The sequence below is a fragment of the Tachysurus vachellii genome, chromosome 1 (genome assembly GCF_030014155.1).
Source record: "Tachysurus vachellii isolate PV-2020 chromosome 1, HZAU_Pvac_v1, whole genome shotgun sequence".
Taxonomy (NCBI): domain Eukaryota; kingdom Metazoa; phylum Chordata; class Actinopteri; order Siluriformes; family Bagridae; genus Tachysurus; species Tachysurus vachellii.
Genome location: NC_083460.1, coordinates 14,175,131 through 14,319,309, shown reverse-complemented (window position 1 = coordinate 14,319,309; position 144,179 = coordinate 14,175,131). Strand labels below are relative to the sequence as shown.

The 144,179-nt window shown below is 39.3% G+C and overlaps 6 protein-coding genes across 6 annotated transcripts; 3 read left to right on the top strand and 3 right to left on the bottom strand.

Annotated features, from left to right (window-relative positions):
* Window positions 1–57,580: 57,580 nt before the first annotated feature.
* On the bottom strand, window positions 57,581–62,116 carry dsela (dermatan sulfate epimerase like a). Its single transcript, XM_060873748.1, has one exon. The coding sequence runs from the start codon at window positions 61,278–61,280 to the stop codon at window positions 57,645–57,647; it is 3,636 nt and encodes a 1,211-aa protein (XP_060729731.1). The 5' UTR covers window positions 61,281–62,116; the 3' UTR covers window positions 57,581–57,644.
* Window positions 62,117–63,242: 1,126 nt separating this feature from the next.
* Window positions 63,243–73,797, bottom strand: tmx3a (thioredoxin related transmembrane protein 3a). Its single transcript, XM_060859794.1, has 16 exons — window positions 73,717–73,797; window positions 73,529–73,583; window positions 72,752–72,791; window positions 72,523–72,646; window positions 71,342–71,387; window positions 70,436–70,516; window positions 69,765–69,864; window positions 68,732–68,809; window positions 68,583–68,649; window positions 66,122–66,220; window positions 65,680–65,737; window positions 65,529–65,582; window positions 65,391–65,447; window positions 63,889–64,018; window positions 63,744–63,812; window positions 63,243–63,614 (listed from the first exon to the last, which is right to left on the bottom strand). Exons 1-16 carry the CDS (start codon window positions 73,745–73,747, stop codon window positions 63,420–63,422), a joined length of 1,284 nt encoding a protein of 427 aa, XP_060715777.1. The 5' UTR covers window positions 73,748–73,797; the 3' UTR covers window positions 63,243–63,419.
* Window positions 73,798–74,845: 1,048 nt separating this feature from the next.
* Window positions 74,846–97,809, top strand: tesk2 (testis associated actin remodelling kinase 2). Its single transcript, XM_060873710.1, has 11 exons — window positions 74,846–75,402; window positions 80,335–80,634; window positions 84,012–84,133; window positions 86,268–86,316; window positions 91,604–91,750; window positions 92,452–92,534; window positions 92,982–93,066; window positions 93,178–93,261; window positions 93,560–93,646; window positions 93,767–93,905; window positions 94,936–97,809. The coding sequence occupies exons 2-11, from the start codon at window positions 80,410–80,412 to the stop codon at window positions 95,766–95,768; spliced, it is 1,854 nt and encodes a 617-aa protein (XP_060729693.1). The 5' UTR covers window positions 74,846–75,402; window positions 80,335–80,409; the 3' UTR covers window positions 95,769–97,809.
* On the bottom strand, window positions 96,950–101,597 carry toe1 (target of EGR1, exonuclease). The gene is made up of 7 exons (XM_060873722.1): window positions 101,072–101,597; window positions 100,936–100,976; window positions 99,623–99,719; window positions 99,384–99,542; window positions 98,664–98,923; window positions 98,099–98,261; window positions 96,950–97,617 (listed from the first exon to the last, which is right to left on the bottom strand). Exons 1-7 carry the CDS (start codon window positions 101,186–101,188, stop codon window positions 96,988–96,990), a joined length of 1,467 nt encoding a protein of 488 aa, XP_060729705.1. The 5' UTR covers window positions 101,189–101,597; the 3' UTR covers window positions 96,950–96,987.
* A 305-nt stretch (window positions 101,598–101,902) lies between these two features.
* On the top strand, window positions 101,903–104,560 carry si:ch73-382f3.1 (uncharacterized protein LOC100151273 homolog). Its single transcript, XM_060873735.1, has 4 exons — window positions 101,903–102,481; window positions 102,996–103,155; window positions 103,359–103,531; window positions 103,671–104,560. The coding sequence occupies exons 1-4, from the start codon at window positions 102,332–102,334 to the stop codon at window positions 104,043–104,045; spliced, it is 858 nt and encodes a 285-aa protein (XP_060729718.1). The 5' UTR covers window positions 101,903–102,331; the 3' UTR covers window positions 104,046–104,560.
* Window positions 104,561–108,550: 3,990 nt separating this feature from the next.
* On the top strand, window positions 108,551–112,983 carry selenop2 (selenoprotein P2). The gene is made up of 5 exons (XM_060873685.1): window positions 108,551–108,669; window positions 108,821–109,099; window positions 110,282–110,494; window positions 110,649–110,757; window positions 110,862–112,983. Exons 2-5 carry the CDS (start codon window positions 108,882–108,884, stop codon window positions 111,123–111,125), a joined length of 804 nt encoding a protein of 267 aa, XP_060729668.1. The 5' UTR covers window positions 108,551–108,669; window positions 108,821–108,881; the 3' UTR covers window positions 111,126–112,983.
* Window positions 112,984–144,179: the final 31,196 nt, after the last annotated feature.

Sequence of the window (144,179 nt, the reverse complement as noted above, 5' to 3'; positions counted from 1 at the left end):
AAGAAAAGGGTTATACCAGGGTTTAGAAATATAGTGTGCTATAAAATAATATGCTAGTACGATACTTAATTGAATAGTTAGCATGGATAATTAGCCCACTAAAGATGGGCTTTAATAATATTTTCATGGATTAAAGTATATTAAGTTTTAAAGTAGTTCCAATTTTGCACAATTTACCCGCATTAATCTAGTGTAGAATAAGTGTGCCATCATTTATTGTATTATTTTTTTTTTTTACCAGGGTAATGTAGGGCGGCCATACGTGAGATCTACTTACAGTTATTAAACGCTAACATGCTTCACAAGTACTCAGCTAATTAAGACTTTGGTCAAAGAACTGATCTAATCATGAATGGTTAATTAATTTCTTGTTAGATTGGCAAAGTTTAATACAGGGTTTATGGCTGTATGTGATGTACACAGAGTCTCCAATATGATCTAAAGCACAGAATGTCTGCTAAAAACTAATACGAGTGGGTTTCAGGAGACGGGGGAAGAAAAGAGGAAGGAAGAAAGACATTAATAACTTTCTGGGTTTGTGACACTCACCTTGAGTAGGGGTTCGACTTCACAGTAAATGATTGTGGGGTGCTGTGATCTGTGAGGGGAAAAAAAGATGGTTTCCTTTAGGAGGCGTGTAATGAAGCCGTCTCACCGCTCAGAATTCCCAGCTGGAAACATCCACTCTTTCTGTGTTTTCTGTCATACTCTTACGTAAGTTCGAGTCAAAATGGCGGCTCAAGGTGCGATTGTCAAACTTTACTTCCTGTACGTTAATTTTAACTTTATGAAGCAGGATAGAGGATTTAGAGGATAAACTGTGAAGTCTAGCTACATAAAAGAGTTAGCGCAGATAAACAGCGAGCGTGAATGGTAGAATAATTATTTTATGGTTATAATTAAGACCACATTAGGGGTAGAACAGTCAATTATTGTTAAATGTATTATTACATATTATAACTCGATTTTTATTACACTGTGTAAAAATTCATTGTTTCACACTGGACACATTTGCTGTGGTCCAAATCTGAGCATGATTTGTGTTCATCGTACATCATCACAAATGCATCATTTTATTTATTATTATTATTTATTTAGTTACTTATTTGTTTGTTTGTTTGTTTGTTTATCTATTATGCACAGTAAGGCATCTCATGCACTGTAAACCATTTTAAGATGGTTAAACTTAGGAAGGTTCACCCGCTGCATTAAAATCATGATTCAACACAACTAGAAGATAAGCTTTGTTTCAACTCACCAGCAGTCAAGACAATTGATTACGTTGTTTGAATTTTCTAAAGCGTATAAACAACTTGAGTTTAGTTTCCAAAACTGAACAAACACAAATAGAGTTCAAGAGAAGAAATAAGTTCAGATAATTTAATAGGTTTGTTCTGTTTTACAGCATGGAAACTAACCCTGTGAGGATCCTGAGGCATCTAGAGGTGTACCACCTCCAGTTGGATTTCATTTCCTGAAGATTTCAGACATTCAAAAAGGAGATGCCAATGCCCATGTGGTCTTTAAGGACAACAACCTCGTAATCACTACACAATTGTCAGACTGTAGAAAGGACATTATTCATAATAACACTCTCTGGTGTTTATAACAGTTTATAATCACACCCTCCAGTGTCACCCAAATGAGGATGAGGTTCCCTTTTGAGTCTGGTTCCTCTCAAGGTTTCTTCCTCTTCCACAAGGGAGTTTTTCCTCACCACAGTCACCTCAGACACCTCAGGCTTGTTCATTATGGATAAACACAAACACATTTAAATATAAAACATTGTACTATATTTTTTATGTTCCGTGATGTTGCTTTGAGACAATGCCCATTGTTAAAAGCACTACACAAATAAAATTAAATTGAATCGAATTGATGTTATCGGCTAAAAGTCACACACAGGTTACATTACTTCCTGAAAAAGTGCGGACCTGAGTACAAGCTGCCTTCATATTCATATACAATCACGGCACAGTCCCTGAACTCTTACAGATACAGGAAGTCTCGGGTATGGTACCGCTGTTGGCTTCCAACTCCACATGATTGTTGATACTTCATTCAAACTCTTGCTCTGTTTCTGACAAAACTACCAGCCTGAATCCTCTTAAACTAAAATCTAATAAAAAAGGGCTAGTAATATACCTGTTCCTTGTAATTATGTCCATCTTTCCACCATCATCATTTCCGAATTAACAGCAGCTCTACTGCACAAAAAAAGAGGGAGCGCTTCCTGTAAAGTCTTTATAATGGAATCTATTCTTACTTTATCCCCACCCCTACACTAAAAACTAATCCGGTCCAAATAAGGACTCTTCAAATGCTTGTTTTTAACCACAAGGTTGAAAAAGACTCTGCATCTTTGGCAGCTTTCGAATTGTCTGAACATGAAAAAAGAAAAAAGAACAGAGCGTGACACGTTTTCAGAAAGTCATCAAAGTTTTGTAATTCAATGCTTGATCTGAAGGAAATTTGGGAAATAAAAAAGTTCTGTGGAATGAGCAGCAGGCCTGAGCGTGGGGGGAAATGACACGCTCAAGAGAGTGTGTAATTAAAGGCTCTGCCTACTCAGCACTACACACACACACACACACACAGAGGATGGCGATCAGCACCCTGCTTCATGATTATGCTGCAGACAAGCAGACCTTGCACACACACACACACACATACACACACACATACACAGACACACACAAGCGCCACATGCGTTTGACTTCTCAGGTAACCCTGACAACGGAGTGAGGAGCTACTCTTGAGCCTGGCCTCTGCATGAGCAGGAAAAACCAGAGCTGTGACCTCAGCAGGAGGAAAAAGGACAGAGAACAGAGCAGCGACAATGTGCTCCTGTCTCACAGCCTTTCTCATTAGCCACAGCTTCACATCCAGCGAGAGCTACCTCCGAGAACAGGGCCAGGCCGAGGCGCTTCAGGCACAATTCGTCGCACCTGAACACGTCCTGCATTCAATTACGGCGTGGCTCGTTGTATGTACGTGGTGAACAGAAATGTGACACGCTGGCATGAGATGAGGCAACATCGTCAGCCTGCTAATTGAAATCGTACAGTAATTAACGATAACACTGTTCTGAAATTTAAATGGCTTTGTTGTTAATTAAGTGTATTATTTTATTTTCTCTCACTGTCTAATAGTCCAAGGATGTCGTTGTGCTATAGAAGGAGGATGTTACAGCACTTCATTAAAGCTTATTGCATCATTTAGGATGCGTCCTGTCTTAGGACAGATGAAGGACATGTCACAGGTCTGTATTTGCTTTGGTTTATGGGTGAAAACGTGTGAAAAATGGCTCTCAATTAAAAAGTTAAATCTTTGGTTGTGTTCATGTTGCTCATTGAATGTCCTTCACTCCACATTGGTGTTAATATGAAGCTGAGATGAAAGACGACACTCAGGAATTTAAGAATTTGTGTGTTTTATAAGTATTTCTGTTTTTATATAAAGTACTATGGGCAAAATATTCATAGAAAAGTTCCAAAAAATCAAAAATGGATAATTTTTCCCCACACAAATGTTTGTATCTTCTGAGTAAATCATCATATTAAACCCATTTCTATTCTCTGAGATGCTCCATGTACTTGTTCATCTTAAAAGCAGCTCATATCTGATCTTCAACCACTAGAATTCTGTGTAAGGTTCAGAAGAGAGGGAAAAACACATCTCACACTGAAAGGCAACAGAGTAAAGACTTATTTTAGATCAGACTCACAGCCAGAAAACCAGTCGTTACTGAGTAAAAATCTCACATCAGTTAAATTTTGCAGTGTGCTGGTAAAAAGGGTTAAAGCCCTTCTAAGTCTAGTGTGCATGTCGTTATCTTTATTAACAAGCTGAAACGTTTGCCTTCTTGCAGAAAGCACGTATTTTTCCCAGTGAGAAATCAGAGAAACAGCTGTCGCTCTCTGCCTTAAACAGAATCTCTTGACCTTTCACAGAATCGGAGAAGGACAAGACTTGTTCAAATCACAGGTTTATATCAGTTTACTTGTTTGAATACATTATCCTTTCTGTTATTCCATGGCTTTCACATGGACTCGGGTAAACACATATATGGCAGGAATGTCATCTTCAACTGATAATAAATCAAATGTTGCTCCATCTCCAAGAAAACACTATAATCGGTAGTCATTAAAATGCATCAAATGAGTCTCCAGTGTCAGTCTCCAACAGTCTGTATGTTCTCCAGAAAAAGAATGTCTCCATTTTTCTCTTTATTTTCTCTAAAATTCAATATACATCTATAACCAGAAAACTATAATTAACTATTACAGTTAAATATAACTATAAAAAGATAAAAAGTATCATGTGTCATTTATTGTGATAAGTAAAACATGGTAATCCTTGGAAAACTGTTATAACATATAGAAGAGGAATAAAACACTTCAGGATCAAGTCTGTTATTAAAAAATAATCAACCTCGAGGTGGTATGAGTGACTCCGCCCCCTCAGCATTTCTGTTGTTGATTCTGTATTTTTATTCTATTATTCACAATAATAATAAGTTGTAATTATAGCAAATGTCAAGGAATTCCCTTTCACGCTGTGAGCCGAGCTGCGCAGCACTGCCAGCAGCCCACAGCGTCGCAGCGCTCGATTTCACTTCCGCTTCTATTCAGTGTTCAGTGTTTTTATGGTTTTGTTTATGTAGCTGTGTGCTTTTGTTTTGATTCGTGATTAAGCTCGTCTGTTTTTAGTTTCACTTGATTTATTTCAGTATTTGAATCTTCTTGTGTGTTTGTATTATTGTATCCCGTATCTTATTCCATCACCCTACAGGCTGAGCCATTGTTTGTTTAACAAGCCTGTATCTTTTACTTTTGCCCCTTTGTCCTGACATTGACTTTTCAAGTGTACCTACTTTTTACCATTTTTTTCAGTTTTAAGAGCCTGTCTTCGCCTTTGGAAGATCTACTGTTATTAGATGTAATAGATGAGAAGCTCACCTGTACTTGTGTCCTGTGTTCCACATCACAGCAAAGCCTCACATTACAGTTAAATAAAAAAAAAAACTTGCCTGACTTGCAACCTTGATACAACATTAAATAAAAATAACAGTGTATAAAATGATATAATTCCCAAAATATGGGTTGATATATAGTAGTTTGGATTTAGGTGTGCAAACAAAATAATGTCTCTCTGCTTGGTGCTAGTGTGATTTCTAAATGTCATGGTTTGACATTTATTTATTAACTTTTTTTTTTTCTCAGAAAAAAAGATTGAGTTGTGAGTATAAATGTGCAGATGTGTGATTTCCGGAGAAAAGCTTAGCACTGAGTCATCTGTATATATCTGTAAATTTGGCAGCATGATAAAACCTTACTCTGAAAAAAGCAATCGTCGAACAACGCAAAACAAATAAAAGCATGCCATGTTTTCTGTCTTGTGTCTAACAGGACTAATCACGAATAGAGCTAATAGTGAATGAATTGGTTTATTGAGGTTTCAAACACCTTGCCAGGGAAAGTGCCATCCACATGATGAGAGAAAACATTTGGAAAATGGAATGTTCCTGATTATAAACGAGTGCAAATAAAGTAGCTGGCTGGCCTTTTCACCGCGCAACAGTGCCACAGCATGACGTCGTCAGCATAGTCGTGTTGCCTCGGGCACACAGCTCGCTATTGTGCACTGTAGCTAATGCTCTAAAGCGCAACGCTGGCAATCTTCTTGCCTGAAAGTCACCGTGGCATCAAGAACAGTTCTCATCATCCTCAACCTCTATGCAGAAATCCTAAAGGCTGTAGGAAAGCTATAGCTGGGCACTGTTTATTTGAAAGACAAAGTATACATTCTTTATTAATTATGAATTCTGTGTCATACATATCTGCACCTATACCTGTATATATATTTTTTCTTTTTAACAATGGCTCAAATTTAGAGATTTTCACCAGCTCACATACGTGTAATAGAGAGAGAGGAAAAGGGATTTTTTTTTTCTTTTGCTACAAAACCAAGGACATGGCTGAAGGGGGAAAAGCTTCTTTTTTCCAGAGAGTGCAAGATGTGTTTATCACAGTAGGGGTAAGAAGTGATAGAGGGCAGATACAGCTCCACACCATGACCTGTTAGAAAGTCGAGAAGTCTGTAGATGAGCTTTCACAATGGTTTGATGTTTGTCTCCTGTGTGAGAACATCGCGTTGTGGAGAAAATGTATGTATTATTTATTCAGTTTTCCTGTCTTCAGTGATTTAAATGGTTCTCTAATTTCAGTAAATGTTAAAAGAAACTAATCAGGACAACAAACCCTGCTATTAATTCAACCTTCTTTCACTTGCATTCAGGTGAATAGAGATCATAAAGATCATAGCAGAAAGATTATAACAAAGACTAACTAAGATAAGATTAAGATTATAGCATAAAAACTAGATAAAGATCATAGCAAAAAAGACTAGCATAAAGATCATAGAATAAAGATGAGATTAAGATCATAACATAAAGACTAGCATAAAGATTATAACATGAAAACATCAAGACTAATATAGAGACTAACATAAAGATCATAGCATAAAGATGAGATTAAGATCATAACATGAAGACTAGCATAAAGACTAAGATTAAGATGAATATTAACAAAGCATAATATTAACATAAAGCTCACAGCATAAAGACTAGCACAAATATTAGCATATAAATATTAATATAATGATCATAGCATAAAGGCTAGCATCACAAAGTCTCAGTCTCTGTATGTTAAATTGTATGTTTGTTTTCTGCTTGATATTGGTGTTACAGACAGACCCCCCCCCCCTCACCACCACCACCCAAAAAAAAAAAAAAAAAAAAAAAAACCCTTGTTGATCTTAGTCTTGGAAAGCGCAAAGTTTTAGTGTTCTGACTGACGATGACTAACGACAAAGTTCCAATGCTAAGCACTGCAAGGATGTTTTTGTTTATATAAACTCATTTCTGAATGATGATGTAGGCTAAAATCATAAAGTCTAAACCTAGCTAAAGGAAATCCCCTCAGTTAAAGCTTTCAGAAGGCCCCATTGGTGCATGTGCTTTGGGGGTGTGGATTTAAAGAAATGCTAAACTGCATAGCAGTGTTTGGATTTTAAATTTCAAAATGGCTAGTTTCTGCAAAAAACGCCTACACACAAACACACACACACATACACACTCACAAAAACCCAGAGCTTCTCTGGTGTATACTGAAAAAATCCTCACAGCATACATATAATGGATTCTGATAGCTCTGTTACAAAGAGTGGGTTGACAACCTTACAGGACCAAAGGCTCACCCCAGAGGGACACCAGACAGACAGAATGCATAATTACACACTGCAAACAGCACGACTCTGTCTAGCAAATACTTCCTAGATGCTCTGATTATACCACGAAGTGAGAGCTGAGTGCACTGAAGGATTATATATAGAAGCAGCAAGCAAAAATAAGTGGAAGTGTTGAATTAAATTCTATTCCACCTGGACACAGTGCAAAGCACTGTGGGTGTTGATTCGACACCACTTATTTTTCTGTATGTACAGTGTACATATATACACGTGTATTTTGTCCGGCTTTTGTAAGCAGCACTGTGGGAAGATAGAACATATATTTGTGAGTATGTCTTATTACCTTCATGTCACCTTGACGAAAGCCATCAGAAAAATAAGGATGACATTATCACACTTGGAGAGCATGTTTATCGAGTTCAGTTTGGTGTGTTTTCCCTCACGGTGTTATTGACATTTCTTTATCAGCTTCAGATCGCAGGCTAACAGAGGACAGTAGAATGACGTTCTTTATTACCACCGCATTAAAACTCAATCCTCGGCTTGTCTCAGCCAGACTTGTTATTTCTTCTCGGGATCACTTTTCGGGATTTATGGGATCAGTGACACAGAAAATGGGTGCTGTTAAGTTTTTCGCATGCCGCAATTCAATCAGGACCTGAAATCCCCTCCACCTCACAACATCCCCCAGCTCGGTCAGCATTCCTCAATTCCTCCCCCTATGCAGCAGGTAGTCCACTAGGATTTAATTCCTCCCAAGACTGCAGAGGGAGGTACTTGCAAAAAAAAAAAAAGAAAAAATCATTCTCTACTATAATCCCTACCTCCTATCAGCCTCAACGCTAATGTGTGTATGACAAAACAAGGGACTGAGAACGACAGGCACAGTAGCTTTAGTGGAATTAAAGAAATTGGATCAGACAAAGTTAAGAAAGATGGTGATCTGTTCCACCCCAAAAAATTATTATTCTAGGTTTAAGTGCCCTTGCTTGGCAAGGTCTTTCATCCCATTCTAACTTCATCCCCTAAACTGCCTTCACTTTTGTCCCTCATGACAAAGTGAGGAGCAAGTTGTACCTTTTCAGGCTCTGTCTACTCATCTGACAGGGTATTGCTCACACATTTAGTTCCTGGCAGCCCTAAAAGATTTATGATTCCGTCGACATCTTGCCTGACATAAAAGTGCATGTGTTCACTTTTAATTATCAGTCTTATTCCGCAGAGCTGAAAATCTCTGCTATTAGTTTAAGCTGAGCTTATTGTTAATCAGTGGACAACTGATTAATGTGAACAGCAAAGTTGTTCACTGCCACTTGGACCCTGCTAAAAAAAACTCCTTTTAGCATTTATCTGAGCACTTATGTTTGTCTGTACATAAAAAAAAGTGTAGGCGTTTCAGGTGTTTACTGAGAAAAATCAGAGTGCATGCCATGTAATGGCTTCTGAGAAGTATGGTCTAATCATAACACGAACATCCTGCTGGGCTACAAAGAGTGGGTTGACAACCTCAGCGGACCAAAAGCTCACCCCTGAGGGATGCCAGAAAGAATTTATAAATAGACAGTCCGCACAGCATGGCACTGTCTAACAAGTACTTTTGAGATGCTCTGACTGAATCACAGCACGGGAAAAAGAACATATACAGACTCGACATGGGGGACTATAAAAGCAATAAAAACAGCGTTAAATAATAGTGTTTCTACTAGCATGAGTGATAGCATCGTGACTGCATTAGCAAGGCAAGGGCATGGTGTACTTGATGCGAGTGTGTCGGTTTGCAATTAAGGTGGCTGAGCGAAACCTTAGCAAAAAGTTAGAGGAAATTATGCCCTAAAGAGGTTATGAATCATTCATACACACTGGCACCGCACTGAACCGCAATGACCCATCATGCTGCTGTCATTTTTGGCATTAAAAAAAGAGGCCACAGGCAGAGTCTCTAGCTGATATGAACTGATAAGAACTAATAATAATACATTTCCAAATTATATTCTGGAAATTAATAGATATGAGATTTAATCTGAAGACGACTAGATCCGTGTTGCTGAGGCTTGAGGTCAGACGGATGGATTTCCTATCCCCTCGCAGTTTTACATCAGACCATGTCTTCCCAATCTGATCTTTATCAGACAAGCAGTGATGTCTCCACGTACCTTAGCTTTCTGGCAGCGTGTCACTGTCGAGCCGACAATGGAGTAGAGAGATATGGGGAAATAAAGGAGAGAGAGAATTGTAGAGCGAGAATGAAGTGATTGATAGCTTTCTAAAGGACTGCCTTGAACCACTGCATGCTGCAGAAAAGATTTCCAAAATCACACCACGCTCTTACGACTATGAAAGAAAGCACCCAGTGGTGATGTATTATTTTGCTGCAGGTGTTTTATGCGGAAACATATTCCGTGAGTGTTCTTGTAATACACTACCCACTGTCAACTGACCGCCTAATGGTGTCAGGGCTCTTTTCTATAAAATTAACCCCATCAGGCTGACATCGCTTTTATACAAGCTAGTCTATTAGTCTATTTGTGACTCTTTGTATGTTTTTATGTGAATCTACAGATATCTGTCAGTTTTTGATCGGACTTATTTTGCTTGCATAATCGAATAATCTTGTCATGCTGCCTGGTGGATATCCTGCTCTGAGTTTTGCCTATAGATCACGCTGATATATCTCAAATAAAGTTTCCAGAAATTTGAAACCTCCAGATGTATATATTCTTTTGGCTCTCGTTGTGGACATGCAGTAAATCGGAGGCTCATCTGTTCGGGATGACGAAGGCTGAAAAACATTAGAGCATGCCTAATGTTGGTGCCTGGCAATAGAGGTGCCCTTGGTACTGTTTAAATGTTTTAATTCTAGACAATCCAGTCTTTTCACAAAACAATTCTGACTAATCCTGCCCACTCTCTCAGATGCAATTCATAATTTCTGCCTGCTCATGAAGGAGGAATCAATCCCATAATCTCCCTAAAGAGTTCTGCCCACTCCTGCCTGCTTCAGAACGAAAACCAGCAATTTTGCCCACTCCCTAATGAATTCTAAATTATCCCACTAGCTTCTGCAGACACTTATGACAAATCATCCTACTACCACAGACTGACCGTTCCAGTAGGAATTCTGACAGGTCTTGCCATTCCCCTGATACTCTTCTCCAATCCCACCCACTTCCAAAGAATTTCTGAATAACACTGCCCACAATTAAAGAAATCTCAACTAATACATTGTGCTCGTGAAGGAATTTCCACCAGTTCCACAAACCGCCAAGTGAATTTTGACTAATCTTTCCTGCTTCCACTGACACTTTTGTCCATTCTAACATAATCACAAAGGAATTCTTATCAAAGCTGTCCAATCCAATTAACCTGAAGAAATTTAGACTAATCATTAGGGATGAGCGAGTACAGCATTATCTGTATCTGTATCTGTTTTAACCATATGAATTATCCTTATCCGTATCTGTACTTGGAGTGGGTGGGGTGGGAGTCGCAACGAACCCACGTTTACCAGAACTCTACTGGTTAGTAAGTACGTATTATTAACGTTGCAACCCGAAGTAAAAAGCTGAAGAAACCCTAAACGTTAACGGAAAAGACTCGCGAACCCGAGTGACTGAGGGAGAGACAGAGAGCTGTTCTGTGTGTGACTGTGAGTGAGCAGAGCGAGACACAGCAACACAATACATCTGTATGTGTGTAGGGGAGGGGCGCTGTGACTAGCCTATCACAGAACGCTGACACAATCAGCTACCCAATGATGATTTTCATTCAATCCGAGCACAGATATTGACTCGTATTACTCGTATAATACTCGTACTCGGCAGAAGTGCTTTATCCGTACCGGGTACTCGTTTCAGCCGAGTATCCGGCTCATCTCTACTAATCATGCCACTCTGCAAGGAATTCCAACCAATACAGTTCTGTGAGAGTAAAATTCCACCCAATCTTACTTGTTCCCAATGTATTCTGACTAATCCTAATTGCTGTTGCAAACACTCTTAACTGTCATGGGGACATTCCATGTCATACCAGGGGGACATTCTGGCAGGCTTTGTTTTGTCTTGTGCCATGTGCTTTGATTTTATGTTGTTGATCACCCATGTTGGCTTCACCCTATCCTTAATCCGTCCCGTCACCTGTTCCTTGTGTTTCAATGATTGTCCCCCTTATATATATATATATATATATATATATATATATATATATATATATATATATATATATATATAGAGAGAGAGAGAGAGAGAGAGAGAGAGAGAGAGAGAGAGTCCCCTCTCATGTCCCCTGGTTTCTGTTTTATTATCCCATTTGCTTTGTCTACCCCTTTTTATGTTATCCAAATTCAAATTTATTTGTATAGTGCATTCAACAATGGATATTGTTTCAAAGCAGCTTTACAGAACATAAACTTACAACAAAAAGTTAATATTAAGATAAATATAATTAAAAAATTCAAGATTGATATTATATATACTTAAATGTGTTTGTATTTAACCCCAATGAGCAAGGATGAGGTACTGTAACTGTGGTGAGGAAAATCTTCCTTAGATGGTAAAGGAAGAAACCTTGAGAGGAACCAGACTCAAAGGGGAAACCATAATCATGTGGGTGACACTGGTGGGTGTGATTATAAATATACAGTCCAACAAACGTTGTACTGATGTTACACCTGATGTTTGGTGTCCTAAAAGACCACATGTACAGTAGTTGCATCTCCTCTTTGTATGCCAGAATATTTCAAGAAGCAATGTCCAACTGGAGCTGGTAAGTCTCTAGATGTCTCAGGATCCTCACATGGTTGGCCTCATCTCAGTAAAGGTCCAAAATCTTCATGACATGGAAGACAATTGGAGCTGGTACAATTTCTGTATGCCTCGGATTGGGTAGAAAGAGAGAAGCAGTGGAGAGACATAGCTCTGTATTAGCATAGCTGCTGTATCTCAGCATTTGAGTCTGGATTTTATCCCTGAAGACACCCCATTTTCCTGACATTAAAAATATTTTGATTGTTCCCATGGGATCCCAGTCCCAGTGTATGCTTTATCTCGCAACTGTACCGTTCAGGTCTGGATCTTGTGTCCGGTGACTGACTGTGTGGAATTATCCGTGTTCCTCCCTTCTCCATGTGGGTTTCCTGTGGCTTGGTTCTGACTAATCTCTCTGGCTTGTACAGATATTTTTGACCATTCCCACCCAGTCCCAAAGGAATACTTACCAGTGCTCTCTAAAGAGATTCAGCTTAATCATGCTCATGCCAGAAGGAATTCCAACCAATAAAGCCCACTTTCAGAGGAATTTCTACCAATCCATTCCAACCTACCCTATTGCTTACACAGACAATTGCAATTGTGAACCAATTTTGCCTGACCCTTAAAAAAATCTGAGCAGAATATTTTTGATCGGTCTTGTTGGATCACAGTCCCAATGGGCACCATTATCTCAGAGCTGCAGGATTCAGGGTTCGATCCTGAGGTACAGTGAGTGGCTATGGAATTATACATGTTCCTCTTATCTCCATGTGGGTTTTGTATTATGTTGCTTGAATGTATTCCAGTTTTAAATGGATAGGCTCTCGATCAACACCAATCAGTGAATAGGAAAAACAGTTACTGAAGAGCAATAAATAAAAGCTTGATGTAGGAATAAAAAACATTTATACTTAATTTAGAATTTCTTTTACTTAATTTTGTACTATTTATGGGACAGACACTAATCTCGCTGTTTACACTTCTGGAGCTGTTTTCGCCAATCTGGAGCTTGATGTAAATCATCGCCTTCAACCCAATTATTCTAAAAGATTACCCACGAAGTATACACACCAGACTGGAAATGCTCTTCAGTCTAATTATCAGGTCATTGCATAGTAACATGGCTGATGAAACTCAAGCTCAGTGTCTCAGTAACGCAAGCTCAATGAAGTGACCTTTAATGGTTCTTGCTCATATGCACATCAGCAGTGTGTGTTTTCACTGCCAGCCGTTTCCTGTCTGATGGCCGATGCTGAACGTCGTCTTTGAGCCCAGGCAGACAATTAAACATTTTGCATTTCATGGGCCATTAAAAAGATGTGACCTATATACCCAAAGCCAAACTCACTCATAAGTCCTGATTATTTTTTCTTTATATGAGTCTCATTCTGGTTGTAGGAAATGCTTCATCTTTTTGTGTGTTTAGATCTCAGATTCATCTATGTGGAGAGAATCTAGAGACTCTAGAGATACTTCCAGCCTTTTTTCCCCAGAGATGGTGAATATTTAGTGGCAACACTGGTTCATTTTTAATTAATGATCAGATCCAAGCTCCATAAATCACATGTGCACCTTGCTAAATGGAACATGTTCTTTATTAAATGTGGTTTAATGCTTTCTGCGGTTTAATGTGTGGGATTGTAGTCATGCGTAGGTTGGATTCACTGCTAGTTATATATGCTCTATATAATTGTGTATGTGACAAATAAAAATCTTGAATCTTGATTTCAGTAAAGTGTATGGCTTTTAATTACATCTTAACCTGAGTAGTAGTAAAGCTTTAGACTTGTTGTAAATGTCATATGTAGAAGTCATATTCTATAAATAAGGTAATTCGATAAAATGTCTCTGTACTGTTTCTTGTTTGTAGTTTCACTTTGAAATATTTCTTCTGTATTGACAATTACGCTTAAAAAAAGTTTTAAATATAAAACTCTTGGTTGTTTTCACTCCTCCCGCTGACCAAACTGGCTTGACACTTCGTTTAGCTCATTAGGGCTTTTAACACTTTTCTTAACACAGAGTAGAGGAACGTTTCATTCACACATGTAATTTAGCAGCAAGGTTAGAGCTGTGTTTTTACCTGGGGTTATAAAACATGATCAGCACAGCTTTTGCAGGATTAATTCCATTATTATGGTGGCAATACAGGATACTGTATATCCTGCACTTGCTGCTATTGCACTCTGGTTAGACCTAAACTGCATTTTGTTGCCGTGTACGTGTACATGTGTAATGATAATAAAGTTGAATCTAATCTAATCTAATCTAATCTAATCTAATCTAATCTAATGTAATCTAATCTAATACGTGCTTACTGTGAAAAAAATAAGGTTTTATATTTGTTGATTGTGTCAGGCAGCAAATCTCTAAACACCACGGATGTGTGAGCTGTGGCAATGGGGTAATACGGGTCAAAAAAAATCGGCACAAGTTAGATATCAACGAACGACCGTGGAAAGGCCAAAAAAGTTCTTACCAGTTTTTTGACAAGCCATGAGACAAGCCACTATTTAACACTGTAGCATGCTTAATTTATCCAATCACATTTGTTAATATGCAAATATGCAAATAATAGGACAGCTGCTCAGAATTTAGGAATATAGTGTGAAACGTCAAATTATGAAGGGCCAGAAATCACTGTTATCCCTATGTAAAGTATGAGAAGTATGAAACTTTAAATAACATAACCCAGGACCCATGGTTTATTATTACACAGGAAAATATATCAAGTGTGAAAAGATTTACCTAGTGAGTCTATGGAAATTTAATGCCAGCTAAAAGCTCTACAAACTAGTTAACGAGCCGGTGTGCTGGTTTACAGTAGTTTGTTTGTAATTGTAATAAATGTACATAATAGTGTAGCTAGAGTTGTGGGGTATTTTTCACACACCCATCAATCCCATTCAAATCAATCTTGAATTTTAGAGAAGAACCACATTTGGGGGTGTATCTCTGTCTGGAACTCTGTTTCATAAACTGCTTAGTGGATATACAGATTTTTTTTTTTCCCAATCCCTTGTCCTTTTTTTCCTCACATGCTACTGAAAGTCCTTTATCCATACACAGCATGTTGCTAATAATATACAATCTTTAAAAATAGATTATATGCTATTATACTAGAGCATATTTTTTCTATAATCCTTCATCACCTGCATGAAAGTGATTTCCAAGCTGTAGGAGGTAAAACATTTCCCAGTTCGTATTTAATTTCCAAGTACTTTTAAAGCATAACTATCACACGGCAGGGTTTTAAAGTTTCTAAAGTGTAGGTGAGCTCATTCTCCTTGAGTGTTCAGACTTCACTGCTGCCATAGCAACAGGAAGCAATGCAACCAGTGACGCCATTAACAGGTAACAGTTAATGCTTGATTAAAATTGACCATTTAAAGCCTATAATTTTGACAAGGATGTTAATAAATGGCCATTTGCTCATATCAAGTTCCATTTCATGTAATATTATTGTTTTTTTTAACTCCAATTCATGTCCCTCACACCAAACCAGCATGATTTTTTGCTTAAATGTGTTCTTTAATTTTTTTTTTTTTTTTAAGAATGCACTTAGTTATTTGTCAGAATTCTTTTGTGATATACTGAATCTCTTGTCCGTAATCTGTAACTGCATGGACATAATTTGATATCTATCTTCAACACAGGTCATCATCTGGAAAGGTGCTTTTAACTTCACACAATCCCATCAGAGAAACCCTGGGATTTAGACGAATAAAAAATTTTGTCCTGCACCTTTTGAATAGCACAATCAAGGAGGTTCACGCTTGCCTAAATTATAATGAGCAAAATCAGAGACAGGCAGTAAAAAAAAATTACCTGAACCTTCTGCATAATAATCAAGGGGATTCACTCTCATCTACATCATACTGTCATGAGCACAGAGATTGATCTTTGGATTAATAAAAATCAGAACATAGCCCATTTCTGAAAATGGAAGGAGAAATGGTTCCGAAAACGGAGCCCTGTGGGACCCTGAGTTCAAAAATCTAAGGATGAGATGGTAAATTTTACTTTTAATAGAACATTAAGTTTCATATTACAAATATTCGTTTATTACCAATATTATCAATATAAAAAATATTATTTTTATTATAAAACTACAAAATGTAGGAAATAATTTCACATTAAATAGTTTTTTAATTTAATGAGTGAATATATTTAATTATATGTTATTTACTGTATATATTTACACAAGTTATGTTTGCATATTTTTCTGCAATTATTAATGAGCGCTAAATGCTTACAAGTAGACAATAATAAAGACAATTTTAAAAAAATAATAAAAATTTAAAATAAATTGTTGGAGTTTTTACCTGTGAAAATGGGTAAAAAAATAAATAAATTATATATATCTATCTATACGTATATATATATATATATATATATATATATATAGATAATTGCTTTAGCTATCACTGACTGAGTCACATATTAGATTAGATGTAAAAATGTCTTTTTGTTTATTTTTGTTTTGTGAAAATCATATTATTTATCTCATATTCATTTTATAAAGCCATGATGCAGCTTGTTATGACCTCTTTTTTCTTTTCATAACATTGTTCACTGTATCGAACCTGTACTGGCATTTCTTACAGCAGGAGAATGCTGTGACACATGGTGCGAGATCGACAACGAGGTGAACGTCTGATTTAGACAAATCATCTAACAAATAAAGTAGAAAGACAGCAATAGAGTCTGCACTGGAACAAGGGCTCATAAGAAATAAAGGAGACAGACGTCGAGGAAAGTGTTATTCATCCCAAGTGAAAGGTATACATAATTTAAATAAATTTGCGATTTATAATTTATAAATCCCAAAATTTATAAAATAAAAATTCCTCCTCCATTGCTCACGGAAATGATCCGGGGCTCTTAGTGCAGCGGGACGCATCTACAGGATCAGCAGCTTTCCCACCAAGTTTCCCCAAAGTGCTGAAGCTGTTTTTACACTGCAGTGGAAGATGTAAAATGGATGTGTTTAATGTTCGAGAAAAAAAAGAAAAACGAAATTCACGTCTCCTCAGGTAGAGCTAGCTATTATTTCTCGGGCTGTGATCCTGCGCGGTGACGGCTGCGGGTTATATTAGATGAGAGGTGAAAATCTAATATCTATCAATACCTCAACGATGGAAGTATCAGAGTTGAGCAGTGAGTTGTATTAAGAATGTAATAAGAATGATGTGGGACAAACTTTTACTTACACACACACACACACAAAATATGTCAGATAGACAGCTGCATTCATTATTTTTGTTTTTACTGTTTGAGCCTGTAAAACTCCACCATCTTCATGCTGTGTTTCCACAAACATACTCATCTCTCCTTTTGTGTAATTTGTGCTTTGTTTGGACAGAATATGTGTGTTTAGTCTGTTTTTACTTTCGAAGACAATCTGTATAAAAAAACAAAAAGATTAAAGAATCCACATCTGCACCTGGCTTTCACACACAGCTTCACAATACCAGAGCAGGTCAGTATAGATCAGATGAGGTTTATGTGTCCCTCTGTGTAATCACCTGATACTGAGACTGGCGCTGATTGGCTGGATGAATCTACAGTCTGGGCTGGAAAGAGTGTAACCTCACTTTTCATTAATTTTGAACTGCAATTGCGTAGGTCAGCTTTGTGCTCAGGACTTCATCAGTGAACATTTATATACTTCAGCAGGAAGGAATTAGTTTTAAGTCTATAATGAACTCAGTTCCTCAGGAGCTCTTGGTTGCACAATTCCACTCGAATATACACTGCTGTTGAAAGGACATTATTAACATTTATATTATTTACTGTCCAGTGTCACTCAAATGAGGTTCCCTTCTCCGCCTGGTTCCTCTCAAGGTTTCTTCCTCATATCATCTCAGGGATTTTGATAAAAGTGCTTTATAAATACTAATTAATACTAATAAATTCGATATCACAATAACAAGTAGCTTAATATCTGTAAAATTTTTATTATGTTCACATGAGCATACACTCCTACGTTCACATGAGCATACATTAAGAATAAAAAGTAAGGAAATAATTACAAGGGTCACGATATGCAAATGCCAGAATAGCATTTTACCATAAGCGAAGATGGCAGAGGCTAAATCTTGTCTCCCGGTTACTATGACAACGACAATGTATCCAGAGTAGAGACTTTTCTCAAACTGAAATAATTACAAGAGATATCATTATAACGTGAGACTTTTTAGACTATGACCACTTCCGAATACAGACAGACAAACTGATTTTAAATGTGATCAGTAAAGATTTGCTAAGTGATTGTCTCGGCTACGCAGATGGTCGTTAGCCAGCATGTTTCTCCAATGTTTACTCATTATTAACGTCTCTGCGTGTTCACATAATCCTCTGTCATGAGGGACAGATCATCTGAATATTTACAAAGGATTCAACAAACAAATGAGGGAATAATACAAAGCTGACAAGCTACTTTAAGGCACAATGGTCATGCGCTTGCATGGTACCTGTCTGTGGACAGTTTGATAATTGCAGTGGGAGGATGGATGATGAAAACACCCTAAGGTTACGCCATCCCTCTGGGCTTTAGGTAATTTGTGGCATTAATTAATGTTTTCTAGCGTTAATGTTAACTGTCAGAGAATTAATGGGAGATAGCTCTCTCGCTAATGAACGTCCAGGAAGAATGATGTCGCCCCTGGAAACACCTGCAAGGTTTTTGTTTTCTGCTGTGTTGCCCGATGGGAAAAATGGCACCCTGTTTTTAAAAGGAACAGTATCTGTGAGATATGGTTTTCATTAGCATTCAGATTTGGGGGGCACGGTGGCTTAGTGGTTAGCACGTTCGCCTCACACCTCCAAGGTTGGGGGTTCGATTCCCGCCTCCGCCTTGTGTGTGTGGAGTTTGCATGTTCTCCTCGTGCCTCGGGGGTTTCCTCCGGGTACTCCGGTTTCCTCCCCCAGTCCAAAGACATGCATGGTAGGTTGATTGGCATCTCTGGAAAATTGTCCGTAGTGCGTGAGTGAATGAGAGCGTGTGTGCCCTGCGATGGGTTGGCACTCCATCCAGGGTGTATCCTGCCTTGATGCCCGATGACGCCTGAGATAGGCACAGGCTCCCCGTGACCCAAGGTAGTTTGGATAAGCGGTAGAAAATGAGTGAGAGAGTGAGTGAGCATTCAGATTTTGCGAATGCATTTCTGAAAGATGTTCAGACCTGGTCATAAGTATTTGGTACATCGTTAAGTAAACGTGCATCAGCAAAACCGAACCTCTCCAATTAAATCATATTTGGTTCAGCAAGAAATGAAGCATGGAGGCCAGGCCCACTTTTGTCAGACGGCTTCAGGATCGTGTGAGGCTTCAGCACCTGGATTTAATTGCCCTTCTACAGTCAGGTAGAGTTAAAGACAGATCTGGCTTAAAGCTCCAAGTGGGTCAGTGTGTGTTTTCTTTAGCGCCAAGCTGTAAATCACGCTACAGGCTCCACATCTGATAGCCCCAGGAGCCCAGGCGTGTGATTTATTCGGATAATTCCAACTGAAATAATAACAATAATAATAATAACACCAGCATATTATTGGAGGAAGACATTAAAGTGGGTCAGTGCTATAGAACCAATTCAAGAACCCAGGCGAGCCTTCAGAGACCTCAGACAGAAGGAGCCTCATCCATCAAAACCGTCCTAATACACAAAACCGCTGAAATACAACAGTCTTTTGCTTTGAGATTATGGAATATTTATGATCAGCTTCATGAAACTGATTTTATGTCTGTGAAAACTTTTTTATTTTTCCAACCACCTCTAGCAGGAAAATTAGGATATTTTAGCAAATAATAAAAAGGATATATTTTTAATTTGTGAATGTAATAACAGTAGACTGTTATAATAATAATAATAATAATAATAATAATAATAATAATAATAATAATAATAATACTAATAATAATACCAACAGTAGACTGTTGTTATTATTATTATTATTATTATTATTATTATTATTATTATTATTATTATTATTATGCATAAAAGGAAAATTGCACCAAAAAAAGAAAATTAATGTGTTATGAACAATAAAAACTGATACACAGGAAGTCAAGAAAATAAAAAAATAAAATGAAAATAAAAGCAAAAAAGAGAGGAAAGGAAAAATATTTTGCACATGGACAGCATACTTTTAAGAGAATTTTTATATAAACTGAAAAACTACAAAGAAAAAAGCAAAGAAAAACAACACAGGAAGTAAGGAAGGCAAAAAATTAATAAGAGAATTACAATCAATAAAAAAGTAAATGAGTGAAAATGTTATAAACATAAAAAGTGCAATGAAAAATGAAAGTACAAAGAAAAAAGGAGAGTAAATGTGAAATATAATATAATATATTCATATGTATATAAATAGTATACACATGAACAAAAAAAGAGGAGAGAAAAATAGAAATATATCAAGTGTGTGTGTGTGCGTGTGTCTATTCATATATCACTAATACTCACTGAATTACTGACTGGAGAGTTATATTTTAAGTAAAAAAAAAAAAAAGGTTAAAAAATGGGATCATAAACTGGGCCGGAGTCAGATTTCAATTTTCCGCCAAGAACACTGAGACATTCTGGACTCCTGCCTAACCTTCTTTTTTTGCCCTTTACTGTACAAAACATCAGCATGGTTTTATATGCACATGAGATTACGCTGTGTCATCAATTATGGACGAGTGCTATTAGATTAACGTTCCCTTGATATGCGTTTTTTCTCCTATTATGAAGGTCAGAGTGGATGTGATGCTCTATTTGACAACTAGTGCAAGACATGCTTCCATCTGTGTGTGTGTGTGTGTGTGTGTGTGTGTGTGTGTGTGGGTGTGGATTCAAGCAGTGGAAGTAGGATAGCTCACAGGAGAGCGGAGTGTAAAAGACGACAAGCCCAGGAGAATTACGGGGTGCAACAAACAACTGACCCGAAGCAGCTAAATAAATGGAGGGAGAAATAAATGGAGCTCAAAGCTCTGTGATTTCCGTCTAAAATATCGTCTCGAATCGCTTCTCCGTTTTGGTCTCCAAGGTCTTTCGTTCAAGTCAAGGTCACACATCAGAGCCATATATGACTTTCTAGCATACTTTTGTCTTTCATGTAGGTGTTAGAGAAGGCTAATAAATCTCTTGGCCGTAAGGGAACAACAGTGAAGCGCTTCACAGATTTGACACGGAGCGTTTGCACATAACCGAATGATCAGTCACCTCCAGCCATGGCAAATCTCGAGAAAATGCAATTTCATAAGACAGTGATGAGGTGCACAATATAATATAATAAGGCACATACGCCGTTTTTCATTTTGTTCCCTGACGCTTTTTTTCCAGAAAAGTCATTTGCGCTGTGAATAAGGAAGGGAACGTTCGTCTCTTTGCAGCTGTTTCTATATCAGAAAAGTAAAGCCGATAGATAGATGGTTGACCCATAACACCGTGATCATTAGAAACTGAATGAGGTCTCGGTGACTCTGCCGTTATGTCAAAAAGACGAGTGGAAAATCCAAGCAGGGGGACCGGGCTTGTCCGTATTGCTCCCTTACATCTCTCTGATTTTAGTTTATTTCTTTCTTTATTTTTTGTAATAGTGGTTTGTTCGATTGTTTCATTTGATCGAGCTGTGAACTTGAATCGTTGCTTTATTTCTATGTTATAAGAAATAAATAGGATGCCACCCTGGAGTCGCCATTTCTTTGAGATTGATTTGGAGATATCTATCAATCTATACCTACTTTAACATGACTTCTATAAGTAAGTAAGAAATAAAAATCACATGCTGAAGTGTTTTATTCCTTTTATAGCACAACAACCTGGCAATGATTTACATTTTTAAGCATGTTGTAAAAGTCTCTGTTGCAAGACCAAAAAACATCTTACTTCCGTTTCTCGCTGACGTTATAAACAAAAGTTTTTTTTCCCTCTCTTGACTTTAATAAGCCAAAGAAATGCTGTTTGTCATATTACTGAGAAAGTACTACCACAACTACCACAATCCTTTCATTCTATTTTGTTTGAGTTTATTGTGAATGTCTGTGAAACCAGCTTGTGTTGTAACGTATGTTATAGCAGCTATAAACACATGTTCCATCAGAAGAATGTTAAAAATTGCAGCTTGAAAGCTCAAAACACAACATTGTTGATCTAAATATGTGAAATAATGTGAAGTTATAGCTTTATCTCAGTATTGCAAAGTGCTGACACTGGAAACTCCTTCCATACACGTTACATATAAATCTCACTATTAATTTCACCAAATTAAACATGAAACGTGAATAATTACTGAAAAACAGGGACCAGCACTGACTGTTCCATTATGTTGATTGAAATTTTTAATTTTGAAAACAATATCAGACCTGTGTTCCTTGTGTTGTAACTCAAGTAAAACATAATTACCTTTTACACCCTACGTAGTGCATTACATTTCATATTCAGCAAGAGAAACAAACCTGGTGGAAAAATAAGACAAATGAAATACTGTACAGTCAAATTTTCTCTCTCTCTTTCACACACACTCTCTCTCTTTCTTTCTCTCTCTCACACACACACTGTGTGTAAAGGTGTGTGTGTGTGAGTGTGTGTTTTACACAACTTGGAATTGAGATGGGTTTTGTTTACAGCTGAAAGACAGATAGAGATGTGCTTCAGGTTTTCGGTTCCGGTTCTCTTGCTCCTCGCTTTTTTTTACCTTTTCTTTCTAAAAGTCGGGCAGCAGCACGCATCCGTTTCAGATAGCGACAGCTTTTTTGCTGTTCAAGAGTTTGTTTTTGCTCTGCAGTTCTGCTCTAATGATGTCACCTGTGCTCAAACACACAAACACACACCTTTACATTCGAGTTATACTGTATGTTTCAGTAGGTTTTCATTTATTCAGTACATTGTATAATGTCCTTTGATAGTATATAAAATTTTCTGTAGCTTGTATGCAATTCTTGGAAATTATTTACAGATATAATCAGTTTGTATTGTAAAGTCAGAGGTAGAGAGGTAACAGAGGAAACTATAATGTAATAACAGTAAAATGTACAGTATTAACTTAACTGCTAACATTGTTTCCCTCTCCATCAAAAGACAACAGGAACCAGTTAAAGAATCTAGGTTTGTGAAATAGTTTAGTGGAAACGTTCCATGAATGTTCTTTGAAGGTTCTTCAAAGAAACAGCCACGCTGACAAAGATTCATTAATGACCCTCAATGTTTAAAAGAGAAATTTCTGTAAAAAAAAATTTAAATCTGTAATTTTATTTTTTTTATTTGAATGTAACTGCAAAAATGTGAAGGAGATAAATAAAGCTTTTTTCCATTTGTAAAAATTCACCATTATAGTAGCCAAATCCTGGGGATATCATCAGTCACAGTGATGAAATTATTAGCAATGTGTCTGAGTGTTCTTTGAATTCATCCTCAGATGCTCCACCCACTGAATATCACTGATACCTTTTATAGACTTTTCTGGAGACAAGCTTCAGAACCTGAAGTGTGTATATATTCACTTTTTAGTAGAGGTTGTGTGATAAGAATGTCTACCAAAAGAGTTATATGGGAATTAGCAACAAGAAAATTTGGATACAACTGAATGACAGGTAAAATATAAGGACTTAAAGGCTGGTGAAGTGTGTGTAGAAGTTATTTGCCTATTAAAGCATTCTGAGAAAGAATTTCACCCCAAAATAATTCAGGACCGATTAGACATAGTGGAGAACAGAAATAAATGATGTGTACAAACTGAATGAATAAACGTAGCATAGCCTACATGCTGTCAGGGCAGACAACTGGGGGAAACAGAATATGTCACGGAGATCAGATTATACACCCCAAATTACTCCTGTGAATTATAGAATTGCAACGGATTCACCATTTTTGATGACTGGAGTCATAAAGTTTCCGAATTTTGTATGGAAGGTGACATACATTGTCATGTGTTTGTCAAGTAAGGATGTGTATCTCTTTAAATTACAGCTCCACAGCTACTAAAACCCATCGATTTGATTTCGTATGTCGACCCACGCTGCTGTCAGGCAAAATGTAATTAACATGGTTTTGTTGCTGCTGACTGCAGCCCATCCCTCTCGCAGTACAACTTTCACATTTATTTAATGAGCGTCCTCCTACATGACAGCTCGCCGTTTTGAGTTATGACCATGAGCTGCAGTCTTGTGGTTAAACTTTCACCGTGATATAATGACCACGCTCGCAAAAACATGACAGCTCTTGGCTCGTAATTAAAAGTCTGTGACTGGAGGAATGAGCAGGCCTGCAAACAATGGTGTATACGAGGGGAAATGAGGCTGATGGAGCAAAGAGCTGGATCAGTGTAACTGTGTGGTGCGGTGTATGAAGTTGGGGTGATGTTTATAATCAGGCACTTTTAGGAATTAGGAGTGTAGATTTTTCTCACTGATGTGATGCAATACAAAGGTTAATATGTAATAAGTAATTGGTCTAATCAGTGAAAATTATGTAAGAAAATTGTTTTACAGTAGGCAGGGATTCAGTATCATGCGAATTAATGCTGATTCATTGCCACTTGATTCCATATTGGACAAACAGTTCAATTTTAACCTGAAAAAAGTGTTAGTTCCCCTACATCTCTAGGTTGAACAACCACATAGGACACGCCTCCTGTACTCCATACAAATAGAGGTATAGAGAACATGCCTCTTTCATTACAACCCTAGGGTATAGAGGACATGCCTACTTAAATAGGGCCTATAGGTACCTTGACTTCTTCACTGAAACTAACAGGTAAAGCCACGCCTCCATTAGCAGAACTTACAGGTACAGAGGCCACACCTCCTTCACTGAGAATGACAGGAGGCTACAATAACATGTGTTATGGTGTAACTCCATTTACACCATAACACATATTTTAAAATGTAGGATTTTGTTTACCAATTAGACACCACACCTCAAACTGCTCCTTAACCTAGCTAACTCACCTTCTGCGCTTTGTGAAAAAGTTTTGGTACCCCCCCGTTCTCACCCTCAATGCTGCTACAGCAGGTTTCTATTATAAAAAAAGTAACCACCCAGAACTCCAGCCCACGTTCTCAAAGTTCTCCCCATATTTGCACAGTTACACAGTCAGTCTGCACACAACTACTGAAGACATTATACACACTGTATATACTGGGATTATTAGGTTTACAGCGGTGCCAACACTGCTAACAAGAAAATCCTAGCAGGCAGAGGAGAAAAAATAGAATTATACAGCAAAAAAATAAAAAACCCTCAGCTTTCTTTCTCTAGTATGTAGACTAAGTGATCACATGATACCTAGTCAGGATGTTTGCTCTGGTGGGTGTGATTTCTGAGAGAATATAGGGGTAAAGTTGTTTCACCAGATGAGCATCAAGCAAAAAAAAAAAACGATGAGATTTCATTGGTGCCTCTGGGTTAATGAGCTTGAATCTTCCAAAAATCTGTTTTGAAGCATAAGGACTTCAGACCCTTTAGTTTGACATTTTTTCTATTTAAAAATGCATCTTATTAGACATATGCGTTTTCACGATGATATAACGCACACCATCCATATCTGTCACACATACGCATATGATGTAAATGCTAGCACCGTTTTCCAGTGTAGTAAATGGTCTGGATATGCATTCAATGGAAAAAATCCTGCAAAAGTGGCTGATATGGTTTATGGAGGTCCTTTTAGCTGTCAGATGTCCCGATCGCATAGATATGTCATTTTTCCATCTCGCCTTCAATCTTCGCTTTTCTTTGTACCATGATAATCGAATCCAACTTTTGGGAGGCAGGCGTCATGTCGGTAATTACGCTGCAGTCTGGGTGTAATTAATTTTACTGGTCCAGTTAATCGATTCATGGTGAAAAGGGAGATTAAGCAGATAATGTAACCCCCCTCCCCCCAGACACCCTCCAGACACCCCCCAACACTATGGTATGTTAAATCTTTCTGGTCGATCTAAAAACTGCAGTTTAACCAGAATCAAGAAGACTGAAGAATCAGAATATGGTCCAGGAAGCCAGCTCAGATACTCTGTCTAGTTGAAACATAAGCTGAAAAGTGTCAGCTTTTATACTGAGGTGTACAAGTGTGCAAAGGTCACACTCAAGACTATACAAATAATCATTAAGGTTTAAATAAGACGCAGAAAACAAAGCAAGGAACAAGGACAAAAAATATCACAAGTGAACATCAATCACATCGATGACAGTCTTTTTTATCATCTAAAATAGAAATGAATCCCACATATATAATCAGTATTGTACAACATTCAGCTCTAGTCAATTTGTTTGATAGGACAAGAGCACTCACAATCAGAAAAACTGCGTCAAGAGGTTGCACTCCACACGTGTTGGCTCCTTTGGGATCTACAGTATTTATGGGGCCATACTAAAGAATCCATGATTATTTTTTCCCCATTTTATTTTTTAAGCATCAGTAACTCTATATGAATTTATTTTAAAAAACTTTTACATAAGCTATATGGTACTAGCAGTCATATACTCTGAATACACTAGAGCTAGAAACTCTTTTTTTTAACATCAGCTACCACTATTAAGCTTCTGGTTGGTTTCTATCTGCCTTCTGATCCAGCGAATATAAATGTGTTTTATCCACCGTGTGAAGCTCACAATGCTTAGATGTTACTGCAAAGCGAATCATAAATACTCTCTGCTTTCTTTCATATCATGGTCTGAAAGCTTTTACTTACTGCCAAGTCCTTACTAATTGTCTCTAATATGATAAAATGGCAGTGAAACTTATCTCTGCCTCTGTGACACGCCACACTGAGCGGCGAGAGAAATAACAGAATGGATCGAGCCGCAGCCTTTTATTGGCTTTTTATTAGGCTAGTAGAGGACAAGAAGAATCATAAGGGTTACAGTGTGTGTGTGTGTGTGTGTGTGTGTGTGTGTGTGTGTGTGTGTGTGTGTGTGTGTGTGTGAATAAATCTACCCCGGTTCTAAAGATGAGAGGCAGCGTACCGAGTGCCTCCTGGCAGTTTTGTATTACCTGCTAAAATGAGCTGGCATTTGCATTTGAAAACCTCCCCTCCTGCAAGGATACAATTAATTCTCAGATGCCTAATGCTATTTGCTTGCCAAATCTGTGACGTGTCATGCTCGAATTTCGGCCTTTACGTCGAAGCACCTTTGGCAGGGGGAAAATATTTTGCTGCAAAAATATGTCAGGTTTCCTATTAAGTCAGTTTAGGTGAGAGCTGGAATGCGATATTGTCAGGCTCGTAGGACGTGTCAAAGTCGCGGTGGCTTCGCAAGAAGGAGGAGGAGGAGGCGGTGGCGACGGCGACGGCGGCAGCGCCGCTGAGCTCGATTTAGCCGCAGCAAAAATGTGATGAAATAGGAGTGACATGTCAGAAAGCTTGAGCGCTGTTGTAAACATCTGCTATGAAACAATATAATGTCTTAACCAGCTTGTTTCCAGAGGCTCGGGAAAATAAAACAAATAATATATGCCGAGCCGCCCAGGGAGATGTATGACTCTAATAAACTGCAAACTCAGTCAAAAGTTAAAAATGTTAACAAAAAGCCTAAGACAGGAAATGTAACTTTGTGTTAAGCGTTAAGTTTCTAACATTCTGACTGGCGTCACTCTGTAAATTCATTAAGATCTTCAGTTTATAGACTATACACTATATAAAATCACACCTTATTCACGTAGTTATCCAATCAGCAATCACAACGCAGCAAAAAAAAAAAATCAGATTTTTTCAGGTTTACTGAGTTTTTTTTGAGTTAATCATAAATATTATTTATAGAACCTTAGAATTTTTTTCTCAAGGATCTAAAATCTTTAAAAGAAAAAAGGGTTCAGTCAGAACTCTACCTAAAGACATAATGACACAAACACTAATTTATCCAAAGAACTCATGAGGAACATGAGTATTAAAGGAAACAAGTTAAACCTAGAACTCTAAATAGTTCTTTCTTGGGGGAACCCATCAAGGTTCTATGTAGAACTCTAAAGCACAGGGTTTATATATAATAAAGTGTTTCTTATAGGGCATTAGGAACCCTACTCTATCTAAAGAAATTTTAAGGAACACACTTTTTATTATTCATACTGTCAGGGAGCACTCTGCTACGTCTCCCGTGCACGCCCCGCCCACTAGGAGCTCCTCGCCAGCATACTAACCACACACACCTGACACTCATCTACACACTCATTTCACCACCTATAAATACACTCACGTCACACACTCTCCCCGTCCTTTATTATCGGTATTGCTTCCGGAGTTACGCCGAGTGGATTACTTACCCCCGATTCCAGCCCAGTGCCACGCTTCTCCTAAACGCACACCTTCCCTTTCTTTCACGGACTGCCTCTCGTCAGTTCCGGACATTGTGGGCCGAGCCCTCAGAGCGAACCACCGGATTATTCCTGCGTTTGCTGCAGGTATTTGTGTTTGCTCTGCCTAGTTTGTTTCTTGTTAAACTTTGTTTGCTGCTACTTCGGCTTCGGCCTCCGTTTCCGCATAACAGAATAAAGGACCCCCGAAAGGGACACACGAACAGAGAAAAAAATAAAATAAATAAATTAATAAATAAATAAAAAAGGGGATTATAAGAGGAGTTCAGTGTCGTCACGCTATGCAGCCACAACCAAGCCCCTCTTCCGACACAGTTCGGGATCTCATCTCCGCCCTCCGAACCGCGTTCCCGTCCGCCGCTGCCCACCAGAACCCGCCCGCGCCCACCGGCAGTTCGAAGGTGCTTCCAGCCACCTTCTCGGGAGAAGCCGCTGAATGCCATGGATTCCTGCTCCAGGTCAGCCTGTATGTTGAGATGGTGGCATTTATCATCTCCCTCCTCTCCGGGAGAGCACTGGCATGGGCGCAGTCGCTGTGGGAGGCTGCCAGCCCCATAACGACCACCTACACCGCGTTCACCAAGCACTTCAGGGAGGTGTTCTGCGAAGCTTCCGGGACCCTATCCGGGGCCGACCAGCTAATCAGGATATGTCGGGGCGGGACTGTATCACCGAGTACAGCCTCCGTTTCCGCACCCTGGCTGCATCCATTGGATGGAACGAGACGGCACTACTCATCGTGTATCGACGGGGTCTAGCACCGGAGATCCAACAGGCGATGGCGGTACACAATGACTCTTTGGGGCTGGAGGAGTTCATACGGAGATCCATTGGGCTCTCACAACAACTGGCGGCGTGTCCTCACACTCCTCCTCAGGTCACCGGTGCTTCGAGTCTCGCCTCCTCCCCGATCCGGAACCGATGCAGCTGGGTTCGCAGAGGTTGTCCCGTAGGGAGAGGAATGGCCGCCAGACAGCTGGAAGATGCCGGTATTGCAGGAGGCCAGGCCACTCCCTCTCAAGATGCCCTGCTCATCCTTCACGTCCGGCGGTGAGTACAGTCAAGCTCCCAGCCGACATCTCGCCTCTATCCAAACTCACCATAACCCTCATAACCCGAGCTCTCTATATCTCCGTGTGCGCTCTAGTCCACTCTGGCTCAGCAGGGAACTTCATCTCTCAGGCCTGCCTTGACCGTGTACGGCTCCCCAGAGAGAGGAGCACCCAGAACCTAGCAGTCCAAACCATCCGGGGCGTCCACTGGGCCGGGGTTGGGTGAAGCACTGCGCACCGATCATCACACTGCAGGTGGGATTGTTTCATCAGGAGGAGATCCGATTCTTGGTGCTGGAGAGCTCCACGGTCAGCGTGATCCTAGGGAGGCCGTGGCTACAACAACACTCCCCAAGGTGTTCCTGGGACCCCTGCGACATCCTTGATTGGAGCCCTCACTGTAAGGAGCACTGCCTCACCCAGCTGCCATCCAGAAACCACAGGGCCACTCGGGTGGAGGAAGCCACAGCCCCCTCACGGGTACAGGTCCCAGAATGCTACCAGGAGTTCCAGGACGTGTTTTGCTCACGGGCAGCCACTCGCCTCCCCCCTCACCGGCCCTGGGACTGCAGCATCTACCTGGTTCCTAACGCTAAGCTGCCCAAGGGAGGCGAGGGTGTTCACAAAGCTCGACCTCCGCAGCGCATACAACCTGGTGCGTATCAGAAAGGGAGACGAGTGGAAGACAGCCTTCATCACGCCGTCGGGCCACTACCAGTACCGGGTCATGCCGTACGGGCTCTCCATCTCGCCAGCAGTCTTCCAGGGCTTCATGAATGAGGTGTTTCGGCCATACCTCCAGAGGTACATCATGGTATACATTGATGACATCCTTATCTACTCAAGGAACCTGGCACGTTCGTGTCATCCTGGAGGTACTGCGCTCCCACTGGCTATACCTCAACAGCTCCAAATGCGAATTCCACCGCTCTAAGATCCACTTCCTGGGGTACGTCATCAGTGCGGAGGGCATACAGATGAGGGGAAGGTGAAAGCCGTAAGGGACTGGCCATTCCCTGAGTCCGTCAAGGAGCTCCAGCGGTTTCTGGGCTTCGCCAACTTCTACCGCCGGTTCATCAAGGGGTACAGCCAAGTCACCGCTCCCCTCACGTCTCTTCTCCGGGGGAAGGTGAAGACCCTGAGATGGACCCCAGAGGCCCAGGAGGCCTTTTCAGAGCTCCGCCAGCGCTTCTGTCAGGCTCCCGTGCTGCGCCACCCGGATCCTCGGAAGCCGCTTGTGGTGGAGGTGGATGCATCCTCGACCGGTGTCGGCGCCGCTCTCTCGCAGTGGTCAGGAACCCCTCGACAGCTACACCCCTGCGCCTTCTACTCTCACAAGCTCTCCGCAGCTGAACGGAACTATGACATCGGCAACCGGGAGCTCCTGGCCATCAAACTGCCCCTGGAGGTGTGGAGACACTGGCTGGAGGGGGCCGAGCACCCGTTTACGGTGGTCACAGACCACAAGAACCTGCAGTACCTGCGGGAGACCCGGAGGCTCAATCCCAGACAGGCTCGCTGGGCCATCTTTTTCACCCGGTTCCTCTTCCACATCACGTACCGGGCCGGAGCACAAAGCGGCAAGGCCGACGCCCTCTCCCGGATGTTCGGACCCGAGGAGCCTAGTGACCCAGAACCCATCCTTCCCCCTGCCCTCATTCTGGGTCCTATCCTCTGGGACCTCGACCAGGAGATCCGGGCGGGCGGCCACTCGCCACGAGCCCGCTCCAAAGGTCTGCACGAGCTGGACTTCCGCCTCCGTTTCCGCATAACACATACATTATTAAAGGAATAAGGTTTAACCTACAGTAGAACTCTTGTCCGAGGAACCCATAAATGTTCTATGTAGAGCTATAAAAGAGGGATCTCTGATTTTTTTGGTTTGTTTGTAAAAGTGTATGCAAATGATTAAAGGATAAAAGTTTCAAACGGGTCTGTTTTCTGGGGAACATTTAATGGTTCTACAGTATGTAAAACATTACAACAGATAATAAAGCGTTCCTGATAGGACGCGAATCCGAAAGAACGCTTTTCTTTTATGTGTAAGCGTATACACTATAGATGGGCAACCCAATGTTGGATGGTTCTGTGAAGAACCTTTAACATCTATGGAACATTCCTATAGAACTCTTTTACAATAGGTTCTTTGTAGTAGAAAAATGTTTTTTTTTTTTTGAAACCAAGAACCTGCCTGAACCTCCAACTCCACAGAGAAGAAACAGACACTTTTTTAAAAGATCCAGGCATCTGTTGGAGAAATATCACTGATGTCTCCTGTTCGTACGGCGTCTTAAGGAAAATTTTAAAAAAACGGCGTCGGGATGCTAAATAAAGTCGGCAGGAAAGGAACATGAAATTATGCGACGGTTCTGATTTCACAGCTGGCTGCGTGTCAAAAACGTGTCAAGTCGATATTTATGCCCCCAACAAGAACCATAAATAGTGCTGAATATGAATTGCCTCCTGGCAGGATGAGGCTGCAAAAATCAAATCTACAGCAATCTGTGTGCTGGGTTATAGACAGTAATACTGTGTGTGCGTGTGTGTAAGAGAATGTGTGTGAATGTGCATCATGTTGTCTGCTTCCATTAGACAGTATTCTATTATTGGCACAGCAGGAGTAGAGCATCAATAAATCTTATCGTCATCATCATGATGAAACAGCAGCATCATAGTGTAGGTTAATGTTATGGGTTAGTGTTCTTCCTCGTGTGTGTGTGTGTCTGTTTCCCTGTCTGCTTTTTTTATCTTCTGCAGAATGGAGAAACACGTGGTTCGAGAGCTAACAAGGCAGGAACCCCAGTAAATAACAGCATCATGCACGAATAATTGAACTAATCCATTAAAATATGCAAATGACTTCGACCAGGTTTTGCCGCAGCTGCTGAAAAAAATCACGCACGTTTTCACACGTGATTCCAAACCTCCCTCCGTATGTTTATGCAAATAATACATGATCCTATGAAAAACATGTGAAAGAGTTATTATTTTATTATTTTGTTATTACAAAAACCAAGCAAACCAAAAACACCACAACAAATTTGGAAAAGATATTTTCATTTTTAAAGCAAAACAAATCTCAAAACCTAGTACCCTAATCTTTCCAAAGAACCTTCAAGAAACCTGTTTTCGAAAAGTGTTTACAGAAACCTGGAACTCAAATGATTCTTTAAGTGTTTCCATGTAGTGCCCTTAAACAGAAAGTTTCCCTGTCATACACTCTGAAAAAAACATTATCAGTATGAAGAACCTTTAACATCAATAGAACGTTTCCATTGCACAAAAGGTTCTTTGTTGTTGAAAAATTTTCTTTAAAAATGTTTGTTATGACAAAACGAAAAGGGTTTCCTTAAAGAATCATTTACTGAAAGGTTCAACAAATTGGTTCTTCTATGGCATCACTGTCAATACTTTTTGCTGATTCTTCTTGGCACTTTTATGTGTAAAGGCTCTAGTTAGTATTTGAAAGCTAGAACTCTAATCTATCCAAAGAACCCTTAAACCTTCTGTGTACATTATTAAAAAAAGTTTTACACCTAAACATAAAGTTTAACTTGATCTTTGTTTTTTACCTGTGGTCCATTGTTCGAACCTTTGACTCCTCGAACCCAAGAATGATTCCCTATAATAAATGAGGTCCAACTAGAACCATTTTAAAATCTATTACATTTATTTGTCCAAAGAACCCTTGTGTATACAGTATTAAGTTTAAACCTGGTCAAAAAAAAATTTCATCTGGATGAAACCTTAAAGGTTCTATGGAGAACTATAGATATCAAAAAAGCATCCAGTTAGAACTGCCTTTAAAAGCTAAGTACTCTTATGAATCTTAAACATCATGGATCTAAACGTTCCTGTGGGTGAGTACTTGGTTCTATAAGGAACAATACACCAGATTGTTGATGGTTCCAGATAGAACTGCTGTAGAAACAGAACCTTTTTACAGGAAAGGATTTAGAACCCAAAATCTTCTATGTAGAACCCAAAACCAGGGTGTTGACTACCAAAATAATGGATTTTTTGTACAAATTCACAACCTTTTGCTCCATTTTTAATGGAAGCAATGTAATCTTGAGATAAGGTTTTTGTGTGATTCTACTTTCACTCTCATACTGTATGTCTTACAGACATACAGAGACAGAAGAGAATGTAAAATATGTGTGCTGTCATCTTGCTTTGGTCTTCCTCGCTTTGAGAACCCGAGCTGTTCTGCTGCTGCCTCTAATTCGGTTATCTCAGCTGGAGGCGATGACTTGGTGGTGGTAAAATATATGCACGGGTTCTCTCCCATATGCCACTATGCTCACATCCCAGGGCCGTTTTGTACAATCCAGATTGACCGCTTTCACTTTTAGTCTCCGCTCGAGGCGCTGCAATTCTTTTCCCTGTCCTCTGATCGATGCTGAAGTGATGTGTTCCTTGTGCTGTTCACTTTTTTTTTTTTTTAAATCTGGCCACTGCTTCTCTTCATTTTACGATCAGATAATTTTCTCCCCCCTTCATGCTAGACTGCTGACTAGCTAACTTTCTGACATGTAAATACTTTATACACTTCAAGGGGGACACGTCCGTATAATATAGAGCAGATGAAAGCTAATTGGAAAGATTAGCATGACCTCATTTGCATAATGCTAACTCACCCTTGCAAAATTTCATTAATTATTAGCAGTGTTAGCATTGCTATTAGGCTAACGTCCTTTGAGGGTGGACTGGGTGCAGAGATACAGAGCCTACAGATTTTACAATTATATTGTGAAAGGATAACTTTCACTTTTAGTCATTTCTGTTCGCATGGTATGGGAGATGAGAGAACATATATTTTTGTAAAATAGATCTTTTGGTGTAAAACTTGCTGGAGAATAATATTCATCTGGCCTGGATCCTTTGAATCCTTAGCTTCCTGTTCTTGGCTCTGTGGAGTGGAATCTAATGTGGACTTCTGCTGTTGTGGGCCATCCACCTACAAGGTTAAAGTTCTGTCTTCTGAGATGCTGTTCTGCTCACCTTTAGATTAAAGAGTGATTATATGAGGTACTTTAACCTTCCTGTTAGCTCAAAGGCTGTTGAAAATTTTTCATCACAAGAATTTTCCAACATACAGAAATGCCACTTGCTGCATGTTATTTTGTTTTTTCACCAGACTGTTTATCAAGAGGTCTTTGGTTTAAGCCACAGCACCACCAAACTGCCACTGAAATTTGAGCAAGGCCCTTAATCTTTAACTCTCCAAAGAAGGTGCATCATGGCTGACCTATGCTTTGACCCCAGCTTCCTAAGCTGGTATATGAGAAGAAAGAATTTTACCATGCTGTACAGACAGAAAGGTTTGGTTTTTGAGCATGGTACTTAACCTTCAAGTGCTCAGTTGTATAAATCAGATAAATGTATGTCAATCTGGATAAGGGCATCTGCCAAATACTGTAAATGTAAATGAAAATCCTATGGAAAAAACCCATCTTCTGCTATATGAAGACAGGAAATCTATAACAACTTAGGTCCTCATGTTTAAGCTTAGAACCATCTTGTCAGACTTAGAAATATCCTTTACATGTACAGCTCCTAATGACGTTTGCAGCCATAGGTAGGTGGAGAGACACTCCATCCCATGATGCTCTGATCTCACTGGTGCCCTGTTGGATTAGAGGTCACTTAAGGACAAGCAGATATTGGAGGCTGAGCTGTTCTGCAGCCTGTAAGCTCATTTACAGTCGCTGCACAGTGGTGTAGTGTACTAACTCCAGAACATGTGACAACACTGGCACAGGATGTACCAGCCTGCAGCATGCCAATGGCCTCTGCTTTGTTTTTAGTCTCACATGAAGCTTTATGGGATGCTCAAAAAAAGTGTGGCTTTTGGCTTTGAGTGACCTTAATATTGACTGAGGGGCTTTTAAGAGCTGAATTTATTAGAAAACGTTGGCTTACATCAGGAGAAAAATACTATCCACTACAAAAAATCTCAAACAGCTTTTAGGAACCATTATAATGGTATATGAGATTTCTTGTGGATTGAACAGGATTTGTCAAAAATGTTTTAGGATCAGGTGGGATTAGCCAAAATTAAGCAATGAAGCAAAAAGAATTGGTCAAAATTCCTTTTGGACCAGATGGAACTGAACAGAATTCTTTTGAGACTGGACTGGATTTGTCAGAAATCCTTTTGGGGCAATTGGATTGGTCAGAATTTCTTTTGGAGTGATCAGGATTGGTAAAACTTTCTATGGGAGTGGGTAGGACTGTTCAGAATTTATATATAGTGCAGAATTCATTTACAGTAGGTCAGATTAATTTAGGAGCCTGTGGGATTGGTTGTAATTCCTTTGGACCAGTTGGGATTGGACAGAATTCCTCTGGGAGTGTACATGATTGCTCACACCTCCTTTTTGGGGCAAATGGGATTGGACAGAACTATTTTGGTAGCAAACAATATTGGCCAAATTGTGTTTTTTTTTTGTTTTTTGTTTTTTTTATAAAGTCCTGCACACTCATCTAGTACAACATGGACACATGGCTTGATACATTTTCTGCCAAACATGCTAGCCACACTAGCAGTCATTCATGCAAAGAGAATGCTATCAGGGCTTCATAACTCACCACTTGTTTATAGGGTAAAATAAAATATAACATTTTCCCAGCTAACTATTGGCCTAAACCAAAATCATGCATAATATATCAGTAACAACAGGCTAAGTAAAAGCTCTGAAGCCTTTGAGATAAAGAGTTGGTGCTCTTTTCAACAGAAGCTAGCAAACATGAATTGCTTGCACATTTAAATCTGCTGTATATAAAACGTGTTTTATCCTGGGCAAACTGGAGTCCTAGGTTTTTGTACAGACATTTGCTTTAACACACTTGCACACTTCATAACATTGTAAAGCACAAATGAAGCTGTTAAGATGTGACTGGTGTAGAAACGCAACCTAAATGGTGTATAATGATGCTGCCATTATAGTTACAGTTTCTACCATTTTCTGAGCATTTTTTACAAATTAGAGCAGCGGCGCAGCACGAAGCTGGACTTTTCGAACAATAAATCAGCGTTTTAGTGACACGCCGGCCGGTTACTTTGCCTTAATTACTGCGAGTGATTTATTGTGGGATCTGAATGCTATTTATAACGAAACTAAAAAGTGACTTTGTGTTTACCTTTAAAATCAGCATGCAGTCTTTTTCTGGGATGCTTAATTACACGTTACAGTAAAAACGGTAATCACAAACATGAAGTTGTCCATTTTACTTAATGAGCTCCTAGTACATTGTATGAATAATTCATAACACCACTTTCTGTTCCTTTTTCCCCCTCTGAGGGATCTGTGGATAATTTAATTACTTTTTTCGAAGACTCCAAACCCAAATAATACAATTATATTTCATAAAGAACTTGGAATGCTAAAACTGTCATGGAGTGTGTGTTTGTGTGTGTGTGTGTGTGTGTGTGAGAGAGAGAGAGAGAGAGAGAGAGAGAGAGAGAGAGAGAGAGAAGCATAGACACTAATACACGTCCAATCAGTGTCCAGTGATGGGAAACTTTTGTTTCATTACATGATTAGAGAAATACACAGTGTACAATCAAAGCAGGTGTGATAACAAGGTTCTTTGGGATAAAAAAACAAACAAAAAAATCAAAATAAAAAATTCACTATTTATTGATGTGCCATTAATCCGACTGGGTTTGTTAGCTATAGATAATTGTTACATTTACAGCTAACAAAATAATACCCCATAGATAAATAAACAAGATTTGGAAATGAATCAAGACCTTCTGCTTCTCTTGTTTCCTCTCAGGAACATGTCAGGAAGTGGACTGGCTGTTCTAACTTGTGTGACTGTGTGTTACCCAGCAATGGACTGGTGTCTCAACCACAGGAAGGACTCCAGATCCATTACATCACTCAATAAGATAAAGGATTTACAGCAAAATGGTCTCATTAAATATACTGTGCACATAGTCACAGACTTTCTAGAAGCATGATAGTTAATTTGAAACTTTAGGGAACCCAGAAACCATTAGGAATACAGTAACTTTTCAAAAAACATAGGAACTTCTCAGGAAACACGTATTTTAAGATTTATTCATTCAAAATATAAGCAAAACCATATAGTGCTACAATAAGTAGATAGGGGATTAGTTAAGTGTTCACAGAAGATGGGGACATTGTTTGAATACAGATTCTGCTGTAAGGATTGAGGTTGGGTGTTAAATCCACCACTGAGGGACAATCAGTTTGAAGGTTTTTGCTGAGTGTGCACTACCAGGCATTGGTTTGTTCACCGTAAACCATAGAGAAGAGCGTTGAGGAAGAAAGTGCTGTTCCAGATAAGGTCTTGGGCATCAAGTCCTTGAATTTAATGGAAGTCAGGGGAGGGGCTATAAAAATGGGCCTGACGTGGGTCCTTTTTGGCGGGTTGAAAACAAGGTGTTCTGCTACTTTGTAGAATGTTCATCAGGAAAATTCTCAGGAACCAACAAAATGTAGGACGTGATTACAAATTTCAGAAGCTTACCGTAAAGCTGGAATGTTCTCAGCAAACCAGAAAGCTCTGGATCTCTGGACCTGTAGACCAATTACATAGTTTCAGAAACACATTTGCTTTCTACTCCAAACTCCGCACGTGATCAACGATAAGCTTCAAACTCTGCCTAACTTGTCATTTTTCAAATGCTCTGCTTTTACATCAGAAGCCCCACAAAGCACCAAAGTGGAATCCACCAAGAATGCTTTTGTACTTCCTCAGAAGGACCATGAACTTTCTAACACAGGAATCTTTCCTGAGGAGATGATGCTAAGAATTTTTTGCGGCCTCGACAATTTACTTTCCCTTGTTAGGACGTCTGTGCTAGCACACCGCACACCATTGTTCATGATGGATGTGAAGAATCATAGGAGAAGGCGACTCCGAAGAATCTCAATTGTCTGAGGAAATAGAGTCTCTGATGTGCTTTTGTGATTCGATGGTCTGTGTTAATATGTCGTCATAGTGAGCTGCATTCCATTAGCCATGAGGACTAACACATCATAGTGAGCATAACGTGTTTACAGAAACACGCATCTAAAAACCTGTGAAAGCAAACGCGATAGTAGCGATACTGACACTATGCTAATCGGTTCGGCAGCAGATGGTTAGGACTGAAGTGGATACGTGTCGCCTAACTACGGCATGTTTGAATGTTCACCGACGCGCTGAAATATTATTAATACGATCACAGCAGCATCAGCTCACACTGACTGACAGTAATGCAGGCTTTCAGCACGAGTTGTGACAGCCGTTTTTGACATGGGATAATTGCGTTAACTGCTGTGCAGAAATAAAATCAGGTGACGAACCAAATGTGAGTGTACATGGTCAGTGAACCGTATGCAAAATGACAAGCCTCTGTGTAAAGAAACGATCCTTAATATAACTCCAGCTCTGATGGGGTCTGAGAGGATGATAACTTTAAAGTGTTAGGATTTTCAGATCATTAGGATATCCTTATAGGTGGAAGTGGATGATCTAACTGGCTGAGGGGGTCAAATAATGTTAAAAATAAATGCAAAAGTGAGACAAGTGTAATTGGATTAAAAAAAAGTCTAATGTGTTAATTGATACATTCAACTGACAATGTTTTGTGGTTTTAAAGAAATCAGACACTTTAGGATAGTAACAACAGTCATGAATATTTTTCTAAAACAGAACCGCTGATTTGGAATATACAGTAGCCGCTTCCTTTATATACTGATTAATGTCAAGCTGTTCCTCTGGTTTTGTTTCTTTTCCTGTTCTTATAGTCTGTTTAGCTGCGAGTATAGACAGCTGATGAGGATGTGGAGTTTAACCTGACGGCTTGCGTTCGCTGTGTGGATTTGGACCGCAGTTTTTTCAAATCAAGAAACTCAGAACCAACTTTATCCAACTGCCTCCGGCTCATGTTCGCTACATGACACTGGTCTTACGGCAGGCTTAGAGAACAAACATGAGTGCTTCAACAGCCTGCCAAGTTCACTTAAAAACTGCCCTGGATACAGTACAGGGGAAAAAACAAGTAAAAGCAGAAGTCTGAAGAGTGAAGAACTGAAGAGGAATGGAGTAATGACGGAGAGGAAAAACAAGTGTGTGAGAGAGAGAGAGAGAGAGAGAGAGAGAGAGAAATGAGTGAGCCAGCCTCTGGCCGTGTTGTAGCTCTTGCTGCCATCTAATGCTTCATTAGTTTTCAGCCATTATGAACAATATTTGTCATCCAGTTTGGCCCCTGGAGCTGTTAGTTTACAAGCCACCTGATAGGAATAAGTACATGACTTCACATGGAATTACACGTGTCTTGCCTTCTTCCATTTTCACCGATTTTCGCATTCTAATTCCCGTGTTCTAATGCTTAGTTGGTTTTAGCGTTTTATCGCCATGTCCCAGGGCCATGTTGCTGATTCAAAACATTACAATGAACAAAGTGAGCAGATTCAAGAAGGAACTGCAGAGTGATTTCCTAAATGAAAAGCACAACTATCCGTAATCACCTTTTCATTTTCACTAAGGGTTACGAAGAGAGTAACGGGCATCGAGGGGGCAGGGTTTAAGCAAGGAATAAAGCACGACAGGACAGGACAGGAAGGTTAAGCTGTGATTGATTCATTTCCTGTAATTGTAGCTCCTGGAGTGATTTATTCCTCTTGGGTTACTTTATTTTTATACATTTATGATTTCATTCTCTGTTAGTTTTACCAATCACACCTTCTAATAATTTAAACTCTGGACTTGTTTACATTAATATTTTTGGCAATTTACCACTAAAATATATTTCATATATTTAAATGAAATGGGAAAAAACATATATAGCATATATTTAAATGAAAGGGGGAAAAAACAACATCAACACAGCCTCTATTTACAAGAGGTGCATTTTGTTTTGTTTATTCCGTCACAGCTGTAAGACGTGACACCGCACCTGTCAGGCGATCGCCACCGCTGCCTTGGCATCACTGATTCACTAATCAGCTAAAGGCCCTCCTGAAAGCTGTTCCAGTCCATTTTCATCTTTCGAATGTGTAAAACAGAAGGAACTAAAACAATTGATCAGCCTGAGCGTGATAACAGATGGCGGCCAACTGTTCTGTATAAGTCTGATCAGTACGGGGCACGCAACAGATGATCAATAAGACAGAAAAGCCATTATTGCTTCAGATCCCGAGATTATCTACTTTCACGCTGTATATCTCGTCTCCACTGCAAATTGATTGAGAAATCCAATTAAACCTGTCCCTTGGAGTTGTTTACAAGTTATGAAGATGTATCTGTTAGATTTTTTTCCTCCTGGATTTATGCGCACTTCTTCCGATACACCGACTTGCACACAGAGGTAATGTTATCAGCGACAGCAGAAACGACTTCCTGGAAAGTCCTGGTTCTTTTCTAAGCAAGATGATTCTATAGGAGGTAGATTCTGGCTTATGAGGACACAAATATTCACCCCTGGAACTTTTCCACATTATGTATGGCTTATGACCTGGAACTGAAAAGGACTTTATTCATTCATCTTCTACCGCTTATCTCGGGTCACGGGGAGCCTGATCTCAGGCGTCATCGGGCATCAAGGCAGGATACACCCTGGACAGAGTGCCAACCCATCGCAGGGCACACACACACTCTCATTCACTCACGCACTCACACACTACGGACAATTTTCCAGAGATGCCAATCAACCTACCATGCATGTCTTTGGACCGGGGGAGAAAACTGGAGTACCCAGAGGAAACCCCTGAGGCACGGGGAGAACCTTCAAACTCCACACACACAAGGCAGAGGCGGGAATCGAACCCCCAACCCTAGAGGTGTGAGGTGAATGTGCTAACCATTAAGCCACCGTCTAGCCACCGTTCTATTTTTAAGAAAATCCTTGACTGATATTGTTCCACAACTTTGCCCTGAACTTTTTTCCTGATTTTATTTATTTAATTATTTTTCTTTGATCTCTTTGATGCTGTGTCTTTTTACATTTTAACAAACTACAAATTGAGATTAAGTGCACAACATTGACTCTGTTAAACTAATTAAATGATGTAGAATAAAATCCGGCATTGCACCAGAATCAATTAAAATGGTTTCACAGTAAAAAGAGGGGTGAATGCTTATGCAATCACTTTTATTAAATTTTTTTTTGTAATTAATTTTTCCAAATAGCAGTTTACAGATGCTTTCTCCCATTTCGGCATTCAGTGTCTAATCCCAGTTAAGCCCGTTTCAGCTCCAGGTTGCAACACTACACGATGTGGGAGAAGGTCGAGGGGGTGAAAACTTATGCAAAGCACGGTATATAGTGAAATTTCTGCCAGTTTGGTGTAATCTCATTCTCCGGCTAAGCTTCTCACACGTTCAAATTCTTGTCACAACCCTTTTTCAAATCATAGCTCAGATTTTTCGGGTCTCTTAGGAAAGAAATTCGCCGTTTACAGGCTGCAGGAGATAAGAAACAATTCGAATTCCCAAACACGCTTTACAGATATAGAGGTTTAATATGCAGCAATGTTCTTTTTAATCCTCACTCACTCACACACACACACACACACACGGCTGGTGCACTAACCATTGCACACTTCCCGATCAGTTCAGAATTCTCATCTTTCTTTCCGAGTCATGACAGATTTTCACTCTGCGCTGTTTCAGACGCTGAATTTAGCATTAGAAAGGTTATGCTACTTTGGAAGGAGATTAGCTTTTCCAATTTACTCTTCTAAGATAAATTTTAGAAATAAATATTAATTAAAAAAAACAGATTCATGATATTTTGTTCTTCATTTTAGCTCTGGTGTGTGAAGAGTGAAGAGCGTGGACTGGGATTTACACTGAAGTGAAACTCAGACTGGAAAAAACAGTGCTAACATCAACACCGAACACAATGGTCACTAATCCAAATCACACACCTAGAGTAGCCACGTTGACGTTTTCTATTTGTTCTTTTTTTGAAACTCGACAAGCAGCTTGAAACGGCAAAAAATTATGAGACAGACAACTTCAATTCAATTCAATTCAAGTTTATTTGTATAGCGCTTTTTACAATGGACATTGTCACAAAGCAGCTTTACAGAACATAAACATAAAACAAAAGATAAACATAAGGAGAAGTATAAAGAATTAATATAATAAAACTATATGACGATAAAGTCATATATAGCTAGTTCCCTTTAACCGAAGGCTGTGTTTCTCTAATGCAATGTTATACCATTTTATACCACTCTTAGCACTTTACGCTTTTTGTGTAAGAAAGAAAGAAATGAAAAGAAAAAAGAAACTGGTGATGAGCTGAGCACTTCTATCTGAAATAATTCTTTCAAAGATAATAATTCTTCCACAACAATAAATGTAACTATAAACAAATAAATAGTACATTTTATATACTTATAACTTCTAATCATTGGTAGATTGGAAAAATACACACAATCTTTATAGATACCAAATGTTTTTTTAAGAAGCTCAAATATAAATAAACTACAAAATACTTTAGATACTTTTGAGTTTGTGTATATTTTAAAAGCACAAGATTCCTTTTAGATCCTATCATGAACAGCAGTGCTTCTCTAAATTAATGCTAATGATGTTCTGGTTGACAATCGCTAACAACAAAGCATTCAATCCGAAATTGTTTTAAATACATTCTTAAGAGTATTTAAAGTCAGTTTCTTTCATGTTAGCAATACGGGGTTAGGGTTAGCATAGAATAACATAGCTATTTTGCTGTTAACATTCACAAAGTTGCTATCTAGAGAAACATATGCAAAATAGTATTAGTGGTCAATGTGAAATCTTAAGGTTCTGGTGACTTCTCTCTCAATTAAGGAAAAACTGAATGAAGAAAATGCAAACAAAGAGGAAAGTTGGCATTTAAATGAAAAGGCTCAGGACCTGTGAGCCAGAATCAGTCATGCTGGCATGTTTAGCTTGTAGCCATGTAGAAGATCCGTTTTGCCTGAAGTAAAAATTTAAGCTAGGTGCAATTTATAGCTTAGCTAACACTTTTAAGGCCTTTTCTTTTCCCCTGCCCTGTCGACCGCAACCGAAGATCCTGATCTAAAACTCTGCAGCGTGTCAAGCTGCTGTAAGATGACACAGCCTCCGTTTCACCAGACCTCCATGATGAGCTCGCAGGTTGGGTGAGGAAACGGAGGAAAGGAGGGAAACATTTTATTCTCTCTGCCGGCTGAGGTGAGTCACTGCAGGGGAACGGGAGGAGACTTTGATCATGGAGAGAGTAGTTTAAAGCCATTAAACTAGACCATTACTGCCCTGCTTTAGCAGAGTGTATGAAAAGTCTTGGCTGGATGGCCTGCTTGCTTCTGCAGTAGAGATCCTGGTGTTACCCAAAAAGCTTTCTAAGCTTTCAAAAGTGTTAACTTCACAATAACCGCTTCATGCAGCGAAAAAAACGGCACTATATGGAGGCCTCTGCATTGCATATAACTTAGAGAAGTTTTCTGTGACTTTTGACTTTTATTATTCGAGCTTCAGATGCTGTAACTGCTGGAACTGCAATGCATTCTGGGAACTGAACTGTTCAAATCACTTATGTTTTTATATCTTTTTCTCTCTCTGATTAAACTGCATTGTTTGGGTGCTGCAATAACAACATCCTCCTGTGGCATCCTCTGGTGCGACCCGTTTGCTTCTTTCCCGTAGGAGTAATGAAAATACAGCCTTGGAATCACTACAACATGAGAAATATTTCAATGGAATTGTATTGGTTTCGGGATAAACACTTGCTTGAACATTTCCCATGTAAAGATTTAGTGTTACATCTCCACAGTGTCCAATAAAAAGCAGAAAAATCTAAGCGTCTAGGTTTTCTCTCTCATCTATGCTTGTCTAATGTTTATCTCTTGTCATGTTACAAAATCTTGCCACATGGCCCTCGTCCTACAGATGTCCCAAACAAGCCAGGAAAACGAGGAACATCGCGGACATTTGGACAGATGCCTGAAACTGAGGAGGCATTTTCAGCAAATCACCAGGGGAATATCAACATTATGGCAGCGTGAAAGCGCTCCGTTATACCCAGCTGTAAGTTTGATGGCGGTGGGACGGTGGCAGAGTGACCACTCGTACACATCACCTCCTGTGATTGATGGCTAGCGGTGAGCAGAGTCAGTTATAAAGATTCCCATTTCTTTCTTTTTCGAAGTGTTATTCTCTGGTGTTCTCTGTTTGCTCTCACTGATTTACCACCGCTGCTTCTTGCTCCTCGTTCATATCCAGCCGGCTCCAGCACAAACACTTATGATCCTGTCGAAATTACCCCGCGGTCGCCGTACAAATAGTGCCACCTGTTACATCTTTGTCAAACGTCATTCTTTTCCCCCGAAACCGAGCTGTAATTTGCTTTCTCTGTGCTAGATTTCTCCCAACTTGTGTTTAAATGCCATAATTTCACTTTTTCTTTTTACAAGTTTCAATTATTCACTCGTTCTCTCCAGGCATGAGAGTCAGAAGACACTTTCAAAGAAAAGTTTCTCTCACAGATGTAGATGAGAGCAAAGAGAGCGAGATGGATCAAAAGCACTGGATGTACAAATGTATTCATTAGGATGTTTAAAAGGAGAAAAAAGCATTCGATAAAGAGAGCAACTCTGGAATTAAGTTCCTCTTGATTTTAAGCTAGGGAGAAATAAATGCAAAAACCTGATCTAAAACCTGAAATAAAACCAAGAGCGTGTCAGCTTAGAGACGTTTTGTGGACATTGGTATAGAGCCTCAAGGCTGCAGCTCAGCACTCATTGAGCTTAAAATCCACAGCGGCCGACTCAAACGCCACTTGGGAACATGGAATAGTGTTTCAAAGATTGTAGGTTTTTGTACCGGTAGTCAAGGATGCGTGTTTATTCTGGTGACCAGAGACATGAAATCAGTGTGAAGAAATTTTCCATTTTGCTGCATTCAATAGTTCCAAGTAAAGTGAACTTGTATTACATGAAGAATTACCTTTCAATAAAAAAACAAGATGGAGGGTGTAAAGGTTTATACCACACAGCTTTTCAGATCTATCAAGACGTTAGATGGTTAAATGTCTAAAACTGAGCAAGCAAACTGCGAAAATTGCAATCATTAAGTTAGCTTACTAAATTGTTGATGAAATAAATAAAAAAATTCAAAACCGTGGAGCATGATGTCAAATCCAGTTGCTTTCCATATTCTTAGCATTCTCTGAAGAAATTTCGCTTGCTGAAAGTTTAGCATGACTGTGCCTTAGAATGACGTAGATGTAACATGCCTTTAGTCTCCATAGATCTCAGCTGTTGTATGATATACATAATATCAGTAGGATGGTTGGTGGGAATTGACCAAACTGTGGAAAAATAAAGTTGCACCATATGACCTCTGAAGTGCGATGATTCAGCAGAATGAAGCAAGGAGAATCCATGTACTGTAAGAAGACTGAGTGAAATTTAAACTATAGCGTTCTAAAATAAATGTTCAGTATCTTGTACTAAGATTAAACTCTTGATCACTGTGAATTAGATGAGTGAGTCATGACTGAATGTCAAAAACATTTTTCAATATGAAACTTTTTCAATACCCGTTTCCCCCCCATGAGAAATAGTACCAGAAAAACTCCAACAATGACTAATTATTTATTATATCATCATTGGTTTCTTTTAGCGTCAGGAGGACACACTGAGCTCTTGGCACATTGTTATTATTAAAGTTTCATAGCACGTAGTAGATATTATCATTGTATTGGACGGTTGAGATACAGTAGTACCGATGTGCTAAAAGGTAGACGAGTCATGCTCACACATCTGTTAGAAAAATGGAAGAATTTAATAAAGATACAGATTGTCCCAACAAAATCAGTCAAAGAATTGCAATCTCTGAAGTGGATATGAAGCCAAAAAATAATAAAAATCTGAGAATTTCAAATTGATTGCACTTTGCTGTTAAAACGCATGTCGCTTGTGGCCCTCACGGAAAGTATTAACCTATTAACCATGAAACACTGTGAGGGTGCCTATACGTTTCACAAAAATATGGAGAGGTTTCACTGCACGGTTTAAGTTTGAAATAAACCCCTAAATAACTGGTCTGGTGTTCTATTGTTCATTTATACCCCTTTTCCACCAAGGCAGTTTGAGTGCTGCTTCAGAGCCAGAGCCTAATTTGAAATCAGTTCTTTCTTTTTTCGACACCCAAACCACCTGTTCTGAACTAGGTTCTCAAAGCCATGAGTATTAACAGTAAAGCAACATCTGCCATTGTTGATGTTCTGTTTGTGTTTGCTGCTGCTGCGCTACCGTTGCTGTATAACGTTGTATACAGTAACGTAAGACTTGTAAGACTCTGTGATGGCTCTCTAGCCCATGGAAAGGCAAGCTGGTTCTTAGAAGGCTCACCAGTGTAACCAACTTCGAACCAGCACCAGCACTAGCTCTGAACCAGCACCCAGTTCTTTCTGGTGGAAGTGGGGCAGTAGTCCACTAGGGCAGGGTTCCACCCCATGTAGTGCACAAATACAGTGAAGCGGCAGCCATCATGGATTTGACCCTAAGTTCAAGATGGCAGATTTTACATGAAGCATAGGATGAAATTGTGCTAAATAGCAGTGACAAGAAAACATTACTGCAGCTAAGTAAATAAATAATAAAACACTTTAGATTTTATAAAAACTGAATAAATATAAATGTAAAAAAGTAAAAAAAAAAGTTGTTCTAGATATTTTATTCATTCATTCATTTTCTACCGCTTATCTGAACTACCTCGGGTCACGGGGAGCCTGTACCTATCTCAGGCGTCACCGGGCATCAAGGCAGGATACACCCTGGACGGAGTGCCAAACCATCGCAGGACACACACACACTCTCATTCACTCACGCACTCACACACTACGGACAATATTCCAGAGATGCCAATCAACCTACCATGTCTTTGGACCGGGGGATTAAACCGGAGTACCCGGAGGAAACCCCCGAGGCACGGGGAGAACATGCAAACTCCACACACACAAGGTGGAGGCGGGAATCGAACCCCCAAACCTGGAGGTTTTAGGCGGGCGTGCTAACCATTAAGCCACCATGACCCCCTGATATTTCATTTATTTTCATAAATCATGAAATAGTAAAGGGGGCACGGTGGCTTAGTGGTTAGCACGTTCGCCTCACACCTCCAGGGTCGGGGTTCGATTCCCGCCTCCACCTTGTGTGTGTGAAGTTTGCATGTTCTCCCCGTGCCTCGGGGGTTTCCTCCGGGTACTCCGGTTTCCTCCCCTGGTCCAAAGACATGCATGGTAGGTTGATTGGCATTTCTGGAAAATTGTCCCTAGTGTGTGATTGCGTGAGTGAATGAGTGTGTGTGTGTGCCCTGCGATGGGTTGGCACTCCGTCCAGGGTGTATCCTGCCTTGATGCCCGATGACGCCTGAGATAGGCACAGGCTCCCCGTGACCCGAGGTAGTTCGGATAAGCGGTAGAAGATGAATGAATGATGAATGAATGAAATAGTAAAAATGTACATATATCTGTAAGGTTTGACCAAACAATGATCTTTAATATTTCTAACTCCACCCACCAGGTTCCTTTTGGTACAGTTAAAAAAAGGTTAAGGTCTTTTGGAAGTGTTAAAATTTAACATTATGCTACCTTCCTGGCTAGCAGACACTCGTTATTGACGTATCCTCTTGACACCTGCATGAAGCCTCTCCGAGGTCGATAGTGTCCGTGACAGGGGTCTTACTTGCTCCTTGTTTCTCTGTCGGCATTTCTGAGAGCCCTTTAAGAAAAAAGAAGAGGCTTCTCTAGGAGCAGGTAATCGTTACTAGATTGCAGAAGCGTGGTGCAAGTCTCAAGGGTCATGCCACTGCTATGGAGAGGGTGAAGGGAGGAAACCTTTGTCTGCTAGTTGATAGAAGCTCTGAAATGAGGTGAGGGATGAAGGGACCCTGATGAAAAATTAAAGAACAGCGAGCAGGCAGAGGAAACTGGAGATCATTTAAAGGTGTGATCGTCGTCTTAATTACAGCGCACTGCGGTTTTGCCTGCTTTGTTTGGGGATAATTCTAGCATGAGGTTGCATTCAATTTGTCTTTGCTGTACTTGTAGAGTGGACTACAGCACCCCAGAGACAATGCTCGGGGCATAATTAATGCTCAGGAGCACAACAACAATCATGCAAAACTGTAGCAAATATGTAATTTGTCATGTGCACTTCAAGTTTTAAGCTAACTAGCAAAGTTTTTTTTTTTTTTCCTGCTATGCTAAGCTCAAACGTCAGTACAGTAAAAGCTCCAGTAGTTTTTATTTTACTTTGCTGAGAATTGATCTTACAGAATGAAGTATGAATCCCCGTTTATCCACGAGCTCACACAGCTTCTCATCAGCCTTTAGCGATATGATACACACACTGAATTGTCCCTCTAGGCTCCTATTATGCTTTAATAATTAATATTTACAGGAGTGTTAATAATTAACAAGACCACACTTTTTAGCCCTCGAATTGAAAACATGTAGTGTTTATTCTTGCATTCTGATTCAGTTCACACTAAAAACCTCACAGATTACAGAAACAATGGCTATTAGGAATAAAAACAACCCACTGTCTAGGGTCTGGTCATTCTCCCTGGTGAAACACTAGCTTTAAAGTTAATTTTAATTAAAAGATCAATTGATTTTGAGTCAAGCTACATGTATAATATTAAGCTGGAATGTACAACCAGCTCATGAGCAAGCTAGCAGAATAATTATACTAATTCCAGTCATGAAATCAAAATAGGTATTTAAGAGATTTTTGGACTTTATAGACAACAAATACACTGGCAATCTTGAGAGAAATAATTTATATTTCAAGAAAAACTGTCCAAAAATCCAAAAATCAAATGCTTTCTAGAAATATGTGTCCTGGTCTTGCTCTGCAGTAGGAGCTTACAGGCAGCAGCAAACGCTGTGGTGTAATTTTGTGCACATTATTCCATTTTCCTCTGCTTGTTTGGGGAATAAAATGGTTTGTGTTTTGATTACAAAACAAGTTGTACAAATTGTGCTTTATTTCTGAGGTAAATTTACTCATTTCAGTACTAGAATACATAATTTCGCCAGGCAGATCAGGATTAAAAATCTGTCTTTATTGTTCCTTATTAATCTCATCAAAGTTGTTGAAATTTAACTAGCTGGCTAAGCTACTGACTTCTTTGTTTAGATTTTGGCGTGGCTTATCTGAAGCTATATATACATCTGGAGGTAATTCAGTTGATCACAGTTTCACGATTTCCTTTTTCAATGTACAGATTTTTACAGCTATTGTGGTAATATTAAACAAAAAACAATTTAATTCTTACACAATGTGCTCCAGTGAGAATTCAGAGATTTTATCTGCACAACCTGAACAAAAAACTTCCATCTCTTGGTACTCAGTCCTTCAGATCCATGACTAAAAAAACTCCACCATCATTAAACATCATTAAAACTTCATCATCTATCAATATATCTATTTATTACGTATTAAAATGATGTCATTAAAACTTCATCATCATCTCTGGCCATCAAAGTTCCATCAAGGTTTTTGAGAAGGTCTTCAGCGTTGACCTTCCACTGATGAAGACACTGAGAGTATCCTGTTCCATGAAAGTTTCAGATCTTTCTGTCTGTCAAACAGAAAAACAAGAAGAATTAGATGTATTTTAATGTACATTCGTACGTCCCTCCTCCTACAAACCAGATCAGACCTGCTCAGAGGAAAGCGCTGTCTGTCCTCTTCCACATACATGAGTTCACAGAGACCCATGATCTGCTAGTGCTGTGATTGACAGGCAGAGAGAGAGTGTGGTTTCTCCTCCTAACTAGACAGCACATCTGATTGTGCACCCTTGGCTCCCGTCTACATCTACTGTGACATCGTTGGGACATGCTCTGGTGGAAAATGACTGCTTCAGCTCTAACACTGTGACACTGGAGACTTCTTTCAAAGACGCAAAATCTAAAATCTATGTCGAAATGTTGGGTGACCGCCAAAAAATAAACGTAATGTAAATGGAGTTTGTTGCTATAGAAACACTAACCAGTAAGAACAAATATAAGACAAGAGCTGCTGTTCTAGAAACACCTTCTGACAAATCAGAATTGAGATTGTGAGCTTTTAAGTTTGCCAAGCAGAGTTCTAAGCGGTGCCAAATGAAGAGTAATTCTGAGTTATGGATGCTCTAGCACTTTGTTTTGTGTAAGCTGTAGAACTGAGAGTAACTGCTTTAGACAAAGTGGGACTGTTTTTTTTGTTTTGTTTTGTTTTGTTTTCCCGACTCTGCCAGCCCATCAAGCCATAATCTAATAAGCAGCGGTTAGGCTAGATTTGTATGAGACCAACTAAATGTCAGCCTGCTAACAAAACCCGTCGTCTTCTTCGTCCCTGTGGGTCGGTACCAAGGAAGGGGTGGAGGGATGGATGGAGGGCGGTACAGAATCCGGCTTCGCTAAAGCAGCCTCTTCGCTGGAATTGATTAGCATTTAGATTGTATCGTCTCTGATTCGCAAGAGAGGAAGAGAGCTAAAATGGCTCAAAAGAAAGCCGCTTTTAGTAGCAAGTGGTGGAAAATTGTATCTAAATGGATCCAATTGCCTGAAACCACCTCTTGTTTTTCATCACATGAATTGTCCTTCGACTATCGGTGAAGCATCTGACGCCATTGTGAGTGGACTGATGAAAGATGAAAGGTCTTGCCACCTCATTATGAGCTCCTTGATAAGACGTTTACATGCCCAGTCAGAGCACCTTGGATCTTTAATTCTGTTGCTAATTGTTATTAATTTCTCCGTCCTATTACAGTGATAAAACGGGGTCAGGCACAGATGCTAATTAGGATTAACCGGGGAATTTTCATTTTAAAAAAACAAAAGCACTGGCATATTTTTTGACTTTTAGGAGTCAGACATTTAAATAACTTTGAATATTAATGCCAGGTTGTGTTAGAGTGTGTGCTCGGGAGTGCAGTCTGCACAAAAGTGGAAAAAAAAATCCTCCCCGAGGTATTTGATTCGACATAACAGAGAATCTTTATACACAGAGAGGAGAGAAGAAGAGATAAAAGTGGCACATGTTGGTGCTTGTGCAAAGTTTTGTGCTTTACTTTTGCTTATAAAGCTGTAGCAAAGCCCTCTCGCATGCTTCCTGCTCCATCCTGAGCAGACTCGTCCATCATTTTTCCCGCCTGGAGCTCTAAGGTTCAGATGTTTTCTGTCCTTGTTTGTTGTCTTTGTTTATTTTTTTATCCTGACTGCTGGAATTTACTGGAACTTAACTCTTATTAAAATACTACTGAAAGGTACATATTATTTACTTTACACAAACACAACAGCATTATTTGATTAACTTCTTGAATCCTTGATTCTAATTAGTCAGAGGTTTTTGTTATTTTTCTAGAATGTTCCATCAGGTTTCAACTTGCACCGGGGCACAAAGTGTCGAATTTAAACCTTTTTTATATCTTCGTAATTGTTAAAGTTATTATTCTGTTGATATAAATAAGATGTTTATTTAACTTCATGGTAAATAAAATACATTTACAGAAGGAGTCTCCAGTGTTGGTGCTTTTCATTAAAGGGAAAGTCTTCAGGACTGAGGGCAACAAGCATAATAACAATGTAACAATAAATAAATAAATAAATTCTGACCTAATTGGTAAATAAGCATTTAAGAAAAAGTTTTCTATAAGTTGATGTTTATTTATCATTTGCTGAAGGAGTCTCCAGTGTCACTTCTTGGTCCAAGGTAAAACTGGAACTTTGAGGTCACTCAGCACTTTTACTGGAAAGTTTTTCTCGGCTGATAAAAGTGACCAAAAGTGAAAGTCGTTTTAATCATCCTGCAGTTTGAAGTCTTATATCCGTGTTTTTCCAAAATAATGCTCTTTCTGATTGAATGTTTTTAAAGCCTAAATGCATTAAACTTCACCCGTTCCCTGCTTCAGAAGACCATATCCCTGCTTCCGAACACCACATCCCTCCCTCCTCCATCAGACCTCTGTGGACTCCTTACTGTATTAAGCACAGCTCTCTCACGGTTCTATCAGCGTGCACTTTCCGAGAGCTTGACATTAAGAAGAATAAATGGCACCGGTCTCACGACGCAACATAATTCATCAAAGTCTCCGCTACAAGTAAACTAATCACGCTGCCGACGTTTTGCACTCGGGGTGAATGTTCAAACACGAGCCTGGTTCCTCGCCTGAATTACAGGAACCTCCCGGGATGCAGGAGGTCTGGAACCAAACCAGGTTTAGATTCCCATCTGGACTGTCAGGATTAGAAAGAATTGGCGTAATATAATTCAGAATGACTCATGCATATACAGAGCACAATTTACACACTTGCAGGACTTGCACTTTTTATTTATTTATTTATTTTTAAGAACGTTTTAAAAGAAATCTCCATCCTGAGCCACACAAAATATGTTTAGATTGAAATATCTGGGATGTGTTTTGGTATTTGGTACTAATTGAATGATTGGTACTGTATTTTTGTTGTTCATGTTGTGTGACCTCGTCTAGCTTTTTTTTTCCTACACATGTTTCTTTTTAAAAACTAAATCTGATCTATTTGAGCAACGCGTACAGTTGAACGGACTAAAGCGCTGCTGCATCGCTCTCTTTAGTTAGAGATGAAGCAAAGGCTAAATCCCTCTGGACCTCTAGGAGCAAGGTGGATGGATTGTGGGTAACATAGAACGCTGTTAAACACAGTAATGGAGAAAAGGTTTAAACAACAACGAATGATGAAAGAAAACAAAATCAATCATGGACACCATTCGTGATTTTATATACATATCTTAAAACCAGCTTTCAGGAGACTTTATAATGATCTGGTGTTAACACCTGAGGTGTAAAGTGATGCGACTTCAGAGTCGCACCTACTGTGTACCAGAAGGTGTTAATGTGATACAGGCGAACTTGCTGTGAACATTTGCACCAAAGAGCTTGATGAAGACATTAAAGAGTGCAGAAAGACAAATTTGCCCAAAACATAGTGTCAGACATAAGGGACTGTATTTTCACCAAGAAAAGGTTACAAAATTATGATCTTATTTTATATATATGTATAATAAAGAAGTCTAACATTGACGTAATTATGAAAAACATGATACGAGAAAATGTCGAAAAGACATATTAAATTTATTATTATTATTATCATTATTATTTGAAAATTCATGACTTGATATCATCCTTAAGCATATATAAAAGATTTTTTATAGGATAAGCCATGCTTCCTGTAAAAGCTGAAAAAAGTCAATCGTGGTGTTAGAGCGCCCTCTGGTGGCCACGAGCCTGTTTTAGTGGAGACAGTTCAAAGTGAAGTAGTAAATAATAATAAGAAGAAGAATTTAAAAAAATAAGAATAATAAACAAAAAAGGAATCCTGGCAAAAAAGTAATGATAACAGAATATATTTGCTTAGACGGGAGACTTACTGGATTTTGTGTTGTGTGCGTGCATGAGTGTGTTTTCTCTATATTTAACCCTATTCTTCTTAATGCAGCTTTAAATGTGAATGTTTACTCTTTCAGTATTTTTTTTGTAAAAGTTATATTTATAATATAAACGAATCAAAACAAAATATCTTTGTAAACTGTTCATCCATTTACTGACATCTCTGCCGCCATTTTCTGTAGCACTTAGGCTAATTTTTTGCAGGTGCAGCTATAGCACATGAAAAATATATTCCAAAAAGCGTTGTTCTATCAACACACAAATTACTGCAGCGTGTCCAGAATAAACTCAAGCTGTATATAGAAATGCAAATCACATCCCACAGATGTACAGAACTTCACTCAGTTTGTTCGGTTTCCCTGAATGACAGCTAGAGATGATCAGATTTTTAAATAGATGTATAAATATATGTATTTGTGACCTTTCTGACTGTCAGAAAACAGGGATATAAATCACTACAGCATGGTTATTGATAAATATTTATTCTTTCTTACACCACAGCATTCTGTTTGACTTGTACAGTACACAATATTCATAAAAACATTTTTCTTTCCTTAAAGTGTTTTCGACTATGTTAAATACGGTGAAGTTTTCACCGTAAGGAGATGTTTTTATGTGGCGTTTATGGAAGGAGTCTCAACTTTTAGCACTTTGTATCCTATAGCTGTAACTTTTGGTTTTCTGACAGCTTCAGGACTTTTCTCAGTAAGAAGACAAGGCTGTGAAACTTGAAGACAGTTTTGTGAATGTTCTACATCATTGTATGCAACTATAACCAGATAAAAAGTGTCATTCTTTAACCAATTCGAATTTTCTTTGGTGTAAACAAATGAAACACTTGTTGTTTTTAACAGTACAGTAACTCAGCTTCATTGCATTGCTCCATCGTTTGATTGTCTTCCTGAGTTTTATTTGTTTTTGTATCACTGTTAATATTTCATTGTTACTTAAAAATGATTCAGATTTCAGATTTACTCAACGGTTACAAACTTTTCCTCAATTACCAAGTCACTGAAACTCAGGAAAAACAAATGTGTCAGAAAATACTTTTATTTCACGTTTACAGATAAAAATAAAGGCAGCTGAAACATTCAGTACAAAAATATATTTGTCATCTGTTGTGTATGTTTTTAGAACTTCTACTACTACTACTACTACTACTACTACTAATAATAATAATAATAATAATAATAATAATAATAATAATAATAATAATAAAGTGTGATGTGATTATACCCACAGGATTGTAAAAATAAATAATTATTTATTTAGTCCTAAATAAATTTTGTTATCTTTTTTATATAGTCATAATAGATCAATATAACGTCATATCACTGAGCTCTAACAGCTCATCATTGATTTTCTGCTTTAATATGAATCAAAAACAGCATCAATCAAAGCTTTTCCATTTTTTTTCTCCTTGGTACAGATCGATTTACTGAAGCTTGTGATTTCACTGTGTATAATATTTTGTCTGCTATTAGAACCATGAAGCTTTTTAATCATGTTTTTATTATTATTTTGTTCATTTCAGATTCAAGTAACCAGCCAAAGAGGCTAGTAACTAAATACTACTAAAACAAATATTAGTAATGACAGTTTTGATGAGGCTAGGTTGTGATTTCTATCACTGTAACAACGTTTTTGTTTTTATAAATAGTAAAATCTCAGGTCCATCTGTGAGAAGCAGTGGGCTAAGAAGAGGTAAAAGGTCATTGGAGAGAATGACGTGTGTTCAGTATGTGTGTGTGTGTGTGTGTGTGTGTAATGTTTATCCTGGCAGTGCTGCAGTAATCTCACAGCACGTTGAGATGCTCATCACAAGTGACACAGAGAATAGCAAAACATCTTTCTTCATGCTCGGTGACGATACATTCATCTTAAAAACCTACTTTTGTCCTTCTAGAGTACAATTTACTACTTTAATAATCGTCTCAAATTTTCTGCTGAGGAACGACAAACGTGGGTTGCTGGAGCACTTCCTGAAGTGGCCGAGCCGAATACGCTGCGACTCTGACGTCTCTGTGTGTTCCTCGATGAGTTGCTTTCTCCTGACAAATAATCCTCTTCTTCTAAAAATACATTACTTTCTATCAATCCAGTGCAGGAGTAATGGTTTCTCTACAGCTCAAAATGATACCCAGTAAAATTGCACTCTCAGTGACAAATCTACAGCATTGTCTTTTACAGACAAACACAAAAAAAGAGCCAGAGAGAAGAACTAGGCCGTATAGAGAAGTTGTTTTCAGCTTTCTGCGGATTTATCTAGGTTTTTATATGGTTTCATTCCAGACAGCTGTTCTGCTAAACACTCTGTGAAAGTAGACACTTGAAATTGCTACATCTTGTTAGAGCTGTTTGATTATAAAACTGCTCCAGAGAAATGTTTCTCACCACTTTTCTTTCCACAGAAACTTTCACGTGCCCTCACGTCAAGGCCGAGCCTCTTCACGTTCTGTTTTTTTTTCTCTCTGTCTCTCTCGGCTTGGCTCTGATACGCAACTATACGGCTGGACACATAGATGTATCTTTACTTTCAAGTTAAAGTGCAACGATTTATCAAAATAAATCCTTGTGACTTTTTGAGTAGAAGCGTATAAACAGTTGTGACACCCACAATGACTTTTTCTCAGATTAGCACTATTAATGTACTGGATCTATATAAAGGCATTGTTTCTTTAGTAACAGTCTCTTATGATTTATTTGCAGGGAATTGCTTCATGTTAACATAATTTGATAACATTTAATTGTTCATATGGTGAAGGTGGAATTTTTCTGTGGCGTTTTCCACCAGAGGAACATCTTCAGAATTTCGGTTTTCTCTGGAAGATCTTCAGTAAGATCGATATTTGCTTCTCTTGATTTTTGTTAACTTAACGAAAAGAAAAGGGTGAGGAAACTAATGTTTATAGCTTGTATAATGTAATCGTTCTTTAATGAATTATGACAGCAATCAATAAATGACTAGTTTAAAATGAATAAATCATTTCAGGATGTGCGGTAAGAAAAAATTAATCACCTTCTTGGAGTCAACTGTAGCCCAGCTTCAGCACAACACCACCACATAGATAATTACTGGCTTATGAAGTGTTTTAATAATTCATTTATAAAGATACTGATGATGCCGCTTTATTTAACAAGTGTTATTGCTAATCTCTGCTACGTCAACTAGCATGATAAGCCTGACACAAACCAGCTGATGCTAATAACTATCTGTCACTATATGACCTGTCATGATCGATACAAAGCATACACAGCAGCAGACAGATGTAATGACAGTGATGGGTGCAAAGCCTTGTTCTCTCCATCAGCAGGAATTTAAATCGAATCCTGGAGGCTGTCTGATACTGGAGTCATGTTACAGCTTATGTTAGAAATATACCGCTATAGAATAACGTAGAGAAGCAGCATGGTAAGAGATTGTTGTTAGAGAAGAAGTCTATAGCACTTGCGTCATCAGTGTCTGGATACGTCCTTAACTCAGCTTTTATCCTCTTAAGATCTCTCTAACATCCTAAAATATCCTTCTGCATTTTAAAACTTTGTCCTGAACAAGAAATCTAATCTTAAAACAATTGCGCATGAATTACTATCCTAAGGAAACTCAATAAGGGATTTCTCATAAACAGAGTAGTGCAGCAACCCTGCTTTTTTTTTTTTGGCTCTCATGTGCAGTATTTCCCAGTACAGAACTTTTGTCCTCACTTGACCTGTTAAAAAGTTTGTTCTTAATATCCAGTGGTTCCAAAAGATCCTATGGCTACAAGAAAAAACTGCCCAATCTTAGTTGTACAAAAATTCTAAAAAGAGTAAAAACTGTTTTTAAACATCCATTTTATAGAAACAATTCTGCACTTATACAAATAGCAATTCCATTTATTTCATACAAACACGTATCTGTTATACTCAAGAGTGTCCATGACAGTCCCACACACATGTTCTATAAGTCTAATCTGATCAGGAGCCATATTTTCTCTCCACAAATTAATTTTAGCAGGTGATATATCCCCTTCATAGACGAGATGATACAGATTTGTGGATGTAGCAAATGCGAGCTGGTTTATGGCTGCTGGAGCAACAGGCACGCCGATAAACCTGTGTATCTTTTCTGCAGTTTCCTCAGGAAAGTTTACAATGTCCTCAAACTTCACATGAAGGTAGGTTTGGGAGGGCAAACCCGCGCTCGCATGGAGGCTAGCGGAAGTGTGAGCGAGCCAGAGATGAGCTAGCAAGAGCACGGGGTTAGCATCTGGCTGAGCAAGGATCTCACGCAGAGGCTGAAATGCCGCATGGAACTGTGTGCAGGTCTGTCCTGCCCTGTCACTACCCTGGTTCAGAATGTTGAGCAAGTGTTTTCTGATGTTTTTGCTGGAGTAAAGGCTCGGTTTGCTGTTGTAGAGCATGAGATAGATCCATGCCCGGGGGTCACGCACTACTTGAACAGAACGTAAGGAGCGCCCGATGACCTCTTGTACAAATGAAAGTTTCAAGGACCAGCTCCCACTGCGAAGATTCAACACTGGGCAGGCATTCGGGAAGTTTGACAAGTGCTGTCTCAACTCCTTGATGTACTCCACTTCTCTCGAGGTAGACCGCCTGTCTCTGATCTCATTCATTTCCATCAGGAGCTTCCGCCTCTTCCTTGTTGCCTGAGCAATGCCCTTTTTTTCCACCTGAATACTGCTCTTGTAGATCTGAATATTTTGCAGGTGCAGTTTGATACTATGGACCATAGAATGGAACCATCCTTGAATGGCTCGAAACTTTCCATTCTGAGCATCTGCTCTGGACCACTCACAAGCGTCTATGAAAGAATCAGGAGAAAAGCTGGTCTCAGGAATGCGGAGGTATGTGGAGGGAATGCTGAGATACACAAAGTCAGAACTGTTGTCGAAAAGCGGTTGAAGGATTTCTGCTCCGGAGCCGGGAAGGGAGGTGATGATTATGAACGGAAGGGTGTCCGGGGTGCGATCAAGGGGGAACGCAGATCGAGTGACGGCTTCTTCAGAGACTCGAAGATCCCTCCACATTATGCCGCACAGCACCTCCTGACAGCGATGTGATGTCACTAAGAGTTCCAGAACCCAGAAAAGCAGCACTGAAATGACAGTGCAGCGAAAAAGTTTACGTGAGGAAATATTAAACTTTCTCTTTATGATCAAAACAGCGATGGCAAAACACAGAACCCACACTGCAATGACGTTGATCATGAAACCGAAGTTAAATGTAGAGTCTTTTTTCCCTCGGCTAGGTAAAACCTGAACTCCTTGACCAAAATGAATAATTCTATGTTCATTCTCTGCTTTGGCAAACCCTGGAAAGCCTAAGTAGCTGTGTCTGGCACCAATATCTTTATAGTTTGTTGCTATAGTCACTGTCGTCTCAGTGTCATTCAGGGTAACTAATAGTTTAACTCCGTTTTTGCTGTTGTCAACAAACCTGCAGTCAGATACTTTGACAAAAGGGCCATGCATCAGATAAGCCACCCTGCTGACTACGTCATCCATGGGAAAAGTAACGTTTACAAATTGAGTCCATCTCTTTTTGAACTCTGCAACCTGTTCTACTTCTTGTATCCTGCCAACAGGACTGACTCCCTGATTGTCAAACCAAAACATCTCGTAATGGGCGTCCCATACATCCATTAGAGCTCCACTGTACTTATTCAAAGACCTGTGGGGAACGTATCTCAGGTCGATGTCAAGATTGTGGAAAAAGGCACTAAATGATGTCAGAGAAGATTTTTCGTGCTTTTCAACATGATCTAACACTAACAAGGTTTGGGAGTTGAGCAGAACAAGGGCTCGATAGACACTCTTCAGCATCATAGCGGACGAATAAGCTGACACGGCTTCACCGCTGACAAACATAGTGTCCTGGTATGAGGACGCTGCAATGACCTCACCAGCGCTGTCACCTGCTTCCTTTTCTCCCCATTTTAGCCATTTGGAACATTCCCCTAGCTGCCCCTCCCATGGCGTGTTGCACTGGCTAGTCGGGGAAGGTGCAAATACCAAGACATTGTTAAGATAGCTGTATTTTGGTCCATACAAAGCTTCAGAGACAAACACTTGTCCATTTGGTGCAAAAGTAAATGAGTTCTGATCCGGATGCTCATGACCCGGGTTAAAGTTAGTCCAGCCATCAATCCAGGAATAAGGCTTAGCATGAACAATGTCGTACACTGCTCGACCACCCAACTTCCCAGATTTAAAAGACACAAAAGTATTGTCCTGCCCTGAAGGTAAGCCTGCGCCATAGGTCACCACACCCCAGTTTGAAAATACATGCATGTCTGGTTTCCCAAAATCAGGCGGTGGCTGAGGAGCGAGCTCTGCATCATACCAGATAAACTCTGTGTGTAAAGTAGCCCAGCGCTGTGCTACAGACGGCATCATGGGTCCGTCCTTGGGCCGGGACTTCCTGATCTGCTGCGCCAGCCAGTTTCCAGAGCCATTCCTGAGCACGAATGCATCGAGAAATACCAGCTGACTCTCTGGCCCATAAAACCAGTTGTAGTTGGAATCTGCGATTCCTACAGTTCTTTGAAACCCAGGGAGCACAGTGGCATAGTAGAACATGAAGTGGGCTCTCAGCCAGTTGTTATTCTTATTGTCGATTTCAAAATGACGTGACGCTAAGAAAACGTATTGAGTGATTGATTTGGCCGTGTAGCTCCCGTATGCCACACCTTCATCCAGGGAACCATCAACGATGTGGTTCAAGAGGAACATAGTCTTTTCCATGTAGTTCACTGCGACCTGCTTCCACATCATGGTCTCACGATCTTTGTGGACACCGGTTACAATAGCTCCCGTAAGGATAGCTAGTATGTTTGTAGTCTGGTGATTTTGTAGAAACTGACGACCCCAACCTCTATGTTTGGACAGTTCATAAAGTTCTGCCGTTACAGCACGAATCTTCTTAAGGTAGCGAACCTTTCTCTGGGTGTCCAGATAGGTATAAACGAAGTCATAAGCTGTAGCAAAGCCAGTGAGGGAATGGGATATTGGAACCTCATCATTTGGTGCACTAGTCACCATCCAGTTAGGATAATCAGCCATACGATCCATGTACTTAATTAAAAACTGGAATGCGGTGCTGTCTTCAGGTTGGAGTAGACAGTACAGAGCAAGCGGCGGAAGGTTATTACCGTAAATCTCATTCCATTTCTTTGCGAATTCCTCGTGGTTCATGGGTGGCAGATAGAGTGACGGGCTGTCGAGCATGATCGTCACGGCATTCCGTATGACTTTAAATACGTGTCCATGTGTACCGGCAGCTTTCTTTTTCAGTCGTCGCACTTCTGTCAGGTCAAAATAAAGGTTGGGGTGGATGTTTGATGGCATGAGAAATCCTCTCTCTGTGGTTGTGTTGGTGTTCGTATGGAAATCTGCCCGCACGTCGTGCTCACTGACTGTGCCATATTTGCCTGAAGGGTCAAATATCCCAGAGAAGGAAAATCCCAAATTCACAAGACATAGCAGAAGCGCAGAATTCACCATGCATAAAGCCATGATCTAAAAGACAGATGTGGGTTGTTGTTTTTTCTTTCTCCTCAAAAAACACTCCTCCTTAACAAAAAAAAAAAACTGCTTCTAATTTCTACTCACGTCTACAGCAATTTTAGGAGGTGAATCATGCTTTCAAGACAGAAGAATTTCACATGGAGTGTTTGGGTACTTGCCAAGTTCTTGATGAATTTCCGTTGCACTGAATTCGTATGGAGGAAAAAGTTTTTGTGGTCTAGGTAGACCACCACCAAACCACCAGGTTTATGAAGATTTCCTTCATTGTAGATCATGAAAACATAACACAGTCCTGAACATTGTTTGTGAGGAGAAAGCTTGTGTAATACATGCATCATCCATGACTAAACATCCCCATGTTCTTTTCCTATCTCTCTTGTTCAGTCCTTTTGGTTTGACACCATAAGTCCTTCACTTTCATCTGGCAATCTCTTCCACACGTGGTTTCCATGGAGTCAGTTCCAAATTGTGTTATTTTCCTGTACAAAAGATAAACGTGCGCATGTAAAGCGCCTTCTGAGAGAATTCACGTCGGTGTTTTGCGTCCACGGCTCCGTTGCCTAACACATCTGATGTCGATCTGCGCATGCGCGGCAACAAGTCCCTTTATTTCGACGCAAAAACAAGCCAATACCAATCTTTTTTACCTCAATTTACTGAGCCGAATATGCACTCGTGACGTGCCAGAACACGTTAGCAGCCTCAAGCGACGACAAAAACAAGCACAAACTTGCTAAATATAAGTCCTAACCGCAGAAAGAGGAATGATGGCGAGTGATGCCGAGACGTACCCGGAAGTTACGTACAGCGCAACTGTAGAAAAATGCATATATTATAAAACGCGAGATTCCGGAAAAAATAAACCAGCTTTTTATCAAAGAAAATCATTTGTTGTTTAGTTACTCGCCATTTTAATATCAATTCCGTCTCTCGATATGGATTCTTTCTCCAAACTGTGCAGCCTATTTCCTGTCAATAGGTGGCGCGTGGATACCGGAAATGCAAAACAAGTCATTAATTTCTGATCTGTTTGTTTATTTATAACAGTAGCTGATAGCCACTCAAAGTCTAAAGGTCCTTTAAATTGATTGTGCCCAAAAGTAAACTAAAGTAAAATAGTACTTTAGAAAGCTGAACACAAAGGTTTTCACACCTTTAGGACAAAATTAAGGAAGCCAAAGTAATGAAATTATTTAAGCAGCATTACTGAGTGTGTTTTGGGCTTTACAAATGATCTTTCTTTCTTACAAGCAACGGAATCTGATCAATCTGCCTCAAATTAGATTAAAACATGAGTTCAAAAGTGTCCAAATTCGATTCTAAATTAGATTTAAGCACTTTAATATCGTGCATTTCCATCCTCAGCCTTTCAAAACAGCCTCTAGTGTGTTTCATACACTCTGTAATAAGAAGGTAGTTTGTGAGACATACTGTTTGTGTGAGTTACAAACAGTATTATAAAACACTATTTTTACAAGCCACATCATAAGGTACAAATGATGTTACCCTCTAAAGTGGCTTTAAAAAAGCACAAAGGAACAGGAACCAAGTCGTTTTGTGGTTGCTCCACAACATTAAAATTTAACTATACATGGATAAAAAAAATGCATGACGCATCATCCTTAAATAAAACGTGCTAGTGTTTGGCACATTGCAGTGCTTTAGCAGAATAAAACATTTCATTCTGTGCAGTAAAAACAGAGGGATAGAAGTGATTCTGGTTCACTACAAAACCTTGTTGTTGATTGTGTTTTATTTTATCAAGCGTAAGGATTAAACTTAAAACTTCCCTGAGAACCGTAGCATTTGTGCTGATACAGTGTTACAAAATGCAATACGAATTACAAATAATGAATTATCTGAGTTTATTATTATTATTTATAAATTGAAAATCTGAGTTTCATGAATGATTAATACATTTTCTCATAACACAGTGCAGAGTGCAGAGTTGTCTACTTCAACACAGTTAATGAGAGTAATTTGTCGAACAGCACTTTGCTGAGTTAATGTGTGTGTGTGTGTGTGTGTGTGTGTGTGTATGTGTATGTGTTAGAGCAGATAAATCAGACAAATTCTCAAAGTAATGGTAGTCGAGGACCAGGGCTGGGAGCCATGTTTGTGGTGCTGTTAATCTTTTTTCTTGTCTTCAGAGTGTTTCAGCGCTGCTCTCTTCCTGTGAGTGACCGCAGGACGAGCGCCATCATCTGCTGTTTCATCATCCACTCGCTCAGCAGTACAGATTCCCATGACAATGAATCCAATCACAAACAGTGGCAAGGAAATAAGAAAACACGTACCAAAGGGAGCTGAGGCGAAACTCATCTGAGCGAGAAATAAATGTTAGGAATCACATAGGAAAAAAAATTGCCTTAAATATTTCTCCAATATTTGTTCAAGATGAGAGAGGCTTCTTTACTTCACATTCACCTTCCCTACTGAATCAGTGCTCACCTTTACAGCAGACGTCGCACGATAATAAAGTCTTTTTATCTGCCGCAGGAATCCATTCCCTCCGAGTAACTGAAACATAAACATAAAGTTAAGGTTAAACATGAAGCCCAGAAAAGATTGAACAAAATAGTGGATGTAATCTGACCTCAGATCTTCCAGTCAGGATGCTATTGAGGAACTGGAAAAGATCTTCAATGGTCTCGATCGTAGATCCAGGAAGATAATATCCATCGATGGACATGTTCATGACAATGAGAAAAGGCATTGGCAACTCGCTGAGGAAAGGAAAAGAATAATGGAATGTTATAGTTACAATATTCAAGAAAATGGAAAGAATTCTATTTTGAAAGGAAGATAAAAGGTGAGCAGGTCAAAATAAAGTCTCATGTCCTTGCAATATGCTTCAGGTGAGGAGAGACTGAGTCACCAGCCTGCTCATTGTTCTCCAAGTGTGAATCCCATCACATCCTAAGCTGGTGGTCAGAGGGACTATGAGAAGTTCAAGGCCATCAACCGCTAAAGGTCATTGCAGAAGCCATTAGCCCAGACTTTGTTCTAAAAGGTCTCATTCTGTAAGGCCACCATCACATTCATGCAAGATAGAGAGCTACTATGTCACATCTGCTCTGAGAAAGACTGGCTTGTAAAAGTTGAGCTCAAGCTTCAAATAAAGTTCCTTAGCCTCAGGAGCAACTACCTTGAGACCAGGCATTGTCCTGCTGTCTGCATACAGCAAACATGTGGAGCTCACTGCTTGGAACAGGCTGCTGAAAGAGAGCTTGCCAAGTACAGAGGTCTGCTCAGCGACTGCCAGTGGGCCGGCTGGAGGGCGAGGTGCTTGCCAATAGAGGTTTGATGCCAGGGCTTTGCCACTCAATCTTTGTCCAGAGCTCTTATCGAGGGAGAAGCTAAACGACATCCATTGGAATGGTAGATAGATAACCAGCTGGGGTCCGATCAGTTTCAGCTGGGTTGCTTGGAGGAGGGTGTATGATCATGTTGAAAGAGCTGAAACACCTGCGAATTCCAGGAACGTCATGGATGATATGTCTAGAAGCATCAGATGTTGACATGTTTTTTACCATGACATCATTTCCTTATAAATATTTTTTCAGGTAGTCCACTAACTCTGTAGTATTCCTTCTTATTGAAACAATCATTGGATTAAAATTTGAAGTAAGTGGGATCGATCATTGAAGAAACTGGGAGATCATGGATAATCCATCCCATCCTTTTAATCAAATCATACTACAAAGATTCGTTCGGCTCCACTGAGAACGTTTTAGGAAGTTTTTCAATGTTGTGTATATTTTTACTAAAAGTTTTGGTAAGGTTTTATTTTTCAGATCTGTATTTGCTTTCTCTATTTTAGTGTATCTGTAGCATAACAATTTCCCTCTTAGGATCAATAAAATATTGCTACCTAGCTAGCTATCTTAAGACTTCAAGCAATTCATATATACTAAAACCTTTTGTTTAGCAATGAGTTTTTGGGGAGGTAACAAATATACAGAATGCTACATACAAAACACATCAGAAATATAATTTCTACACTACTATCTAAATTCAGGCTCATATAAAGAGCAGGATTCAGTAAATATCACAAGAACAATCATATCTATCCACAGAGTAACTCGTCCTGCTCACTCCATTATGACACCGTTGATGTAGTCGTTTCCTTCCACGTAACCAAATTGAAAGCTCCTGTAAAGCATACAAATGCACGTCATTTTATACCCAAATCTTCCATTATCTCAGGCATGAATTATTTCTCAGGAAACTCACATGCTGTACTGGTCTCTGTATTCCCTGGCCACCTTTTCCACAAGGTTCTTATACCTAAAGAGAAAAATAAACAAAGAATTCGAGCAGTATTTCCACACAAAGCATGTCATGTTTAATAGCAGAGGAATGTGATCTGAGGTCGGAGTTTTACCGAATACTCTCTGCAGACGGCTTTTTCTCATCCACCACAGCAACAGCTACGAGTTTAGCTGAGAAAAACATTGGGACACAACAATGCAAGGGTTTATATTCACTGCTTTATTAATATGTCAAACATTTAATGAAGTATTTCCGTTAGCCGAAGTGAAGTATAATTCCTGTGAGATTTGTACAAATTTTGCTTATTTTTCTTTATACTTCATACATCCAATCAGCTATAATTAACCAATCATGTTCACAGCACAGCTGATTTGCATTCAGTGATGCCCGCAAAACTCTATAAAAGGAAAAGAGTTGACAACAATGAAATGACAACTAAAGCGTGATGTTAAATAACTCCTCCTTTTATAAGGTGCCATATTTTCTGCAATAAATTGTGAATAGTGTTAACACAGTGTTAATATGTTGTTAGTTGTGTTAGCGTGTAATCATACTTCGCTCGCCCATCTGGTACAAAGAGAAGCTGTCAATCAGGAAGTAACGAGGAAAACGCTCTCGGTCCACCCAGGAGGAAAGATTGCCATCACGCAACTCTGGATGAAAAAACAATTTCAGTGAATATGATATACATTTCTAAACATGTTAAAGAAAAAAGAATATTGATCATGAATTAAAGCACAATGTTTCTTAAGGTTCTGTTTCTGAATTGAAAACACCCCAATACAAAAAGCCCCACCCATTTCCCTGGCAAAAGAAGACATTTGCATACAGAAACTTAATTGGCTCTTATATTTTATGATGTAATAACAAACACAAAAAGAAATAACTTTAGACTTTAAAGTGTGTGTTGAAATTAATTTCCTTTTGTGAAATTGAACATCACATGCACTCTGCACAGCAACAACGTGCACAACAACAACAACATTAACAACGATCTTTGCAGTGCTAGCTAGTTACGGCTATCTAGCTAATATTTGCTACCAACATTTATTACCAACAAATAGACATGAAAGCTTTTATAAAAACTTACTGGAAATTGCTGAAAATATTTGTGAAAGTGTTATAATTGAGTATAATTCTGACTTTTATCAGTCAGGTAACAAATTTAAGTTTAATAGCGTTTTACAGTAATATTTAAAAAATGTGCAGGGATTTGAAAAGAAAAGCAAAATAAAAACTTACTTTTTTAATCAGAGAACGTATTTTTTATTGTCTTTTAGTAAAAATAATGAAAGCTCATGACTCAATAAATTTTAATTTAATAAAACTTAATGAATTTTGTAAATCAACTGTACAATATATTTTCCTAAGTGAAAAGTCAAACCTTTATTATACAGTTATTCAGTAACTCTGCAGGTTTTTTAAAAATGCTTATTATTAATTGAAGCTGATATCATGGCTGTAAATTCATCACAGCTCCATCTTTATAATACAGTGGCCACATGTCATTTATGGAGAGAACTCGGAGCAGGTAATTGTGTACAATCTGTATCTTATCAAGCTTTGTTTATTACCAGCACTGCTGAAATTTCCACGGATTAAAGTGGTGTGTTGAGTAAACAGTGTCTGGTTACTGAAACCACATGCAAGCAGGATTCTTCATCGAAGTCAGTTGACTAAGAGGGCGGATAGTGGATCAGGAAATACGCAACTTTCATACGGTTGAGGAGAAGAGCAACATTTTGTACGTTTATTCTGATGTCTGTGGGACAATAAACAGTTCAGATCTTCCTCATAAGGAAGTGTGTGGAAATATATTCTTTTTAAAAAAAGAAATGATTCACTTCCGTAATAGAATATTTGCAGAATATTAAAGGTAAGTAAACAGAACTTAATTAGTATAAAATTAGTATTAAAATTTATTTATTAAGTTAGTTAGTTAGTTTTAAACACTTTCACATATGGCGCATTATCTATTTTTTTTGTTTCACAATTTTTATTTTCATGTTCATTTTGTTTTATCATGGTTTTTTTCACATTCATTTGTTAAAATGTTGTTCACAACATGAACATGATTTTTTCACAATGCATTTATTTTTGCTCTAATTACTTTCAAATTTATCTCATACATTTTTAAATTCGCAAACGAATTTATTGGCACACAGTTTCACAAATATATCACGTGATTTTTTCATTTACTTGCCGTACTGTAAATGAGGTGATCATGGGTTCGTATCGCTCGTACAAGCTCATTTGAGGTCAGAATTTAGTTTTGTAAATCACGTCTTACATCAAGTCAGGTGATCAGATGTGACAGACTGTGAGAAGAATAAAGGGATTTTATTTATGGGATATAACATGCATCAGATTGTAGATGAAAAAGCCTGCCTTGTGCCTTGGTATGAAGGAGAACTTCTTGTTTTTTGGATTAATATTAAAGCATTTTAAACCTAAAAAAAAGAATGATGTTTAAATAAGTCAAACTGGTTCTTCAGGGCATCCTTCTTCTCCTTCCTGACTGTTTAAGTATTTGCTCTGCTAACATTCCTCAGTAAACGTGAAGCGGCTGATAAATAATGTTACGTCTCTGTAGGAAAAGCACATTAAGGCAGGACTCTGACGACAGAGATGGACGTCTTGACCATCCACGTAGTGACCGACTCCTCTGAGATGGCCGTGTTCCGGGTCCAGGTGCAATGTTCCGATCACCTCCTGCTGAACCTCTGGCTCCACAAGGCATTCTATGATAACGGTGATGTGCAGCAGACCAGCGTATTAATGCATGAGGACAGCACCGGTGTAGAGTTTGTCCTCAGGGTGCTCCATCGCTGCTCGCGTCTCCCTAACGACTACTACCTCAGCCCCTTCCTGGTGAGCCTCTGCTTGGATGCGCTGGCTTTTCACTACCAGCTTCCTCCACAGCCGAACTGGGACGGCACCATCCGAGAGGCACTAAGAGGAAATTGCTTACATCTGACACGAGAAAAGTCCTTAAAAGTCTAAAGGAGTTCTCACCATCGTAGATGTGGTACGATCCATCTTTAAACACCGCGACAGAGGGAATGTCTTGCAGCACAATCGTCTGAAATTGAAAACATTTTAAAACTCGACTCAGACACAGAGTTTTATTTGGGGTGGAAATGCAATGTTTTGGGTTTTTTCACCTGAGGTAAAACGTCCACGGTGGCAGAGAAAAAATAGTTGTAGATGATAAATTCAGATGCCACTTTATAAAACTTGCCCTGAAAAAGACAAAGAACAACAACAAAAACAATTTCACCTTTTATTTTTACACTTTTCCAAAACTTTCTTTTATTTTATTCACTACACAACCAATTGTTTTATTGTGTTGGTGTTTTATTGTGTCGTGATGATCTATTTCCTTATCTGTATCCACTTTTAATTAGACAACGAATGACAACGTGCTCGATGCATCGATCATTCTCGATGCTCAGCATTTTACGGCATTCTGTAGTGTTTCTGCACACACTGAATATTACTAATAGTATATGACACATTTTTAACATTTTGTAGAATTTATTAACAATAATTCAAATTGTATGAAGTTATAATAGAGTACCAGCTTCATGATAGAATCCTGTGCTATAAATGGACATATAGAAATCTACAGATTTATTAGAAATCTATTTTATAAGTTTGAGTAAATGGTACTACCTCGGTTGAATCTGCCTGGCTGTTGTAAAATGTTGGACATACGAGAAAAAAATCGAGCATTTGCCATAACTGCGTGTCCTGTTAGTGTTTAGTTTCTGTTATACCACAGCAATTTCCCATAGCTTCCAACTGTTCATTTACTGTAGCGAACACAAACACAGCAGCAAAAAGCGATTTTTCTCTTTTGTGTTCTTTTTATACATAAATAAATATATAAATAAACCAGGGTTTACTATCAAGGTGCTAAACAAAATGACTCAGCAGTCCATTACACACTTAATGAGGGATGAGGGACTCATTCTACAATCATTACTTACATCCACTAACAACAATTACGCATTTTCTACTATGTAATCGCTTTGAACCAAATAATCAGGGCCGGTTTATGAGCCGGATGGAGATAATGGACATTTGAATTTTATATGTCTTAATTATTGCTTGCTAAAGTCATTTAGATAGTCTAGATTATATCAGGCATAATGTTTTTGTTTAGCATGCACAAAATGTGTGCAGACGGTTTACCTTAAGCGGTGACCTCCCACCGACGTAAAGGAAGAAAAGCTGATGGCGGCTCAGGACGTGCTGGAAGAGCTGGGCGCTGCTCAAAGCTCGCACAAACGGACTGGATTGAGCAGAAGCAGAGAAATGGCATGCACTAGTGTGTGTTACATTACACACATACAGCAAAGACGTCTGACTTTAACCTGAAAAGATATCTAATCTGTACAAAGGAGCGTTAAAGACGTTATAGTAGAAATAAAACCCTCTGTGTCACGCTGTCACAGGATAATAATCAACCAATATTTTCTTACTGCATGTCCACACATTGGAGTTTTATTTGTGTTGCACTGTAGCGATATGTCTAATCTTACTTCCTGTCCTTTCTCACATTATAGCAGTTATAAACAGACTTTCCCTGGCCAGCATTTCTTTTTTTTCTCTCTTGAATAAAAACAGAAATAAATAAACCTCATGTTCGATTACAAACTGACTCTTACAAATTGCTTACACTGGAGATTCCTTACAGAAAACTTCCGTTGTGTGAGCTGCTGTTCAACAGGGAGTCCTGAAAAGTCAGGAACTCTTCTGAATAAATAGTAAAACTACTAGTAGTATTAAATACTGCACTTTTTTAATATTTATTATTTAAAACATCAGACTCTAATGTTCATAAATACAGTATATAAATTTACCCAGATACTCTGTTGGTGAATTCAAGGATGGCGTCTTTTGTCTTCTGGCCGTTGTAGTGAAAATACTTATCGCCTTTTATGCTGTGAAGAGAAAAAATAAATAAAAGAAAAAATCTATAATACAGTTGTGAAGAGATTAGAGCATGCAGTATTTTCCTGGTACAGCAATAGCGTACTCTGATTTGTGAATGATTTCTGCAATAACTATGTAATATGAATATTGCAGGAGATTCGGTATGCAAATGAGCATGGGAGCGATCTGTAAACGCATTTGAACAATATTAAAAACAAAAAAGAAAGAAATAAACAAACAAACCAAAAAAAAATAAAACGCGAGTTGAGAGCTTTTGTGCATTGGGATGAACTCGGTAGCTAATAGTTTCGCTCCAGATAACAAGCAGATGATCTGCTTTTATTTATTAATTGCAAGAGCAACATGCTGAATGTTTTCTGCATATCACAGCCCCATATAGTGGAGGATTTGTCTACATTTCTCTGCTTTAAATCCCTTTCCAAATGGAAATACAGTATGTTAATTTTTACTCTCTCTCTATCAAATGGGGACGTAGCGAATTAGTCTCCAAGGTTCTTCTTCACTGAGGTTCACCGAGGTTCCACTGCTGGGCCCCTGAGCAAGGCTCTTATAACTCAATTGCTCATTTGTATAAAATGAGATAAAAATGTAGGTCGCTCTGGATAAACATGTCTGCCATATGCCATAAATGTAAAATAGCTGCGCTTCTGGTTCTGATAATACATCACACCATCTCTACATCATCTCAAAAATGCAGTAATTATATGGAAATAACTCAAATGAATCTCTCTGACATATCTAAAAGGATATCTGATCAGCTTTTAGGCATCAATCATATCCCAGGTTATAATAAAGATTTTTAAGGCACTTACAAGATGACAGAAGGATATCCATGAATGTTAAACTCTGTGACTGCATCTAAAAAAGAAAGAAAGGAAAAGAAATAGAGCTATAATGACAGTGGAAATGGACAGTAAAAAAAACGACTGGTTTTCTGGCTGTGAGTGTGATCTAAAATGAGACAGGACTCTTAATTTTACTGAGAACTTACACTTAATTTTAGTGGTTAAATATCACATTTGAGCTGATTTTTAGATGAACAAGCACTTGGAGTATCACAGAGAGCAGAAATTGGTTTAATATCAACAAGATACAAACATTTGTGTTAAAAAAAAATGAAGCGTTCTTGTGATAGATATTTCTATGAATATCTTGCCCTTAGTATTCTAGAGAAAAACAGAAACACTGATGAAACACTACGAATTGTTAAAGTCCTGACTGCCTACTTTCATATGAGCTTCATATTAACGCCACTGTGGGGTGAAGCTCAATGATCAACAAGAACACTACCAAACTGGGGCAAACTTTTTTAGCAAGTGTAAGGAAGATGGTCATGGTTTATTCTTTAGAAAAATGTTCTAGTTAACGCTTTCCTTTAAGTTTCTCTAACTTTCTCTATCTTAATTTACAACGTAACATTTAAAACCCTACAAATAAATAAATCTGTTATTTGTTCTGTATTAATCGATATGTTTGTTAACTAATAAATGCAAACTGATATTTATTTTATTCAAAACATACATTAAATTCTAATAGCACCAGATTCACATATCATTCATTTCAGGGCCAGAAAAAAATCTAAATATAAGCTTGAAACAGTTTTACTGCAGATAATAATTTCCTTTTCTCAAATAACATTCTTCTTATTATTATATTATTATTATTATTTTGTTTGTCTTGAAAACATTACACACAACAGACTGCAGCTTTAACAACTTCCATGACAGGATTTCAGCGTAAAGGCAAAGTTGGTGTAAAATGCTGACTGTCCATCTGGCGCTTAATCAGAAGAAGCTTAGAGTGGAGCGCGAGCGCTGTCTAAAGGGTTAGACTTTTTCATTTAGACTAATCTAATTATAAAGCACTCTATAGACTGTTGTGGGACAACGTGATTGGTTGGTTGGTTGGTTGGCTGGTTGGTTTATCCTGTGATACGTCTGATGTTGAGAAATTAGATGATTTATTAGATGTTTTTCTGGTCCGTGTGGCTCACCGGTGTAGACAGTGCTGTCCATTTTTCCCACATTGACGTAAGAGCCTTGACTCTTCAGCTCGGCTGCGACTTCGTACCATATCAGATCCAATGTTTTACAGTATTCGCACCACGGAGCGTAAAACTAGAGTGCAGATCAGATCAGATCAGTTCGGATCGGATCAAATCATGTACATGCTGCATGTTACAACATCAAAATATAAAGAGACAGAATTCAAAATGCACTCACTTCCACCAGCCAGGGCTCATTCTTACGCATCTCGTTAAATCTGGCCATTTAGAAAACAGCAGCATGCATAAAGCATAGTATAACAACGCTTTATAAACATTTATAAACATCACAAACTACACAAATAGAGAAAAATGACTTGGATACAGATTTCTATTCAAAATAAAAGTTTTGTTAGAAAAAACAGACTCAGATCTTGTATCTCTTAGGCCATTTTTCAAATTTCAGTTTCATGAATTAACTATTTATTTACAACAACAAAAATAGTCACAATACATCACATCATATTAGCATTTGCACTGATATTTTTAATATTAACTAATGAATGATATTTATTCCATGCATAAATACATATTAATTGAATTTCCTTGAAGTTCCCCTTTCTATCTATCTATCTATCTATCTATCTATTATTATTATTATTATTATTATTATTATTATTATTATTATTATTATTATCAATTTATTGCATTTATATAGCATTTTATTTAAATGTAATAATAATAATAATAATAATAAGAAGAAGAAGAAGAAGAAGAACAACAACAACAACAACAACAACAACAAGAGGAAGAATTAACTGTTCATTGGATAAAAAAAATTTGATTATTCAGATTTTACTTATTTAAAATTATTATTTATTTATGAAATAGTAAATGTTGTATTTGCTTTGTTGACATCACTGATGCTGCATTAATGTCCACTCGTGCCAATAATAATAAGAATTGAAGAAAGACAAAGAATGATCTCTGTATAAATTATCAGATTTCAGCGCACCTGTCATCCAACTCTTCAACATACGCTTCTGCAAGAGTTATGCTCATCACCAGCACTGCAAGATCAGTAAATCAAAATAAAGCAGCTTTCATTCCTCAGTAAACAGAAAAGCAGTGATGGATTGTGACAAGCTGTGATAAACGGCTCTACATGGCCACACAGTAGTCTAATACTGATTTATAGCTTACCTGAAAAGATAAAGTGTCTTGCGGCTGCCATGATGATGAAATGGAGAGTGTAGAGAAGAAGGACGGAGTGAAGATGTGGTGTGATTATTAGGCAGCACACTAGTGACTCAGTGACCAGATTAGACCAGGGGATTAGAGGCTGACTGGGAGGATGTGGCCTTGCAGCAACCCTGTGTGTGTGTGTGTGTGTGTGTGTGTGTGTGTGTGTGTGTGTGTGTGTGTGTGTTTATCATAAATAGGTTTTTAAAACATATGTAACACACGTCGAGATTTGGAATGGTAAATTATATATCTGTCTCTGAGAGAGAGAGAGAGAGAGAGAGAGAGAGAGAGAGAGAGAGAGAGAGAGAGAGAGAGAGAGAACTTTGCCTCTTCACATATTTGAGTTCAGATACATTGTTTTTCACCAATAGATGGCGCTAAAAACAACATTTCACTCTTTTTCATTTCATTTATGAAGCCAAAATGGCGTCCTAGTGCACTACAAAGTGTGTAGTCGCCGTTATTTAAAAAACAACCTGTAGTGCAGTTCTAAAGGGTGCACAGAGATATATGAGATTTGGCCTTCATGTAGTAAATGCAGTTCATCAAATCCCACCTAACTGTTACTGAAACAGAAGGCGTTTTACTCTATAAACGTCTAAACATTTTTATCTATGTCAATTTGTGAAAGTTAATAACACGTCCGCTATAAATATTTCCACCTTTATTTCCACTATTGCTAAACACGTCGATTTGTAGAATAAAACCTAAAATAACCTAAAGAAAGTTTTAAACATATTTCATATGCTAGTTTTTGTGAGCTGTGAAACGTTCAAGTAAAAAAAAAATATGTAGAAATATTATTGGTCAGACACATAGGCAGGAAGCGTTTGATTGGCGGAAAACGTCTTAGTAGTTTAACGTATCATTTTCTATTGATTGAAGAACATGTCAATCAAAACTAGATCTTAAATCGGATTGGTTGCGTTGACTGTCAATCTCTATTTTTGCGAGAACCCGAGTTCGTGTCGAGGATGAGAGGCGGGTGGAATATCAAATGCAAGTTTACTTGTTATATATGTGCACTACTTAGGGTACGAAATAAAGGCTAGGGCAGGTTACAAAGTGCACACGATTAGAAATTTACAGGTTTTTCGGATACAGCTAACGGAGAGCAGAGTGGTTGAAGTCGGGAATATACTTCGCTTGTGTTTTGACGCAGATTAACTCAACAAACGGTTTTGACGGTGGATTTTCATGCGATTTCAACGACGTTTTGGAGAATATCAGCTACTGTTAAGAAGGAGAACGTGATAAGAAACGGAAGGAAGGTTCTGGAAAAACTCCCGTCGCGTCTTGTTTACTTTACGTGGTTCTACGTTTAAACTGTTTCTTTTGTGCCACCATTATTATTATTATTATTATTATTATTATTATTATTATTTATTTTTATTTTTTATTATTGTTATTTTTTTCCTACAAGATATTAACGTTATTGGTCTATAAACGTCGGATATTTCTGCATCTTTTAATTCAGATGTTTGAGGATGAGTTCTTGAAAACTTTCTGGCTTCTCTAAAGTATATGAATATTTCTCCGTTTATGGATTTTTTGGAGGAAATGCGTTTATAATGTCGTCCCCTGAAGTGCAATGGCATTAAAGGAGGCGTTTGGTTTGAGCACAACTTCAACATAAACAACTAGGTAAGAAGAAAAGATTGTACACAAAAAAAAAAACCCCAAACAAATCAAATATTGTCGGAGATTAATTTAAACGTTTCTATAGAAACGTGCGCGTGCAAGATGCCTCTCTGCTGTACCATGAAGCTACTGTAGAAGCTACACAATGCTGGACTTGTATGATTGATGCGTTATTTTTTTTTTTTGCTTTGTTTGCTTTTGTTGCATGGCTCTGGTTGTCAAGACTTGTTATTTGCAAACCTGTGCATTTGTTGTGTGCACTTTTGCATGGACTCCAGTGCCTGTCCATGCACCTGATGTCAGACAGCCATGGAGTGAGTGCTGCATCTTCTGCTTTAGTGGCTCTAATCAAAATAAAGCATACACGTTTAGATGTTTTGTAATGTATATCTACTGGTGAGGGTCATCTCTGTCATGTATAATGTTAGATCCAAAATTGGATCAGCCCCTGAATGGGTTGAGTGATGTGAAGATTTGGTTTCGCTTGTTTAATTCCCTCTTGAAACTCCTAGGGTGGAGGTTTTGCAAAGTTGTGTTGACTTTGACACTTCGTGTGTTGACTTGACTTTCAGAGTGACATATTGGACTTTTTGCTTATATGAGTTGGTCCTTTGCTTGTTTAGTTTGGCCCTTCGAGGTGTGACATCCATTTCTTGGGTTGTAGAGTGTTGATTTGGATATTTGGCTTGTAGTGTGTTGACTTAGTGTTGATTTTGTAAAGATTCAGTTTGCTTTTTGGGTTGAATCATCTTTGTGTGGGTTCCAGACTTGTGAGTCTTTTTGAGTGGACTTTTGTGGACAAATATGATCTCTTTAGGGTTGAGTTGGTCAAGGAGGGCTTGAATTAACCATTTAAGTTGACCTGAGTTTGTTGCTCTCGCGGGTCGAGTTGGGCTCTCGCGGGTCGAGTTGGGCTCTCGCGGGTCACATTGGGCTCTCGCAGGTTACGTTGGGCTCTCGCAGGTTACGTTGGGCTCTCACGGGTTACGTTGGTCAACTGTTCATGTTTTGAGTCAGTGCTGAGAGGGCTTAGTTGGCCATTTATGTGCTCATTTGTCATTGTTAAGTTGACCCTTTGATAGTTGCGTTGGTGATGACAGGGTTTAGTTGGCCACTTGGAGTTTAGTTGAAATTAACACTTGTTGAGTTGAGTCTATTCTATGAGGCCTTATTTGGTCTTTAATGAGTTAGGTTGGTCTTCTAAGAGAGTAGCTGGCTGTATCTTGTTTATATGTCTGAGTTTTCATTTGGTTCTTTACAGTGGTTGAGTCTTTATCAGCTGTTCTAGGTGTAAGGTTAGGTTTTAGGTTTTCCTGGGTTGAGTGCTGAGTTAGCCCTTGCCACGTGACATGTCTGGAAGAACGATGAGCCCACTTGTTAGTAGTGAGGCAGCCTTTATGGTATTAAGTGAAGAGATGTTTCGGCTCAGGGTCAGAGTGTCAGGTCGGCCCTTTATGTCGATTACCACATTTTAGAGTGTTAGGATGGCTTGAGCAATGATGAACTGGCCTATGATGTGTTTAGTTGGCTTGTTAGTATTACATTTAGTATTCATTTGGACCAGTTTGCTAGTGTACATTTGGCTTTTGTGGGGTTGGTGTCGTTTTGCTGTAGTATTGAGCTGTTCTTATATAATTATTTCAGGTTATATAATTTTGAGACAAAAAATGAACACAAAGAGTTAATTTGTCACCGTAGGTGTTGATTTAACACCTCGTGTGGTAATCCAGCTGGGATGCTTTTCAGTTCCTCAGCCTCACTATGTGTGAACTCGTTCTGATTATCATTTTCTTTGACTGACTCCTACAAGCACTTGCACTGTATCTGCCATTGTGTTTTTGTGAGCTTTAGCCTGCAGTAAGCGATTCATCATTGGGTCCCTGCATGCGAGATGCACAATTTTTTATTTTATAACCACTGACTCTGACATTTTAAATGAAAACATCTAAAATGTTTTGCAATACGTTTTTTCAAGCAGTTAGTTCTGTTTCGAAAGTGACCCAGAGCTTATCTGAAATCTCACTTCAGACAAGGAATGTCAGGTATGGTATTGTTCAGCTCGGTGCAGAAAACACCTGCAGTCTTCAGCAAGCGTCTAAGAACACCACAGATCGATGTGAAAATCTTTGTTGACGTTTAGAGGATCATCATCTGCAGTTTGACATGGATGTGAAGAAATGGGCAAACAAACATGTACTGTGTCTGAATGATCATGTGCTCTTATAATAAGTCATTAAATTGATTCGAATGAGTCACTAGCTACAGTCTCAAATTCGTGATTCAAAGTCCAGATTGCAGATACGTTTTCTAAAAAGAAATTTTCAGATGACAAAATAGCAGCTTGTTCAGCATTTGTGATAAACAAAGCCGTAACACATTCATAAAGCACACAATCAAAACTCTCATATTCATGTTAAAAAAAAAAAGCTTAATGACCCAATACATATTTTTGTACTTGAATCAGAGAATGCCGTGACACTGAGATAAACTAAACTGTCTGAGACCCTTGTAATATCGATCAACCTTCCAGCTACATCTCCACTCTGGAATTTTATTCCCATCAAGAACCTTTACTGTATATCGGGAATCAGGATTGAACCGTGGAAGAAATGCTAACATCTGCAAAAACATGAATATTTGACCTTCATTGCTAATACTTTACAATTGATACAATTTCACAGGTTTAATGCTAAGTTTTTTATGGCATTTTGTTTTATTAAGAACAGTTTTACACCTAATAGACTGTTTTAAACAATTCTGAATTAAATCAGAAATTATTCTTTTGATTCGTTTGCCTTTTGCTTTGGTTTGATTTGGGCAGGTATAAAAACCTCCAGGCATTAAGAACAAAGGGTTCAGATTTCAATAATAATTCAGCAATTATTTAAACAGCTAGCTTTAAAACGCTGTTTTTCTCATGCAGTGTTTATTTATTTTTGTTTGTTTTATCCGCACAATTCCATAACACGTCGCATTTCTGCAGCACTATGGATTTATCAGCTCACGTCTCAAAACACACAGCATGTTTGATTCACTTCCTTAGTCAAATCACATTCTCAAGTTGATCCCCTCCAAAGTGAAATGACATTGCTGTGTTCTCGATGTCTAAAGAACCGACCGAGAACCGAAACGCCTACGTGGAAGCTTGCTCAATAGTGCTGTTTAACACCTGCGCTGGGCCTCAACTCAATCCCTGAGGAATTCCAGAAGGTTTCAGTTTTTTATTCTGAGATAAAAATGAGTTGGATTTAAGTCACGTTAGTTGACCTCGCACATCTAATTACATAACATTTGTCTTGTGAAGACACTAGCCAGTTCTTCAAAATCCTAACCGGAGAACTAAACCCGGCACTAAAGCTGGTGAAAAATAGGATTGAGATAGATGCCTGATTAAATATAGACTTTAGAGTGTTGTTCCAGCTGCAGGCAAAGTTCTCTCTCTCTCTCTCTCTCTCTCTCTCTCTCTCTCTCTCTCTCTCTCTCTTTCTCTCTCACACACACACACTCTCTCTCTCTTTCTCTCTCTCTCTTTCCATCTGGCTATTAGAGAGTCCACGTCAGATGCACTTCAGCCATCGGTTTAACCAGAATCTGAGACGAACAGCTGGAGGAATGTTGGCCACCTTTTACGTTTTTGGCCCTAAATTGGGGCCTGAGAGAAAAGCTTGTGTTGAGGTTTTGGCAAAGCTACACATTATGCCATTTTTTTCTTTTCTCGCTTTTTCATTTAGAAATAAAACGTTACAGAGCTGCAGTTTATCCGTCCACTGGGTTTTCAGATGAATGAGTGGAAAAGAGAATGCTTGTGTTTTTGGGGAATGCAGGTTTGTTATGAGGAGCAGCAGCAGGAACGGATATTTTCATGCATTTTTAGATGCTGAACATTGAGAAAATCTAAACTTTTTTGTTTTTTGATAACATATTTTTGTTTAAATAAAAAAAAAACGGGAGGAAGTCAAGGTTCGGCACAGTTGGGTATTTCACCGATCACGTTACTTCCTCTCGTGTTTCAGTTGTCCTGCTCAGCTCAAGAGAGACACGTTATGTAAATGTCATACTTTGTCACCAGAAAAGGTGAGAGGGAGATTTTTCTGTCAGTCATGCTGCCTTATTTAGTGTGTAATTGGTACGTGACAAATAAATGACACAGTGATAGAAGAGTCTCAAGGACAGGTCAAAATAAATATTTATCTGAATGTCCAGGCACGCATGTCAAACTCAAGATGGCTGTAATCAAGCCGTAAACACAGAGCGAGCAAAGTTTACGTTTCCAAGGCCAAAAATGAGCTTTTTGTGCCTCAGTTGGTTTTCCAGATCAGCTCACATTGCCCCATAGTTCAATCCTTCTTACACTTGAAGGAAACAGTGTTCTTTCCAAATATTTTTACATAATTTGGATTATATGATATTATATAAAAGGATTTAATTGTAAAACCTGTATTTTTATAAGATAAGCTGTTTTTTTCCTCTTCATGTTTTTCTGGGTTGAAATTGAACAAGCTTTGGTGACCTACAGAATAATGAAATAAGATGAACAATTTAATTCAAGTTTATTTGTTTACAATTGACATTGTCTCAAAGCAGCTTTACAGAACATAAACCTAGAACAAAAGATTAATATAAAGAATAATATAAAGATTAATATAATACAAAATTTAAGATTAATATTATATATATTTAAATGTGTATGTATTTATCCCCAATGAGCAAGTCTGAGGTGTCTCAGGCAGCAGTGGCAAGGAAAAACTCCCTTAGATGGTAAAGGAAGAAACCTTGAGAGGAACCAGACTTAAAGGGGATCCTCATCCACATATGGGTGACACTGGAGGGTGTGATTATAAATATACAGTCTGACAAATGTTGTATTGATGCAAAAGATCAGACAGACATGTGAAGATAATGTAGGTTTATTTCTCTTGTGATTCTCTTCTGCAGAGGACTGTCACACCCTAGAAAATGTGAAAGCCTGATTAAGGAGTCGTTCACCACATTTGTCGTGCACCTATAGCAATGGAGAGGAGCAAGCGAAACTCCATTGCGGGGTTTCCCAGGCGGACCGATCGGCGGGAGGACCTGGATGGAGGCGTGTACGAAGCAGAGACAAACCCCGCCCAACTGGACAGGTTGTGTCCTTCTTCCTACCGTGCCCTCATCAGTGCCTTCTCCTGCCTGACGCGCCTCGACGATTTTGTATGCGAACGCATCGGCTCTGGCTTCTTCTCAGAGGTCTACAAGGTAAAGAGTTTGCTATATTTACGTTCCTAGGCAAGTTGAGTAAAAGTTGCATCCTGTAAATGCTTTTGGTGCTTCTAAAAGTTCCAGTTTTATAACTGCACTAGAACTTGTACTAATCCCTGAGGTACACCTACAATAAGATTATGAGTTATACAGATGTACGATAAAGAATCCTCGATTCTGATTGGTCAGAACATGTTGATTTATTTTCTGTCACAGCAGATGAGACAGTTGTTCTGGCTAGGTTATTGTTTCTATAGTAACAGATTACACAGGGACCCATACAGTAGGAACTCCATGTAACCAGATAAAAATGTGTGTCTAATCTTTGATTTCTCTAAAGAGAGGTTTATTTAATGTTTATGGAACAAGTCTCCAGAGCTTATGCTGTAAGGTTTCCCAGTAACAAGACAAATCCTATTTTTTCTGTTTAGTCAATTTCAAGTGGCTGGTTAAGAAATTAGGAAATTTATTTTGTGGATAATTCATAACCTGACACTTAAATATGTTGTGTTTTTTAATATTGAATTGTAATTGGGAAACTGGTGTAAATGTCACATCAGGAAAATAACTTCTTCACTTCTTCCCACCACTCCATCATTTTCTTCTAACAGCATGCCATTTCCTGGTTTAAAAACAAATGGTGTGCTGAAGGTAGGGGAACATAATGTTGTGCAGGACAGGTGGTCCTGAAGACCAGGAGTTAAGAACCCTTGGTATAGATGACTACTCATGTTAAAGCATCCTGCGTAGTTTGGAAAAGGAGTTCTGGACATGCAGAGCTGCTCATCTGCTCACATCAAGCCCACTGTGGAGATCAATCCCTCTATCAGTGCAAATGAACCAGTGACTGTTGGAATGGCAGAACTTCCTGGAAGCCACTGTTTATGCTTCAGTGGGTGAGAGATGATGCAGGACTGACAGCACTGTGTGCTCGAGTTAAAGACCATTTAATATGGTCTCAACTTATGGCAGAGACAGGCTCTCCCATGTGCTGGCTTCTTGAGGTTCCATCGCATGAGAAGAACTGGTTTTGGTCACACCAACCCATGGGGTTGTTAGAGCTTATTATACTGAATTCTGTTGTTGACCAGGTGACTACACAGGAGTAATCTCCTAGGAACAAGTTGATTAACCTTTAAAACAAACAGAAAACAATGGGACATAGGTTGAATTCCTTCATGTCACATGGCGCAAAACTCGAAATTTGATCAGATGGTTTCGTAGTAGATCCGGACAGATAGCCACGCTGGAACAGGTTTAATTACAGATCCCAACAGATAGCAGGATTCCTTCAAATAAGCTCTGAAACCACCATTCAAGCTTGAATGGTTTGAGAACACATGTGAATGTATGTCCCATGGAAATGGATACCCAGATAGAAAGGTTTCACAGGAGATTAAAAAATATGGCCAGTCTAGACTGGTTTTACACAGATATCCATGCTAAAAAAACATTTGAAAATCTCCATGGAAGGAAGGTTTTGTTGTTGCTTAGGTGAAGTATGAAGGTATGAAGAAAGACAAGAAAACATTTCCGTTAAAAGTAAAACTAAAAAATAGTTTTGTTACAGGTCACAGCAATCCCTCTGTGAAAAGGGAAGAAGTCAAAATCTCTTAATTAGGAAGTCTTGGAAAGGTGGGCGGGGCTGGAGCAGGCACTTCATACTCAAAATTACTTTTCAGTCAACATAACAAGTCTCATCTCTCACAAACAAAAACTTTGGCTGTTTTCAGAAACATGAAACAACATCACACCAAGTCTCTGATTCCCCGATCTTGCTTGACACCAGCAAAGAAATTCTCAGGTGGTAACCCGTGGTGTGACTGTTGTTTCAAAACGGATGGTTGTAATGGCTTGTATTTGGAGCGCATGCCAGCGGATACCTCTCCCCCACAGGCAGAACGTCTGTGGAGCAGGTTGTCTGGACCTGTGTGTACCCTAGAGTGATTGTCTGGGCTTGTGCTTCAACCAGACTGCTCACTCTGTAGGTGGGCTGTAAATCAGCATGGGGAGATAATACATGGCCATCTGACTTCTCATATCCTAGTATCAGATTTAGACAGTTTCATAAACCTTGCCAAATTCTGAGCTTTCGAAACAAGTATTGAATACACGTGAGGGATTCGGCAAACCAAGCTCTAATATAAAAGAAGCCATCAGCTGGGAGGTGGGATGAATCCGGGTTTACTATTACCACCCAGAAGTTTTCTTCAACATCACTTTCTGATGTGTTTCATTTCTGTTACGATTCAGCAAATGAAACACATCACTTTCTGATGTGTTTCTTTTCTGTTACGATTCAGCAAATGAGTGACGGGGATTTGATCAAACCGGTTACACTGGAGACTCCTTCCATAAATATGTCTTTGCAGAAAACTTGTTTAGATAGTTTTTTTTTTTTATTTCTGCAGTTCTCTCTGACCGAATTGTTGCTATAGAAACAAGAACGGGTGCTTCTGCTGGAGCAAATTAATCCACACTGTCTGAGCAATCAGAATGAAAAAATAAACAATTGTGCTGGTGTGTGTGTGTGTGTGTTTGTGTTCACTGGGGAACTCCTGACTCAAGTTCCTCTGAAGCTCTGATGGCATCGGTCCAAAATTTCAATGAAATACAGCCAATCCAACACCCACCAGCTTGGCTGTGCTTTTGTGAAACCGCACTTTGCTTTCTCTAAAACAGCTTTAGCATCATTAATCCGTGGTAACACACCGCACTGTTTATTTGTATACATGCTTCGTCTAGTGTAGATCAGCTTTAGGATGTTCACTCTGGCCAACTCTGAAGTAATTTATTTTTTTTTTAACACACTTGTCATCGAAGCTTCCTGTGGTTTTTCATTCTCGACATATTTTAGTCCATCAGAGAAACACAGACGTGGAGAGGAAGCAAAGATACGGGTCTGCTGTCGCGAGAGAGCGGCTCGTTCACTGTCACTCGTACCAATCTGTAAACATGATGAAGAAGGTCTAGATCTTCTCATCCTTCTGGTGAACGAAGCAAACCTCATTTCATTTCATTCAGAATTGGCGATTCAATACGTTGAATAAAGTACACCTTACTGTATGGAGTTACGGACAACGTACAGACAAAGTTCAAGAGTTTTATCATTTTACATTGTGTAAACTCTAGTTAAATGATCACTATTTATTTATTTATGTTTGTTTGTCTGGTTGCACTTTGTCTGGTTGCACTTGTTTGCAATAAGTGGAATTAAAAACACTTCAGGATGTGTCGTTAAATTCACTTTAGCACACCATCCTGTTGCAGATTAGTTTCCTGTAGTGTTTTATTTCATGCTTATTGTGATGTTCCACTTCAGACACTTTGAATATTGTGTATATATATATCATGGTGTGTTTGTGTTTGTGTAGGTGCGTCACAGAGCCTCAGACCAGGTGATGGCTCTGAAGATGAACAAACTGAGCAGTAACCGAGCTAACATGCTTCGAGAAGTGCAACTTATGAACAGACTCTCGCATCCCAACATCCTCAGGTCAGACACACACACACATACACACACACACACATACATATTTGTTCTGTTGATTGATGGTGTCACATCTGACATGCAAATTACCAAGTAACCAGAGGATGATGTGGAATCTTTTACTCACTTTTCAACTTACATGCTAACTGTACTTATTTTAGAGTTGTCCAGAGTTCCACTGTTATAGTAACATAAAATAAATGTAGCCATGATATGTGAAACCTGTATCGGTCAATAACAGTGTGGTTGGTCAGTGTTCATGCTAGCGATGGTACATTAGCACATATGATTCATCCGTTCTATGCTTCAGCACTCGAGCTGCTCAACCGGCTAAAGTACGTATTTGTAGTCAGGATGTTGGCAGTCAGTGATTATCAGACGTGACAAAGCTTTAGAAAACAGATGTAGTGTAAAGCTGCAATTCTTATTTCTCGGCCATTAACTCGATTGGTAGTGTGTAATGTCTGAGTGGCCGGCTACGGAAAACTACGGTCTCGTAAAAAGATTCGATGTGCACATTTGTCTATAAATGGAACTGCAGTTCAGGCAGCTCGTTTTGGGCTCGCTCTATTTCCGTGCTTGGTGTTTGTACAGAGAATGTGTGCTCGAGCTACAGGCCGAGAGAGCGAGAGAGAGCGAAGGTGGGAGGGCTGAAAGAGGGGAGGCCCTGTGTGTGTTTTTCACAATCACGTCATTGTTTTGTCCCGCTGAACGGGGGCGGAAGGCCCTGAGCGCTGACTAAGGGGGTCTTTGTTATTTAGAAAAAGACCCAACAGGCAGCAGTTATAAATGTCAGACCTGAAGTTTATTACACCATAAGTCCCGGGAGTCACTCCTAAACTGGTGTGGGTTGGAACTGCCCCGGGTAGTGGGGGGAGAACGGGGGACCCAGAGGGAAGGAGATGCTGGTGGACACACACAGTGCTGCCAACTCAGCTCAGCTAGATTTACCAACTTTTTAGAGACTTTTTTAATCAGATTTTAGTGACTAGTCAAAGTGAACTAGAGAACAGTATCAAGTGCAGGACAATCATTGAGCACCTCTACCTCATCCAACCACTAAATATCTCTGTTACCAAAGACCAAGTTCGCTTTACTCCTGAGCAACTGTACAGCTGGAATGTGACTCTGAACTGACGTGGGAGTCAAGAGGCCACGCTAATGGGCAACACAATAACCCTGTATTAGACATGGGGCCATTCATAAACAGTGTCTTCCAGCTGCCCTGTGACGTGTGAAGGGGAGGCAGAGCAACGTGTTAGCGGGATGCCAGTGTTATCCATCAACACTGTGTGTCCTCCCTGTCAGCGAACGTCTGGACAGCTCACTCAGGGACTGTGTGTGTGTGTCCCTTTTTGCTCATCGTTTGCAGTTGAAGCACTAAATATTCTTTCATCACCAACATAGCTAACTACCATGCTAACCTGGAGGTCACACGGTATCACGTGCCCGTCATACCTCAAGATTTAAATGTTACAAAATATTTTAGCCATTTATTTCACAGAGCGAGGTTTGTGTTGACGTTGTTTATTTTCCTGTTATAGCATGTCACAAAGTGTTCCTTTTATACGCCTTCCGAGTCCAGGAACACATCGGCGTGTGTGTGTTCATTGACAAAATGAGTAACAAAATTTGCTAAAACATTTCTAGTGTTTGTGGGCTTTATTTCCCCACAAACATTGTGCGGTTACCGTAAAACCCTGTATGCACACACACTCTGGGTTATAAAGTAGATTTGTGTCTTGTGAAAGTGCTATTTTGAAAAAGTCCAGCATTTTTAACCTCATTACAGACTACACACAAATTCCACTCAGGGGCTACTGTAGTGTTGCACTGCGCTGAAAACACCAGGTTCGTTCCCCACATCGTCTCACTTCTCTCGGCTGTCGAGCCCTAATCCTCAGTGACAAATTACAGGATGTGCTCTGTCTGGAGAAGATCATTCCAAACTTGTTGAAAGGACATCAATTAGAAGCTGGAATCTTCAGCTGTCACTCCTCCAGCTTTGCTAAACAATCCACAGAACAGGACGGCTGACTGGAACAGGGCGTCCTGCTTCTTTAAGACATAACACGAACAACGCAGAATGGGACAAAATGCGTAGACACACCGTAATCTTTCCTCTGCTCTGTTTTTGCAGGTTCATGGGTGTTTGTGTGCAGGAAGGTCAGCTCCATGCTCTCACAGAGGTAAGAAGAGCCTCCAGGCAGGCTCTGACATGCTTCCACACTCACCTACAGCACACATTCTGCTCTACAAAAGTTCTAAATCATCACTGAGCTGTTGTTTTTGTCTAACCGATACTGCTTTTACAAAACTGATGATCGTTAATGTGTGAAAACGTTTAACACCTTGTGATTAAAACGTCAATTTTTCCACAAGTTGTACATTACAGGTTGTCAAAAAAATTATTTGGAATATTCCATACAAATCACATCAGTCGAGAAGAAAGTACAGTTTATATATATTTTTATATATATAGTAGGGACTTGGTACTGATTTAAGGGTGAAATGCCTGGGAAAAAAAGAGATAATTTATCCAAGATGGTTGAACACGCGTTCGTTTTGTTCCGTTGTTAAAAAAATGATCTTTTTAAATGTTATTTATTGTTTAAGAGGTAGCTTAATCATCAAATCACTGTTTCTAAACAATAAACTTATATTGTGTAAAGGGCTAGTGCTGGGACTGCTGTGAGTGTGTGCATGTGTGTATGTAATCAGGCCGTGATTGGCAGCTAAATATAAAAGTAGCAGTAGGAGCCAGGTTAATTAAAAGTTAGCTGTTTGTGTGTAGGAGTATGGTTAGGGTTAGGAATACGGTTTGGGTGACACAAACACTTAAACGCTAAAGGAATGCGACTTTCAAAACATACTCAAAGTGGCTCAAAGAACTCAAAGTTCCTTCCAAAACATCCCTTTCCTTGGGATTCGATACATATTTTAGAAATTTCATGATTTCAGAATTTCTTCTAAATTACAACAGAGGCAGATTCCAAATATTCCACATCACGATATTTCAAATCAAAACATAGGCACATGGGCAGTTGTGGCTCAAGCAGTTGATTGGGCAATGCAGAGCTGCCACTGTTGGGCCCTTGAGCAAGGCCCTTAACCCTCACCACTCCAGGGTCGCTGTATCGTGGCTGACCCTGTGCTCTGAACCCAACATTCCCAAAGTTGGGATATGTGAAGAGAGAATTTTACTGAGCCATGATGTATATGTGACAAAATAAAAGCTCTATTCAATATTCACACCTGTTTCACCTGAGTCACTTTACGTGAACATTTGGGTACAAAATGATGAAACGATGAAGCTGTCTGATGTTTTTTTTACACATTTTAAACTCATCGGTGTAACCTATTTCCTACCCGGTCATGACACCACTAATGTGAAAATGAGAAATTCAGATAAAATAAACACAGTTTTACCACAAACACCACAAGAGTGTGAATATCGCTCGGCAAAAACCTTCATGCTGTAATTAAAGTATTTCTCATGCTAAAGCAATCAGAAACGCAGTAGTAGTGTTCATATATGGCGCACGCTTCTTAATAATCAGAGCTGATCAGGGACATGTTTCCTCAAACCCATAGAAATGTGTAAGTTTTTTCTAATTAGAAATCACATTGCTTTAAAGAGGTTCCTCAAGGATCAAGACATAGAATAATGATAGTATTAGTGAAAAAAAATTGTTTCCCTAATGCTTGTTATATTAATTAATAGAGAATAACAGGATTTTACCAGAAAATCATCACAGCGTAGTGGACAAGACATCAATTTTATAGAAAACCTCCTGTATAACACAGGCCTCCATTTTGTTTCTCAGCAAGCAAGGGAATGTAATCTGTACATCCACTCACTACAGTCCAATCATCTTTTTCCAAATTTCTTTAAATCTTTTCATTTTCTTTAGATTGACCATTAAATATACATTTAACGATATTAGATTTTCTGACGCCATATTTGAGCCAAATGTGCGGATTTTTGCTTTACAGCATTGAGAAAATCCAGTGCAGCTTGTCACGAAATCGCAGCTCTGTGTCACACGTACACAGGAAGCCAACGTCCGTCTGTCTTGCTTCGGCACTCTCTAGCATGAACATAGGGTTACGAATGGAACCCCGGTGCATTCAAACCAACTGCAGGAAGGAAACCCAGCATGCTGCTGCTTTCTCTGCATCTCTGAATAGCATTTTTACCACCGCCATCAAAATAACTGAGGTCTATTTTCAAGTGAAATAAATACACAGTTGTGTACCACGATTCTTGCGATGGTGGCCTGGCTCTTGTGTAATTAATTGCAGTTCCAGCTAAAAGGTTTCATCACAACGTTTCCACACAACGTGACAATGTGGATCATTGTCTTTTCCTCACTGTGGAAAAAACGAATCAGCCTTTATTCAGCAGAGGTTCAGGAGAAGTTCTTTTAGAGAAGAAATTGTTATTCCCCCAGGCATGACTTCCTGTGTGTGTGATCGGTATTGATTAGAAGGGTTAAAGGGCACATGGGACTGATTAGGTGAATGATTGACAGTTCATTTACAGATGCTGCGTGTTATCAGGCGTCGTTCCTGCACAAACCGGATCTTCGGTTAACACGATGAATAACAGATGAGCTCCGGTGCCATGCGCTGCATTAACACACACCCACCAGCGCAGCCTCTGGTGTGTTATATACAAACACAAATCTGTCATCGGTGTAACTCTGAACAATCCACACCACACATCTGCCACCTGGCGCAACCCTGCCCGAGTATCGTGACAGAGGCTGTAATAGTCATCACTTATACTAATTCATTTTTTTTCTAAAATACCCCGCTGTCCTTGACCCACGCTTTATTATTTGATGTGCCTAATGGAAAACATATCAAATGTGTTCATATTGAAATATTTATGATGTGTTTAGTGATTCTGGTGCTTTGTTTTTGTTACCTGTTAAAGGTTAGAGCTTCTGCAATGATGTTGCAATATATTTAATCCATAACAGTCCTAAAAACAAAACAGCTTCTTTTACTGCTCAGCAGCAACTAAAGCAACTCTGCACCCCTAACAGCATGGCATTGTGGGTAATGTAGGAAACTGTTAACCCCATGTGAAAATTAGTCTCATTACCCCATGAGCTTGTAGCTTGGAGATGTAGCTTTGGTCAAACAGTAAAGAGGAAGAGATGGAGATGGAGGAGATGGAGAGAAAGAGCAGATGTCAATGTGGAGGTTAAACGGCTTTAAGAAATGGCGAAATTGGGGTCAGTCTGTGTAATGTGAAGCACACAGTGCAGGGATGTGAAGCTAAACCGTGCATTAATGCTACCGATTTGTTTATTTTTTTATTTATTTTAATACAAATTAAAACAGTATTTTGTTCAGTTTGGATTACATATAGCCAAGAAACACCTTCCAGGTCATCTACATTTGTGTCAAATGAAGTAAACAGGGCAAAAATAGCCAAGCCCAGACTAGGAGACTGTATATTTAGCCTCAAATAGATGAGCTAGCAGTCTGCTATGAGAGAGAGAACATGTGCACCATAACATCCGCTTAAATTTAGCTGTTACAGCTCCCGCCTTCATCTCTCTCAAAACTCTGATAGATGCGTCTCGACCAGGCACCCGCTTTGTTTCAAAGTTGTCCGATTCACAGAAGACCAGCGAAGGTGCCCCGATGGCCGCCAGCTCTGTTCCAGAGCGGACATTGAGACGTTATTTGCATTCGAGCACTCTGTTGAAATAGGAAGCCGATACCTTTAACACTCCGGACGACAGGACGGGCATAAAACACTGTACTATTATCATAAAAACATGATGAAGTGGTAGAGATTTCTAATAATGGCACATACTTAAGCATTTCATTCCTCTTTTATTACAGCCTATATGTAGGTTATTTATTACAGAGCAAAGTGTCACTTCTGTTTGATCTTTTTATAGTTACATGTAATGCTGTAGACTCTGCCTTGGAGTTAATTAGACAAAAAAACAATTCCTTACAGGAAGCATCATCAGATAACGAGCTCATTAATATAACCACCAGAGCTTCTGTTAGAGAAAATGAATTGACACCGTCCGACTAATCAGAGTCCAGGATTTACCCCTGTCAGTTCATACACCAGATGCCACTAGGTATTAGTGTGTGAGACTTTGTGTAATGTTGTGTAAAAGTGTTTACTTCTTCTCCTTGGTGGATTTTTTTTTTTTTAATCGTTTTCTTTTATAAACGATGATGTCATGGCTGCCCTCGTCCTCACCCTGCCTGTCAGCTAGTTTAGTCACTAGTTTAAACGACGCCTCCCGCGTGAACTTTAGCTCCGTTCAGTAATTCCATTAGCTCAGATTAAACAGCGAAAGATAGAGCAGATGACCAGATAGAGGTCTCAGAGTACAGTTCGATTTAAGGTCAGTGACGGCAAACGGAGGAGGAAGAGGAAGCATCTCTGATTTGAAATATCTTCACTTCACAATGCTATAATGCAGTTTGATTTTCTCTGAGCGTTTGCGTCGAGTTCAGGCAATGGAGAAAGTAGGACAAAGAGGGACACTGAGTCTCTCGGTACGGTCAAGTAATAGAGAATGTATTAATAGAGCAGCCAAGCCAAGATGTACACGTACACAGACATTTAAACCACTTCAAATTGAAAACCAGTAAAAGATTGGCTTTGCTGTTGGAAAATCCATCTATGCTGATTTGTGTTTGTTTGTTTGTTTTTGTTTGTTTGTTTCTTTGCTTTACATTTTTATATAACCAGACCCACTGAGGTGGATTTTCTGATGTAGTGACCTCAGGATTGTAAATTTTGCCTCAAGATTTTTTTTAAAATAAGAATTTGGACAGAAGAACAGCATGTGGACATACAAAGAAAAATTGGCAACCAAAAAACTCGAGACTCGACCAAAAATTCTGTACTTATGTCTTTCATACAGATTTGTTGTTTAATGTTGTGTTGTTCTTGTTGGTTCCCACAAAAATAAAAAGTAGTCAAGTGGTTAAATAGGCAAATAATGGATGTAAAATATCTTAACTAACATAAGTAAATAAAATATTAACAAGGTATTTGATGATAAAAAATAATTGATATTTTATTATTTTTCAAAACATAACACGAAAGTAATGTGAAACAAAATGTATTAAAAAATAAAATAATGCAATAAAAGAATACAATAATTAAACAGAACACAGTAAATAAAAGCAAAGAAATGTCTGTGTACACACTTTTAAATATTATTTCTTTTAATAATAAACAATTTGTTTGAAGTAAAACAGTGTGGGCAAGTGGTATCATGTATAATAACAAAAACCTTTTGTTAAAAATAGAAAGAAAATGCAAAAGTTTTTTTTTTTAATTACTTTTCCCTCAGGCAGAATATGGGCCTGATGACAGAAAAATGAGAGCGCTGCTGTAATTTCTTGTACTGAGTCGATTCCTAATATCCAGGTTTCCTCATGGTCATTTGCCTGAACCTCTCTCTTGTTGTTTTTTTGCAGTACATCAATGGCGGAAACTTGGAGCAGCTGCTGGACAGCAACAAGTACCTGAGCTGGACCACTCGTGTCAAAATTGCGTCAGATATCGCCATGGGTCTGGCCTACCTGCACTCCAAGGGCATCTTTCACAGAGACCTCACCTCTAAGGTAACGAAAGCCACAGTAACACTCGCGCTTCTGACACACGTTTCATGTTCATGTTTATCGAAACAGCAGCCTCACAGGAGCATCGTTACACTATTATGAACGCTCTGATTGGCTAAGCTGTAATTGACAGAGGAAAGGTACGACGCTTGATGCGCCGCCTACCCAGAGAGCACGGCTAATTTTGTCACACTGGTATCATTCTTTAGAAAAAAAAATAATAAATCAGACACAATATGCATTCCTTTCTAAAGCTAACCAGTTCACGGTATCTTCAGTCCCTGTAATGTCTGGAATTGCAAAGATCTGTTTATCTAGATGGATTAATGCATGCTGCAGAAGTGCTTATTACCAGAGGAATCCAGTACGAAACCGCAAGCAGCGCTCGCGTTTGTACACGTGACCTTCTGACGGAATGTAAACACTGAGGATCGTTTCTCTGCAGCCTGAATAATTCTCAGACTAATTTGACTAATTTAACCGGCCGCATTGCTCACGAGGCAGAAACACTTTTTTTTCCTGCCCTAATGACTGAATCATTCGTAGTCAATTATGAAATAGTAGTAGGTGAACGTGGTTATTGTGTAGGGTGCCAAAACTTTTCTCCGGTTTTACCCAAAGATTTAAAGTGCCATCTATGCAATAAATATTGGCAGTGCATAAGTATACTGTGTGTGTGTGTGTGTGTGTGTGTGTTTTTGCAGAACTGCCTGATTAAATCAGATGAAAACAGTTACACCGGCATTGTTGGAGATTTTGGGCTTGCAGAAAAAATCCCCACTCATGAGTAAGTTATCCGTTGTGTGTGTGTGTGTGTGTGTGTGTGTGTGTCCTCCAAGACTTGCACCTTTAGTTCTACACCTGGCTAATCTGCGATTTGTGTTGTGATCAGCACCAATATTAATGGGCAAGCAACTGTAATGTGTTTAATGACTAAAGATAAAGCGAGGAGTGTGTGGGTTTGTGTGTGTGTCTGCATCATGGGGCTTGTAAGGGCATCTGATCTGGCAGAACATAGCGTTCAGAAGTGAACTAATATTAGAGCTAATAATACCAAAGCAGCTAAAAAAGATCTCTCTCTCTCACACACACACACACACACACACACACACACACACTCTCACACACTACTCCACTCACATTAACATAATCAAAGACTTCCCCTTCACCCCACAGGGTTCTTTGTGGAACATGCGTGAACTCGTTTGAGAATCTCCCTCTCTTGTGTCCGCAGGGTCGATGGCGAGAAGCTGTCGGTCGTGGGTTCTCCATTCTGGATGGCTCCGGAAGTTCTGCGAGACGAACCATACAACGAAAAGGTGAGGCGGCAAGATCCAGAACACCTGCCATTACAGTTCTGTACACAACCAGACACAAACCATCTCAATTTATACTAAAGAATGCGAACGTTTCTCCGTGTCCGTCTCCAGGCCGACGTTTTCTCCTACGGCATCATCCTGTGTGAGATCATCGCCAGGATCCAGGCCGATCCCGACTACCTGCCTCGCACCGAAGTCAGTCCTGTGCTCTTACAGATAAATCACTCTCACCTGAGAGATACCAAAACTATCAAAACTAGTAACACACTGTATGCTGCCAAGAAATGTGGGAGTCCTGTTTAACACCCTGAACACAGATAACTCCTCCTGCATGCACTCAAACGATAAATAAATAGAATGATTTAGACAGAACCTTCCAGTCCAGATCTATAAACTCAATCTATAAACCTGCATTCATGCATCAGAATCAGGTTTAGACAGTAATTTAAATACAGACTTGTTTAAAACTGTGTGTGTGTTTTCACTTTGGCAGAACTTTGGCTTGGATTATCACGCGTTCCAGCACATGGTCGGTGACTGTCCTCCTGACTTCCTGCAGCTCGCCTTTAACAGCTGCAACGTAAGTGCTGTGACTTGACGCTTCATCTTCATCTCACCTTGAGCTTCTCTCTTCACTGTCTGCTAGATAGAGAGAATATTATACAACGATTTCTAGAATTCTGTGTATATTGGGTTGCAGATGGACCCAAAACTCAGGCCTTCGTTCCCGGATATCGTTAAAAGGCTGGAAGACATCCAGCGGCGTCTGAAAGCTGAAGATGGAGAAAGGGAGAGGATCCATATACCAGCCGAGATCGATAAAAAGAGCATTGCTAAAGGTGTGTAACCAACCAACACACACATTTTACCTTAGTTTTATGATAATAATAAGTGCAACATTAGGATCCTTACAGCTGCATGTCGTTTGTTACCTCATTAACGGGTTTTGATAAGATAAACGATCCATCAGAAGTCAGGCTCCTGATGGATCGGCAGCAGCCGCGTTCCTCCGAACAGCTCGTCATACTTTGGATGTTTCCTTGGAAGCTGTAAAACACGCAAGACCTGGTCCTCCACCTGACCCCCACACATTGTTCATCAGGACATCACAGCCTGCTGTCTTTTCTCTAAAGCGAGCTGTCTGCTTACACGCCAGCTCCAGTTACACTCTCGTTTTTACAACCCTGCTCTCTAATTTCCTTTGGCAGCTAATCCAGGAAGCGAAGGGAGGGCCAGCTCTCTCACTGGGCATCCCATCAATCATTCAGCATCCCTTCACTCTTCTTCTATTTCTGGACAGGAACATTTCACCACCTGAGCAGCAGCCCCTAGTTTTTTTTTTGTTGTTGTTTAGGTTCTGCCCCTCCACTAAGCTTTCAGCAAAGAACATCTGCTTTGCTTTTTAGCATTATAACAAACAAGGCTGAGTGACGGCGTGATGTTTGTAATTCCACACATAGCACGACTTCTGCCTAGAGCTCCATACAATCCCCTGGTGCGTGCGCTTACCTTTAGTTCTAGCCTGAAGCACACACGGATTAGTTGTGTCTCGTGGCGCCCCCTGGTGGTGAAAGACATTAACTTCACCAGGAAAAAAGGGAGGTTTTCAGTAACCTAGTTGGACACCTCTGGTTCAGGAAAAACATAAACATATAAGTTTGTAATCATTCTTCTTCTAGAGCATGTTTTTTAATTGAAATTAAATCTTTAATCCCCCCCCTTTCACTTTTGAGGAACTTGAAAATGCTAGAACTTTTCCTTTTCTTGTTGAAATACATGTAATAAAGTAACACATTTTGATTTCAGAACTACATATATAGAAAATGTGAAATAATTCAGCATGTGAATTCTCTCTGTGTCTCTGTTTAGGTGATAAGTTCCAAGGTATAAAGCGGCTGAATCCTCTGGGTTTACAGGACGATAAGATCCCACCCAAGTCTCCTCGTCCACGACGCAACATCTGGCTCTCGCGCAGCCAGTCGGATATCTTTTCGCGCAAACCAGGACGCAAGGTCAACGTCCAGGACCCTTACTACAACCCCGGACCACGAGGAATCGCCAAGGTCAACCCCTTCAGTGCTCGTGAGGACCTCAAGGGTGGTAAGATTAAGTTCTTTGACGTGCCCAGCAAGTCGGTGTTCTCGCTCATGTTTGACTTGCACTCGCCACGAGGAAGCGTGAGTTCGTACCAGCCTCAGAGCAACGCCGGCAGCTCGTGGCCTGAACTGTGGCTGCTGCCAGGACGACAGTGCCACTCCCTGCCCGTGTCTCCACAGCAGGCGCTGTGTGAAGCCTTCAGTGCAGCCAGAAGCGAGGGCGGAGACATTCGGCCAAAAGCCCTCAGTGGCTGGGCGAAGAAATATGCCGTGTCCGAGATCCCGCCATACAGACCCCGAGAGTCTTCCAAAACGAGGGCGGAGTCGGACGAGAGTTCGGCTGAGACAGAGGAAGCCATGGACTGCTCGAGTAGCAGAGGCAGCGCCGATGATGACAATGACAAGGAGCGATACCAGCTGCCCAACGGAAACGGAGAGGACATGGAAGCCGAGGATGAAGAGAAAGCATCCAGCTTGTTCTCCCTGACCGGCAGGAACCCGCTCCCTCTGAGCACTCCGGCCGAACCCCAGGAACTGTGCTCCATTGTTCTCGCTCCCTGCCGCGCGTCTGCGTCACCTGACCTACTGTCCCGATGCGACATCTGAGAAGACGCACATCATCGCGTTATTTTACACTTAACACAGCGGGGTGTTTTGAACCAGATCATTACCTGAAAATAATAAACACGCAGCGCTCACACAGACGGAGATCAAATGAATGTATTTTTACGAGCACTATGTTTATCTTAATCTGACAAAACACTTTCTTTGACTCGAAATCGATATTTTTGGGAATCGTAAAAGTTAGAATTAGCAGAATTGTGAATTTGTGTTTGTTTTTTTTCAGGTATTTAAACGTTATTACAGCTATTCACATAATTTTGCACTGTATGCATCTCCTCTTAATTAGCACAATATGATCGCTGGAAGAGATAAACATTCCGTATGCGCAGTTCACCTGGGTTCAAACGAGTGTTACTCCTGCACAGATAAAACGCTTACCCTAATAAACAGCGTCCATGTCTGTAACTACTTAAAAATGTGTATCTTGCACTTGAATCGAGAAACTCGATGGGTTAATAATATTTTTAATGTTTTGTTGGATACGTCACTACATTTCTATGCAATAAGTCTAACCGAAGCAGACTAGTTTTATAGTAATATAGAGAGAAGCTCTATTTTGATATTTATAAGGAAGAAGAAAAAAAAGAGTTTTACTATGTCTTACTTTCCCTGCTGGTCAACTGTGTAAAGCTTATTATTAATACAGTTCGATGAGCAAAAACGTATAAAAAAAAGATTTAAAAAATGTAAAATACATGTCGTGGCGTCTCGACGTGTTTCGTCCTGGCTGTTTTACTCATCGTACAGGTTTGTAACTGATGTTCAGAGATGTATAATTTCTACCAAAGACAGATCAGGACCTTCTTTATTTTGTTTATGGCTTAAAGTTTTTTTTTTTTAAGGTTCAAGTGCATGTTTGTATATTCAGTTGTTTAAAAAGAATAATAAATGATTTGCTTTTGTGTCGTTTAAACCTGAGGGAATGATTCTGGATGCAACGTGTGAGTTTTCTTTGTGATAAATTTCCAGTGACTTTCTGTATGAAACTCTACCTTTGTATAAGATAAAAGCTCACTACTTTGCAGCTGTCTGCTTGGTCAAGCCCCTTCAATGCATCACAGTAAAGGGGGGAGGGGCTAAATAGAAATGCTCCACAAAATGTGTGTGAAACCTGAGATTATGTGCTGCATGAAAAGCTAAGCAAGAAACGGTTCACATTTTTATATAAAATCAGAAAGCTTTATTACCAAAACATAATTAATCACAAAGGCGAGTTCCCGTCTGCTTTGGGCAAGCGTTTTCTCCAGATGTGCTCCATCTTGGTGACGTGAGCTCTGGAGGACTTAGAGAAGGTGCTCTTTGCTACGTGAAGCGGCACGCTCTTGCCGCTCAGATACAGCTTGTTGGCGCAGACAGGAATCCAGGATTCGGGTCCCTCGTCATTCTGGATGGTTGCGAAGGCGAAAATGTATCCGGTCATGAAAGCGTCGAAGCCGGCTCGGTGCGTTCCTCCTTCTGCCTTCCTCTCGCTGGTTTTAGGAGCCTGGTCTCTAGCATCAGGTGCTGCTTTGTGCATTTGTGTGGAGTCGCATTCGTTTTTTCGGGGTTCAGTGTGAGACTCTGCAGCCGAAGCTACGTCGCTTGGCTTCTCTTCGACGTGAGCTGTAAATGTCCCGAGAATCTTTTTGCCATCCTCATCCTCCATGTGAGCTTTCTTATCCAGTGGCATCTCATCGTTCTCCTCTTCTCCCTCCTGCTTTGCAGCTTTCTTCTTCTTCCTGCGCTTCCTTTTCTGCCGCTTGTCCTCTTTGCATTTCTCATCTTGCCGGATGATGAGGTCTGTGTCGTGGGACATGGGGCAGTGAGAGCCGCTGGGGCACCATCCGTAAGCCTGCCGTAACAAACACGACTTCAGGAAATACACAGAGGAGCATTTTACACAGGAAATGTAGTTGTTAAAGATCCTAATACGCACAAACAAGAGTTTTTTGAGTCTCCTTATATCTGTGTTAAACTGTACAGTTTAAAGCAATTATTTATTTGTACATCAAAATAAACACTTTTTCAATCTTTTTTCAAACAATTCATTCATTCATTCGATCCCATACAAATGAATACATCAAGCCTGAGAAGTACTGTGAGTTACTTAGGTTGTTGCCAAGGAAGCAAAATGGCTGGACTTTCTGATACTTTTCAGCTTAGCCCTGGTGAAACAACTTCTTGAAAAGGGACATCTAGTGGCTGCTGTAATCCTAGCAGCCAGCACAAGCTGGGTGTTTTTGAGGCTGGTGAAGGAACCAATCTTGTTTCATAGATGGTTCGCAACATGAAGTGTAACTATAAGGATCGAATAATAACTGAGAGGAACTTACTGAGAACTGAACGCAGATGTTCAGAGGTCCGTCACAGCCGTGGCAGTCGGTGCAAGGCCTGTAGTCCACGTAGCTCTGCATGCTGCCGGTGTAATTACAAAACTCCAGGAAGACGTGAGGTCCGTCCTGAGCAGCCGCGATGGATCTGCTGTTGTCCAGTTTACTGAAGACACAACAGGCATACAGCTCAAAATCTACTTCACAAACCTCCTGCAATTCCAGAACATCTCCATCCTCCATAGTGACATTTCCTCAGAGATTTGCTTCATTTATTTTATCATACAGAAAAGTGTATTAGTTTATTTATTTGTTACGATCCAGACCTCATTTTCTCTCAAGTATTTTTCACAATTCTTCAAGTTAATACTTTTAATGTTTTATTTCTACATTATTGATTTTTCTGTTTATTGTTCATGGATTCATTTTCATTACAGTGAATCTGTTGTATTCATTTAATGCTTAGAATTAATATACTGTTTTTATTTTTTCTGCGTTACAGACTTCTTTAAATGCACCTGTGAGATTTTTTTTTTGTGTGTGTTTATTTATTCATGTCTGAACATACCACTTCTTATATGCGTACTCCAGGTAGGATGCTGTGAAGCGCAGCTCGTACTCGGTGGCGTATTTGGTGTCGTAGATGCCGGCAGGGAACATCTGCGACAGGTCGGCTGTGAAGGTTCCCAGTTTGTCGGGTAGCTGAGCGTAGAAGCACTGATACAGGAAGATCAGGTCGATCAGGCCGTTATGGAGCACCAGAGGCTTGTTGGCTCTCAGGAGCTCCACGAACAACGTACGCATGTTGACACCCTGAGCTTCTCCACCCTAACATACACACAGTTTAAGTATCTCAGACAAAAAGTACTCTTTCCCATTTCTTATATTTGAACCAAATGACAAACTGGAAAAAATCTGAGTTTAATGAATTTTTTATTTCTCAATCTGTTTGTCTGTCTCTCGCTCTGTCTCTCTATTAGCCTTCATCTCTCTCTAGCTCCTCCCCATCTGACTGTCTCTCTAACTCCATCTCTCACTGGCATACTCTATCACTCATGCTAGGTTTGTCTGTCTGTCTGTCTAGCAAGATAGCGCTCTCATATAAGTGAGAAGCCTGAACTTGTCATGCAAATGTTCCACAATATTAAATGAGGTCCTCACTATAAATGGATAAAAAACATTCCCTATTCTGTCCTTTAATAAATTAAAGATGATAATCAATGACAAATCACTGTGGTATAAAAAGGCATAATAAAATACATCCCAAGCGCAGGACTACAACACTCGCCTTATCGTTGCCCTTGTCGTAGGGGACGCCCTGAGCGTACTGCTTGTTGAAATCGAAGCCGTGCTGAACGAGGAACTTCACCGACTGCGGCTCGATGACGTATTCCTCCGCACACAGCAGCGTCAGGTTGTACACCTGAACCTGATACGTCCTGTCCACCTGCAGGCGCAGAGTCGGGACACACTTATAGTTACACAGAACAGCGGCAACTGAACGGTTTTTAAAGATAAAATGCTTACTTTATCATCCAGTTTCTTGTAACAGGCGAGTCCCAGAGACAGAACGGAGCGAGTCCGGGCTGCATGGCATATCGCTTTATAACGATCCTCGATCGACCTACAGGAGAAGGGAAAAACTAAACGAATCAGATATCTGTCTAACAAGTCAACATCACAATGACCATGTTTAAGGACAAATTGTGTAAATATAGAAATTAATATTAATATTCTTTTCTTCTGTCACATATGCTGTCTTTAGAGCCTTTAAAAGCGTTTATTAATACACTTCTAATACTATTATGTTCCTAAATTACTATAAGTAATAAAGGAGGTTGAGTGTTTTCGTAATTACCTCCAAAACTTTGGAATAGTCTTCCTGATGGTGTTTGGGGCTTAGACACACTTTCCCAGTTTAAATGTAGATTAAAATCTCATCTCTTTAGTCAAGCATACACATAACACTTCCCATAATCTTGTGCTCTAATACATCTGACCAAATGAACATTATCATCTAGTGCTCGATAATATTATGAACATCAGCTATGTTAATTCCTCTCCGCTGCTTCTCTCTTTCTAACCATCCCGAGGCACCCAGAAATTGTACCAGCTCCAATTGTCTTCAGTGCCATTAAGATTTTGGACAGCCACTGAGATGAAGCCAACCATGTGAGGATCCTGAAACATCTAGAGATGTACCAGCTCCAGTTGGACTCTTCTACACTAAGAGGAAATGCAACTCCATGTGTTCTTTGAGGACAACAATCTTCTCATCAATACAACATTTATCAGACTGTATATTTATAATCACACCCTCCAGTGTCATCCATATAAGGATGAGGTTCCCATTTTGAGTCTGGTTCCTCTCAAGGTTTCTTCCTTTACCATCTAAGGGGGTTTTTCCTCACCACAGTCACCTGAGTCACCTCAGACTTGTTCATTGGGGATAAATACAAACACATTTAAAATAGATCTAATATCAATCTTGAATTTTTGTATTATATTATTCTTTATATTAACTTTTTGTTCTATGTTTATGTTCCATAAAGCTGCTTTGAGACAACGTCCATTGTAAAAACAAACAAACATAAAAGCCATAGTAATACATTTGAATCGAATTGAATATTAGAACTTGTATATTAGACGGATGGCGGGGCTAATATCCGGGCCGGAAAAAATGTATACAGAAGCTCTAAAACAAAGAGTCTAACCAAATAGTATTACACAGCAATATCACCAAGTGCGTTTGAAACAAATGGATCTTAGAAAATAGAGGGTTGCTTCAGTTCTTCAAACACAATAAGGATTTATTTACCTACTGCATTTTTAATACTCACTCTGCTAGAAGAGCTTTTCTCGCTCCAAGACCACTGAGCTCCTAAAAACATCAACAAATCAGTGGTTAGAGAAGGGAAATGTAAAAAAAAAAAAAAAAAGTGCGAGTGTTTATTTAATGAGTGTTTAAAGGCTCACCGTGTCCAGGGCGATAAACGAGGATGTTTTAAAAGCGAGCACCATAGCAGGCCATAACTCTTTAAAGTTATTACTCTGAACATCAATAACAGGAACAACCAATAAGGAGCTCATCATTTACTATTAATGAACAGTCTATTAATACTAATAAAAATAACAACTATAGTGGGGTCCAATTTTCTTTTTCTATGTATTTATTTTTATATATACTGACATTAAACCTGACTTATTTTTAAGCCCTATTTATTATTGTTTTTATTATTATTATTATTTAAATAAGCCTTTTACTGTTTTCTAGAATATCAATAAACATGCTAGCCTCTGTCGTGTTTGTTGTGTCTGCATTTTCCCAAACACGCATATTAGGATTATAATTACTTCTTTTTCACTTAATTGATGTTTTTAGAGTTTTAACGAATAAAATAACAAGACGTTTTCTATCCAAAATAAATAACCGCTTCCATGCGTGACTTTCTCTCCATGCGAGTATATTTTGTTTGGTCGTGTTTAAATCTGCATCACTTTGACTATAACATCCCCTACCTAGGGCGTAAAAACATAGTGTGTCTCTATTATATAGCGCACTTGTGTGTAGGGAATTGGACCAAATTTGAGTTTTGCCCTGGGGTCCTTAAAAAGGTGACTGAGTTACTGCCTGCGCTTTTTAAACAAACATTTTTAAAATATATTAGTAAATATGAACGATGACAGTAAAACGGTAATGAAGACTTATTTGGTAATGTGGATAATTATGTACGAATATGACTTCCGTCATAAAAAAAAATCTTCAGGCAATAAGATGAACAACTAACAGCAAGATGTTATTAACGTAGCCTGCTGAGGACGACACAGGCGCCATTTTGGCTCAAAGAAACTCTGTTTTTCACTTCTTTGCCAGAGAATATTTGTCTTGTTTAGGAAAATATAGAATCTGGCATGAGTTTGTAATGCGTGTTATTAACGGCAACAAGCTTTAAGTTCTTTTATTCAAACGATGATCTCATGATGATATGCTTGACATGCAAAATATAGTTATCTAACGACGTATCAGGGTGTTATTAGCTAATTGTTGCTAACATTTTTTTTCCCCTAACCGTTTATGGGACGATCGATGTGATTGGCTAGACTACATTGACCTAGATCGTCTGCCAATCAGACAACGGTTCACGGTACTACCCTCCAATCCTAGCGCAGGAGGATGGGATTTGCATGAAAACGGGTAGAGACGGAGAATAAAGCTAAGCTAATTTGGCTAAAACCATGGGTGGATGTTCTGCTCCGAATTGCTCCAATTCTACAACCATCGGAAAGCAACTTTTCCGTTTTCCTAAAGATCCGATTCGGATGAGAAAGTGGCTGATAAACTGTCGACGAGACTTCGTGCCAACCCCGTGCTCCAGACTCTGCCAGGCAAGTGGAACCGTGAACAGCTGGAAATGTTTTCCAGTCGAGAGGAAAAAAGTAGATGGTGCAATACGTCAACTCGTCCGCCATATTGGAAAGGACCAGATTAGCACATAAGCTAATGCATGTCTATTAGAAGGATGAGTGTGTGCGTTCATTAATCGACCGCAACACAAGATATATTTAACGTTTTTTGTTTTTTTTCCCAGAAAATTGCGTCATAAATTTCATACATTGTATGCGTTATGAAATACGAATATACAGTACATTTAATGCATCTTAAATGTTTTTATCAGATTTAATGCTAACTGATTTATGATCATTGAACATATAAGATGTGTTAAGTCAAATAAAAATCACCTATGAAACCAAGCTTACCCTCAATAAATCTTTGCATTTCTCAGAATCTCACTAAATTCAATGCAAGTCGACCATCAAAGATGGCTAATATTATATCTAGCTTTCATAGTCATGCTCACTCTGTCCTGTCTAGAATAAATCTTTCCTTGATTGTTTGCAGGATCATTTTGAGGAAAGTCAGTTCGAGGAGATTGCCAGGTCACCAACAGGAGGAAGGAAACTGAAACCCAACGCAGTTCCCACACTGTTCAACGTACCAAACCCGCCATCGCCCATTGCCCAACACCTGCACTCCACCCTGCCACTGAAACCAGACCCAGGTAAAAAGCCTGCTTTTGCACAGGTGTGTGAGGGAATAAGAAAATAATAGAAATTGAATGTATAAATCTCATATATATTGTAGCACCTGATTACGATATTTAAACCAGCGATATTTAAACCAGCGATATTCAATCAACGTTAAGAAAATATCTCACACTCTGTACTTTGAACTGTAATGCTGTAAAAACTGTAAAAACTACAGCAGAGAAAGATTTAAAGGTCGGGGATCATGGTTACGCTCGCCGGCAGCCACAAGCAGAGTTTGAGGAAGACGAGCTTCAGAGAGCAGAAGAAGAGCGACCATGTTCTTTGTGTCAGCACTATAAAACCCAGCTGGAGCAGCAGCAGCAGCACACGGCCAGGCTGCAGAGAGAGGTCAGATCGGCTACGGTTTAAAAAAATAATTTTTAAATATCACCTTGTTTGTATGGTGATATTTAATACAGCATACAGCACTGATTGCTTGATGGTCCAGTATTCATTCCTGCTTTTGTTTCTCCATCCCTTTTCCCAGGTGGTGGAGATGAAGAAGCGTTTGCACAGGCTCAGCAGGATGGAAAAAGGACTGCAGATGTTCCTGTTTGAGGACCAGATACGAGCTCTGACCCTAACCAAGCGATCACGCCGCGCTGTCTGGTCCCATGACACTGTCCTGACCGCCCGGAAGATCCGCTGTGCAGTCGGAGTCAAAGGATACGAGTTCCTGCGAGAGCTTGGATACCCGCTGCCCTCGTACCGGACCCTATGTAATCGACTTGAACCCAAAATGATTATGAGCGCAAGCATGCAGGAGGACCTAGCAGAACTCGGGCTGGGGATCATCACTGCCTGCGACAGTCCTGATGAAAATGCGACAAGTGACGAAGGACTGATTGGAATGATGACATGAGACTGGCTTGTTTTTTTTTGTGTGTGTTTTTATATTTTTGATTGAAACTTCACATATCAGCACACAGGCCTTGGAAGAACATTACATTTGTCAATTTTTTTTTTTTTTAGTGTCATCCTGTAATTGTTTATTTATTATACCACAGCTGACTCTGATTGCTCAGTTTTACAGACTCTGATCGCTCAAAAGGTGGTGATTAATTTTATAGTACAGCAACTCTGCCGGTTAGCATTGCTGCACATCATAAACTATAGGTTCATTTATTATAAATGCGTGCATTCTTATTGTAACTATAGTAATAGCTCATTAATTGGGACTTACGGCTAAAGCTCAACATGACCCAAAGTATTCTGTAAGAAGATTTTTATTTGACGTCTTTAGAAAAAGTCTCCAGTGTCAGCACTTTGTTACAGTCAGAAAAAAATCTAGAACATCTTCAAATGTAACTACATGTGGAACAAAAGTATGATGTCATTTTTTTAATTAGTAAATAAAAAGAATACAAGGTTCTCACAGACGTTACTTATGGCAGTGTTTCTGTAGTATTAAAGAGGTATAAACAAAAACAGTGTAGTGGCAGAGCGGGAGCTTGATTAATCTTGTAGGAGAAATGGATAGAAGAGTGGTGGGATGCAGAGATATAAATAACTTGGTTAACAGATAATCAAAATGAGGTTGCACACATTAAAAGATTAGAAATAATTATCAGTACAGACCATTACCTTGCTCTTCACTTTTTTTTACTGATCTCACTGTACTGATCACAATGTATTGATCATACTGTACTGATCATGCTGTATTGGTCACACTGATCTCACTGTTCTGATCACACTGATCACATTGTACTGATCACACTGTACTGATCACACTATTGGTCACACTGATCACATTGTACTGATCACACTGATCACACTGTACTGATCACACTATTGGTCACACTGATCACATTGTACTGATCACAATACTGATCTCACTGTACTGATCACACTGTACTGATCACACTATTGGTCACACTGATCACATTGTACTGATCACACTGTACTGATCACACTATTGGTCACACTGATCACATTGTACTGATCACAATACTGATCTCACTGTACTGATCACACTGTACTGATCACACTATTGGTCACACTGATCACATTGTACTGATCACACTGTACTGATCACACTATTGGTCACACTGATCACATTGTACTGATCACAATACTGATCTCACTGTACTGATCACACTGTACTGATCACACTATTGGTCACACTGATCACATTGTACTGATCACACTGTACTGATCACACTATTGGTCACACTGATCACATTGTACTGATCACAATAATGATCTCACTGTACTGATCACACTGTACTGATCACACTATTGGTCACACTGATCACATTGTACTGATCACACTGTACTGATCACACTATTGGTCACACTGATCACATTGTACTGATCACAATAATGATCTCACTGTACTGATCACACTGATCTCAATCTACTGATCACACTGTACTGATCACACTATTGATCGCACTGATCACAAACTCATCTCACTGTACTGATCACACTATATTGATCATACTGAGCTCACAGTACTGGATCACACTGTACTGATCACAGTGATCTCACTGTCCTGAGTGCACTATATTGATTATACTGAGCTCACTGATTTCACTGTACTGATAACACCATACTGATCTCACAATACTGATCACACTGTACTGATTACACTGATCACACCATACTGATCACACTATACGGATCACACTGTACTGATTACACTGATCTCACTGTACTCATTACACTGATCACACTGTACTCATTACACTGATCACAATGTACTGATCTCACTGTACTGTTCATACTGATCGTACTGTACTGTTCATACTGATCGCACTGTACTGATCATACTGATTGCACTGTACCAATCTCACTGTGCTGATCACACTTATTTCTCTGTATTGATCACACTGTACTGATCTCACTGTACTGATCATACTGATTGCACTGTACTAATCACGCCATACTGATTTCATTTTACCGATCTCACTGTGCTGATCGTACTGTACTGATCACACCTACTGATCTCAATGTACTGTTCATACTGATCACACCATACTGATCTCAATGTACTGTTCATACTGATCACACCATACTGATCTCAATGTACTGACCACACTGTACTGATTATACTGATCACACTGTACTGATCACACTGTACTAATTTACACTGATCACACTGTACTGATTATACTGATCACACTGTACTGATCACACTGTACTAATTTACACTGATCACACTGTCCTGATCATACTGATCTCACTGTACTGATCACACCATACCGATCTCACTGTACTGATCATACTGATCTCACTATACTTATCACACCATACTGATCTCACTGTACTAATCACACTGATCACACTGTACTGATCATACTAATCACACCATACTGATCTCACTGTAATGATAACACCATGCTGAGGTTACTATATTGATCACACTGTACTGATCACACTAATTTCACTGTACTGATCACACTGTTCTGATTTCACTGATCATACTATTCTAATCACATCATACTAATCACAGCGGGACAAACAGCATGCACGCTGAAAGAGCTGGAGAGGTAAACACGTTCACCATCTCGGCGCATGACCGTGAGGAGGGCATTCAGGAGAGTGAACACAAGGAAGGCAGCAGGACCAGACGGCATCACAGGTTGGGTTCTGAAAGCCTGCGCTGACCAGCTAGTACCAGTGTTCACTGACATATTCAACCTCTCACTGGAACAGTCTGTTGTCCCTTCATGCTTCAAACAGTCCACCATTGTTCCTGTCCCAAAGAAACCCCAGCCCGCCTGCCTCAACGATTACCGCCCTGTAGCCCTGACCTCAGAAGTGATGAAGTGCTTCGAAAGACTGGTCAGAGACTTCATTACTGCATCACTACCAGACACACTTGATCCACTACAGTTCGTGTACCGCCAGAACCGCTCTACTGAGGACGCCATCGCTCATCTTCTCCAAACTACAATGAGCCACCTGAACTGCAGAAAAGCGGCAGGCTTAGTCCCAGGACCTCCAACTTCGAGGTGAGCGTGGAGGGAATTATGGTGTTAAACGCTGAACTGTAGTTCACAAACAGCATTTTTGCATAATTCCCTCCCAGAGAGAATGAGGAGAAGCTTCTTCCCACAGGCCATTCAGAGTTTAAACCAGGACTGGTTTAAACTCAGAATTTTGCACTGTCACTTTAACTCTGGACTTGCACAGCACAGTACCACTTTATACACACCATACTGCACATGGACACTTGAAGGACAGTAATTAAAACCATATGCATTTATGTATATTTATGTATATAGGTATATCTATATACATTATTTTTCACTTCCATTTTCATACTTTATATAGTTTTTTTTAATATAGTTTATATTTTTTATTTATCTACCTCCTTTTTATTTATCTACCTCATTTTTAATCCCAAATTGCATTCCTTATGTTTGAATACCGGACAGATGCAAAAAGCATTTCAATGCATGTCGTACTCTGTATGTGTTTGTATGTGACAAATAAAATTTGATTTGATTTGATTACTGATCTCACTGTACTGATCACACTGATCTCACTGTACCGATCTCACTATGCTGATCTCACTGTACTAATCACACCATACTGATCTCACTGTACTAATCACACCATACTGATCTCACTGTACTGATCACACTGATCTCACTGTACCGATCTCACTATGCTGATCTCACTGTACTAATCACACCATACTGATCTCACTGTACTGATCACACCATACTGATCTCACTGTACTAATCACACCATACTGATCTCACTGTACTGATCACACCATACTGATCTCACTGTACTGATCACACCATACTGATCTCACTGTACTAATCACACCATACTGATCTCACTGTACTAATCACACCATACTGATCTCACTGTACTGATCACACCATACTGATCTCACTGTACTAATCACACCATACTGATCTCACTGTACTAATCACACCATACCGATCTCACTATGCTGATTGAATTGTACTGATTACACTGATCACACTATTCTAATCACACCGTATTGATCCCACTGATCCCACTGATCCCACTGTACTTATATGTGATATGAATTTGAGTGAAATGTGTGGCTCCTGCATGGGATTTTGTGTAGGCGGTTGTTTTTCACAACCTTCCACCTGATGGGGTTAGCAAATGTTTAGCTCAAACAGTGACAAATGGTCACAGCCGTCCCCTTAAACAAACATTCAAGACAAATCTGTTTCTTCCTCATGAACATTTTCATCACGTTTGATAAGCAATATAAAGTTTAATCTTCACTCTGTTTTTTTGTTTTGTTTTGTTTTGTTTTGGCTTTTTCCACAATTCTCACTAGATCAATGACCATGATGAAGTATTGAAAACCAATACGCTCTGATCCAGGATCCTGGTGTCGTAACAATACGAGGCCCCTGAACTCCTCCTCTATTGGTTCACTGTGTTTGTTCAAGGGAGTTGGGCTTCTCCTGGACAAGGTTTTAAAAACCTCTGAGTAAACAGACGCCACTTGTTTTTCTTCTAAACACAGAGCTAGTGAGATAACTGAGGTATGTGCTCAACTCTCTGTATGACTCTGTTCTTAGAAAATATAAGCATGTAAAATGGCTGATTACTTATTTTACCTTTATACAGGTATTTTACCTTTATATTTGATCTATCTGGCAGATGCTTTCATGCTTTCAAGTATCTGTTTTGTAGGGAAGAAGTCAAGGGATTTAAGGTCACATCCTTCCATAAGGAACGGACAGAGACGTGAGCCATGCAAGCGGTGTTGGCTCTGTGCTTGGCCTCGCTCCCAGGCCTGCTCTGGGCTTCACCGCTATTCCTGGAGAGTGACAGCAGCAAGTCGACCATCTGTAAAGTCGCACCGCGCTGGGAGATCGATGGCCGCTCTCCCATGAATGAGCTGTTGGGAAACGTGGTGGTGGTAGCGCTGTTGAAAGCCACCTGACATTTCTGCCTCACGCAGGCTGCTAAGTGAGTTTAAACTAAACGATCTAAACTAAAACTAGCTGTTAATACTGCACACAATCTACACACAACATTTATATTTATACTCATATGACATATTGTTAACATTGGTAACATGGGGTTTATGATAAATTGAATCTAATGTGTGGAAAGATTAAAAGATTAGATGTCTTTTTATCATATTATTTTTTTATTGTTGTTGTGCATAATTATTATACATCATCCCGATTTTACTTCTAAATTCTCTCATAAAGGGGTTTAAACATGTTTTTAACATTAGTGTATATTATTTGAAGTATTTCCCTTTAGATTATCCAGATTATTATATCATTTTCATCCATTCTGATTAAAAGTTCTATTTTTCATATGAAATGTTTGATGACATCATGTATGAGCCAGTTTTATAGTATGATATTCCAATATTTTTATAATCTTATATGCACCACCCAAGTGATCCAGTGGCAGGATCCCGCGCTCTCATTGGCGCGGCCCATGTTCGTTTCCCAGGCAGGTCGCTAACCCAGCCACTGAAAGGTTAACTGTCAGCAAAAGACGGCAGGGTCGCGTCAGGAAGGGCATCCGGCGTAATACCTGTGCCAAATCAAATATGTGGATCACGTGATCCGCTGTGGCGACCCTGAACAGGGATCAGCCGAAGGAATAAAAAATGCACAAATTTTATTCAAGAAATATTCGTAAATAATTAAGTAGACATAATCTAAATAAAAAAATCCTACTTGGCAACAGACTCTGAACTTTAACGCTTAAACACATGAGGATTGCATGATTGCAGGAAACGTAATCATTTAGGAATTTGCCTTAAATTGCATCAAATATCTGATCGCAGTTCTACTCACAGTTTAGCGGTTTGGTTTAAATGAAATAAAAGGTTCTGTACTTTTATTTATTTATTTATTGCAGTTATAATACATATTATAAAACGCATGTTTGTTTGTACGTTGGATGCTTTTTACTGATTTAGCTTTATACAGAAATAAATATTCCACATATTGTTAAACATTGGTATCGAAAAGGAGTAAAAGCAGGTATGAACAAACTGGATGTTTATGCAGTTTGAATAAATGATAATGAACTGATCACAAGTATTTACCTTTTAATAAATGTGAATGCTTGCTGTGCTTGTGTTGATTAAATCCGATTTGTAACGGTATGATGTCCTGACCACAGGATGGGAGACCTGCGTGATAAGCTGGCACGGGGAAACCTGACCAGCGTTGCATTTCTGATCGTGAATGAACAGGACGCTTTTTCAAGGGCCATGTATTGGGAGCTGAAGAAACGAACAGCAGTGGGAATCCCTGTGTTCCAACAGGGCCCACTGCAGGACGACGTCTGGGACACGCTACAGGGAGATAAAGACGACTTCTTAGTTTACGATCGGTACGCATGAAATTTTTAACAAGGTTCTTTCTAAATGTACTGGATTCAGTGCGTGTGAGCATGATAGTGGTCAGTCATTTACATAAAGCCAGGCCTAACATCTGTATACCTCTGAATACTCCCACCTTTTTCCTCTTTCCTTCTGCGTGGGTAGATGCGGCCGTCTGACGTTTCACATCGTGCTGCCGTTCAGCTTCCTGCACTATCCGTACGTAGAGGCGGCCATCAGAGCCACGTACTTTAAAAACATCTGTAACTGCACGGTAAGCACGTGTCTCTCTTTGCAACATCTGCAACATCCAGGATGTGTCATTATTAAAATACTATTAATGTTTGCTTTTTTTTCCTTCTTTTTTTTAAATTGCAGCAATTAAACTCTACTCAGATAACTAGCAATAACATGACCACAAAAATAAGTTTTGAGCAGAACACAACTGCAACAGAATCACAGAACAATAATCACCACCACCATCACCACCATCACCACCATCATCAACATCATCAACATCATCATCACCATCAAGATGACCACAGCCAGGATCGCTCCTCCCTAAATCCAGTCATCACCCAGACCAATCGCACCAGCACAGTGCAGAAACACACTCACCAGGACCAAGAACACAGACATTAGAGAACTGTGGCTTTAAAGATATCATACAGCACCATTGAAAAGCTGATGCGATTTTAATCCAGTTTCTTTACTATTCTACTGGAGCTACAATGCTAAAACATATAGCCACCATCATCGTACATATTCGTAGCCAAATCTTCTTGAAGCCAGATTTATTAAATACGACGTTACTGTGATATGAACAAATAGTGTGAAATAACATGCTTCAGTTATTGCTCTGTATACGAACTGATTTATTTCCGTAAAATAATTTGTAGGATTTTACTGCTTCTAATCAATGAGTCAATTCTTTCATTCATTCATTTTCTACTGCTTATCCGAACTACCTCAGGTCACGGGGAGCCTGTGCCTATCTCAGGCGTCATCGGGCATCAAGGCAGGATACACCCTGGACTGAGTGCCAACCCATCACAGGGCGCACACACACACACTCATTCATTCATTCACTCACGCACTGGGGACAATTTTCCAGAGATGTCAATCAACCTACCATGCATGTCTTTGGACCGGGGGAGGAAACTGGAGTACCCAGAGGAAACCCCCAAGGCACGGGAAGAACATGCAAACTCCACACACACAAGGTGGAGGCGGGAATCGAACCCCGACCCTGGAGGTGTGAGGCGAACATGCTAACCACTAAGCCACCGTGCCCCCCTGAGTCAATTCTAATTTACAGAATTTATATATCACATTTAAATCAGTTAATTATTTCAATTTCACACTCATGACCAAAATATCCTCAACATTTTATTTAGAGCAAAAGTAATGGCACCCTGTAAAAGGCAGAAGGCTTAGTGTGGGTCTGTGGGAGCCGACAGCTGCGATGGCTGAGCTGCATTACTGGAAAATTTAAGTTACTCTGCACCCTTTCACCAATTAGTCAGTATTTTGTCTTGGAGTGTCTTGTGTGTGTGGCTAAATGTCTAAACGATTGGTAAATGTGTCATATGGTTTAAACCTGCCGTTTATACAACACTGAATTAGCAGATATGTTTTCTTTCCCTAGCAGCTTGCAATATGAAGTGAAAACACAAAAAATTCTCAGCTGATTAACTATATTTGCGTAAGCGATATCGGCATGTTGTTGTAATTTATTTTGATTTTTGAAAAGGTTTGATCCAGTACAGTTTCACAGGAAGTCTATAACCAGCTTTCAGGTGTAGAAACATCCCCGATGGATCGTTGTGAAGCGTCGCTCCTCTTAGGTTCCTCGTCATTGCTCTTAATGAAGCCTGCACATCAAACCCGCACCAGGGGTGTGCGTGCTGATGCTGAGCCGAGTAGGAATCAGGTGGAGCACCAACACAAGTTCTGTCCAAGATGGCTGACGCTCAGAGCTGAGGTTATCTGTAGATCCTGTTATCTGTAACGTGTGTTCAGCTGAACGAGAAGCTGCAAGTGACACTTATTTTTTGTTATTATAATATATTATATTATTAATATATACATACATATATTATGTAACAATGTATGGATATTATGTTACTATTATTATTATTATTATTATTATTATTACTTATTATGTTATTATAATATATGATATTATTAATATATATACATACATAAATATATTATGTAACAATGTATGTATGTATATTATGTTACTATTATATTATTATTATTATGTTATTACTTTTTATGTTATTATGTCATAAAGGATCTCGTATTCTATAAAATAAACAAAAAATTCATGTAGAGAAGAGATTTTATCTCATAGACATTACAGCACAATTTGTAAAGCTCAGAAAAGATCTTCCTAATAAGTCCAGTTTAATGTCATGTTTTTAAAAAGTAAATCATGTTTCGATGTAATCATTCTGGGAATTTCTTTCTCCTTAATAAAAATAAATATACCAAACCTGTTACCTGTTTATTTTTCTATTTCTATTTACACCACAGCGCTGCTGAATTATGATGGGTCAGAAGATGTTGATTAATAAATGCTGGGTGGACAGAAAATCTCAGGATTATACTAATGAATTAGTTTTTATAGTAACATCTCATACACAGGAATGTGTACTGTATGAATACATTATGGATATTATTTATCTACATAATTGCAGACTAAATCATAAACAATGTCCAATTGTTTAATTGGTCCAAAAAAAAACGTGAAGTTTCTTGCAAGAAATTGTTTGCTTGACATTTATTGAAGAAGTCTCCAGTCCCAGCAACTTTGCAGGAAATCCTTTGTAGTGTTCTTTTTTCCTTTTCCCATGACCCTTGAAGATAAAGTGAAGAAGCGCAGGACTCTTTTGGAAAGAAAAAAGCATGACGTCATGCTGTAATTAAAGATAATAACAATAATCAGTGGCAGACTGAATACTAAGGTACCTGAATACTGGCTCAATAGTTCTGTTTTTATTAGTGCTTCTCTTTTCTTATTCATTTGACACTTGCTGCACATCTCTGTGTATCTGCTGCTCTAATTTTTCACGCATTTTCACTTTATAAACGTATTAATGAGGCAACGATTCGGGGTCGTTAGAGCAGTAAATAAACGTGTGATCAGGGACACAACAGAACTGTTCTTCATGTAGCGCCTGCAGTTCTTGCTTCTCACTACCAGGCGGTGTTTTGCGTCAAATATCGACCACTGACTTAATTAACACAGTCTCTCTATTGTATGTACACTAATGCGCATGCGCGTACTCTGAGCGTTCTTATGTGCAAAGTATGGATGAATGCAAGTATGGTAGTGTACAAGTATGCAAGTATTTATACGGATGTACAGGTTTGTATGCTAATATGCATCTATGGATGTGTGCAATCAGTCAATTATACATTTAGACATGTGTTAGTATATATATCATTTATTATTTTTATTTTATTATTATTCTAGCAGTAAATGTGCTAAAGTGTAATTAGTAAATACTAAAGATGTAGTGTGTTAGTATGCAAGTATGCTAATATCTTAGTGTGCTAGTGTTTAAATGTGTTAGTATGCAAGTATGCTAATATCTTAGTGTACTAGTGTTTAAATGTGTTAGTATGCAAGTATGCTAATATCTTAGTGTACTAGTGTTTAAATGTGTTAGTATGCAAGTATGCCAATATCTTAGTGTGCTAGGGTTTAAATGTGTTAGTATGCAAGTATGCCAATATCTTAGTGTGCTAGTGTTTAAATGTGTTAATATGCAAGTATGCTAATATCTTAGTGTGCTAGGGTTTAAATGTGTTAGTATGCAAGTATGCAAATATCTTTGTGTGCTAGGGTTTAAATGTGTTAGTATTCAAGTATGCAAAAATCAAAGTGTATTGTTTTAGTGTTCAGTTATGCCAATATGCAGGTATGCTAGCATCTTAGTGTGCTAGTGTTCAAGTAATTCTATAAGAAAGTGTGTTAGTATGCTAGCATCTTGGTGTGCAAGTAGGCAAGCGTTCTTGTATTCTAGCAATATATGTTCTCCCAATGCTCTGTAGCTGTGCTGTAATGTCCCTGACTATATCATTTCTCTTCAGGACCTTTTTTCCCCACAGCAGTGAAGGTGTTGTGGTGGCCAAGGACAAAATACAATTCTCTAAATGTCTTGAAAATAGCAATTAGAGATTTTATTGAAATGATTCTGTGCTTGTCAGAGACAGGAGTGTGTGGTGTAGTGCACTTGCTTTTCAGATAAAGTGAAAGCGTGTATAAAGCTCAAAACACTTAAAGAGCTTCAAGGCAGAGAGAATTTTTTGTTTTGTTTATTTTGTTTTTCCTTCTGAACTGTAATTTTGCTTCGTAACACACTGTACAAATCCTTTTAGCACTATTATACTGCTACTGCTGTACACACACACACACACACACACACACACACACACACAGCAACTATTATTTACAGTCAAGTGCACTTAGTCTTAATGTTCAATACAATCAGGGCTCGAGTTCCTGTACATTCTGTGAAATATGCACATATACTGTATATACTTTCTGCAATAAACAAAAGTAAAGATAAATATTTGTTTCCTTATTTATGAATTTATTTATGTTACTCTTACATTTTTCTTGTAATATGACTTCAATGGTTCTTTTTTGAACGTAATTTTAAGTATTGTAAAAGTAAAAATTCATTAGGTAACACAAATATGCTAGTATGTAGGAGTGCTAGTGTACAGCATACTTGTATGTAGATGTGTAAGGTTGCTAGTATGGAAATGTGCTAATATGTAAGGGAAGAAGTATAGTGTTAATATTTAGTGTTTAGTGTTAGTGTTAATATGCTAATATGTGCACTAGTATGCATGAACACTACTACTAGTTCTACTCTACGAGTATGTTAGTGTGGAAGTGTGCTAGTTATCAAATACATTTTAGTAAGCTTCCATAAGCACTAATATGCTAGAATGCTAGTTGTGCTAGAAAGTAAACACTATGGTATTTAAGGCTGCTAGTATTCTAGTACGTATGTATAATAATGGTGAGTATGTGTGCAAGTATTCATGCACAAGCACGCTGCTATGCTAGTATTTTGTTATAAAGGTGTGCTTTTATAACAAAATGTGAGGAAGCTAACACACTTACGATGCTGTGAAAGTACAGTATCTGGCTGTGCATGTTATTATGCAAGTGCATATGCGAGCATGTGAGTTTCCTATTATGCACTAATCAAGGATGTACATATGCTAGCCTGTGTTTATGAATAGTTTTTTTGTATAAAAGAATATGCTAGCATACACTCTGAAGCTTTGAATCCTTCTGTGTATGTTTATAGAAAGCAGAAACCACATCAGCCAGGTTGAGTGATACCATGAGAAGTGATGAGGTGAGGGTAACGAGTTTAGGCTTAGCCATCATGTAGTTGTTCCTCAGTGCACACGTTTATTTTGGTATCCTTTTCTGTTCTAGAGGTGTGTATGAAGAACTCTCTCTCTCTTTCTCTCTCTCTCTCTAAGTGTAACCCCTTACCCTCTCTCACTCTCGCCCATCCCCCGCCCCTGCATCATTAGGGACCTCTGTAACGCTCTAGCGATCAGACTAAATTGAAATAAACCCGAGTGGACTTTACTTATCTAATCTCCTCACCGCCGTGACACTTCATCTGTCTCATAAGTCCTGGGATCAGCAGCATCCAATCACAGATTAGCGAAGGGCTTCGGCCTGCCCACATCACCATCGCCTTTTACACAAAACTCTGTGTGCATTTGTTTGTTTGTAAGAAGATAATGTCTTGATTGAGACACTCACTGTCTTCTAGCTGTCAAAATAATCAACATCATTAACATGTAAATGTGCTAGTGTGTAATATACTACTAAATATTTGTAGTGAACAAATGTGGAAGTACACAAGTACGTGCTAATATTTTAGTATGTACATAATCATGCAAGTACACGTGTTAGTGTGCCCTTATGCTACTATATAAGTGTGCTAGTGAGTGTGTTGATTAATACGCAAACATGCTTGTGTGATAATATTCTAATATGAAAGTATATAGTACACTAGCATGCAAGTATACATGTATAAACAAGCTAATGTTTACCTATACTTAATACTTACATTAGTATTATGTGAAGTGTGATAATATTCAGGCATGCAGATGTGCTACAAGAATATATATTAGTATACTGGTATGCATATTAAATATGGTAATATGGTAATACATATGTAAGTACACAAGTATACAACTTTGCTAATACGCACATGTGTAGGTACGATTGTTGGTGTACAAGTGTGCAAGAATGCAATTATATTAGAATGCATGCCTGATAGTGTCAAAGTGTGCAAGTATACACTAGGAAAAATCTGGGGGGGAATTTCACATATGCATAGATATAGATTTATGATATGCGTATGGAACCTGCTTTTAAAGTTGTACACTTTTGTCGACTTCTGAATGATGAATGAGAAATAAACAACAATTTTCAAGAAAAAAAAAAAAAAACAGCTAGATAATGAATTTGGTGTCAATCATGTATCCGGTGACTGACAAGCCGAGTGCCTTGCTTATCTTTTCCAGTGTGTATGGAGGAGGATAGTTGGATAAAATAACCTAGTTATTATGTTGAAGAACCCTGCAGCTGTGCTTGAAAAATGCAGCTCTAGCACCTGAGTGGCATGTGTCACAGCAGGGCTGAGTTTCTTTTCCGGAGGAGGAAGGTAATGATACGGAATTGCTGGCAGCAAGCTGCTGGAATATTTTATAGACTTTGTCCAAAATGATGCAGGCTCTAAATGTCAAGTGCAAACTTGTGATTCTGATGAACTCTCTGTTTTCTCTTGAAAAGACAGCACAGTTCAATCCGAGTCCTGTGTATATTGTTCTACGTTAAATCTCCCCATTGATGTAACACGAAGAATTCATCGCACGCAGGTGAACACTCGAATGAGCTGAAAGTCAGAGAGACCTCTCCTGTCTGTCGAGTTAACGAAGGAGACAGGAGTCTCTCTCCGTCCTGTCACGCCGCTGACAAAAGGTGCCAGAGGAGGTTTTTTTTTTATTTTACGCCTGCCTAAATGTGAGTGTCCCACAATGCCGTCGGCGGTGATTTACAATAGGCTGCCTGCCTGCATGAGTCCCGAAGTCGTGCGCGGTAAATAGCTGACAGTTCTCTGGGTGTGCCGCTAAATGTCACTTTCCCCCAGAGATGCCACATGAAGGCCGTTCCTCAATGCGGCTGTCACTTTAAGTGTGGGCCATCCTTTGTAGCCGAACCCTTTGTCAGGGTGTGTAGTGAATGTCCTTCTCAAAGAAGCACTCTCGAAAAGGAAGAACAGTATAGTATGAATGTCTGGCAACCTTACAACCTCCATCCCTCACTCATTCCTACTTAGTCATGACTGTATTTCACTCATAGTGTATATCTGTCTGCTTAAAGGAATTGCACTGTATGCTGAAAAATGCAAATGCATCCAGCTAGCGAGCATGAGCTACTCTATAACATAACGAAGCACAGTATTCCGTACACCATTTCTGCATTTTTAAATCCATTTTTCAGTGGATCTTATGACAGTAGATTCAGTAGATGTAAAATAAAATACTGAAATCTAAGGAACAGTGAAGAAATTGGAATACTGAATTTTACAGAGTGATGTATACTGAATGCTGAATTATATAAAGTAGTATAGTGCACATAATACAGAATTTTCTAGAATGATTTAATGGTTTATGGAATACTAAAGTGTAGGGTACACAGTATTACTGATGAATATGGACTAAGTGAAGTTTACAGAATATTGTAGCATATATTAAACTGAAATGTACAGAATACTGAATTTCACGAAGTGTACAGATTAATGACTTGTAGGGAATACTGAAAGGTATGGATCACTGAATTGTACAGAATACTACAGTTTACAAAATACTAATGTGTTTGGAATGTTGAAGAATAAGGAATACTAAACTGTCTGGAATATTGAAGTGTGAGGAATATTAAAGAGTGCAGTTTACTGACCACTAAATTATAAGGAAAACTGAACTGTACTATATGCTGAAGTGTATAGAATATTAAAGTGTACACAGTATTGAAGTGTCTGGCATACTGAAGTGTATGGAATATTGAAGTGTATGGAATATTGAAGTGTATGGAATATTGAAGTGTATGGAATATTGAAGTGTATGGAATATAGAAGTGTAGGCCCCCTGGTGGTACAGCGGCAGGATCCTGCGCTCCCGTTGCCACAGCCTGGGTTTGATTCCTGGGCAGGGTGCTTACCCAACCACTGAAGAGTTAACTCTCAAGATCGGTCCCAAGCCTGGATAAAAATGGGAGGATTGTGTCAGGAAGGGCATCCGGTGTAAAACCTGTGCCAGATCTAATATGCAGACCACGTGATCCGCTGTGGCGACCCAGAACAGCGAGCAGCCAAAAGAAGAAAGAATGGAAAATTGAAGTGTAGGGAATACTGAAGTTTATGCAACACTGAAATGTATGGAATATAGAAATTTATGGAATATTGAAGTGTGCGAAATACTGACGCATATGGATTATTGAAGTATAAGGAATACTGAAGTGCGAGGAATATCGAAATGTATGAAATACTGAAGTGTAAGGAATATTGAAGAGAATGGAATACTGAAGTACATGTGTTTCTGAAATGTTCGGGATATTTAAGAGTATAGAATACAGAAGTATGTGGATTATTAAAATACTGACGTTGTTTTTATTTTATGTAAATTATTCCCATCTTCAGCTTCTGTCAGCTGTCTTTTTTGCTGATGGAGCAAATCCAAGTAGAACACATTCTCCTGTTTTTGCAGAGTTCTTCATTCCCTGCACTAACCTGAATCCTAAATATTTCCCTATTAGACACATAGTGCACTACCTAGGCCATAGAATCATTATTTCATACCGTGTAGTGTGGTGCACTGATCTGGGAAGTAGGGCACTGGCTCCCAAATGGTTCCCTAATGCACATATAGTGCCCTAGGCATTTTCTCTTACTCAGTGAAGTGCAGTTATATAGGGAGCAGTGAGCCATTTGGGATTCAACCATCCTCAACCCTGCAAAGCCTGGAGTTTTGAGATATTTCCCTCAGTTTCCCTGGAGAATCCCAGACTATCGCTTGAAGCTGCAATTACGAATCACTCAGAGGGCATGGGTCATCTCACACTGGTGCTGGTCAGTAATCTCACACACACACACACACACACACACACACACACACACACACACACACACACTTACAAATTTAGTTGAGAGGCAGCTTTCAGACAAAGACCGAGTCCAAATTCAACCCTTAGTGCTTAGTGAATTTCTCTCTATGGGATTAAAGTTAGAGACCCGATGTGACCATAAACATTGGATTTAAATCTGAGCTACATTTATAACATAGCAGTGTATTTATGAACATGCTGAAAGGAAACTCAAGCGCTTGAGGTTGCAGCCTTTTCTCAGATATCATCAGAGGGGAATTTGTATATGACTAAGAGATGCACTGACCTGGGCTATATTTTTTATTAATTAATTCGAACAATATCGAATGGAATTTTGTTATATTGAAATAAATCTGTTTTCATGTTTTGCAAAACATCTAAAGATAGACACATCTGTTCATAAGTGCTTTTAAAAAAGATTAGTTAGCATATAAATGAGTAAACTTTTTATAATTATTAATCAACAATTCTATTTACAAAATTTAGAACAATTCATTTTGCAGTACAAAGGATCCCAGAATTTGATATTTGGAAGTTAATAGTTGGTGTTTACCTCAAATTCAATTTATTTGTATAGCACTTTTAACAATTCCCATTCTCTCAGAGCAGCTTGACAGAAGAATGGAAACAGAAGAGAGAGAAAGGAGAAATAAATATATAATAATAAGAAGAATAAGAATAAAAAACAAGGCTAAAAATAAATAAACAAATCTATACAATTAAAGTTAATTGTCAATTAATTTAAAATATATTAACTTTAAATTTATGATACTATATATCTATCCTATCCTAATGAGCAAGATGGAGGCAACTCCCTGAGATGATATGAGGAAGAAACCTTGAGAGGAGCCATACACAGAAGGGAACCCATTCTCATTTGGGTGAAACTGGACAGGAAATAACGTACATGTAAATAATGTCCTTTCTACAACAGTTTAGAATTGTGCAACCGAGACCTCCTGAGAAACTAATGGGTCAGCGCAAACTCTGAGTTCAGCACAGACCTGATTGCTGATAAATACCAGACCATAAAGCTGACTGACACAACAACCTCCTGTTTCACTTCCTGTTTCCTGATTCCTCTTTTGTTCCTCCTGGTTTTTAAGAGTTCATACATTTTCTAGGTTTAACCCTAACCCCAGAAAATCAAAATGGTCTCTTCCAGATGGAGATTCTCTACTTAAAATGATGAACTGAAGTTGATATGAGACACAGATGAAAACCACCTCAATAGGTGATGCATCTGTTTTATGAATGTTGAAGCTGGTGCATTTACACTCAGTAGAGTAATTATAAAGGCCACCAAAAATCACAAGTGTGTTTGAGACACATCCACGGATGGTTTTCGACTTTGGAGGCAATGAAAAACAAACACATGTAGAGGTTATGGGTGAGTCCTGTGATGGTAGGATGTGGCGTCACGGAGGTGGAGATAAGGGCCAGTGCAATGGGGTCATTGTGAAAACCATTTCATCATGGAGGGCAGAAGATGTGCTAAGGTTTGGGGTGATGGTGCTAGAAAAACAGTGAATGGTAAGCTTCCTTTCTCTCCCCCCACACACACATTAAAACACACCCAAGCATAGCATGATGAAGCACTCCTTTTGACACTAGCTTGATGTTTTCGATCCTTTGATTGATTGGGATCTCAGAGGCATCATGAACGTTTGTATCTTCAGCAGCAAATATGTCTTATAGTTTGTGAAGTTTTCCTAAAAATATCTCAAAACAGATGTAATTAATTTCAAACACTAGATTAAAGCTGGCAGACATGACAATGATTTGAACTTAGCATCAAAACGTCGCTCTCCAGCTTTGCAGAGATCCGAACCCTTTGCTAATTAAAGATCTAAGAGATTTCATGTTGATCTGTTTATGTGCCTAAACAAGATCCTTCATGCATGACTCTCAATTTATTCATTGATAATTTATCTCACTTGGGACCTCCCTGAAGGCTGTTTGGGATTTACCTTATTTATTTGTGAAAGGGAGAGTCCCATCTGTGGGAGAAGGCAACCATTTCAGCGCTCCCAAACGAGCCCCTATCAGCATCACTGAGAGCTTATCAATCACCCTGAGACCTAGCAGAGCAAGATTTATGGGTTTGGTCAGCTAAAGGAAGGGCTGTTTGAGGAGGCAAGAGGTTTATAATAAGGAGGAGGAACGTACCAAAGAGTGAGTAATAAAAATAGATTTGATTGTGATGCATGTGAAAAAAATAGATAAATAAAAAAATGAGGTACTCAAAATGCAGGGTCGTTTGATGAGTCTAAATCAAAGTGTTTTATAAAAAATGAACGATCATTAATCTAGAGTCTGGTCATGTGTAAGATTGGAAAAAATATGCTTTGAGAGAAAAAAAAACAATGTGGTATTGTTAAAGGAACAGTATTGATTGTGATATTGTAGTGTGGTGGTGTGGATACCACGCTGACGTTTCATATAACAGTATTTTGATCCTCTTATACCACAAACATTTTTTATTACAAACTTTATTTATTAAAGAATGCCACGTTATACATTTTATCCTTTAATGTTATATAACGTGCACAAAACTCAGTTTCCACTTACCTTATAGCAGCTGTAAACAGTCTGTTCTATCACTAGTTTCTCTTTTTACCGACTTTAAATTATTAAATAAAAAAGAAAAGAAAAAAGCTTTTAAACTCCTCTGTCTCTGCAAGGCACTGACACTGAAGAGTCCTTCCATAAATGTTAACATCTTTCTTGCAGAAAACCACTTATACAGTATACAATATATACAGCAGCTGAAAAACTATGGAAAATGAATCACTTTCTGACTAACAGGTGAAATAAATAAGCAATTCATATGTTTCAATTCTAAAATTATACAGAAGTAGCTAAAACTAAATACAGTGGACATAATAATAATAATAATAATAATAATAATAATAATAATAATAATAATAATAATAATAATAATTAAATGATAATATCTTCAAAATGTCTTGATTTTTTATAATTATATTTCAAATAATATTTAGATGCTTATAAGATATTTGGACTTCCCATAAATGCTACCCAGTGCACAGTACAGTGTCTATTACATGTATTGTGTGGTGATACATCTATAGGTTATTGTAATAGAATTACTTTGTAAGTTTCCCCCAGTCAGCACTGTAGATCTAATTCTTTGTTTATCCCAAGCTGCGATTAAAACGTTCATTTTCCTGAACTACGATGTATGATTGCTTATAGACTGTCTGGTGCTGTGGGTGTTTTTTGGTTGGAGGTCCTCTTTTGCCCAGTGGCTCCATTTCTTTATACTTGGACTAAAAATTCTTGTGGATCCTGAAGACGAAGCTTTAAATATGCATGAGTGTTGCAGAGAAGTTTCAGATGCAGGGATTGCATCAGTATGAGCTCATTCTGACTGGCCTTTGGCTGTCCCTTGGCCTGCACATCACGAGGGATGTTGGTCTATACCGTTTCTTGAATTTGCATTGTGTAGTCCCTCAAGATTCCTGCTGTTGTTTTGCTTTTTTTTTTCAAGATTTAATCGAGCTAATATTCAGTTTATAAAAAGCATAGAATCTAAGTGTTTGAGTCATTACAGTGGTTAACTGTTGGTCCTGAAGGGATTCATGAAGTTCCTATCCCAGGAACATTGTGTGTAAGGCAGGAATACACCATGGATAGGAGGCCAGTCATCACAGGACACACATTCACACATATGCCTCTTTTCCACCAAAAAGAACCGGGTGCTGGTTCAGAGCTAGCGCTGGTGCTGGTTCAAAGTTCGTTCCACTGGCGAACCTTCTAAGAACCGGTTTGCCTTTCCACCGGTCACTGTATACGTCTCACGTGTTCCAGCAACTTTTTAGCGCAGCAGCGGCAAACAGAAATACATCAACAATGGCGGATGTTGCTTTACTGTTAATGCTCATGGCTTTGCGAGCATACATTGGCATCCAAACGCAGCGAATCCAACGTGTACATGCAGCTCCATGTAATCTGTATAAACGGAGGTTGTAATCGATAAAGTACATAACGTTATTTTATCATTAACACAGAAAAAAGTTAGCCTTAGCATGTAGCTACTTACTATCATGTGTGCTGATAATGTATCATATTGCGGTAAAGTAAAAAAGTATTAAACATTAGTATACTTAAGGTACATTATCAAATGTGCTAACAGTAGCCCCGCCCACAGCCCCTGACACAAGCGGTTCTTAAGTCTAGACCAGCAACGTTTTGGTGCTACTTAAGAACCACTTTTCCTGGTTCAGAGCCGGTGCTTTGGCGGTCGAAACAGAAAGAACTGGTTCTAAATTAGGCTCTGGCTCCGAACCAGCACTCAAACTGCCTCGGTGGAAAAGGGGCAATAGATTCAACTTTTACAAATCACCAGGGTACTGACTGTTCGGTTTCTGGGAGGTGGAAGGAAACTGGAAAACCTGGTCCCATAAAAAAAAGCTCCCATACAGACAGAAGAACATAGTACCTGGGATTGAGCCAAAGTTCATAGGGGTGCAAGATGTCAAACGTTTTTCACCACCATGTCACCAGGTATGTGCTTGTTTGTATTAGCTGTCTCCATGCTTTATTGTGCATCTTGACCTCAATTCCTAAACTGCACTAATGACATAACCTCTTGCTTTCTAATAAGGTATACATACTAATTGTGCTCGTTGCAGACGGAAGCCTCTTTTTGCCTGCTCTCCATGGAGCACGGAGCTTGTCTATACTGAATGCCGACCTCTTTATGCTGCCGAGGCTACCTCGGTGTCCTCCTGCTTTGTATTATTCACAATGAAGCATCCATGGCAGTCCTTCTCTCCATGGTCCCCTCACACCTCCGTTCGAGTCTTCTCCACACATTCTCCTGGCTCACATACAAAGGGCCTGGTGCACATGCGTATTTCCCAGGTCCCTGACAGTATTAAATATTAATGTTGGTATAATTTCTGAGGCTCCCAAGGAGCTAAGGAATGCAGCCCTGAAGTCATTGGTGAGATATGTGTTTTTCCCGGTGGCAAGACGATTGTCAAAATCAATTTGGTATCGAGCAGAGAAACAGCTCTGTGTTTAAAAGCTTATGACTTTATCCAGACTGGAGAGACTGCGTGTACGTAGACCAGTTCCGATCGAAAGCAAGCTATTTGGGCAAATCACATTTTTGAAGTGCTGTTAAAAATCAGGAAGGAGGTATTTAGAAACCTAGGTATCTGGCCAAATTAAAGAGCATCCTGGATTGTATTCTCAAAAATCATCATAAGATAAGAGTTCTATGAGAGTCTTACACCAAGCAAACAGTGTGTTTACAAATTTAAGAGTATGTACTAGGGGTTGCACAACTACTCATTTTAAAAGCACTCAACCTTTAGTTATAAAAATTGAAGTCGTTGTTGTTGAAAAAAATCTGTTGTTGTTCTTATTTTCATTCATGTTTCAGGACATTACAGTTTTGTACAGTTTTATTTGTGTGGCAAATTGAATATTCAGGTTATTTAGAACAACAGCAACAACAAAAGACTTCCTTTAGGAGGCAGTTGACTAGTGTATAAAATTGCTAGTAGGTGCTGACTTGCTAATTTTACACCAGTTGGCATTTCTATGACATTTCTACAGATTAACAAATGACAAAATAAAGGTCTGCACCTACAAGATGAACAGCAGGCAACTCTCACCCAAATGTAATGCACAGCTACTGACATTCCCATATCCAATTCAAACCCAATTTAAACTTGTTTGTCACTAACAGTCGTTGATATATTTCTATTTGTGATTCAAGGTATTTAGCTCTGGTAATGCCAGAATGACACTTGCTTTTTTGTGCTTATAGTATTAAAAGTGTGTAGAGTAGTTAGAGTAGTGTGAGTACGGTGTATATGTGTGGGGGGATTTGGTTGCTGGACTTGAGATCAAGCCTTCATAAAACGGTGCAAGCTCTGCTCCGAGTGTTCCACACATTTATTCTCCATTTTGCCTACTGTCATTCATCTGCTGAGCACCGAGACCCACTTTAACATCAAAGCCCTGTGCACATGGCCACCTCGCTTGTGTGAACATCCTTTTGATTTTTTATTTTACTCTCTCTTTTCCAAGCATCCTTGCCCCCATCTTTTCGGTCACCTGGCGCTCGCCTGACGAAGGGCCGAGTTCTCCACTCGAGGCCGCCGTGCCACCGAATTACATTGCTGTTCCGCGTTATTAGATGTGACACTCCAGTGAGATAATGGAGCCTTTCTTCATCCCCATTTGAAACCCTAATCGCATTTCTTTGATTAATAGGCACTGATCTGCATATCAAGGGCCCTTGTTAATTTACTCCAGCACAAATCCCCCACCCCTTCTTTACGGTGCGCTTTTGAAACAGATGAAGGGGAGAATAAGAATGATATACATATCTGTTCTACTCATCTCCTGCCTCCTTCTCCTCCTTTCCGTGCTGGGACGAGGCATCTAAATGCAAAGGCTGGAGGTGGAGGATAGTCATGAAGTGATGAAGACTGGATTGTAGACGTTTTTTTTAGCCACAGCACACATTTCAGAACACATGTTTTTCAGGATGATGGTGTACATAATGGATGATGGTAGAGATCATGCACATAATAGAGAAGATTCTTGAATGTTGGACCATAGTCCTGGAGCAATGATGGTAAATTAAATCAAATTAATAAAAATGTGTTGATAGTGCCTTAGTGTCTTTTAATTCAACCAAAAAAATACTTCAAACTCCCTTCCTGGTCCCTCTTGATATCATTTTGCCATGCCTTGCATAATATTTCTGCTGACTTGCCTAATTTCAAGTTTGTTCTCAACTCCCTTTCACTGTAGGTGGAGTGTTTTAGCGTACTCATCATTCCAGAACCAGGCCCTCACTGTGACCTTTCCAGCTCGATGGAGCCAGTCAGGCCACAAGAAACCCAAAGCTACACCTTGCTATGCTTGGGTCAGTAAGAATCCTCGGTTTAGGTACACAAAGCAAGGCAGTTCTGTGGGTGAGTGACGTCCATTTGACTTTTTTTTGCAGTGGTTTCTCAGTGTGGTTCCTGTGACACGTGAGGAATGCATTATCCGAGTGTGACAAGGGGCTTCTGAGGCAGCAGCATGGCAACGGTGACCACATACGGATATTTGGCTCATGAACGATGGTGAAAATGAGAGGCTCTGGAATTTCTTCCACGCTCATGAGAAGCAGGAAAGACATTTTCATCTCCAAGGATGATAAAACGGGTTGGTGTCGATCAACTTGTGATTAGCTCTCCAGCACAAATCATGCTTCTTCTGGGTTTCATACTGCATGAAGATTATCTTTGGATAAATGATGATAAGTGCTGTATTTTTATGCACAGCATTTATGGATCACTTTTGGCTGTCCTGAATGATAAGCTGAATTAACTTCCTGTTTATCATCCATTTTATGCAAAAAAAAAAAAACACTGCTCAAGAAATATTGGTCCCTAGTCTTACCCATACAAGACTAAAACCAATTCCCTGATTGAGAAAGACTAGCATTGCCAGCACCGGACCAGCCTAAACCAACTCTAAGCTGTCGTTCTTTCAGCACGGTTGCTTGATCAGTTGAGTCAGGTGTGTTGTCCGAACACAGTTTCTTCCCAACAAAGACTCTTTGTGCAAAAGATTAGAGGCTTCTACTTTAAGCTGTAATAAGGAGATCACTATCTCACCCAATCAGCTAACAAGGCATTGTTCTTTCAATCAGTCTAGCTGTTAACAGATGTTACCTTTAAATGACGTCTCTCATACACGTGATGTTAATGCACGGCTCGTAGCCAGAGGCGCAGTAAGTTAATTAACCAGCTCATTTCCAGAACACCTCTGAGGAACTTAGAAGATAATTTATGGGTTAATTAATACGACAGGCTAAAGGTAAACATCATAAGAATCAATTTACCAATGCCGACAGCACCAGGGGATGCGAGACTACCTTCTCCTCTGCAGATGAAACGAGCGACGGACCTGAAGCTGCCGAAGTGGAAGATTGTTCTGGAATAAACGGAGGGACGGCTCAGTTGGCAGCCGTATAAGCAGCACAATCACAGCTTTGTCAGCACAGACAATTAAAATCTTAAATAGGCAGTGATCAGTCAAAGTGGCCTCTGTCTTGGGAAGAAAAAAAGCGTCATCAGGACAGGTGCCAAAGTCCAGGTGTGGCAGATGGTCCTTCTGTATAATGCCAAGAGATGCCTGTCTGTCTGAGATTAAACATCAATAGAGGCAAAATTAGCTTAAAAATAATGGGGCTCCATGTTTGAGATGATAAACAAGCTGACTTCTTGTCTTCTTGCTTGCAGAGAAGATGGCAGTGTTGGTGTTTTTCTTTTAACGCCTGAAAGAGATCCATTTCGGTGATGAACTACAGGGCTCCAGAATTGTGATTACAATCATGCCGGCTAAATCACTTTGCAGTCAGAGAAAATAACCTGCCTAAGATAATGAACGGGTGAGTCTTTGGCTTGATTGGCACTCCGAGTATGAATAACCTGGAATTATTCGTAATAACCATGGTAACCATGTGGTAATTGCCAGAACATTCTCCTGTCTCGGAGCCTGGTCGGAAGGGGTAGAAGAGAGGAAGAAATTAGTCCTTGTGCTCAGTTAAACCTCCATTAATTGTATGCAGTGTGTGTGTTTATTTATGTCACAAAGGACAGCACTGCCTCCGACTCTCAGGGGTTCTTTCTTTCACCCAGAATGAAGGCAATTAGCATTTAGGCTTGTGAAATATTTTTCTCGCTCTCACAGAATGCAAGTCAGATCCCAACCAATCCATAGAGGTGTGGAAATTAATGTAAAGTGACGACATTTAAGACATTGATGTCTTTGCATATTTCCACTTTAATAATAATAATAATAATAATAATAATAATAATAATAATAATAATAATAATACAGGGCTTTGCTCTGTGAGGAGCAATTTTGGGTGCTCAATCAGCTCTGTGTAGAAGAGATGCAGCATTCGATTTCGAAATCTCATCTCGCTGAAAAAACAGATGGCCTGGAGAAAAATCTACACGCTAGAAGAGGCTTGGTTGTTATACAATAGCGATGGCTCAACCTGAAAGCAACGTGAGCAGTGCCATATAAGAGCGTAACACCCACTCTGCTCTGTAGATCTAATTTCCAAATTCGGGTGGACCTTTTCCTGGAAGCGTGTTTCTTCCTTCCTCTGCATGCCAAGCTCATAGCTAGTAGCAGAGGAGGGAGGTGAAGGAATCTTGAGATTAATAAAGATACCATGCAAATAAGCATTCCCTTCCCTCGCTGTGAGATTTGTGAGAATGGTAGGCATGTGCTGAGTGGGAGAAAAGGAATGACACAGAGGTAGGGAGATAGGGAAGGAAAGAGAGCGACAACGCTGACCGTCTCAAGGAGCCTGGAATGTTCTTGCTGATTGCATGAAATCTCTCACAATCTTGAATTGTTCATGATGCAAACTAAGAGCCAGCCCAAGGCAAATATTCCTGATGTCCATGGATGGGGCCCAGGGTCTGAGCTGAGGCCCTGAAGGAGCCCTGCTTCTCTCTAGGGGACAGTGCAGGCTTTTGTTCTCTTCTCATGTCTGGCATTCCCCACGCAGATCAGCTTTGGAGGAAGCCTGCGTCGTCGATGAGTCTTTTCAACTCAGCAAAATCCAGCCCCTGGGCACAGCCCATTCAGAGCCAGCACTTTAAGAGCTCTTTAATTAAATACAAGACAATGGGGGCAATACAAGGTGACTGTAAGGTGCTACCAGAATGGCTGCATGGACAACAGTGGTATATGTGTTGTCGCTAAACTGGGAAAAGAAACTTTCACATCCATAACTTCTCAGCAGGGAAAAAAAACATTTTGCTGCTGTCGTTTGCTTCCACGTTTCTCCTTCACTCCACTCCAAATCAATCCAAAGCTTTTGACTGATCACTTTTCGCAAAATGACGGGTGTGGTTTCTTCTTGGATGATTCATCCCACATCTTGAGCACACCCTGAATGGTGTGATTGGAATTCATATATTGCGAATCTTATACTATGGCCTTGACATGCATCGGGATTACATCTGTGTGAGTAAACACCACTAAAACACTTACTAAGGAAACATCTTTAAGAACAAGAGAACAAAGACATGTCCAAGCTGTTCTCATGACTCATGGTCATCCAGCACCTAACACAGTACATACACACTGTTGTTTTAGCAACAACCCACCACAATAAAATCAACCACTATCAGGCGAGAGGAAGTTAAGCTTCTCGATCTGGAGTAGATGAACCTTCTCGTTGCCTTCTGTCTCCATGGCAGGCTTGCAGCCTCCCTGTGATTGGCTCAGCTGGTCAAAAAAACTGGAGCAGACATTTCATGACTGGATGTGTGCTCCCAACAGAGGATTTGTTTAATGGAAATTTGGTGTAGGGAACATCCCCTTAAGGTCTAAAGAGCTGGAGCAAATCACAGGGATGTGTTCAGTACATGTGTGATTTTACACTGCTGGCACACTATGCCTCCACCCAAACCAAAAGCACGTCTCTCTCTCACACACACACATTTACACACCTTTCCTGTCTACATTTCAGCTGACCTTGTTTAACTCTGCTTAATTGATTGTAGGTAAACTTTTATCTAAAAACATTTACTAATTTTTGCTAAGTACGCGTCTTCAAATGAGACACTCTAAATGCAGCCATTTTGGTTTGCAGGTACAGTAGTTTCAGGTACACTTTCACCCCTTGAGTCAAAGCATAGAGGTCAGCATGGACTACTGGATTGCAACAGCAGAATGCAAGAGTTAAGAAGGGACAAGACACGATAAAAGCAAAGAGGTGAACGAGCAAATATGTCCACAGTACATAGCAACAAGCTCCGACAGCTCGACAGAGGATGGAGGAAGGAGCTTATTTCATGGCTGATTTGTTTTAATATCTGGTGTAACGGTAGGAGAGCGAGCGTGGGGTAAAAGGATAGAGAGAATGAGCGAAAGAAGAGGGTGACAGAAGGGTCAAGACGAGAAGAGAAAAAGAAAGGGGGTCACCCGAGAAGGCGACCAGTTTGAGGTACAGTGGGGAAAGCCAGCAAGGAAAATGAAAGAGGCGATGAAAGAAAGTCAAGTTCCTCTTTTAGTGTTCGAATATGTCTTCGTTTTGTCATCCCAGAAGAACAAAGCGGCAAAAGTACAAAACATGACAAAACATCTGTCACAGGCTTCAAAAGCATGTCTCACTTCTTTTCTCACAAGAGAGCCCTGAGGAAGAATTCAGATTTGTCAGTGACAGGAAAGCGGGGTGTGCCAAATTTCCAGAACTTTCTGAATGTGTCTGAGGTGTGCAGCTATCTGAAGCAGGACACAAGAAAGATGTTACAAGAGATTTTTTTTTTTTTTTGCTTTTTTTTCTTGCATAACTTTATTCAAGACTTTCCTTGCTCTCTTTGACAGCTGAGCTTCATGTGAGTGTGAGAGTTTTTTACACACTGCAGGATACAAAGCTGGATGTTTAAATGCAGACGGTTCCTTCCCAATACTACCCAAGCATTTGCACTAAAACATTTTTTAAATGCAAAGGCTCAACACAAAGACATAGATAACAAAGACAGTGACATTATATTGTTAATTAAAACATATCTTCAGTAGTCTTTGCCTAACAGTTGAAATAGGTTGACTGTGTCGTTCTATCTGTTCCTCCATCATTAGGTTTCATGTATAATTGAGCTTATTAGAAGGGTGATCAGTGACATCTTTCTTTATCTGTGCCATGGCACAGAGCACGGTGAGGGAAAGCAAAGTGCCGTTGCTCAATCGAGGCTTGATTATACTCCAAAAACAAAGAGGCGGTCCTTTTTGGTTCCCACTGATCCATGCGCTGTCCATGTCATGGGTCTGCATGCAAATTGATGGTGTCATTATCAGTGCAGTGATGCCACTTATTACTCATGTCAAAATGACAGCTGGTCGCTATGGCACCTGCTGCGCCACTCGATGCCAAGTTATTATTCGTGATGATTAGTGACATCACTCTTTCAGCTCTGCTTTCACAGCAAGGCAGAACAGGAGTGAAGACACAAATGCAGTTCCAGACCTGAATATATAGGCAAGGAGGTCAAACTCTACAACCAGATAGATTTCTTTAGCTGGGAAGCTGGTAAAAGCAGGTCAATAAGCAGCATTGGTTGTATTTATAAGAATTAGTATAGATGTTTTATTCGTAACTCAGTATGAGAGTGTGTTTCTTTGTGTTCATGTGTGTCAGTGTGTATGAGCTGACCTCTGTAGGTCATGAACCAGGCTCTGAGTCAGTGTAAAGGAAAAAGAGAGACTGCTTTGTATCCATGCAACAATTCACTCAGATATAATCGTCTCTTTTCAGTGACAGCTCTCAGGCGTTTGTTAGCGATGACGCCTGTGCTTCCATTCAGAGCTTCAGATTTGTGAAAAAGATTCTCAGAAGTGGAATTTAACTTGGGGAAAAAAGTGTATTTGTACTCTTTTTAGGAAGTGAGATTGTGCATGTAGATTGTGTGTGTGTGCGTCTGGTTCCTGTGTCTGAGCTGCTCCACTTAGCTAATGGTCCTTACAGTCTTTTCCCTCCATGGTGTCATTATTCTGCCTTCCACATGGCTGGTGCGCTAATAAACACACTGTGAAATGCATTATGGGCCGGAGAGAAATTTGTGGGAGCTAAAGCGTGCCTTCTTTCCTCAAAACAGTCCAAGCTCTTACGCTTATTGTGTCTTTTTTTTAATTCATCCATGATTGGAAAGTCAGCGAAGCCGATCTTTTCTCCATCTGCTTTGTAAACATATCAGTTAAAATCTTTTGAAAAGCATGAAATGACTGCACTGCTTGTAATTCCCCCTAAATGAAGGCTCGTAACTCTCCTTCTGGCCGGGGACTCCGTCCACATTTACTTTGTCGGTATAAAGAGGCCTTACGATGCTGAGGCAGTTCTACATCTAAACTACGTCTGTGTTTATTTTGTATGCTGTGTGGTTGGCTTTCACACAGCAAATAATTGAAGGAATCAAAAAACATGGAGTATGAAGGGCTAAAAATATCCTTATAGAAATCTTTTCTTTGTTGGTCAACAGAAGAAGTTAAGAAATGAATAGAAAAATCATTAAAAAGCCACTGAACACAAAGAACAGTGAGTGTATTTTCTTATCCAAATTTTCAGTATTCGTATAATTTCTATAGAAATACAGCTCTGTCTTTGAGCCCGATTTAACAGCTCACAAAAATATATATGCAAAGAATGTAGCAAGTCGCAATCGAGATTCGTCTCTCAGACACTCCCAGATAGTTTTGGTCTTATTTGCTCTGGTTTAGGCGATTGCTATTTTCTCACCTGAGTAAAGAACCACACCAATGAGGAGAACACACAAGCATTTTGTAAAGTCTCACTAAACCCTACATATATATGAAAGAACTCTAAAACAAATCTGTAAAACAAATGTGAAGTATCTAGACTATACTATATTATCTTGTTCCCATATTTGCTTTCTTTATTTACCTTTTATAGGATTTATCTTTGATATGGTGCATTGTTTTTTTTTTCCTGAAAGCTCCTGCAAGCTTATCTGGTCCTATACGCCGTGGTGGAAAGAGGTGGTGTTGTATTGTGACGTATAGGCAAGGTACATCGACGAGACATTCCAATGTCAATACAGGGCATTTCCTGCACGCTCGCACTGCAGCCGAGTCAACAACGCTACACAATGGTTCTGTGTGTCTATGTGGGAGTGTGTGTTTAATGGCATTGTAGGAAATGGGTGCTATGAAAGATGGGTACAAAACCTTTAATTAGGAAGACTGATGGACGATGACACACCTTGGTTGGCTCAAGTTATCAGTCATGACCGTGGTCCGTGAATAACCACTCTGTTTCTTTTCTTTATCCCTGTTTCTTTCTTTCTGACTCCATCACCCCATTTTCCCCCATATCACTCCTGGTCTCTTTAATAGCACACAGAGACTCGGTCATTAGTGGACCGTGGTGTGCTTTGAGGCACATAATAACACCCCAATGCGGGAGTCATCTTTACGGAACAAAGGAGCAGGACGGTGCCATCAGTTTCTCGATTGTAACCAAAGTTAATTGCTGTAGAGGATATTCCCAGTGGTTGCGCTCGCCGGTGTAAAACTGATACTTCAGCCGATCTGGTACAAACCATCTGGTGGCTTCTCCAACAGACAATAGTATGACTTGACGGGGTTGATGAAGACCATTTGGCCATGCCCAGGGTATCAGCTTTTAATACAGCCGTCCAGAATGCAGGACAGGAGAGCTCCTGAGCTCCACAGAGACTCACGGGGGAAGGGCGAGCGGCCAAACGAGCAACAACCAGAAGGAGCTTCTTATGAATAGTGTATGATTTATGATCTTTAATTTATAGTGCTTTTCGGTGCTCACGTTCAGGTACAGCAAAATTCGGTCCAACTACACTGCAGCAAATTCATGAGTTTCCATACAGGTGCCTTTCTTTGCTCGGCTCTATTCCGTCATCTAGGACAGAGATCCTTAAAGTGCTAGACAGTAATTAAATGCAATTTCGCAGCACGGTCTGATTAAGGACTTGTGCCATTTCGTTGCGTGAGGAACTCATTAAGCTCTCCCAGCTCTTGGACAAGTGTACTTTTGCGGAACGAGATGCTGAGTGCCTCGATTTCTCCCCGTCTACATCCTTAACCGCAATAAGCGTAGCAAAGAGCTTTGGGAGAGAAAAAAACAAGCACACAATATTATGAACTAAAACTCTTGCAAATTAAGGACTCCAGGCAGCAAGTGTGATCATGCTGACAGGAGTTTGTCATGCTAAGCGCTTTTCTACTGACATGACGCTGGGGTCTAATCAAAAGTAGTGATTCTGGGTGGTGAGACCAGTTTGGTTTCAGCATCAAATGCTAATTGTCTGGAACCAAGATTGCAACAAACTGAATAGGAGCTATTACACTGATGCTAATTGTAACAAAATCTTTTAGCAAATTAGAATTTCTAGCTACGAGCAATAAAAACATATCTGTTGTCTTGCATGTAATAATCCTGCTTAATTGGTAATACAATTTTTTTATTTATCGCCACCTAAGGAGCCTGTAACCGAACCAGATTAGTTAGCATAATTGCGACTAGCAAACTGATATTACTTGCTATGTTATGAGTAGCTACAATTATGAGTCACAGTTGCAGTTGCCCCCAAAACACTATATATATTCTTTATATATATATAACACTTATTGTTATATATATATATATATATATATATATATATATATATATATATATATATATATATATATATATATATATATATATATATATATAACACTTATTGTTATATATATATATATATATATATATATATATATATATATATATATATATATATATATATATATATATATATATATTCTAGATATAGCTATCAGATTTTAGAATTGAATATGAAGCTAGCATTAATTAGGTCTCAGATTACAGCGTAGCATTTCATCAGAGCTAAACAGAAGATAATGGCTGATTAAGTCAAAGGTGCTTTGGGGTCAGAAGATTCAACTGCTCAGTTAGTTAATGTCAGTGTGCAGACATTTAGCTGTTAAATGATTGGAGATGTTCTTTTTGTAACAGCGATATTTCAACACAGAAACAGAAACTCTGATTAAGACTGTTTTAGTAATGTAAATATCTTCACATAGTATCAGGCTTCTACATAGACATCAATCTCTGACATCATGCTTTCAATGACTATACATTGAATTGTATAAATCTTTTATCTCAGCAAAGACACGTGGCTGTATTTAGCCACACAGACGTTGTGAACACAATAATATTGGATTGTGTCAGTTGACCATCTGTACTTTGAAACAATATTCAAAAGAACTACACAACCAATCTGAAGCTAGCAGCTGTGTAAGCTAACCTTCCCCCAATTCTCCAAACCTGGACTTTGTGTTGTGCGTTTGTGGCTAGCTTTCAATGCTATCATTAGGAAAAGCCCCGGGCCTCTGTGCTTTCATGTTCGCCGCTTCAACGGCTACAGTTTGGAGTGGTCAAGGAGCTCCTGAAGCTAAAGTTTTATAGCCATGCCACCCTGGACGGAGAGAGAGAGAGAGAGAGAGAGAGAGAGAGAGAGAGAAGGGAGGAGACCTGCAGAACATGCAGCCTAGCAGGAGGCTAACAATGGCTGCAGTTAGAATCAATACAACCTCACAAAGACAGTTTGCTTAAATAATAGCCTCGTCAGTGTCATGGATTCTTCCTAGCACTATTGATTAATCGGTTTACAGCTTGAAAACTTCTGTGATCAAATACTACATAATAAACTGAGTATGATACTGAAAATGTCATCATTTAGCCTTAAACAAGCAAAAGGAAATCTTTAGCCAGGTGTTTGTAATGGATCACTAAAAGAAATGTAAAATAATGATGAAACCAAAGATTACTTATTCTCTGCATTCGCATTCAAGGTTTCCAGTACAGTGTTGCAGATATATGTAAGGATTTGGCCAGACTAATTCCTGCTGCACTTACTTAATTAGAGAGCTTTGGAGAGCTGAAGAGATTAAAGGAAGAAAACAGAAACTTAAATAGAGTTGCAAAGCCACTCTGAGGGAAATTTCAGGTAAGCTGCCAAATCAAACAAAAACCAAATTCCAGTCTCAGCATGCGTTGTTGTTATTGCAAGTTTTTGCTGTGTGGTTCAATTTTTTTAAAATCTTTCCCAGAACTTTAAGAGCTTAAGATTAGGTTTTCATCTCATCCAACCTTATCTCATTATCATTCCTCTAAAGCTTTGCCCTTTTGCTGGTATTTACTCTATTGTCATTTCGTACTTATTTGAACATGCAAATGAGGTGCGATGGAGAGCTGAGGCATCCGCCTCGCACAGAAACACACATCATGCTTCTCAGGAGTGGCTCCCCCTCCCTCTGTGTTCACCCAGAGAGTAGTCCCATCAGCCACCATGGCAGCGTGGAGGCAAATGAAACCCAGAGGCCTGCTGTGCGTAAAATCGCAGCCTAACACCATTAGAGACATTCGAGCAATCACACTCGCTGGGCCCAGGAGAGACAACAGGAGTATCCACCCGGGCTGTTTCTCAAGCCATTTGGGGCATTTTGCGACGAGTGTTTTCTTAGCCATTTCCTGTATTAGAAAGGCTAAAAAGAGAGCAGGTCAGAAAAACACAGAGAAAATAAGAAGATATTCTATAACCATATACGCAACAGCAGTGACCACTCGCTGATGTCCTGGCTGTTGTAGTCTCTTGTGCGTGCACTGTTGTGCATGAGAGGAATGTATGAATATTAATAAACCAAATCACTATTATTTAATGAAAAGTTAATGCATTAAGAATAAAACTGTTATCAAATTAACCAGTAATGAGATGCTCTGATTTTGATGTTGATGTTGGAGCGGATTCATCGTCACTGCCCTATCATTTATCTAATTTATTCACCATTTCTTAAATTCATGAATTCATTTATTATTAGTTTAAGCTTAAGCGACACGTCTACTATACATGACTCCATGTAAGATTCTAATGTATTTCCATAACATAATGTGTGTTGATGCAAACCTGGTGTAGAAAATATAGCAAAGTCTGACCAATGAGAATCAAGGATTTAGGGGCGCTGAGGTTTAATAAACATGGACTTTCCTTTTGTATTCTTCCTTAGTTTAAATGCTTTTAACACCACCACCAACCTGCTTCATCCATGCCAGAGATGGGCTGAGATTGTGTTTTTATTTATTTATTATTTTAAATCGGGGACTATTGACGCTGAAGTTCTCCACTCATTCAAGCACATCCAAACACAATTTTTATATTGTAAACAATCCTATTTTTCCATTGGAACTATATGGCGACAGTCACATGTCACTTTGTCGCTTGCTAGTGTGAATGCAGGGTGATACTCTGAGTGCCAATGACATGTAGGTGTGCATCAGCATCTTTAACAACCTTTTCTTTTCTTCTTTATATCCCTTGCAGCTGCATCCCTGTTCCCAGAGGACACGCTTGTGGCTTTTGGGTAAATAAGGCTCTAACCCAGCCAATAAAAGAAACTGGCCTTTAGAAAACAGCTATCCATCAACCAAGATCCCTGACTGGTCAGTCTTTCTGTTTGTTCTGGATCTCTCTCTCTCTCTCTCTCTCTCTCGCTCACTCTCTCTCTCGAGATCTCCTCCAACCTGGACCTCTAAATGGCTCTGGGCCAGAGGAGAGAGAACAAGAGAAGAAGAAGATGAAGAAGCTGGGAGATGCGTGAAGAGTAGCTAAGAGCTTCTGTCACCTCTGGTGTGAACAACCCCGAGATGTTGGCTGGGTTTTAAATTAAGCTTCTGTCAGACCAGGAAGTGAGACATGAACACTTGTGGGGAAAAAAAGCCTTGTGTGGTAAACTCACACCCTCTAAACGCTCTAATAGAACCCAATACACAAATGTCTCACGCAGCACGTCGCCTCAATAAACACAGTGCTGTCAACACAACAAACGCTTGGTCTGGAAGGAGCCTAGCACAAAGCTTAGCTGTCAGCTTAAACTGTTCAAATGAGAGGGTGAGTGATATGGGGAGAGAGAGAGAGAGAGAGAGAGAGAGAGAGAGAGAGAGAGAGAGAACCTGTCACCACAGGCAACAAAAGGAGCTAAGCTTTATAAGTTTTGCATGCCAAACTACATGCTATCTGCCCCATTGTCTACTGCAAAAGTCTGTTGTGGTGAGACCAGCATGCCTGCTATGCATTAGCAGAGCCAGGCGGCGTGAAACAAAAGGTCGAGGTAATTCCTTTTCTTTCACACATGGGCGAGTTTTGCTCCCCACTCAAGCCCAACTCTGAGTCACTTTTAACAAGAGTTAGCGCTCCTGATAGGCTGGAGACAGCAAAGGCCCCCAAGGGGAGGAGGGGCAGCCGCGAGCCTCAGCGCGATAAAATCAAGCGCTACAGGTGTAGCTGGGTCCTTTATCAACACTGCCATTGTTCACTGTGCCAACTGCTGCTTGACTAAAACCCAAGCGCACACACCTACATGCACCATTTCAAGACAAGCCTTCTCCATCCTCCTCGTACCCTCCTACTCGTTCCCGCCCCAGAGAGATTGACATGACGTGCACCTGAGCTCCAAGCCCCAGGCTGACTTGACATTCTTAGACACCATGTCATCCAGAAGCACCGGAATGAGCCTGCCAAATCCTAACAAGGCCTGCAGGAAGGTTGAGGAAGAGGAGGGGCCAGAGATGTTGACATTGGAGACATGACAGGAGTGCATTATGAACCCTCACTCTTTTAACACATCCTTGTTGACTTCCTCTGGTGACTTGAAAGTGTCTTTTGCAATCGTCTTGGGGTAGATTTTTTAAAACCATTTCCTATCAGTTCTAGATCAACTCCTATGTGTTCCATAGTGACAATGGACAAATCTCTGACTTTACTGTGTACATGGGTCCTCAAAGGGTTTTTCTATTTTGGGTTCTAACTTGTCCTTTAAAGGCAAACACTTTGTCATTAACTCTACATTTAAGGAGCTTTTAAGTGTTCTACAAGATGGTCAAAGACAGAGCAGTGTGTATATTTACAACCATGTAAAATGGTTCCTTCTGTTACTAATACTACAAATATCTATTACTTGTTAGCTACATATACAAAGGAATTCACATCCTTGTGTACAAAACCCTACTTCAGCTGATACCGTAATGCTCCAGCTGTTAGTTACGTCTTCGAGGTTTAACCAATGTTGACAAAAACGATCCTGGAGGTAAGAATGTGCCATGCATCCAGTTAACAAACCCCAGAAATCCCGTCTGATCCTGACAGCAAGTTAGAGCAGATAATTTTTTTCCTTTTAGTGGACGAGGATCATCAGAGACATCTCATGTGTCAGAGCAGGCGAACTGTGCCTTTATCTGCTATAGACGGACTGAGGGATTGTGAAGGCTGAAAGAATGCAGGCCCCGGCATTGTCGTATACTTATTCCCAAAGAGACTTTGATGGGATTTTTCTTCTCTTCCCATCAATCTTTTTCCAATTACCTGTCTTGTCTCACTGAAATCTATCATAATAGTCGCCTTGGAAACTGGTGGCATCCTCCATTAGGGTTTGGTCTATTGTTTGATTTGTGTAGACGTGGCAACCTGGGGTTTATAGAGCGCGCCTCCTGTAATGATCCTAAATGCTTCCTTTAAGAGAAGGAGACACTTCATTCCCATCATCAAACTGACGGATAGTCGCTTCTATATCTGAGACTGGAAAAATCAATAAACAAGTGTTTAAGTGTGTGCAAGTCGCACAGGAAGCCTATGCATAGTCTTAAACCAGCTGGTAATGAAATCGCTCATATCTTAAACATTCTCATATTCTCTTTAACCAAGTGTTGTTTTGATTAAGGCTGTTTGGTTTCTGATTTTTCTTCATTTTTGGACTGATGCTTTGTTCATAGGGAAGCACCCTGTAATTCTCCACCTACAACCAGTAAAAGATTTAGTCTTGTCAAATCGAATTAATTTATAGCCGCCTTGGTGTTAGATCAGTTCATATACAAGCACAGTACTTGGTTATATGAAGATATTAATCACTGTTTTGAGAAGATAATCATAGACATTAGAGTTATCACTAACATTAGCCAGCTAGCCGCTTGCTGAGCTACTCGCTAATGACCTGTAATGCAGATCAGTCTAAAATATTCCATAAACCTTTGAAGTTCACTGCAAAAGAACAGTACGAATAGCTTCTCAGGCCAATAACTAATACCTAAATAAGCTTTGTATTTGAGTTACCAAAAAAAGGCACACGCTCATGAACACTGAATGTCTTGTCGTGTCGCACTCTGCAGGGGTGTGGCTATAAGTTTGAAGGTGGAGCTTTACATTGCAAGTGATTTGGATGGTAGTGTTTTTTTTGTTTTGTGTGTGATTTTGCAAATCATGTTACGGGATCGAACCATATCTTTTGAGCCTAGCGTCTTACTATTTAGGTATTAAACTAGACTCCTTCCTAACCATTACATAAACATTAAATCACCTCATAATTAAGTCTCAGAGAATGAGCCGTTGCTATGGAAGCACTATCGTATTAGAATGAGAATATTAATAATAATAAACCTGTGATTTGCAGCTGCACTACTGTCAGAGCTGCTGTTATAGAAAACTAATCAACACTTCCCTTCTGATAAGTCAGCTTAGAGACTTCAAGAAGGTTGTGGTATAAGGGATAAATTATGAATTGTTTCTTTAAGGACACCTCTCCATCCCACTCTACTGAGGTTCCAAGGTACTTTAAGGAGTACTGAAAGTGACAAAACCACCCCCCCACTCCAGTCTCTCTCTCTCTCTCTCTCTCTCTCTCTCTCTCTCACACACACACACACAGAGGACTCATCTCCTGTGTGGTGCACTGTCAGCTCGTCATCTCTCACTCGGTGCGCTTGACTAGACAGCAGCGAGCATGCTGGGATATGTCAGCCAGCAAAATGGAGTCTTCTCATTAGCTCTCCCCACACCTGCTGTTTCTCGCTCCTTAAGAGTCACCGAGCAAACAAACACACACACACACACACACACACACACACACACACATAAACAAACACCTATACAGCTGGATACCTCAACAAGTCAATGTAATGGCACCCTGCTGGTGTGGAGGCTCAGAGCTGCAGATTCCAGCCAAGTTCTCATCACATGAGCGTGTTTGTGGTTCATAAGAATAACTACAGCCTGAAAAAAGACAGATATACAAAAAAAAGTGCAAATATATTATCTGAACTGAACACATTCATCCAGCACCCACATTTACAAGCTGCATTTAACATCAAGAAAGAAAAGCCAGAGAGGAACAGGAACAAACTTGCTTTGTGGAACCTTAAAAGCTGCTATGAATACTATAAAAAAGTGTCATTCTTTAATAAGTGAAAAAAAAGTTGCCAAATAGGTGTGATATAAAATATATTCCTTTCTTATTAAATGATATTATAAGATATGAGGATTAATATTTCATTTTTTAAAATATTTTTTTAATAATAATACTGGTAGTGATTTTAGGTTCTTTGTAGAAAATAATAAATAATTAATCAATTTTAATAATAAAAAGAAAAAGAATAATTAATGATATTAAAAATATATATAATTTGAAAGTTTATTAATCATGTACATAACCATACACAATACAATAAAATGCTTTGGTGACAGTCTCTAAAAATAGCACAAATAGATATATAGATATATAGAACTTATTACACAGGTGGGAAACGGATGAAAGCGTATGACAAAATATAAATAAATAAATGTATATATGAATGTAGTTTTCAATAAACTATTCTTTTTTTAGGATTATTAATGTTTGGTGAATCTAATAGATTTATATATTTAGGAAAAATGCTTTTACTTTTGATACTTTTACTTTGGAATATTTTACAAGTCTCACTCGAGAGCACAATAGACACTATTGTGCTCTCGAGTGAGACTTGTAAAATATTCCAAATTTTTATTTTTCTGTGGTGTTAGTGCGATTTGAACTCACAGCCTACTCAAGGTTAAACATTGTTAAAAGAGAAAATATATACAATGATCCACATCAGGACTTTTACCAGGAATTGGTTCATTCTTTTGAATCAAATTGAAACAATTTGCCCTCAAAGTTTGACTGATCACTATAACTTGTATTGTATGTGATCTTATACACCCCAAATCTCTTTTAGAGAAGAGCTGTTCAGTGCAAAGGCATTATTGATTGAGATTATGAGCCAAAGGCCACCCATGGTGGTCAGAGAAAGAGAGAGAGAGAGAGAGAGAGAGAGAGAGAGAGAGAGAGAGAGAGAGAGAGAGAGAGAGAGAGAGAGAGAGAGAAAGAAAGAGAGAGAGACAGACAGAAAAAGAGGAGTCTCTTTTCACGTCCTTCACCCCACTCTCAGCTGGAATCCCAAACTCAGTCTTCAAAGGTCTGAAGAAACTTTAAAGCTCCCTCCTGTATTTTTTTTTTTTTAGTAGGAACAATGAGGTGAAGGCGTCTCAACAGGCTGAGAAAAAAGCAGCTTGTTGGCCAGGGATCTGTGAAAGGCAGGGGATCGTCACGAGAAAGAAAGACACGACAACAGTGGCCCGCGGGAGAGTCTCTCACTGTCTGCCAAGGGCCAGGGAGGTGAGAGGCCCTCACACTCCCTTGCTTGTGTGTGTGTGAGTGTGTGTGTGTGTGTGTGTGTGTGTGTGTGTGTGTGTGTTATGAGGTGTCAAAAAAGAAGAGAAAGAAAATGAAAAGAGGCTATCTGAGTTGTACAGTACATGGGAGGGGTTGGAGGTTAAAATTAAAAACTATATATTCCATGTAGATATATGTAGATTTGTAATATGTAACTATTTCAAGATTATGTCTGGGATACTGATTTAATTTTTGTCCGAATCCATTTTCTTTTTGTAATGCCTATGTGTAGACGCATCTGAAAAGATTGTTCTGTATTTTACTTTCTATAAAAAGTGCACCTGAAATGGATTTTTTGGGGGTTTTGAGTCTTCTAAAAAGCATTTGTGTTTTTCTTGTCTCAATTAAATTTAATTAAAAACCAGAGTAATATCAAAGAGAATTATCAGAGAAGCACTACTTCTGATGGTGAAAGTTTTGTTCCTAATACAACGTACGGTGAAAAATTTATAGAGAGCTGACAATCTCATCCATGCGTACATGTCGGACATCTCGTTCCAGATTTATTCCCCTCTACATGCTGTTATAATGAGCTCAACTTTTTCTTCTGGAACCTTGCATGACCATGTGCACAACAACAATATTATTTTGGTGCACAAAAAAGTACTTCCAGCAAGATCTTTTTTCTTTTCTTTTTTGAGAATGAATGATATGAAAGATTTAAAAGGGAAAAATACAAGATTTATATTCTTATAGAGACACTCATTCATATTCATATCCATAATCAGCAACTTATCATCAGGCACCATTATGATTACCAATCAATTTTTCTACCATTAATCTGGTCATGAAAAGAAAAAAATTACATGGCTGAGGATCTATTGTTAATACCAGCCTCCTGATGATGTAATATAAGAAGTACTTCCTGTAGATTTCTTTTCACAGTGTGATGAAAGCATAGCCTGCATTGCACAATAAAATTACGCAATAAATCCTAATGCCTAAACGTATATATATATATATATATATATATATATATATATATATATATATATATATATATATATATATATATATATATGTATATATATTGTGTGTGTGTGTGTGAAAAGAGCAGGTCTTCACCTAGACAAAGAGTCTGACAGGTTACACTAAGTTTACAGACACATTAGTGGATGTTTATTTGACCGCCTTAGAAAGACGGGCTGTTTTTAAGGGTGTGAGTGTGAATTGAATTAGCAATTCATTGCTCTTGACGGTCTGTCTAGGTGAATGGCCATCTTTCTCAAAGCTAAAGCACTTTCAGCCCTTTGTGAAAAGTGATTAAGTGACATCATAGGTTGACAGGAAGTGGCCACTCATCCTGTCAAATGACAACACCATGGGGGGGGAGATGCAAAGGT

Coding starts and splice junctions, on each gene's coding strand:
- dsela (XM_060873748.1), bottom strand. CDS start 61,280: ATGGCTTTATGCATGGTGAATTCTGCGCTTCTGCTATGTCTTGTGAAT.
- tmx3a (XM_060859794.1), bottom strand. CDS start 73,747: ATGGCAGCCGCAAGACACTTTATCTTTTCAG. Junction 68,650..68,731: donor CCGTGGACGTTTTACCTCAG/GTGAAAAAACCC, acceptor TTTCAATTTCAG/ACGATTGTGCTGCAAGACAT. Junction 63,813..63,888: donor TCCTGACTGGAAGATCTGAG/GTCAGATTACAT, acceptor TTTATGTTTCAG/TTACTCGGAGGGAATGGATT.
- tesk2 (XM_060873710.1), top strand. CDS start 80,410: ATGGAGAGGAGCAAGCGAAACTCCATTGCGGGGTTTCCCAGGCGGACC. Junction 84,134..86,267: donor TCGCATCCCAACATCCTCAG/GTCAGACACACA, acceptor CTGTTTTTGCAG/GTTCATGGGTGTTTGTGTGC. Junction 93,647..93,766: donor TCGCCTTTAACAGCTGCAAC/GTAAGTGCTGTG, acceptor ATTGGGTTGCAG/ATGGACCCAAAACTCAGGCC.
- toe1 (XM_060873722.1), bottom strand. CDS start 101,188: ATGATGAGCTCCTTATTGGTTGTTCCTGTTATTGATGTTCAGAGTAAT. Junction 99,720..100,935: donor AGAAAAGCTCTTCTAGCAGA/GTGAGTATTAAA, acceptor CTTCTCCTGTAG/GTCGATCGAGGATCGTTATA. Junction 98,924..99,383: donor ACGACAAGGGCAACGATAAG/GCGAGTGTTGTA, acceptor TGTGTATGTTAG/GGTGGAGAAGCTCAGGGTGT.
- si:ch73-382f3.1 (XM_060873735.1), top strand. CDS start 102,332: ATGGGTGGATGTTCTGCTCCGAATTGCTCCAATTCTACAACCATCGGA. Junction 103,156..103,358: donor GCCACTGAAACCAGACCCAG/GTAAAAAGCCTG, acceptor TAAAAACTACAG/CAGAGAAAGATTTAAAGGTC. Junction 103,532..103,670: donor CGGCCAGGCTGCAGAGAGAG/GTCAGATCGGCT, acceptor CCCTTTTCCCAG/GTGGTGGAGATGAAGAAGCG.